At 42.1% G+C, this 144179-nt stretch overlaps 3 protein-coding genes and 1 long non-coding RNA gene across 5 annotated transcripts; 2 read left to right on the top strand and 2 right to left on the bottom strand.

Annotated features, from left to right (window-relative positions):
* Window positions 1–667: 667 nt before the first annotated feature.
* Window positions 668–3007, top strand: LOC149981404 (uncharacterized). Its single transcript, XR_016497608.1, has 3 exons — window positions 668–1012; window positions 1456–1626; window positions 1723–3007. It is a non-coding gene; the product is annotated as an uncharacterized LOC149981404 (long non-coding RNA).
* Window positions 3008–60362: 57355 nt separating this feature from the next.
* Window positions 60363–106409, top strand: LOC110529465 (5'-3' exoribonuclease 2). Of its 2 annotated transcripts, XM_021611646.3 has the most exons (31): window positions 60363–60849; window positions 61372–61499; window positions 61676–61787; window positions 61909–62020; window positions 62166–62224; window positions 70078–70167; window positions 70396–70468; window positions 70665–70715; window positions 71919–72076; window positions 73851–73925; window positions 74314–74447; window positions 74564–74621; window positions 74910–75017; window positions 75296–75340; window positions 77449–77592; window positions 77838–77882; window positions 78515–78603; window positions 82743–82878; window positions 85319–85426; window positions 85510–85599; window positions 85808–85880; window positions 86089–86172; window positions 88185–88282; window positions 88863–88942; window positions 89050–89106; window positions 90633–90701; window positions 94325–94459; window positions 95277–95407; window positions 100497–100560; window positions 102820–102973; window positions 106069–106409. In XM_021611646.3, the coding sequence occupies exons 1-31, from the start codon at window positions 60775–60777 to the stop codon at window positions 106129–106131; spliced, it is 2898 nt and encodes a 965-aa protein (XP_021467321.3). In that variant the 5' UTR covers window positions 60363–60774; the 3' UTR covers window positions 106132–106409. The 2 variants fall into 2 exon arrangements, with proteins under 2 accessions (XP_021467321.3, XP_021467322.3); XM_021611647.3 differs by lacking the exon at window positions 77838–77882 and having other exon boundaries at window positions 60418–60849.
* An 827-nt stretch (window positions 106410–107236) lies between these two features.
* Window positions 107237–109532, bottom strand: nkx2.1b (NK2 homeobox 1b). The gene is given in 2 exon segments (NM_001124224.1): window positions 107237–108876; window positions 109051–109532. Coding segments are annotated over 2 exon segments (1035 nt in total). The 5' UTR covers window positions 109418–109532; the 3' UTR covers window positions 107237–108208.
* A 14319-nt stretch (window positions 109533–123851) lies between these two features.
* On the bottom strand, window positions 123852–125429 carry LOC110529464 (homeobox protein Nkx-2.2a-like). The gene is made up of 2 exons (XM_021611645.3): window positions 125075–125429; window positions 123852–124610 (listed from the first exon to the last, which is right to left on the bottom strand). The coding sequence occupies exons 1-2, from the start codon at window positions 125316–125318 to the stop codon at window positions 124066–124068; spliced, it is 789 nt and encodes a 262-aa protein (XP_021467320.1). The 5' UTR covers window positions 125319–125429; the 3' UTR covers window positions 123852–124065.
* Between the last annotated feature and the right edge of the window lie 18750 nt (window positions 125430–144179).

Here is a 144179-nt window from a genome sequence, read left to right as displayed (position 1 = left end):
CTGTCTTACACTTTTGTATCTTCTCTAGGCATTTCTCTCAACCCTCCCTGTACAGTCGTGGCCAAAAGTTTTGAGAATGACATAAATATTAATTTTCACAAAGTCTGCTGCCTCAGTTTGTATGATGGCAATTTACATATACTCCAGAATGTTAGGAAGAGTGGTCAGATGAATTGCAATTAATTGCAAAGTCCCTCTTTGCCATGCAAATGAACTGAATCCCCAACAAACATTTCCACTGCATTTCAGCCCTGCCACAAAAGCACCAGCTGACATCATGTCAGTGATTCCCTCGTTAACTTCTTATGGCTGCAGGGGCAGGATTGAGTAGCTTGGATGAAAGGTGCCCATATCAAACGGCCTGCTACTCAGTCATAGTTGCTAATATTTGCATAGTATTATTAGTATTGGATAGAAAATACTCAGAAGTTTCTAAAACTGTTTGAATTATGTCTGTGAGTATAACAGAAATTCCACTTCCTGTTTTTTTTCTGGAGGTGGCAGATTTTCAACCATGGTCTCATTGAAATTACAGCGAGATATGGATGAGTTTTCACTTCCTACGCCTTCCACTACATTGCAGCAGTCAATAGTACTTTGTCTGATGACTCTAATGTGAAGGGGGGTCGATTGACACAGGAAATAGTCACCACAGCCATGAGTGGACCATGCTTTCACCAGACACGTTCACAGGGGAAGGACTTGCGTTCCACTGCTCATCTAAAGTAATTCTAAAGTAATTCTCCGGTTGGAACGTTATTCAAGATATATGTAAACAACATTCTAAAGATTGATTCAGTACATCGTTTGACATGTTTCTACTGACTGTTACGGAACTTTATGACATTTCGTCACGTTATAGTGGACGTGCTTTGTGACATTGGAAATTGTTTACGAAACGCGCTAACCAAAGTAGCTAATTGGACATAAATAACAGACATTTTCGAACAAATCAAGCATTTATTGTGGACCTGGGATTTCTAGGACTGCATTCTGATGAAGTTCATCAAAGGTAAGGAAAAATGTATCATGTCTTTTCTGGTTTCTGTTGACTCCAACATGGCGGCTAATTTGGCTACTGTTCTGAGCGCCGTCTCAGATTATTGCATAATTATACTTCAGTATTGCATACTAACATCTGACAAAAAATGTCTAACGACACTGAAGCAGCAAACTTTGTGGAAATTAATATTTGTGTCATCCTTAAAACTTTTGGCCACGACTGTATATGATTCGGAGTCCCAAAACACTCTCATGTCTCTCTCTCACGTCTCTCTCTCGCTCTCGTCTCTCTCTCACGTCTATCACGTCTCTCTCGCTCTCTCACGTTTTTCTCTCTCTCACGTCTATCACGTCTCTCTCGCTCTCTCACGTTTTTCTCTCTCTCACATCTCTCTCTCTCACGTCTCCCTCAAGTCTCTTGTCTCTCATCTCTCATGTCTCTCTCTCTCTCAGGGATCTGCAGGCTCGGCCCTCAGGGTCCACGCTGTGCCCTTGGGGCCGAGACAGGAGCTGCTGGGCTCCCTGCTGGCATTCGTGGAGGAGAGAAACCTCAAAGCGGCGTTCATCATCACCTGCATGGGCAGGTGGCAGAGTGTTGACTGGCAGCCATCCGTCATGCCTCTGGTGAAGTACCTGTTCATTGTCAGTTGTAAATTAAAAAACAATGGCTGTGTCCCAAATGGAACTCTATTCCTGTAATAGTGAACTACTTTTCACCAGGATCCATGTGCTTGGTGATGAAGAGATGGACGATGGTATGAAAGAGATGGACGATCACACAGGCTTCCCTGAGCTGCTCACCAAACCCCACTCCAAAAAAAGACTAGAAGAAGAAGATTAGAAGATGACTTTACGGTCAAGGATGTCCAACTAGCAGTTTGATACAGACATATTGTTACATTTAAGAGAATAGATGAGATTTAATTATTTCAGTTTGACTGCAATGGCAGTGAATAAGTAGATCACCTCCATTAGACTGGAAACTCTCCTTCCAGACTCACATTAAGCATCGCCATTCCAAAATTAAATCTAGAATCGGCTTCCTATATTGCAACAAAGCATCCTTCCCTCATGCTGCCAAACATACCCTCGTAAAACTGACCATCCTACCGATCCTCGACTTCGGTGATGTCATCTATAAAATAGCCTCCAACACTCTACTCAACTGGATGCAGTCTATCACAGTGCCATCCGTTTTGTCACCAAAGCCCCATACACTACCCACCATTGCGACCTGTATGCTCTTGTTGGTTGGCCCTCGCTTCATACTCGTCGCCAAACCCACTGGCTCCAGGTTATCTACAAGTCTCTGCTAGGTAAAGCCCCGCCTTATCTCAGCTCACTGGTCACCATAGCAGCACCCACTCGTAGCACGCACTCCAGCAGGTATATCTCACTGTTTACCCCCAAAGCCAATTCCTCCTTTGGCCGTCTTTCTTTCCAGTTCTCTGCTGCCCATGACTGGAACGAATTGCAAAAATCTCTGAAGCTGGAGACTCATATCTCCCTCACTAGCTTTAAGCACCAGCTGTCAGAGCATCTCACAGATCACTGCACCTGTACATAGCCCATCCAACTATCCATTCTCCATACTGTATTTATTTATTTATCTTGCTCCTTTGCACCCCAGTATCTCTACTTGCACATTCATCTTCTGCACATCTACCATTCCAGTGTTTAATTGCTATATTGTAATTACTTCACCACCATGGCCTATTTATTGCCTTACCTCCCTTATCCTTCCTCATTTACACATACTGTATATAGACTTTTTCTTCTGTATTATTGACTGTATGTTTGTTTATTCCATGTGTAACTCTGTGTTGTTGTATGTGTCGAACTGCTTTGCTTTATCTTGGCCAGGTCGCAGTTGTAAATAATAACTTGTTCTCAACTAGCCTACCTGGTTAAATAAAGGTGTTCTCAACTAGCCTACCTGGTTAAATAAAGGTGTTCTCAACTAGCCTACCTGGTTAAATAAAGGTGAAATAAAACAAAATAACATGTAGACATTGGGTTTGGCCTTTTGTCAATGGGAGGTGGTGAAAAGGATAAGACAACACAGCCATTTCACAGTAATTAAATAGATATTATTTTCTTCCACCTCCCCTCCGCTAATGTGAACCGACGCCCCCCAAATACTGCCTCCATAGAGGGCCTTTGTACGGTAACACTTTCTATGGAGCAGATGACTAATGATGTAACACTGAACAGCTGTGGGAGAAACCGTTTCCAACAGAAACCCTCCCACCCCTGAGCGCTCAGTCACTCTGACCAATAGGTGGGGCCTGCTAATGAATGTTTAACTAAAGCCCGCCTTTTGAATGGCTCTGACCCACTGGTTGCTGAGACACAATGTGAGAACTCCCCCAGGATTAGCAATGACCTCCACACAGCCACAGCCGTCCAGCTGAAGAAAGGAAGCTAGCACAGGGCTGTCTGAGGGCTGTATATATGGCTGTATGTGGGAGGGGATGGGGAGTGGTGACAACCTTTTGATGGAGCAGAGTTCATATAGATCTATGTGCTTTAATTGGGCACCATGTAGGGTCTGATAGAGGACAAACCATATAGGGGCTGCTGTCTTCTATAGTGTGTGTGTGTGTGTGTGTGTGTGTGTGTGTGTGTGTGTGTGTGTGTGTGTGTGTGTGTGTGTGTGTGTGAGAGAGAGAGATGTGGTTTCCAGTCTGTTTTATGCAGAATAAGCGCTTTCTCTTTGTCCTTCTTTGCGTTTGTGTGTGTGGCATTGAAGTTGTACCTGTATTTGTTGTAAGTGCTTACTGATTGAGTGCTACATTAAGTTGTTCAGAGATCAGAGAGTTTATGATGACTCAAATAGGAGCTAGCCACTGCATTCCTAACTGAGCACTTCACCGCATTATAACAAATAGCCGCTTCTAGAGTTTCCTGAAGGTTTTCACATCAAATGCAACTAGGGCTGTGGCAATAACAACATTTTGTCAGCCGGTGCTTGTCACCAAATAACCGTCGTCTTACGGTCTCATCTCCTGGTTTCCACACAAGCCACTGATGTTGTCACACAGCTAGGAGTGGTGGGTGCGGAGTCAGGCGCAGAGGGTTCATAGAAAACCAACTTTATTTTGGTAAATGGGTAAGTGGTCAACACAACAGGCGAACAAAATATGACCGACCCAAAACGGGACACCAAAAAGGTCAGAGAACATACCACACATCCATCCACAGACAAACAGAAAACAAGCCCGCACAAAAGCAGGCGGGCCTAACCGGCTTAAATAGCCCTAAAACAAATCTCAAACAAGGAACAGGTGAATTCAATACAGACATAACAAACAGAAATGGAAAAAGGGATCGGTGGCAGCTAGTAGACCGGTGACGACGACCACCGAGTGCCGCCCGAACAGGCATGGGAGCCGGAAGTCGTGACAGATGCAGACCTTTGGAACATCTTAAAAAAGTCTAATAAAATCCATGTAATAGAGCCGACACCTTCACAATATATCCAGTATTTAGTTTAGACCGGTCTAAAGAAGGATGATATGAAGAAAACGTAGTCTATTTCAGAAGAACAGAATAGCATACTCTTGAGTTTTCCTCATTTTAGGTCCTGATCTGGCTATGCCAAATGGCTGTAGGCTACACTAGTTCATTTAGCAAACAAGATTTGCTTAGAATTCCGTGGAAGTGTTTTATATTATCTTATAGTATAAAGAATACAATTGAACATAGCTGAATAAAATATAAATATTTTCTCCAAACGATTTGAGGGAGTGCGCACATTCGGCTATTCTGTGTTGAGGTGTTTAACAATGAAATAGGAACTCCTATATGCTTAATTTAGAGTTATTCATGTAACTTCAGTTGTTCTACAAACGTTGGGCTATATGTTTTTATTTTTAATACATTGAAAGGCTGCATGATGCGACTCGTCGCTTGAAAAAGTCACTTGAAAGGCATAAGCTCTGCTTTGTGTTTTTTGGCGCAGGCTGTACACACGTCATCAGTCTTTCATTCACAATTTGACCATCCCTTGATAATGTCTCAAATTTCACGGCAGCATCCCCTTTGTGGCCGTAATGCACCCTAAAAAAATCCATGCTTTTTGTGGGCAGTGACGATGTGCCCTTCTCCTTGAGTGCTGCGCACTCCGAAGCACCTCTCACTCACATGGGTCTCCATCACATGATATGGCCTTTCTCACAGGCTACAATATTTCTTCACATTATAAGCGCAGCAATGTGCACATAGTAGGCTTTAAGTGCAAATGTTCCATTAGCGGGAAAACTCCATAATCAAAAGTGTCCTCAAATGCAATTATGCATGAGAAACAAGTGAGCTTCTTACGAGTGAGCAGGTAGGGAAGTTCCTCTCAGGACCCCCAATGCTAAAAGCCCATCAGACTCCAGTAGGGTTCTTCATAACCAGACCTCCACATCAGAAGATATCCTCCTTGCAATCTCCAAAATACAACAGCCACAGGACAACTTTGTTTGGACATCCTAAGTCTATCTTTATGTAGTGTTGTGGTGTCTCTCTTGTTGTAATGTGTGTTTTGTCCAATATTTATATTTGCAATCCCAGCCAACGTCCCCGCAGGAGACCTTTTGCCTTTTGGTAGTCCGTCATTGTAAATAAGAATTTGTTCTTAACTGATTTGCCTAGTAAAATAAAGGTTAATAAAAAAATTCTAAATAAATGTGTGAAATTTGTTATGATTTAGAATGGACCATTATCATGCACGTCTCGAAACAGTGGCAGCAGGAGAAAATATATGTCATCTATGCACTTAAATAGCGAATGGAGGACGCTTTTCGTAGTTCGTTTTCATGCCAGCCAGGTAGGCTATACTCCTGTTGTAAAGATAAGCAATGTGTTTAATATTAGGAAAGTTGACAAATAAATATAGTAGGCCTAGCCTACAGAAAGCTGATGGGATCCTCCTCTTTTTAGTAGAGGCCATCACTCTTGTTTTCTCACACAACTGCATAACCTATAGAAATGTTGCTCAACATGAGCTCATGGGTTCTAATTAAGTATTTGATTAGATTTTCGAATACATTTGCATAGATGTCAGAAGGATTAGAGGGACAATAGAGTGCTGAGTACCAGGCAGTTAAGCAAGTTTGGTAGACTACTGCCATGATTGTCCACAAGAATCAAAATAGGTCAGATCAGGTTTGCAAAGAGTAACTTCTATCAGACCCCATCTAAAACCTAGGGGAGGGAGGAAAGAACTAGGAGGGGTTAACAACTCACGTCCTATCGTAAATCAAGGGAGAAGATTCAGGTCTGCCCTGTCAAGATTCACCAAAGGAATGATCTTTGTTTCAACAGACCTTTCCCACTGAAACTCGAACCCGTTTAAAAGCAAATACAGGAACAATATTTCTAACATAGAATGTGGGGAATGGTCAGAGGCGATCTACAGAACACTAATTTCATTTTGTTTGTAATTTTGAGATGTCATTAAAAATGTTATAAAGGAAATACTGTAACTTGGAAAGTATACCCACTACATGTATGAAGTTTCCATACTATGTGTTGTGTATGTAATATGAAAAATTATGAAAGTGTTTATTGTTACATGATTCATTTAATTGGGTAACAATTAAACATGGTTAGTTAATTAGATAAATAATAGTCTTCAGATTAATGTTAAAGTGAAGTAACAACACTTCTAATGACCATCAGCAGCATAAGAGCTTGGAGAAGCCTAATTACCGTGACTAAACGGTCACGTGGAATTTGACTGCCTTCATGATGCGTGACCACGTGAAGGTAGTACGGTCACCGCAAAAGCCCTAAATGCAACACAACAAGGTTTCTGTAAAGACTATAACAGTGTTAATGCATAGACATTTTAACCCAAGCCATACTGCTGAGCTGAAGATGATATGAATTACCATCTTCTCTGGCTTTTCCCTTCCAGGCACCTGCTCATGGGCCTGTTGTCATTCATAAATGTCAAGTGGCAAGCCAAGGAGTGGGCCGTCAGGGTCCTGTGTTGATAACAGGTCTTATCGTGCTCTCATCTTATCTACGAACATAGACAGGGCTCTAACTCCCCTAGCTCCACAATGAGATAAGGTGCAGGCCAGGCAGCAGGCTGTTAGCCAGCCTGCCAGCTTAGTGGAGTCTGCCACTAGCACAGTCAGTGTAGTCAGCTCAGCTATCCCCATTGAGACCGTGTCTGTGCCTTGATCTAGGTTGGGCAAAACTAAACATGGAGGTGTTCGCCGTAGCAATCTCACTGAAATAAAGACCTCCTCCATTCCTGCCATTATCGAAAGAGATTGTGATACCTCACATCTCAAAATAGGGCTACTTAATGTCAGATGCCTCACTTCTTAGGCAGTTATAGTCAATGAACTAATCACTAATCATAATCTTGATGAGATTGGCCTGACTGAAACATGGCTTAAGCCCAATGAATTTACTGTGTTAAATGAGGCCTCACCTCCTGGTTACACTAGTGACCATAACCCCCGCGCATCCCACAAAGGCGGACGTGTTGCTAACATTTACGATAGCAAATTTCAAATGACAAAAAAAACAAAGTTTTCTAGTCATGAAATCTATGCAGCCTACTCAATCACTTTTAATAGCTACTGTTTACAGGCCTCCTGGGCCATATACAGCGCTCCTCACTGAGTTCCCTGAGTTCCTATCGGACCTTGTAGTCATGGCAGATAATAATCAAATCATTGGTAACTTTAATATTCACATGGAAAAGTCCACAGACCCACTCCAAAAGGCTTTCGGAGCCATCATCGACTCAGTGGGTTTTGTCCAACATGTCTCCAGACTTACTCACTGCCACAGTCATACTCTGGAACTAGTTTTGTCCCGTGGAATAAATGTTGTGGATCTTAATGTTTTTCCTCATAATCCTGGACTATCGGACCACCATTTTATTACGTTTGCAATCGCAACAAATAATCTGCTCAGACCCGAACCAAGGAGCATCAAAAGTCGTGCTATACATTCTCGGACAACCCAAAGATTCCTAGATGCCCTTCCAGACTCCCTCCAACTACCCAAGGACGTCAGAGGACAAAAATCAGTTAACCACCTAACTGAGGAACTCAGTTTAACCTTGCGCAATACCCTAGATGCAGTTGCACAGCTAAAAACAAAACACATTTGTCATAAGAAACTAGCTCCCTGGTATACAGAAAATACCCGAGCTCTGAAGCAAGCTTCCAGAAAATTGAAACGGAAATGGCGCTACACCAAACTGGAAGTCTTCCGACAAGCTTGGAAAGAGAGTACCGTGCAGTATCGAAGAGCCCTCACTGCTGCTCGATCATTTTCCAACTTAATTGAGGAAAATAAGAACAATCCAAAATGTATTTTTGATATTGTCGCAAAGCTAACTAAAAATAAGCATTCCCCAAGAGAGGATGGCTTTCACACAAATTCATAAACTTCTTTGAGGAAAAGATCATGATCATTAGAAAGCAAATGACGGACTCCTCTTTAAATCTGCGTATTCCTCCAAAGCTCAGTTGTCCTGAGTCTGCACAACTCTGCCAGGACCTGGGATCAAGTGAAACACTGAAGTTTTTTAATACTATACCTCTTGACACATTGATGAAAATAATCATGGCCTCTAAGCCTTCAAGCTGCATACTGGACCCTATTCCAACTAAACTACTGAAAGAGCTGCTTCCTGTGCTTGGCCCTCCTATGTTGAACATAATAAACAGCTCTCTATCCACAGGATGTGTACCAAACTCACTATAAGTGGCAGTAATAAAGCCTCTCTTGAAAAAGCCAGACTTTGACCCAGAAACTATAAAAAACTAAATTGGCCTATATCAAATCTCCCATTCCTCTCAAATGTTTTAGAAAAAGCTGTTGCGCAGCAACTCACTGCCTTCCCGAAGACAAACAATGTATACGAAATGCTTCAGTCTGGTTTTAGACCCCATCATAGCACTGAGACTGCACTTGTGAAGTTGGTAAAATACCTTTTAATGGTGTCAGACCGAGGCTCTGCATCTGTCCTCGTGCTCCTAGACCTTAGTGCTGCTTTTTTATATATACTTTGTTTTTATTGTAGGAACACAAAGAAAGTACAAATAAAGTCAAATAAAATAACAACAAAAAAATATATGTCAGTTACAGTGCACTTCATACCTTCATCATCATATCATCATATTAGTTACATTGACATCTTTCAATTAGACCTTTTCCAAGTACGAAACCCATTTTTCCCAGTATTCTTGACCTCTCTCCTGTTGAGTTCTTAAAGCAAAGGTCATACGTCATGTGGTGTATTTCTTCTACAATGTCTATCCATTGTGACACGGTGGGAGGGTCTTCTTGTAGCCATTTCCTAGTGACAGCCTTTTTACTGGCTGCCAGTAGGACCTTCAACAGGTACTTTTCTCTAGTGTGTAAGTTATCAGGTATTTCACCCATGTACAAATAAATTAATGTTTGTTCTATGTCAAATCCCATTATTTTTCCAATGTTAGATCTTATTTCTCCCCAGTAAGTTTCGATTGCGGGGCAAGTCCAAAAGATATGAGAGTGGTCCGCCCACAATAGACAGCATTCTCTCCAACAAGGGTGTAGGGAGCCAGTCTGTTTTGATTTCAGTTTAGGTGTTATGAACGAACGTATAACATTCTTCCAACAGAATTATCGCCATGACCATGCGTCGGTGGAGCTTTGTCTCGAATATGTTCAACCATGTTTCATCAGTTATTTCAATGTTAAGTTCCTCCTCCCATTTCTTTTTAATATAGTTTGTAGAATGTTTCTTTGAATACCCAAGTAGAGATTTGAAATCGTTTTTTTGTTACTCCCCAAGTTGTATGCGTTAGTGAATACTTGGATTAATTGTGGAGGTGCTCGAGGGTCAGTCACTTTTATCACCCTTAAGAAATAGTGTCGACCTTGTAGATATCTGTAAAAATCTTGTTTATCCAAGCCATGTTTTTTACTTAGGTCCTGGAAGTTATCTAGGTCCTCATCCCTTATATTTGTACTGAATGATGTGATGCCTTTCTGCGTCCATTGTTTAAATCTGCTGTCCTGAGTTGCAGGGATGAAGCTGGGGTCGTATGCGGGCCAACTCAGCAGTTTGACCTCTCTAAATTATTTTGCTTAACTAACCCAAACCATGTCTTCAGAGAGAAATTAATCCACTGATTTTGTCTATTGTATATTTATTTTACCATGTCCTTATTTCCCAAAACTGACTGTATGTGTGTCTCTGTCAAAGTAGTCTCGATGTCTTTCCATTTGGATTCATATTCTCAATTGCACCAACACACCAGAGGTCTCAATTGGGCTGACACATAATAATCTTTTAGGTTTGGTAAGGCCATACCCCCACAATTTTTTGGTAACTGTAATGTTGTATATCTAGTTATTGGTCTCTTACTGTTCCAGATAAACCTTGATATCTGTTTATCCCATTCCTTGAACTGTTTAGGTGGGATTTATATGGGCAGTGATTGGAACAAATACAGTCACCTCGGCAGGATGTTAATTTTGATTGTTTCAATTCTACTACTAAGATCTAAGGGAAGTGAATTCCACTTGTCTAGGTCATCATATATTTTCTTGTTGATGTTATCGTAATTCATGCAATAAAGTTTGGGTGTATCTTTTGGTAAATTTACTCCCAGATATTTAATAGATGAAGAGGTCCAGGTGAAGTTATACCTACTCTTGAGCTCTTCCTGTGGGGTGTAATTATATACTAGGGCTTGGGTCTTGTGTACGTTAAGCACATACCCTGAATATGTTCCAAATGTTTGTAAAACGTCCATCAATGTAGGTACACTTGAGCCTGGGTCTTTAAGGAATAACAGAACATCATCAGCATACATGCATATCTTATGTTCACTTCCTCTTATTGAAATTCCTGGGTCCTGTCTTATTGCCTGTGCTAATGGTTTGAGGTACAAGGAGAAGAGCGTGGGTGAAAGATTACAGTCTTGTCTGGCCCCTCGCTCTAATTTTATCATTTGTGTCAAATGTCCATTTATCTTTATTCTAGCGGTCGGTCATGAATACAGTGTTTTGATGCACTGTATCACTTCTTTGTTGAAACCAAATCTTTCCATAACTTGGAATAGGTAATCCCATCCCACTGAATCAAATGCTTTTTCTGCATCTAGGCTGATTAATATTGCACTTGTCTTATTCTGAGTAATGTGGTCCATGACATGTAGTGTTCTCCTTATATTGTCCTGTGTCTGCCTATTTTGTATGAAACCAGTTTGATCTCCGTCAATCAATTCTGGGACTATGTTCTCCATTCTTTTGGCTATTATTGATGCATATAGTTTATAATCTGTGTTAAGAATTGCGATAGGTCTATCTGAACTGCATTCTTTCTTATCTTTACCCTCTTTTTGGGATTACTGATATGGTGGCCTCTCTCCATGATGGTGGGAGACCCCCCTCCCTCAGAGTCCAGTTAAAACAGGCCTTAAGTAGAGGTGCTAATTGTTCTCTGAAGGTCTTGAACCATTCTGAAGGGAAGCCATCAGTGCCTGGAGACTTGTTGACTTTTTGTTGAGATATTGCTTTATTAATTTCTTCGGTGGATATTTCTAAAGTTAGTCTATCATTTTGCTCTGTCCCAATTGAGGAGAGATCAAGTGAGTTCAAAAAGTGCTCTATTGTCTGTGCATCTGCCTTCTCTGGTTGCTTGTACAGATTTGTGTAATATGATTCAAATGCATTCTGTATTTCATCTAATTTGCATGTGATCTTTTTTGTTTTGGGGTCTTTTATTTTGAAAATGGTGTTCTGTGCTTGTTGTTTCCTGTGTCTCCATGCTAGTAATTTAGTTGCCTTTGAGCCTGTTTCATAATATCCTTTTTTCAGGAACCTAAGCTTTTTCGATACTTCTCTATAAATGTGGTCAATTTCGTGTTTTACCTTTTGAATCTCACGTAATATAAGCGGGTCTTTGAGATGACTATGAGACCGTTCTAAGTTTCTTAGGGTTTCCTGTAATTTCAGCAGTTTTTGTGCTTTAATCTTTTTCTTGAGAGATGATGTGGCTATGATCTTCCCTCTAATAACCGCCTTAGCTGCATCCCACAATGTAGGAGATACTTCCCCGTTATCATTATTCTCCAGATAGACATTCAATTCTGTCTTTATTGATTCCTTGAATGCTGGATCATTCAGCATGCTTGTATTAAGTCTCCATATAGTATTTATTGGTTTGCTATCAAGGAGTTGAGTTAGGTAAACTCCATTATGACCTGATAAGTCGCTCTGCCCGATCCTACAATCCTTAAGCCCGTGTCTATCTGCACTGTACATAAAAAAGTAGTCTAACCTGGAGTATTCAGTGTGGCGGACTGAGTAAAAAGTATATTCCTTATCGGTCTTGTGGGTGTCACGCCATACATCGAGCAGTCCTAGATCCTGCAGTATCCTATTGATCTTTTTGGCAACTAGGCTCATTTTCCTATTTTGATTTGTGCTGTCCAATTTTGAGTTTAGAATTGTGTTAAAGTCCCCTCCACAGATAAGAGTGCCAGTGGTTTCTGTGGCAATTACATCAAACACCTTCCCGTAGAAGACCATGTCACTCCCTGGGGGTGCGTATACATTAAATAATGTAACTTCCTTGTTATCCAGTTTACATTTAACACGTATAAATCTGCCCTCCTTGTCTTTTATTTCTGACATAAACTCAAAATTAACTGAATTTGGGATCAAGATTGCAACTCCCCTTCTACCCATTTTGTAAGAAGAAACAAAAGTGTTCCTACATCCCATTTTCTTGAGTTTCTCGTGTTCAGGATGGGATAAGTGAGTTTCCTGCCAGAATAGTATGTCAACTCTCTCCCGTTTCATCTTTGCTATTACCTTACTTCTCTTGATGTCACTCCCCAGTCCGTTTACATTGAGACTTATGACCTTAAATTCCCAATGATGCATCGACATAAATAAATAAAAACTATGCACCATATCTGCCTGCTTATCTTGAGCCTAAAAATGAACGACAAATCAAGAATGATAATAAAGTAAACCAAAGTGGTAAAATACTTTGGTATTTGGACTCCCATGTCAGAGGACTGTCTCTTGCCTCTGGGGTTTGAGGGGATGAGTCTGTCCGCAGGATGGGCCCCTCGCTCAGATATGAAAATGTTTGACGTAGTCACAAACAAGACCTGGTGGAACCGAAAATTTCATCACTTATACACATTGGTTAATTACAAGTGAAAACTATATCGGTCATGCGTGCATATCATGAATCCTCCCCTTGATATGCCCTTCTGTCGCCCCATTGTCAATGTGTCATTAATCCTTAGCTAATATATATGTTATTAGCGTGACACTACTTAGTATGTTCGTAAAGAACACATGCTTTTGGCTACTCACCCTTGTTCAGCATTGGGGGGAAATAGGGGAGATATTTTACCTATTGCAATGTCAACCGTGACAACCCAATGTCTTAACAGATCGCGGTAACTATTCATTCGGTTAAATCTGATTCAGTGTCTTACATCTTCCCGTTGGAAATGCCTCTCTCGGATGTGAACGTCTTCTCGCCGAGATGGTTTCCCTCTTTCTCCATGACCCTGCTTGTCGACAACGATCCATGGGAGAGCCTGCTCGAGTCTTTACGCTGGTGATGTCGCCTTTCTCCTGGCGGTAAACTCCACTGGGAAGCCCCTTGACTTCAGGTCCTCAGCCGCCTCGTCTGCATGCTCGTATGTAACCGGGCCATTTTCCAGAAATACCCGCATTTTTGCCGGGTATGGTGTTTGGAAGCGAATACCCTTCTCTTTAAGTGCTTTCTTAAAGGGGGTGTATTCTTTTCTTCTTTTCAGTATCTCTCCCGCGTAGTCATGATCAAAGAACACTCGTTGGCCTTGGAAGTTAACAGGCTTTTTCCAGGTTGCATGTAATACTTTCTCTGTGACTGAGACTTTTAGGAACCGTACTACTATGGATCTTGGTGGGGCGCCACTGGGGGGTTTTGAGGCCAGAGCTCGGTGTGCTCTCTCGATTCCCAGGTCAGTGTCGTCTTCAAGTATGCCCTTGAAGAGACCCTCCACGAAGTTGGGCATAGAGTACTTTTCTGCGCCCTCTACCACGTTATAAAGTCTAATGTTGTTTTGATGTGAGAAACCTTTGAGTTCTGTCACTTTTGCCTGTAGTGCGTGTTGGCTTTTCAGTGACTGTTCAAGGATTTCCTTGACTGCTGAGTTCCATGTGTCCGTTTCCCCAATGCGCTGTTCTGTGTCCCCCATTCTTGCAGATATGCTGTGAAGTTCTAATTTGTTTTCTTCCAGTTTCTGGTTAATGTCCTTCTTGAACTCATTTAGTTATTTTCTTACATCTTCTCGAAGTTCCTCTCGTAAGCCTGTGAGCACCTCGCGCAATTCGTCCTTCATCACCTCACGAAATAAGGGTTCTTTTGCTGCTGCTATCTTATTTGCACTAGCATTAGCCATTTCGGGTTCATCGACGATTATATCTTCTGCTGTCTTGTTACGGGCTGTTGTTGTAGCTCCGCGACCTTGTCCTATTTTCCCCTTTTCCATAAGTTATTATAATGCTCAGAGTAAATACTTGAATTTAGGGGGGGAAATACCCAACCGATGTGCAGTACGAAAAACTAGGCAGCCATTTCTTAAGTTGCGTCACCGGAAGCCTTAGTGCTGCTTTTGATACCATCGATCACCACATTCTTTTGGAAAGATTGGAAACCCAAATTGGTCTACATGGACAAGTTCTGGCCTGGTTTAGATCTTATCTGTCGGAAAGATATCAGTTTGTCTCTGTGGATGGTTTGTCCTCTGACAAATCAAGTGTACATTTCGGTGTTCCTCAAGGCTCCATTTTAGCACCACTATTGTTTTCACTATATATTTTACCTCTTGGGGATGTCATTCGATAACATAATGTTAACTTTCACTGCTATGCGGATGACACACAGCTGTACATTTCGATGAAACATGGTGAAGCCCCAAAATTGCCCTCGCTAGAAGCCTGTGTTTCAGACATAAGGAAGTGGATGGTAGCAAATCTTCTACTTTTAAACTCGGACAAAACAGAGATGCTTATTCTAGGTCCCAAGAAACAAAGAGATCTTCTGTTGAATCTTACAATTAATCTTGATGGTTGTACAGTTGTCTCAAATAAAACTGTGAAGGACCTCGGTGTTACTCTGGACCCTGACCTCTCTTTTGACAAACATTTCAAGACTGTTTCAAGAACAGCTTTACGTATCTACGTAAAAAATCAGAAACTTTCTGTCCAAAAATGATGCAGAAAAATTAACCCAGGCTTTTGTCACTACTACAATGCTCTACTTTCCAGCTACCTGGATAAAGCACTAAATAAGCTTCAGTTAGTGCTAAACACAGCTGCTAGAATCTTGACTAGAACCAAAATATTTGATCATATTACTCCAGTGCTAGCCTCTCTACACTGGCTTCCTGTTAAGGCAAGGGCTGATTTCAAGGTTTTACTGCTAACCTACAAAACATTTCATGGGCTTGCTCCTACCTATCTTTCCGATTTGGTCCTGCCGTACATACCTACACGAACGCTACGGTCACAAAACGCAGTTCTTCTTACTCTCCCTAGAATTTCTAAGCAAACAGCTGGAGGCAGGGCTTTCTCCTATAGAGCTCCATTTTTATGGAATGGTCTGCCGATCCATGTGAGAGGCGCAGACTTGGTCTCAACCTTAATTTTTTTTTTGAAGACTTATCTCTTCAGTAGGTCCTATGATTGAGTGTAGTCCGGCCCAGGAGTGTGAAGGTGAACGGAAAGGCACTGGAGCAACGAACCGCCCTTGCTGTCTCTGCCTGGCCGGTTCCCCTCTTTCCACTGGGATTCTCTGCCTCTAACCCTATTACAGGGGCTGAGTCACTGGCTTACTGGTGCTCTTCCATGCCGTCCCTAGGAGGGGTGCGTCACTTGAGTGGGTTGAGTCACTGACATGATCCTCCTGTCTGGGTTGGCGCCCCTCCTTGGGTTGTATCCTGTCTGTTTGGCCTGTCCGGGGGTATCGCCACAGTGTCTCCCGACCCCTTCTGTTTCAGCTTCCAGTATTTATGATGCAGTAGTTTATGTGTTGTGGGGGTAGGGTCAGTCTGTAATATCTGGAGGATTTCTATGCTCTCTCTCTCTCTCTCTCTCTCTCTCTCTCTCAATTCAATTCAATTCAAGGGCTTTATTGGCATGGGAAACATGTGTTAACATTGCCAAAGCAAGTGAGGTAGACAACATACAAAGTGAAAATATAAAGTGAAAAACAACAAAAATTAACAGTAAACATTACACATACAGAGGTTTCAAAACAGTAAAGACATTACAAATGTCATATTATATATATATATACAGTGTTTTAACAATGTACAAATGGTTAAAGGACACAAGATAAAATAAATAAGCATAAATATGGGTTGTATTTACAATGGTGTGTGTTCTTCACTGGTTGCCCTTTTCTCGTGGCAACAGGTCACAAATCTTGCTGCTGTGATGGCACACTGTGGAATTTCACCCAGTAGATATGGGAGTTTTTCAAATTTGGATTTGTTTTCGAATTCTTTGTGGATCTGTGTAATCTGAGGGAAATATGTCTCTCTAATATGGTCATACATTGGGCAGGAGGTTAGGAAGTGCAGCTCAGTTTCCACCTCATTTTGTGGGCAGTGAGCACATAGCCTGTCTTCTCTTGAGAGCCATGTCTGCCTACGGCGGCCTTTCTCAATAGCAAGGCTATGCTCACTGAGTCTGTACATAGTCAAAGCTTTCCTTAATTTTGGGTCAGTCACAGTGGTCAGGTATTCTGCCGCTGTGTACTCTCTGTTTAGGGCCAAATAGCATTCTAGTTTGCTCTGTTTTTTTGTTAATTCTTTCCAATGTGTCAAGTAATTATCTTTTTGTTTTCTCATGATTTGGTTGGGTCTAATTGTGCTGTTGTCCTGGGGCTCTGTAGGGTGTGTTTGTGTTTGTGAACAGAGCCCCAGGACCAGCTTGCTTAGGGGACTCTTCTCCAGGTTCATCTCTCTGTAGGTGATGGCTTTGTTATGGAAGGTTTGTGAATCACTTCCTTTTAGGTGGTTGTAGAATTTAACGGCTCTTTTCTGGATTTTGATAATTAGTGGGTATCGGCCTAATTCTGCTCTGCATGCATTATTTGGTGTTCTACGTTGTACACGGAGGATATTTTTGCAGAATTCTGCGTGCAGAGTCTCAATTTGGTGTTTGTCCCATTTTGTGAAGTCTTGGTTGGTGAGCGGACCCCAGACCTCACAACCATAAAGGGCAATGGGCTCTATGACTGATTCAAGTATTTTTTGCCAAATCCTAATTGGTATGTTGAAATTTATGTTTCTTTTGATGGCATAGAATGCCCTTCTTGCCTTGTCTCTCAGATCGTTCACAGCTTTGTGGAAGTTACCTGTGGCGCTGATGTTTAGGCCAAGGTATGTATAGTTTTTTGTGTGCTCTAGGGCAACAGTGTCTAGATTGAATTTGTATTTGTGGTCCTGGTGACTGGACCTTTTTTGGAACACCATTATTTTGGTCTTACTGAGATTTACTGTCAGGGCCCAGGTCTGACAGAATCTGTGCATAAGATCTAGGTGCTGCTGTAGGCCCTCCTTGGTTGGTGACAGAAGCACCAGATCATCGGCAAACAGCAGACATTTGACTTCGGATTCTAGCAGGGGGAGGCCGGGTGCTGCAGACTTTTCTAGTGCCCGCGCCAATTCGTTGATATATATGTTGAAGAGGGTGGGGCTTAAACTGCATCCCTGTCTAACCCCACGACCCTGTGTGAAGAAATGTGTGTGTTTTTTGCCAATTTTAACCGCACACTTGTTGTTTGTGTACATGGATTTTATAATGTCGTATGTTTTACCCCCAACACCACTTTCCATCAGTTTGTATAGCAGACCCTCATGCCAGATTGAGTCGAAGGCTTTTTTGAAATCAACAAAGCATGAGAAGACTTTGCCTTTGTTTTGGTTTGTTTGGTTGTCAATTAGGGTGTGCAGGGTGAATACATGGTCTGTTGTACGGTAATTTGGTAAAAAGCCAATTTGACATTTGCTCAGTACATTGTTTTCATTGAGGAAATGTACGAGTCTGCTGTTAATAATAATGCAGAGGATTTTCCCAAGGTTACTGTTGACACATATTCCACGGTAGTTATTGGGGTCAAATTTGTCTCCACTTTTGTGGATTGGGGTGATCAGTCCTTGGTTCCAAATATTGGGGAAGATGCCAGAGCTAAGTATGATGTTAAAGAGTTTTAGTATAGCCAATTGGAATTTGTTGTCTGTATATTTGATCATTTCATTGAGGATACCATCAACACCACAGGCCTTTTTGGGTTGGAGGGTTTTTATTTTGTCCTGTAACTCATTCAATGTAATTGGATAATCCAGTGGGTTCTGGTAGTCTTTAATAGATGATTCTAAGATCTGTATTTGATCATGTATATGTTTTTGCTCTTTATTCTTTGTTATAGAGCCAAAAAGATTGGAGAAGTGGTTTACCCATACATCTCCATTTTGGATAGATAATTCTTCTTGTTGTTGTTTGTTTAGTGTTTTCCAATTTTCCCAGAAGTGGTTAGAGTCTATGGATTCTTCAATTGCATTGAGCTGATTTCTGACATGCTGTTCCTTCTTTTTCCGTAGTGTATTTCTGTATTGTTTTAGTGATTCTCTCTCTCTCTCTCTCTCTCTCTCTCTCTCTCTCTCTCTCTCTCTCTCTCTCTCTCTCTCTCTCTCTCTCTCTCTCTCTCTCTCTCTCTCTCTCTCTCTCTCTCTCTCTCTCTCTCTCTCTCTCTCTCTCTCTCTCTCTCTCTCTCAATTCAATTCAATTCAATTCAAGGGCTTTATTGGCATGGGAAACATGTGTTAACATTGCCAAAGCAAGTGAGGTAGACAACATACAAAGTGAAAATATAAAGTGAAAAACAACAAAAATTAACAGTAAACATTACACATACAGAGGTTTCAAAACAGTAAAGTCATTACAAATGTCATATTATATATATATATATATATACAGTGTTTTAACAATGTACAAATGGTTAAAGGACACAAGATAAAATAAATAAGCATAAATATGGGTTGTATTTACAATGGTGTGTGTTCTTCTCTCTCTCTCTCTCTCTCTCTCTCTCTCTCTCTCTCTCTCTCTCTCTCTCTCTCTCTCTCTCTCTCTCTCTCTCTCTCTCTCTCTCTCTCTCTCTCTCTCTCTCTCTCTCTCTCTCTCTCTCTCTCTCTCTCTCTCTCTCTCTCTCTCTCTCTCTCTCTCTCTCTCTCTCTCTCTCTCTCTCTCTCTCTCTCTCTCTCTCTCTCTCTCTCTCTCTCTCTCTCTCTCTCTCTCTCTCTCTCTCTCTCTCTCTCTCTCTCTCTCTCTCTCTCTCTCTCTCTCTCTCTCTCTCTCTCTCTCTCTCTCTCTCTCTCTCTCTCTCTCTCTCTCTCTCTCTCTCTCTCTCTCTCTCTCTCTCTCTCTCTCTCTCTCTCTCTCTCTCTCTCTCTCTCTCTCTCTCTCTCTCTCTCTCTCTCTCTCTCTCTCTCTCTCAGGACCACTCACCCAGAGGCGGCGCTCCTAGTGGCCGGAGACTTTAATGGAGGGAAACCTAAATCAGGTCTACCAAATTTCTATCAACATGTTAAATGTTCCTGCTTACAAGCACAAATTAAATCAGATTTGCTATCACAGACTGGAACATATTCCGGGATTCTTCCGATGGCATTGAGGAGTACACCACATCAGTCGCTGGCTTTATCAATAAGTGCATCGAGGACGTTGTCCCCACCGTGACTGTACGTACATACCCCAACCAGTAGCCATGGATTACAGGCAACATTCGAGCTAAAGGGTAGAGCTGCCACTTTCAAGGAGCGGGAGTCTAACCCGGAAGCTTCCAAGAAATCCTGCTATGCCCTGCGACAAACCATCAAACAGGCAAAGCGCCAATACAGGGCTAAGATTTAATCATACTACACCGGCTCCGACGCTCGTCTTATGTGGCAGGGCTTGTAAACCATTACAGACTACAAAGGGAAGCACAGCTGCGAGCTGCCAAGTGACACGAGCCTACCAGACGAGCTAAATCACTTCTATGCTCGCTTTGAGGCAAGCAACACTGAGGCATGCATGAGAGCATCAGCTGTTCCGGACGACTATGTGATCACGCTCTCCGTAGCCGACGTGAGTAAGACCTTTAAACAGGTCAACATACACAAGGCTGCGGGGCCATACGGATTACCAGGATGTGTGCTTCGGGCATGTGCTGACCAACTGGCAGGTGTCTTCACTGACATTTTCAACATGCCCCTGATTGAGTCTGTAATACCAACATGTTTCAAGCAGACCACCATAGTCCCTGTGCCCAAGAACACAAAGGCAACCTGCTTAAATGACTACAGCCCCGAGCACTCACGTCCGTAGCCATGAAGTGCTTTGAAACGTTGGTAATGGCTCACATCAACACCATTATCCCAGAAACCCTAGACCCATTCCAATTTGCATACCGCACCAACAGATCCACAGATGATGCAATCTCTATTGCACTCCACACTGCCCTTTCCCACCTGGACAAAAGGAACACTTATGTGAGAGTGCTATTCATTGACTACAGCTCAGCATTCAACACCATAGTATCCTCAAAGCTCATCACTAAGCTAAGGGTCTTGGGACTAAATACCTCACTCTGCAACTGGATCCTGGACTTCCTGACAGGCCAACCCCAGGTGGTGAGGGTCGGTAGCAACACATCTGCCACGCTGATCCTCAACACTGGAGCACCACAGGGGTGCGTGCTCAGTCCCCTCCTGTACTCCCTGTTCACCCACGACTGCATGGCCAGGCACGACTCCAACACCATCATTAAGTTTGCAGACGACACAACAGTGATCACAGACAACGACGAGACAACCTATAGGGAGTGGGTCAGAGACCTGGCCGTGTGGTTCCAGAATAACAACCTATCCCTCAACGTAGCCAAGACTAAGGAGATGATTGTGAACTACAGGAAAAGGAGGACCGAGCATGCCCCCATTCTCATCGACGGGGCTGTAGTGGAGCAGGTTAAGAGCTTCAAGTTCCTCGGTGTCCACATCAACAACAAACTAGAATGGTCCAAACACACCAAGACAGTCAGGGAGAGGGCAAGACAAAGCCTATTCCCCCTCAGGAAACTAAAAAGATTTTTCGTTGGTCCTGAGATCCTCAAAAGGTTCTACAGCTGCAACATCGAGAGCATCCTGGCTGGTTGCATCACTACCTGGTACGGCAATTGCTCGGCCTCTGACTGCAAGGCACTACAGAGGGTAGTGCGTACGGCCCAATACATCACGGGGGCTAAGCTGCCTGCCCTCCAGGACCTCTACACCAGACGGTGTCAGAGGAAGGCCCTAAAAATTGTAAAAGACCCCAGCCACCCAAGTCATAGACTGTTTTCTCTACTACCGCACGGCAAGCGGTACCAGAGTGCCAAGTCTAGGACAAAAAGGCTTCTCAACAGTTTTTACCCCCAAGCCATAAGACTCCTGAACAGGTAATCAAATGGCTACCCGGACTATTTGCATTGTGTGCCCCCCCAAACCCTCTTTTTACGCTGCTGCTACTCTCTGTTTATCATATATGCATAGTCACTTTAACTATACATTCATATACATACTACCTCAATTGGGCCGACCAACCAGTGCTCCCGCACATTGGCTAACCGGGCTATCTGCATTGTGTCCCGCCACCCACCACCCGCCAACCCCTCTTTTACGCTACTGCTACTCTCTGTTCATCATATATGCATAGTCACTTTAACCATATCTACATGTACATACTACCTCAATCAGCCTGACTAACCGGTGTCTGTTTGTAGACTCGCTACTTTTATAGCCTCGCTACTGTATATAGCCTGTATTTTTACTGTTGTTTTATTTCTTTACTTACCTATTGTTCACCTTTAACACCTTATTTGCACTATTGTTTAGAGCCTGTTAGTAAGCATTTCACTGTAAGGTCAACACCTGTTGTATTCGCGCATGTGATAAATACACTTTGATTTGATTCTGCCTGCAGCTATGGAATCCTGACCTGCTCACCGGACGTGCTACCTGTCCCAAACCTGCTGTTTTCAACCCTCTAGAGACGGCAGGAGCGGTAGAGATACTCTGAATGATCAGCTATGAAAAGCCAACTGACATTTACTCCTGAGGTGCTGACCTGTTGCACTTTCGACAACCACTGTGATTATTATTATTTGGCCCTGCTGGTCATCTATGAACATCTTGGCCATGTTCTGTTATAATCTCCACCTGGCACAGCCAGAAGAGGGCTGGCCACCCCTCATAGCCTGGTTCCTCTCTAGGTTTCTTCCTAGGTTCTGGCCTTTCTAGGGAGTTTTTCCTAGCCACCGTGCTTCTACACCTGCATTGCTTGCTGTTTGGGGTTTTAGGCTGGGTTTCTGTACAGCACTTTGTGACATCAGCTGATGTAAGAAGGGCTTTATAAATAAATGTGATTGATTGATTGATTTGATTGACTGATTTATTGTAATAGGTCCCACATCGAAGTTAATCAGGAATACAACAGGGAATTGGCCTAGGAACAATGCTGTGGATTATACTGCATAACCTTTGTGTGGGTCTCTAATGCTCGTGAGTCACAGCATAGCCTTGGTAGGCTGGCGGAGGAAGATCGTCTCAGCATGCTTCCCCAATGGCACAGTATTCCTTATATAGTGCACTACTTTTGACCAGGGCAGATAGTGCACTACGTTTGACTAGAGACTATGTAGTGAATAGGGTGCCATTTGGGACGTAACCTGATTCTAGGGAGAGACAGGTGAAAGTGTTTCAGCTTACAGTCAGAGGGATAGAGCCGTAGAAGTGGAATAAGCAAGCAGCTCAACATACTCTAACTAACCAATTCAGAAAATGGGCTTTTGAGCAGTAAAGCATGACAGGCAGTGTACAATAAACTGCACAACTCAAAGTTTACACAATGCTATGCTGAGAAAGGTGTGTTTGTATGTACCCATAGTTAATATTCCAAATTAACTACAAGTCTACAGGACAGACAGGAGAGTGCCTTAACGCACAACAGTAGGTACAGCTTTTTGACATTGACGGGGAGGACACACACAGATACACACTCAGTCACAGGGCAGCACTACAGATACATTTTCCCAGTATATGTAAGAGAGGCTGAGCCTCTAAGTGCCCATTGAAACGAGCCGGAGCATCACTTACCACAGGCCTCCCAGTGCTTTCAGCTCTGAGGGGGCATGATAAAGTGGTCATGCACCCTTCTCCCCCAGCAACCACCACTCTGGGGTGGAATGCTAATCCTGTCACTAAATATCACATTTTTACACCAGACCAGATGTGCCATTGGTTCATCACTCATGTATTTGGTATGGATTACCCTCCACACCAAGAGACATTCTCACATGAAGTAGTTTATTTTCTTTATTAATAGGTAAAGAACTCACACTCTTGTATAGTTTTACAGGAATAACACAATGTTAGTGTTAAGGAATATTTCACTGCAATTTGCAGAAGACTGATCCAAGGTCAGTAAAACTAGTACTTGTGCTTCCATTGGGAGTGGGCACAAACTACTGGAATATTTTCACCCAAAAGGGCATTTAGCCTAGCGACGGTTACTATAACTGTGGTGGTTCCAGACCAACGGGACACAGCTCGATGCCAGCAGGGTAGCAGAACATCAAGTCAGAGGTTGAGGCAGCAGTGGATGTAGGTATGGGTGACATGGGCAGCATCTTTTAGGTATGGGTGACATAATTAGCCAAGGAGGGCAGCATCTTGCCTGGGGCGGCATAGGGCGCCCGTACAATTTTTTTTGTAATGGTGACATTTGCGCAATAGGTTTTCTATCGCTCATTTGCACGTCACCTCCATGATATCATGTCACCATGTGGGACTATGGGTAAATTAACCTTGCCGGAGTGGGCTCCCTGATTCTAGTTCGTGAGCTAGGCAGGCTACTGCCTGGGAAAGTCTCCAACTCAGAAGTATGAGATGGGGAGGGGGGCGGGGGTAGGTTTACCTCAGGTCTCCCCATTGGAAGCCCAAGGTAGGAGGAGCGGGAGAATCTATCAAATAGCGCACCTTTAACTTTGTACAGTACTAATGCAATTAGTAAAATCATTCACACAACAAAATGCTACCAAATAAACCACAATTCATTCATAATACTGTGAATATATAGTTTCACGGACATATTGTTGCATTCTTTCTGGTTTATGTGAAATCATTCAGAATAGTATAAAACCAGTCTGCTACACCACCAAGGTGAACTGGTTTAGTCTTGACTCTTGGTTGACAGTATTACACGTAGGGCGACAATATTCTGTTTTCTGTCCAACTAGTGTACATAACATTGGATATAATTTCACACAGTTTCATCATGATAATGTGTGTAGCCTGCAGCAAAACGATTACAACCTAAAGAGCACATTATTGATTTGGTAAACTTTCATTGAGGTGACATCATAAAGGTTTTCTGTGTTTGTATTGACTAGGTTCTGAGCTCAGTAGGGGGAATTTCCAATGCTGTAGGCTAACTTAAAAGACGTCTGTCTATATTATGCTATTATTTTGTATATTTAGTGATATATTGAGTTATGCCTTGTCTTATGCCTATAATTAGCCAATGAGGTCGTATGGTGTGTTTATGTGTGCATCCCTGCATAACATAAACAAAATAAATCATTCCATTTATGCAAAGTTTTAAGTTTCCATATTGTAGGTAACAATGATGATTTTATTATTACTGGGTATGTATGTGGGATGTTCCACCACTATAAATGCTGTGAATAACATGTAAACTAATGCCCATGTACTCTCCATTAGAAATGCCTGTAACAGCATCCCCACCAAATCCTGCTGCTGAGGATGAACCACTGTCTACAGATCCTGCTGCTGAGGATGACCCAGTGTCTACAGACCCTGTCTACAGACCCTGCTGCTGAGGATGACCCAGTGTCTACAGACCCTGTCTACAGACCCTGCTGCTGAGAATGAACCAGTGTCTACAGACCCTGTCCACAGACCCTGATGGCTGGCCTTCAGTTCTGACGGACAGAATTCGGACACAACTAGTTTGCAGAGGACCAAGTGAGGTACCACCTAACTTTGTTTCCCCAGGGAATGAGAGTGATGGTGAAGTTGCCACCACCAGTATTTCAGGAAGATCTTGGTGAGTAGTGAAAAAAATCCCTAGAAGTTGGTTGGTGTATTCTGAAAGAAACAACAGCCTCTTCTTCTTCTGCTGAAAACTATTTTCGAAGCAGAAAATGAATTTAGCAAACTCAGAACTGACAGACTGGAAACATGCAAGTTCCTTGCTGACTTCACACGACAGCAGTCGAGAACACCAAAACTGCATGAAAACATGGAAAGAACTGGCAATGAGGATCAAAAAAGGGGAAACAATTGATAAGCATGAGATGGCACTTATGGAGGCTGAGAGGACAAGATGGAAAGAGGTGTTGACATGTCTGGCTGCTATTGTGTAGTCTCTGGCAATTAGAAATCTGGCACTAAGACAACACACAGAAACACTGCTCTCCATCAAATGGAAATTTCCTCAAAGAGGTTGAACTGATGGCACAATTTGATCCAGTCATGAAAGAGCACCTGAACCGTGTCCAAAAGGGACCTCGAGTCACACCTCCAGCTACCTTGGCCACCAAATACAGAACAAACTCATTGATTTGTTGAGCAGCAAGGTCATTTCAATAATGGTGAGTGACATCAAGCTGGCAAAATTCTTCTCTATCATTCTATATTTCACCTCAGATGTCAGCCAAATTGAACAGTTGTGATTAGAATTGTGTCACTGAAGGAGGAGCCCCACATAAAGGAAACTTTGATGGGGGTTTTGGAGGCAGAGGATTCCACAGGCCAACATTTGGCATCCCTGATTCTCAAAAGATCAGAGAAGCTAAAAATTCATTTTGAGGACTGTAGAGGACAGTCTTATGATAATGGGGCCAACATGAGAGGCAAAAAACAAAGGTGTCCAAGGCAGACTCCTGGAAATGAATCGAAGAGCTCTATTTGGGCCATGTGGGGCTCACACATTGAACCTGGTTGTGGCTGATGCTGATGCTAAAAGTTCTGTCGATGCCACAGGCATCTTACACAAACTGTACGCCTTGTTCTCAGCCTCCACACAGCGATGGGCCATCCTGAAAAAACATGTGGACATCACTTTGAAGATGTGGACTGAGACAAGGTGGGAGAGTAAAGTTAAGAGTGTTGAGTCACTGAGGTATCAGGCAGCAGAGGTGAGAGAGGCACTGATTGAGGTTGGGGATCAAACCAAAGATCCTGTGATGAAGATTGAGGCCCAGTCCTTGTCAGAGGAGGTGGGATCATACCGCTTCAGCATCTGTACAGTGGTGTGGTATGACATCTTGAGCCAGATCCAACATGTGAGCAAGCTGATGCAGTCTCCCAGTATGCATGTGGATGTCGCAGTTAGTCTTCTCAGAAAGTCAGAGAGAGGTCTCAGCAACTACAGCATGACAGGCTTTATGACTGCACAAATGTCAGCCAAGGATATTTGCGAGGGTATGAATGTAGAGGCCGTTCTACAACAAAAAATTCTGAGGTCCACAAAGTGGCACTTTTCCTATAAATTATTTGGTGAGCCTTTGAGTGATGCCCTGAAGAAGCTGGAGGTGACAATTTTCAATGTCGTTGTTGATGCTGCAACCTCAGCCCTTCAGGAAAGATTTTCCACATTGGAAAATGTGGGAAAGAAGTTTGGAGTGCTGGCAACCTTCCAATGTCTCTCAAATGAGGAGCTGACAGAACAATGTGATGCCCTTAGTGTGACACTGCACTATATAGAATACTCAGACTTGGATGGCAGAGATCTTGCACAGGAACTGAAGAACTTGCCTGACTTGTCATCGAAGACCAGGACCCTGCTTGAGCTGCTGATATTTATACATGAAAGGGAGCTCCCAGAAATGTATCCACATTTGTGGGCCTCAGAATTTGTCTTACTCTTCCAGTGACCGTAGCTGAAGCAGAGAGGAGCTTTTCAAAGCTGAAGCTCATCAAATCCTACCTGAGGTCCACCATGTGACAGGAACGCCTTAGTGGTCTTGCAGTCATCGGTATTAACCATGCAATTGCTGGGCAAATTTCTTATGATGATGTAATTGATGACTTTGCATCAAGGAAGGCAAGAAAGGTTAGGGTTTAGATGGCAGTTGTGCAATTTAGTTTGTGCGTTTCTTGTTTGAAGTGCAATAGCGTAATAATCAGGTTCTCTTCTTTATAAGTGTGTTATTCTAGTTGTGTATTTGTATGATATAGGATTTGTGCAATTTAGATTTATTTGTGTGTTTTTTTTAATAGCTATAGGGTTATAATGTAATAATTAGATTAGCTTTTTTATTTGTATTTATATACTACAATTTGTTTATATTTGTAGTTGTTACTTCTTTTTGATATCTATGAGTCTTATTTTTGAAAACATTTTATATGTATATAGTTTTAAATGTTATGATTATTTATTTGTGTTGTTCCAAAGGTCTGAATAAAAATTACAGGCAGAGTTCGCCCATGGAGCCATACAAGCTAGAACCGCCACTGGGTTGAGGGAACTAAAGAGCTCCCGCGGCAAGCATCATTGTGCTTTTGTTTTGATCTGTTTAAGCAGCATGGTGGCAGAATGTGTTGGTGGTCTGGCCCCGTACCCCCTGGGACTGTTTTAACTACACAAACTGCTAAGCAGCTCACAGTCCTCTTTTGTGAAAAATGAGCAGGCAAGCACACGGACTCCAAACAGAAGCTTCAGGATTTGAAAGAGATACCGTTTGATCCACAGTTCTCTGCATGTTTTCAGTATATTGATCTGACTGTAGATATGCTCTCCCAGTCCATCATGATCTCGCTCAGTGATTGTGAAAGAAAGAAGCAGACAGACACAGACAGACAGACAGACAGACAGACAGACAGACAGACATCCTAACCTAACCCTTATCCTAACCTAATCCTTATTCTAAACCTACCCCTAACCATAACCTTAGTAAGCAGTTGCTTATCAACAGATAGTTTGTCGATAGTGTGACCATCTGTAGAGCATTTACAAATGGACTATCTAAATAAAGTGTGACCAGAAAGAGAGTGGAAGAGATCATGTGTTTGTAGTTTTGACCCTCTCTACTGTGTTTAACTGTTATTAAGCAAATGCTGTGATTGGGGGTGGTCATAGATGGAGCTCTCTCTGCTCTGTTGTTAACCTCCATTAGCAGGGCTTAGCTGAACAGTACATTATGCTGACATTTCACAAGTGTCATCCAAACAAACTAGTCACTAGCAGTTTTTACTGTCACTCTCACTCATTAACTCACTCAGTCCACTGTCTGTGTCCCAAATATCTCACTCACTCACTCACTCACTCACTCACTCACTCACTCGCTCACTCTCCTCTAAATAACCCCATATATGACTACTGCTCTATTCTGCTGTAGCCCTGATGGGTGGAGATACTCATGTCTATGCCCAGCTAATCTTTTTTTTATTTAACTTTTATTTAACTAGGCAAGTCAGTTAAGAACAAATTCTTATTTACAATGATGGCCTACCCCAGCCAAACCCTAACCCGGGCAACGCTGGGCCAATTGTGCGCCGCCCTACGGGACTAACAATCATGGCAGGTTGTGATACAGCCCTGAAATCGAACCAGGGTCTGTAGTGACGTGAGATGCAATGAGATGCAATGCCTTAGACCGCTGCGCCACTTGGGTGCCCAAATTATACATCAGACTGTGACATAAGCTAAGTGAATGACCTGCCAACCCAGCTTTGATGAGAAAACATGGCACCGACAGAGATGTTCGCCTCGCTTCGCGTTCTTAGGAAACTATGCGGTATTTTGTGTTTTGTGTATTATTGCTTACACTGTTTACCCCAGGAAATCTTAAGTCTTATTACATACAGCCAGGAAGAACTATTGGATATATGAGTAAAGTCAAAACAACCGCAGAAGGGGCAGACGGAGCGGTCTTCTGGTCAGGCTCCGTAGACGGGCACATCGCTCACCGCTTCTGAGTATACTACTTGCCAATGTCAAGTCTCTTGACAACAAGGTAGACGAAATTCGAGCAAGGGATGCCTTCCAGAGAGATATCAGAGATTGTAACATTCTCTGTTTCACGGAAACATGGCTCGGTACAGGTCGGTACAGCCACCCGGTTTCTTCAAACAAACATCGCTCTGGTAAGAAGAAGGGCAGGGGTGTATGCCTTATGATTAACGAGTCGTAGTGTGATCATAACAACATACAGGAACTCAAGTCCTTTTGTTCACCTGACCTTGTATTCTTACAACCAAACCGACCGCATTATCTACCAAGAGAATTCTCTTCGATTATAATCACAGCCGTGTATATTCCCCAGCCAAGCAGACACCTCGAAGGCCCTGAAAGAACTTCATTGGTCTCTATGTAAACTGGAAACCACATATCCTGAGGATGCATTTATTGTGACTGGGGATTTTAACAAAGCTAATCAGAAAACAAGGCTCCCTAACTTTTATCAGAATATCGAATGCGCGACCCGGGCTGGCAGCATTCGCGCAAAACTGCTTTTAATCATGGCAAGGCGACCGGAAACATGACTGAATACAAACAGTGTAGCTATTCCCTCCGCAAGGCTATCAAACAAGCTAAGCGTCAGTATAGAGACAAAGTAAAGTCACAATTCAACGGCTCAGACACGAGACGTATGTGTCAGGATCTACAGTCAATCACGGATTACAAAAAGAAAACCAGCCCCCCCGACGTCTTGCTCCCAGACAAATTAAACAACCTCTTTTCTCGCTTTGATGTCACGTCCTGACCATAGAAATCCTGTATTTTCTATGGTAGAGTAGGTCAGGGCGTGACTAGGGTTTTTTAGTCTAGTTTATTATTTCTATGTGGGGTTCTAGGTTTAATTTTATATGTTGGTATTTGTGTATGATTCCAAATTAGAGGCAGCTAGTGGTAATCATTGTCTCTAATTGGGGATCATACTTAAGTTACATTTTTCCACCTGTGGGTTATGGGATATTGTTTGAATGTATGTGTTTTGAGTTAGTGCACATAACATCTCTGTAGTCACGGTTCGTTGTTAGTTTATTGTTTATTTGTCTTTGTCATTGCTAAGTTTCTCTTTCTTTATTAAAATTATGTGGATGTCAACTTGGTCTGATATTCATTTCAACGAACATGACATTTGAGGACAATACAGTGCCACTGATACGGCCTGCTACCAAAACCTGCGGGCTCTCCTTCACCGCAGCCAACATGAGTAAAACAGTTAAATGTGTTAACCCTCGCAAGGCTGCCGGCCCAAATGGCATCCCTAGCCGCGTCCTCAGAGCATGAGCAGACCAACTGGCTGGTGTGTTTACAGACATATTCAATCAATACTTATCCCAGTCTGCTGTTCCCACATGCTTCAAGAGGGCCACCCTTATTTCCTGTTCCCAAGAAAGCTAAGGTAACTGAGCTAAACGACTGTTATCATGAAGTGCTTTGAGAGACTAGTCAAGGATCATATCACCTCCACCTTACCTGACACACTAGACCCACTCCAATTTGCTTTACCACCCCAATAGGTCCACAAACTACGCAATCGCAATCACACTGCACTAACCCATATGGATAAGAAGAATACCTACTGTATGTAAGAATGCTGTTCATCGAATACAGCTCAGCATTTAACACCATAGTACCCTCCAAACTCGTCATTAAGCTCGAGACCCTGGGTCTCGGCCCCGCCCTGTGCAACTGAATCCTGGACTTTGACGGGCCGCCCCCAGGTGGTGAGGGTAGATATCATCCTAACCAACCTGCCATCCAAATACACCTCTGCTGTCTTCAACCAGGATCTCAGTGATCACTGCCTCATTACCTGCGTCCGTAATGGGTCTGCGGACAAGCGACCACCCCTCATCACTGTCAAACGCTCCCTAAAACACTTCAGCGAGCAGGCCTTTCTAATCGACCTGGCCCGGGTATCCTGGAAGGATATTCACCTTATTCCGCCAGTAGAGGATGCCTGGATATTCTTTAAAAGTGCCTTCCTCACCATCTTAAATAAGCATGCCCCATTCAAAAAATGTAGAACCAGGACCATATATAGCCCTTGGTTCACTCCAGACCTGACTGCCCTTGACCAGCACAAAAACATCCTGTGGCGTACTGCATTAGCATCGAATAGCCCCGGCGATATGCAACTTTTCAGGGAAGTAAGGTACCAATATACACAGGCAGTTAGGAAAGCAAAGGCTAGCTTTTTCAAACAGAAATTTGTATCCTGTAGCACTAACTCCAAAAAGTTCTGAGATACTGTAAAGGCCATGGAGAATAAGGGCACCTCCGCCCAGGTGCCCACTGCACTGAGGTTAGGAAACACTGTCACCACCGATAAATCCGAGATAATTGAGAATTTCAATAAGCTTGTTTCTACGGCTGGCCATGCTTTCCACCTGGCTACCACTACCCCGGTCAACAGCCCTGCACCCCTCATTGCAACTTGCCCAAGCCTCCCCATTTCTCCTTCACCCAAATTCAAAAAGCTGATGTTCTGAAAGAGCTCCAAAATCTGGACCCCTACAGATCAGCAGGGCTAGACAATCTGGACCCTCTCTTCCACCCGTCCAGCATCACTACTGACTTAGAATTCTGACTTAGAATATGTGGACAACTACAAATACCTAGGTGTCTGGTTAGACTGGAAACTCTCCTTCCAGACTCACATTAAGCATCTCCAATCCAAAATTACATCTAGAATCGACTTCCTATTTCGCAAACAAAGCATCCTTCAATCATGCTGCCAAACATCCCCTCGTAGAACTGACTGTCCTACCGATCCTTGACTTCAGGGATGTCATTTACGAAATAGCCTCCAACACTGTCAGAGCAGCTCACAGATCACTGCACCTGTACATAGCCAATCTGTAAATAGCCCATCCAACTACCTCATCTCCATATTGTTATTTATTTGGCTCCTTTGCACCCCAGTACCGCTACTTGCACACTCATCTTCTGCACATCTATCGCCCCGGTGTTTAATTTGCTGTACTGTAATAATTTCGCCACTATGGCCTATTTATTGCCTCACCCCCCCTTATCCTACCTCATTTGCACACACTGTATATAGACTTTCTCTATTGTATTATTGACTGTATGTTTGTTTATTCCATGTGTAACTCTGTGTTGTTGTTTGTGTCGCACTGCTTTGCACTGCTTTTATATGTATCTTGGCCAGGTCGCAGTTGTAAATAAGAACTTGCTCTCAACTAGCCTACCTGGTTAAATAAAGGTGTTCTCAACTAGCCTACCTGGTTAAATAAAGGTGTTCTCAACTAGCCTACCTGGTTAAATAAAGGTGAAATAAAAATAAAAAGGGTAGGAAACAACATCTCCACCCCGCTGATCCTCAACACTAAGGCTCCACAAAAAGGTGCGTTCTCAGCCCTCTCCTGTACTCCCTGTTCACCCATGACTGCGTGGCCTCCAACTCAATCATCAAATTTGCAGACAACACTACAGTGGTAGGCTTGATTACCAACAACGACGAGACGGCCTACAGGGAGGAGGTGAGGACCCTCGGAGTGTGGTGTCAGGAAAATAACCTCACACTCAACGTCAACGAAACAAAGGAGATGATCGTGGACTTCAGGAAACAGCAGAGGGAGCACACCCCCATCCACATAGACGGGACAGTAGCGGGAGAAGGTGGAAAGTTTTAAGTTCCTCGGCATACACATCACGGACAAACTGAAATGGTCCACACACAGACAGCGTGTTGAAGAAGGAACAACGCCTCTTCAACCTCAGGAGCCTGAAGAAATTTGGCTTGTCACTGAAAACACTCACAAACTTTTACAGATGCACAAACGAGAGCATCCTGCCGGGCTATATCACCGCCTGGTACGGCAACTGCTCCGCCCACAAGCATAAGGCTCTCCAGAGGGTAGTGAGGTCAGCACAACGCATCACCAGCGGCAAATTACCTGCCCTCCAGGACACCTACACCACCCGATGTCACAGGAAGGCCAAAAAGATAATCAAGGACAAGAACCACCCGAGCCACTGCCTGTTCACCCCGTTATCATCCAGAAGGCGAGGTCAGTACAGGTGCATCAAATCTGGAACCGAGAGACTGAAAAACAGCTTCTATCACAAAGGCCATCAGACTGTTAAGCAGCCATCACTAACATTGAGTGGCTGCTGCCAACATACTGACTCAAATCTCTAGCCACTTTAATAATAAAACATTGGATGTAATAAATGTATCACTAGCCACTTTAAACAATGCCACTTTATATAATGTTTACATACTCTACATTACTCATCTTATATGTATATACTGTACTCTATACCATCTACTGCATTGTGCCTATGCCGCACGGCCATCGCTCATCCATATCTTTATATGTACAAATTCGTATTCATTCCTTTACACTTCTGTGTATAAGGTAGGTGTTGTGAAATTGTTAGATTACTTGTTAGATATTACTGCAGGGTCGAACTAGAAGCACAAGCATTTCGCTACACTCGCATTAACATCTGCTAACCATGTGTAAGTGACCAATAAAATGTGATTTGCCAAACTATTTCTCTCCTGCTCTATAATGATGACAGTAGGTTTGTAAGTTAAAGGTAGTAGAGCGTTTGCATAAGCTTGTCAGAAATCTGCTGATGATCACCTTTAGTTTCAATTTCACACCAAACCAAAGGCTGTTGTGTAAAATGCCACCATGTATCACAGGTTAATGCAGCAACCTTTATTATCAATTTATGAATACGGTTCGAAGTGGAGCCAATTTTCCAAAAATGAAGTATCCACTGGTATTGTGCCTCTGTAAATTGCTTTAGCACATCTTGACAAGACTGGAATCATACTGGCTGCATTTGAAATGGCACCCTATTCCCTATATAGGGCATGGGCCCTGGTCAAAAGTAGTACAATTTGTTGGGAATAGGGTGCCATTTGGGATGCATACACTGCCTTGATAGATGTGATTGTGCTCAAGGTCGCACAATATCTGGAGTCTAACACACACACACGACAGCCTCTATCTGCAGAGGCAGCTAGCTATTATTCCCCCACAGCAAGAGAACGAGCAGATAGAAGTGGACCGGAGAGGCAGCCAACTAGGTGGCTAGAGTACTAAACTAAATGCTTTTGAGAATCCACTGAAAAGCAGAGTCTGTTCTTTTTAATGACTGCAGTAAATTATTTGGCTTCAAATATATAATGCTCTAATGAAATGTACATTGACCCGTTGCACCTGTTAAATATATCATTTGTGTACTGAAATAATTGGAAATTAATTTAATTGATGTGGCTGCTCTATCCAGTGATAATTGGTTAGAATTATTATATAATTTACATATTTCCTATTAAACTGCATGGGACGAGATTTATGCTGGAATTTTGTTGGAGAAAAAAAAAAACACTTAAAAAAAGCCAAACCATTGGAAGAATGCAATTACTAAAAGCTATTTCACAAATGCATTTCAGGTGAGGTCAAGGACAATTTTGAAAAATAAATAATTAGAGGAAAATGTAATGGTGTTTAATGTGCACATAAAATGGCACAAAGCTTGGTAATGAAAGAGGAAGGTGTGTACTCTACATGTTTGATTTATGAAGCTCTAAATTTACCTCTGTTATGGTTATAAAAGAGTAAAATGCAATATATATGGAGGGGGGAAAGGTATGATATTTTCATCATTTACTTTTTGTTCTACCAACAAAGTTATTTTACATTCTATTCAGTTGAAAGTAAACTGTGCATACAATAAGCGAACAGTTAGCAAAATAGCCCTGATGTCAATATAGTGCAGTTTTGTCCTGTGAAATCCAAAAGGAATCAATCTCTCCATACTCATTCATGATTGATGTAGGCTTATCATCCTCCATCCGTTTTATAGCTTCCGGAATCGTGACACAGTCATCTGTAGTTTCCATACACACACACAAAGGCCTTTATCCAAGGGACAGAGAATAGCTTTGCTGCTGCTGCAGGCACTAAACAGTAGCCCTCAGTCTCTCTTAATGAGGATGGAGAAAGCAATAGTTATTTGTGAACAATATTCTTTTGTGTTGCTCTCTCATAAATTATCCCCACTGACACCATCATTAACTGGACAGTGTTTATTGGTTCCTATCGCTCAATACCCTGTCTACCAGAAACGAAATGCCCCCTTCACTGTGTCCTGGTTTATGTCTGGATAGATTTCCTTAAAAAAGGGAGAATTTTCCCTCCTGAATACACAATTGTAGCATCATTACATCTGAAGGATCTCTCATTCATTCACAGCCATCTGTGCAATAATCCTCCTTTCCTGTTCCATGTGTATAGAGAGGCAGCGGTGGCTGGCAGTCATAGTAGTGTGGGCAGATGATTAGGATTGAGGGCTTGGAGTGAGTGAAGGGGACTGGAATCATTTGGCAGCTAGGAGGAGGCATAACAGAAGCCTCTGCTCTGCTAAATCTATCTCTGACTGACATTTTATTTTACAGTATTTGCATTGTTGGCCTCCCTCAGAATTTGAAATAGGCAACAACTATCCTGGTTTCTTGTTAATATTTAATTGTACAGTAGGCCTAGATGTATAATTCCCCAAAGAAGGCCATGATTTCGTGATAAAGCAAAGCAGATAGATGGATGGTGGGAGTCCTGGTTTCTCTGCAGCCTACTGTTATTTCACCATCACCCGTTCTTCAAGAACTGAGGGCTTTTTGTTTGTTATTTCTCATCGTTAGACAATACTATCTACAAAGGACAGATAAAGCTGCATTTAGAAAACACTGACGGCCTTAGTGAAATATTCTGTGTTGTGTGTTGGTCAGCATAATGTTTATTTTGTGTTTGTGTGTGTGTGTGTGTGTGTGTGTGTGTGTGTGTGTGTGTGTGTGTGTGTAACAGAAAGCAGCCAGGGCAGTTCAGAGAACTCCCATTTAGCAGGGGTTTTCTCATTAGTGACTTTTCCCTTTTAAAGCCTTTGTTTGTGAGCCATATTAGCGGCGTAATAAGACGCTCCACATAAGCAGGGTCAGTAGCTTTGGCTGCACTCGCTGCCCTGCCGCCCTGCCAGGGGGCCCATAAACACAGCCAAACCCATGTCATTATCCCACGTCTGCTTAGCAGTCTCTGATGTAGTTGTTAACTGAGAGAACAACAGTCAAAACATGCCCACCATGCAGTACCAATACAAGTCCCCTAAGCGGGCAATATGGCCACCCGCTGGGGTGCCGACACTGATTGGCCAGAACTGTCACTCTACTGTCGTTATGAAGCTTTCATGTCAAAGCCAAAGTTTCTGAACCTAATGATGGGGAGATCTGTTGAATGCCACAGCATGGGGCTTTGGCCTCGGCTGAATAACCTAGTTCACAAATCAGTTATTAGGTACATAAATAGTTATGGTGCATCTGCCTTGTTGCGTCCCAAATGTGACTCGATCCCCTATACAGTGTACTACTTTTGAGCAGGGCTCATAGGACTCTGGTCAAAAGTAGTGCACTAGGGAACAGGGTGTCATCTGGGAAGCACCCCTGACTCCTAGAAAGAAGCCAAAGTAAAGAAGTTTGGCTATTTGGGGGATTGTGTGCTTACCCAGATGTCATGGTGATAAGGGCTGTTTGTTAAAGCATGCATTCAGCAGGCACTCAAATGTCAATGCTAAAATAGGGAGATAAGAGGAATACTGAGCTGTCTTTGTGGAAGGCTTTCAAGCATATGTCCATGAACACAGTACGGGTTCAAATGTGCCATTCACAGACCGCACAGCTCAATGCCTGTAAAAGCGAATAGGAGACCCTTTTCAAAGAGCACCCTGTATACCCCGTCTCCAGAGCTACATGCTAAGCCATGTTACACCTCCTGCACGTTGTTAGTTGACTTTCAACATAGAAGACACCCAGACATATACAGAATGGACACATAAGGCACCGAGTCGACTGGACCAAGTCCACCCAACTGAAGCAGGGGCTGAAGATCCAGGACATACAGACAGGGCAGAAAAGGGACGTTATTGTTACAGAGAGAGCTGTGTTATCTGAGGGCTGAATGGATCCCGCTGACCGCTGTAAGAAAGACAGCTATGCACACAAAAGGGAAGCCTTGCATGTAATGAATAAAGATCATCTCGCCACTACACAGAGACTGGTGGAAAGAGATACACACACAATGAGACAGAAAGTAGGACATACATGCACAAGCAGATCACACACAAGAACTCCCTCCATGTATCGTGATCACTAGGGCTTACTATTTTTATCATAGGAACCCTGTCCCTATTCTGTTTCATTCATACAATACTTTATACGTAGTATGGGGGAATACAATGCATTTTCTATTTCTGATGTGGATTCCTAAGGCAGGAACCGGAGGACCCTTATCAATTTAGGAGTGTGGCCCCAATCGAGTGGGGTTGTTGCTTTTAATCCACTTCTATGTGATTTCACAGTTTGGGCCCTAAGCTCATCCACAAACACTTCATAGAAAGGACTGAGAGAGGACAGCTGGTCAGCCCCAGATCTGTTGACTCAATGCTGTATACTGACTGATTCATTATGATGCTGTTTTAACAAGTCATCAACACTATATCCACCTCCTTCACATAGGAGATTTAAATTCATGACCTTTGACAAATCAAATCTGCCTGCCCTCAGCTCAGAGAGCATGTGACAAGCCTCTGCTGGTTCAACACTCTACCAGGTGGGGGCAGTCTTGACCAAGGTTAGGAACTGGTCGGTAAAGTGCTCTGGAAGCAGAAGCCAGAAAGCAACGATGATAGTATGGTGATAACACATTACATTAAGCTGTACTAAATATTATACAATGAATTTATGATAATTAATGTGCTAACTGTCCATTAGTTTACAAATAGTTTTTTACCAGTGGCGGCTGCTGAGGGGAGGACGGCTCATAAAAATGGCTGGAATGGAGTCAATGGAATGGCATCAAACACGTGGTTTCCATGTATTTGATAGCATTCCATTCACTCCATTCCAGCCATTATTATGAGCCGTCCTTTTCTCAGCAGCCTTCATTGGTTTATACATCTGTTCTTCAAAGTTACAACACAGTGGTTGAAAATAATGTATGTTTGTCATTATTTAGCAACTTTCCAGATACTAAGCATATAGCTTATATGCTTACATTGACAATAACAGTAGGCTAGTCTGGTAGAAGGTCAGAGTAAACAAAGATGTGAGCAGCGAAGTCCCTGCTTTTGTTCCCGGAAACCCCAACCTTGTTTCACTTCTCACTGTATAGGCACAAATATAAATGTCATTCACGGGATTTGCACTCCTCTAACAAGGCTCAAGGTCACAGCGAGACCACTCGGCTCTAGTGTGGTATTTAAGCAATAATGTAAAAAGGAGTTGTGGTATATGGCCAATATACCACGGCTAAGGGATTTTCTTACACACAACGCAGCGCGGAGTGGTATTTTGGCCATGTACCACAAACCCCAGGGGTACCTTATTGGGGCGGCAGGGTAGCCTAATGGTTAGAGCGTTGGGCTAGTAACCAAAAGGTTGCAAGTTCAAATCCCCAAGCTGACAAGGTACAAATCTGTCATTTTGCTCCTGAACAGGCAGTTCCTAGGCCGTCATTGAAAATAAGAATTTGTTCTTAACCGACTTCCCTAGTTAAATAAAGGTCAACTTTAAAAAATCAAATTAAATGAATAATTAAGTTTTATATGAATGAAGACTTGCTGAAGTCAGCATTTTGACATGTCCCTCTGTGCATCCTGGGAACTTCTAGGAAGTTATCCCCATCATTGTAAAGCCTTCATTCATTTGTTGCTTTGACAAAGTCATTTCTGAAGATGTTTATTTATTTCATGTAATTAGTGATTCATGTTAATGTAAAAACCACAACAACCTGTCCCTCAAGGTCAACCCTGTTATGTGAACTAAACTCTCATTTTAAAATTGTAGAACTATTCCTTTTTAAAGAAACATTGAACATCTAATAGTCAGAATGGTATTGTGTAAAAGCAGGTAAGATGGTTCAACACTTTTTGACAATTTTCTGGTGTTTTGTGGTGGAAAACTGAGCAGGTTGACCATAACGCGTTAACCCTGTTACCCATAGATAGACAGGCTAGAAATGTTTTAGGGTTTCTTTTTTTGGGTTGAAGCTTGCATTCAATTACCCCTCCCTGCCCCACACAACAAGCTTCCATCCCCATCACAAGGGGATTTAACCCTGTTACTTGATTTGGCACTTAATAGGCACTTGCTCTAGTAATATTTTTATTTAACCCCTTGAGATGGGGAAACGTGTTCTTTATCAAACTGAACATGTGCCCTTTATGACAGAATGTCACAATTAGGTGAAATATATATTTTTTTAAATTACCAAGTTACACTACTCAAAACGTACTCAGTTGGTGGAACGGCCCATCAGATCCTCTATCAATGCATATGAGAGAGAGAGGAACAAGCAGGGCTCCTCTTCGTGTAGGTCAAACAGTGAGACACTATCCCCTGTGCTCCAGACAGCCCTCCAGAGAGTCACACAGGTCCTATTGTCTGAGGTGCTGGGCACTGCCAATAAAACACTGTTGTTTGGGCGGGAGGGGCGACCCGACCCGTCACGTCTGCCTTTTCACACACATATACATCAACTTATCTGACTGCCTTGGTGATTGATGTGAGCGGTGCCCATTTCCCTTCATACTGCACTACTTTTGACCAGTGCCCATTTGAACACATCCATGTTGACTCTAATGCTTCCCACAATTGTGTCAAGTTGGCTGGATGTCCTTTGGGAGGTGGAACATTCTTGATACACACGGGAAACTGTTGAGCGTAAAAAACCCAGCAACATTGCAGTTGTTGACACACTCAAACTAGTGCGCCTTGACACCTTCTACCATACCCCGTCCAAAGGCACTTAAATATCTTGTCTTGCCCATTCATCCTCTCTGAATGGCACACATACACAATCCAGGGCTCAATTGTGTTAAGGCTTAAACATCTTTCTTTAACCTGTCTCCTCCCCTTCATTAACACTGATTGAAGTGGTGACATCAATAAGGGATCATAGCTTTCACCTGGATTCACATGGTCAGTCTATGTCATGGAAAGAGCAGGTGTTCCTAATGTTTTGTACACTCATATATATGCTGGGGACCGATGTGCACTGCAAATGCATGCCAAACTCTCCTTTGAAAATAATTGAATCACACTCCAGTTAAAGGCTAACCGGGGGAACATGTTTGTTATTAAAACACTTTATCCTCAAAGCTCATCCTCTGCATTTCCATGCTAATGGGCAGGTAAGGGCCCTAGCGCTCTCGGATTACTGGCCACACTAGGCCCACTGCCAGTGGCATCCCTTCCTTTTAACAGAGTGCTTTCAATTCAGATCAATTTAGCCCAATTAAACTGCTTTACATCCCACAAAGAGTGTTTTAGAGCGACATTACAAACCATCCTTTTCAATTAGGCATGATGAAAATATCCATGACAGATCCCATTTTTTCATGTTTTAATATCTGAACATATACCATGGATGTCCTGGGTGCCCTTTGATATCTCTGTTAACTCCCATTTTGTTATCAGTACCTGAGGTCGATAACCATCCAAATAGTCCGTTGTGAATTCATAAAGCTAGCTACAGTGGTAACTCATTTATGCCGTGAATATACTGAAATATATGCTGTTTGGTGCATGTGCTTGAGGATCTCGTTCTGCACAACAATGAAACCGTTATTTAAGGACTCTTAATTTACTAGTCTCACTACATGTTGAATGTAACAGTTATTTAGTCTCACTTGAATGTAACCCCTCATACTATGTACAAGCAGCTGCCTCTTGGTGCCTCTGAACAGAGATCTCTATATGTTTGTGACAGATGTTGCTCTGTCAAATCACTATGTCTTTGCTCACTGGTCTCCATAGAGGACCAGCATTACAGAGCTGGCTGGGTGGATGCAGAAAAATGTACCGATTGAGTTCTGTGCAAATTTGAGATAGAGCCTGATCTGCTATGCAGAGTAAGTGTGGCTCACTGGAAATCTTCACTTTTGCATTTGGGAGTAGTATTGACTTTGACCAGATATGGGCATCTTTTAATACAGCACAAGTGCCATAATTCCACCTGTCACTTCATGTTAATATCATCAGGATAGTGGTGGATATGAAACAAACCATTTCAGATATTTATTACCTTTTAACTGACTAAGAAAAAGCAAGCAACGCTTTGGAGTACAATAAATGTACCAACACAAGAAACCTTGAGCCTTTTCACAACTGTACTGCTCAGCATTGAAAGCAGATAATTATTTCACATAGTTGGGCTTCTTTTTGTTGTGACAGAGATGATTGATGGGGGAATATATCATGTACAGTTGACAAGGTATTGAGACATTTTTTACGTTTTTATTCCGATATTAAAAGAGGAATTTGCAGCAATTTTCTAGCAAATAATTGTTATGGTTCAGCAGCAGTAACCCATGGAGCCACTCAAAAGCAGTCATTTCCATCAGGGCTTTGCCAGCACAGAAATTGTATTAATGTTATAGACATCTTCCCAACCTTCAAATAAATAGATAAAAAATAAACATGATTCGTGAACAGTAACACCTTGAGTGTTTCCTGTTGAAGAGACAGCGGTGAATGACAATGGCATCACAAATCACATTATGTACTGTAAATTCCATTCACACGGTTGCTACACTTTAACCTTCATAGTCACACTGGTAAGTAGAACTGCCATTTGACAACAGCATTGATATGATGCAGATGCAACATACACGTTGGACAACTCAGTATATACAATCAAAACAACTCGTGGATGGAATCCCGTGTTTGGTTAAACTGCAGTCTCCATCAAAAGCTGAAAATGGAAAACGGAACTGAGGGGCAAGGCTAGCTGTGATGTAAAGATTGTATTGCAGCACAAGGTGAATTGACCAAACACAATTACTTTTTAATACCACCTGCACAAAAGGCTATGTCCTTTCACTTACTGCATCAACTTAAAACTTAACCCTGGCATGCTAGCTTTGGCTTCCTTGACAAACACAATTTCTTTCATAATAGACTCTGGCTACACCTTCAAAACTGCTACACGTTGAGGCCAAGGGGCTAATTTGATACAGTCCCTCTCTGGCTGTTTTAAAAGTCAGTCGTTCAACTCCAAATAGACCGTTGCAATGATGTTATTTTCTTCAGAATCGGAAATGTAATCATCGCTCCTCCTGCAGACCTAGACCGTCCTCTCCTCCTGCAGACCTACACCGTCCTCTCCTCATACAGACCTACACCGTCCTCTCCTCCTGCAGACCTACACCGTCCTCTCCTCCTGCAGACCTACACCGTCCTCTCCTCATACAGACCTACACCGTCCTCTCCTCCTGCAGACCTACACCGTCCTCTCCTCATACAGACCTACACCGTCCTCTCCTCCTGCAGACCTACACCGTCCTCTCCTCCTGCAGACCTACACCGTCCTCTCCTCCTACAGACCTACACCGTCCTCTCCTCCTGCAGACCTACACCGTCCTCTCCTCATACAGACCTACACCGTCCTCTCCTCCTGCAGACCTACACCGTCCTCTCCTCCTGCAGACCTACACCGTCCTCTCCTCATACAGACCTACACCGTCCTCTCCTCATACAGACCTACACCGTCCTCTCCTCATACAGACCTACACCGTCCTCTCCTCCTGCAGACCTACACCGTCCTCTCCTCCTGCAGACCTACACCGTCCTCTCCTCCTGCAGACCTACACCGTCCTCTCCTCATACAGACCTACACCGTCCTCTCCTCATACAGACCTACACCGTCCTCTCCTCATACAGACCTACACCGTCCTCTCCTCCTGCAGACCTACACCGTCCTCTCCTCATACAGACCTACACCGTCCTCTCCTCATACAGACCTACACAGTCCTCTCCTCATACAGACCTACACCGTCCTCTCCTCCTGCAGACCTACACCGTCCTCTCCTCATACAGACCTACACCGTCCTCTCCTCATACAGACCTACACCGTCCTCTCCTCATACAGACCTACACCGTCCTCTCCTCATACAGACCTACACAGTCCTCTCCTCATACAGACCTACACCGTCCTCTCCTCCTGCAGACCTACACCGTCCTCTCCTCATACAGACCTACACCGTCCTCTCCTCATACAGACCTACACCGTCCTCTCCTCCTGCAGACCTACACAGTCCTCTCCTCATACAGACCTACACCGTCCTCTCCTCCTGCAGACCTACACCGTCCTCTCCTCATACAGACCTACACCGTCCTCTCCTCCTGCAGACCTACACCGTCCTCTCCTCCTGCAGACCTACACCGTCCTCTCCTCATACAGACCTACACCGTCCTCTCCTCCTGCAGACCTACACTGTCCTCTCCTCCTGCAGACCTACACCGTCCTCTCCTCATACAGACCTACACCGTCCTCTCCTCCTACAGACCTACACCGTCCTCTCCTGCTACAGACCTACACCGTCCTCTCCTGCAACAGACCTACACCGTCCTCTCCTCCTACAGACCTAAAGCGTCCTCTCCTCCTACAGACCTACACCGTCCTCTCCTGCTACAGACCTACACCGTCCTCTCCTGCTACAGACCTACACCGTCCTCTCCTCCTACAGACCTAAACCGTCCTCTCCTCCTACAGACCTACACCGTCCTCTCCTGCTACAGACCTACAACGTCCTCTCCTGCTACAGACCTACACCGTCCTCTCCTCCTACAGACCTACACCGTCCTCTCCTCCTACAGACCTACACCGTCCTCTCCTCCTACAGACCTACACCATCTTCTCCTCCTACAGACCTACACCGTCCTCACCTGCTACAGACCTACACCGTCCTCTCCTGCTACAGACCTACACCGTCCTCTCCTCCTACAGACCTACACCGTCCTCTCCTGCTACAGACCTACACCATCCTCTCCTGCTACAGACCTACACCATCCTCTCCTGCTACAGACCTACACCGTCCTCACCTGCTACAGACCTACACCGTCCTCTCCTGCTACAGACCTACACCGTCCTCTCCTCCTACAGACCTACACCGTCCTCTCCTGCTACAGACCTACACCATCCTGTCCTGCTACAGACCTACACCATCCTCTCCTGCTACAGACCTACACCGTCCTCTCCTCCTACAGACCTACACCGTCCTGTCCTGCTACAGACCTACACCATCCTCTCCTGCTACAGACCTACACCGTCCTCTCCTGCTACAGACCTACACCGTCCTTTCCTCCTACAGACCTACACCGTCCTCTCCTGCTACAGACCTACACCGTCCTCTTCTCCTACAGACCTACACCGTCCTCTCCTCCTACAGACCTACACCGTCCTCACCTGCTACAGACCTACACCGTCCTCTCCTGCTACAGACCTACACCGTCCTCTCCTCCTACAGACCTACACCGTCCTCTCCTGCTACAGACCTACACCATTCTCTCCTGCTACAGACCTACACCATCCTCTCCTGCTACAGACCTACACCATCCTGTCCTGCTACAGACCTACACCGTCCTGTCATGCTACAGACCTACACCATCCTCTCCTGCTACAGACCTACACCGTCCTCTCCTCCTACAGACCTACACCGTCCTCTCCTCCTACAGACCTACACCGTCCTGTCCTGCTACAGACCTACACCATCCTCTCCTGCTACAGACCTACACCGTCCTCTCCTGCTACAGACCTACACCGTCCTTTCCTCCTACAGACCTACACCGTCCTCTCCTGCAACAGACCTACACCGTCCTCTCCTCCTACAGACCTACACCGTCCTCTCCTCCTACAGACCTACACCGTCCTCTCCTCCTACAGACCTACACCGTCCTCTCCTCCTACAGACCTACACCGTCCTCTCCTCCTACAGACCTACACCGTCCTCACCTGCTACAGACCTACACCGTCCTCTCCTGCTACAGACCTACACCGTCCTCTCCTCCTACAGACCTACACCGTCCTCTCCTGCTACAGACCTACACCATCCTCTCCTGCTACAGACCTACACCATCCTGTCCTGCTACAGACCTACACCATCCTGTCCTGCTACAGACCTACACCGTCCTGTCCTGCTACAGACCTACACCGTCCTCTCCTCCTACAGACCTACACCATCCTGTCCTACTACAGACCTACACCGTCCTCTCCTGCTACAGACCTACACCGTCCTCTCCTGCTACAGACCTATACCGTCCTTTCCTCCTACAGACCTATACCGTCCTTTCCTCCTACAGACCTACACCGTCCTCTCCTGCTACAGACCTACACCGTCCTCTCCTCCTACAGACCTACACCATCCTCTCCTCCTACAGACCTACACCATCCTCTCCTCCTACAGACCTACACCATCCTCATCTGCTACAGACCTTCACTGTCCTCTCCTGCTACAGACCTACACCGTCCTCTCCTCCTACAGACCTACACCATCCTCTCTTCCTACAGACCTACACCATCCTCTCCTGCTACAGACCTACACCATCCTCTACTGCTACAGACCTACACCGTCCTGTCCTGCTACAGACCTACACCGTCCTGTCCTGCTACAGACCTACACCATCCTCTCCTGCTACAGACCTACACCGTCCTCTCCTCCTACAGACCTACACCGTCCTGTCCTGCTACAGACCTACACCATCCTCTCCTGCTACAGACCTAGACCGTCCTCTCCTCCTACAGACCTACACCGTCCCCTCCTCCTACAGACCTACACCATCCTCTCCTCCTACAGACCTACACCATCCTCTCCTCCTATAGACCTACACCGTCCTGTCCTGCTACAGACCTACACCATCCTCTCCTGCTACAGACCTACACCGTCCTCTCCTCCTACAGACCTACACCGTCCTGTCCTGCTACAGACCTACACCATCCTCTCCTGCTACAGACCTACACCGTCCTCTCCTCCTACAGACCTACACCGTCCTGTCCTGCTACAGACCTACACCATCCTCTCCTGCTACAGACCTACACCGTCCTCTCCTCCTACAGACCTACACCGTCCTCTCCTCCTACAGACCTACACCGTCCTCTCCTCCTACAGACCTACACCGTCCTGTCCTGCTACAGACCTACACCATCCCCTCCTGCTACAGACCCACACCGTCCTCTCCTCCTACAGACCTATAGTACAGGTAGCTGTGGCTAGAATGGGCCATTTGTGAAAAGAGCATAATTTCTTCTATTAACACATACTTTCTTTTTATGGATCTTCTTCTGATCCCTCCACGTGATAACGTCAAGAAATGTTGGAATCCAAGCACTGTATTTCAGAATGTCATATGCGACAGTTTAGCATGTCTAACCAGTACAGTACTGTATATCTTGTTGCCATGGTAATGAACAGTAAAATGTGATGTATTAAAAAGACCTTGATGATCAAAGTTAAACTTTCACCAGTTCCTTGAAACAGAAAACATTTTAAAAAGTTGTTTTGTGTTAGTTGTTGTTCAAACAAAGCAGACTACAACTGTGGCGCGTGTCACAATGAAACATGGTTCTGGTGTGTGTCACAATGAAACATGGTTCTGGTGCGTGTCACAATGAAACATGGTTCTGGTGCGTGTCACAATGAAACATGGTTCTGGTGTGTGTCACAATGAAACATGGTTCTGGTGTGTGTCACAATGAAACATGGTTCTGGTGCGTGTCACAATGAAACATGGTTCTGGTGTGTGTCACAATGAAACATGGTTCTGGTGTGTGTCACAATGAAACATGGTTCTGGTGTGTGTCACAATGAAACATGGTTCTGGTGCGTGTCACAATGAAACATGGTTCTGGTGCGTGTCACAATGAAACATGGTTCTGGTGCGTGTCACAACGAAACATGGTTCTGGTGTGTGTCACGAAACATGGTCCTGGTGTGTGTCACAACAAAACATGGTTCTGGCGTGTGTCACAATGAAACATGGTTCTGGTGTGTGTCACAATGAAACATGGTAGTGGTACGTGTCACAATGAAACATGGTTCTGGCGCGTGTCACAATGAAACATGGTTCTGGTACGTGTCACAATGAAACATGGTTCTGGTACGTGTCACAATGAAACATGGTTCTGGTGTGTGTCACAATGAAACATTGCCTATGGTTCTCTTTATCTAGGCGGAACAATGAGCAGAAACAGATGTGTGTAGACACCCTCAAAGGAGCTCAGGGCTCAAGGCCCCATCAGAAGCTTGGACACATAAACTGATCTATTATAATATCTGAATTCACACGGACCTTTTCAAGGGCAGGCATCCCGGCTCGCAGATCTGTTAATCAAAAGAAGCGATTAATAGTTGGATGAAAAACAGCTTGGAATAACATAGTAGAATAGACTGTATTGTATTTCCCACACTTAAAATACAGATTATACAAAGGTTGACTGAATTGTCCTCGCTACTTTGGTTATGCGTTGACTTGGTTTGTGTGTTCTGTGTTGAATAACAAGTACTGTATAAGAAAAAGGTATAATGTGTGTTTGTGTGTGTGTGTGATCACTTCGGTATACTATTAGCAAGTTCATGGGTTATCAAAAGTCATGTTGAGAGATGCTTGAAAATGCCAGTCCTGTGTATTTGTGTTGCCAACGTGTTAAGAATCAGGGATATTATTATTTGTTGTTGTTTTTACCACGACTGAAACTGTGAGATCATGGCCTAAATTTGAGGACTCAATGCCAAATACAATGCATGTACCGTTCTTTGTGAGGCTGCTCACTCTGGGAGGGTCCGATTCATTAAGTAATTGGTTTCGAGTTGTTTACATGAGTATTAAACCTATTCAGCAGCCTTTGAGAGGTGTATTGTCCAAATGTCTCTTGTTATGAATATAGAATGAGTTCAGGGGACAAAGTGAAGCTTTATTGGCAAAACACTGCACTCGACTGATTCCAGGCATGGGCACTGCATTGCATTTCATTGAATCTAGTGTTACATGCTTTGTGGATTCAAAATATGTATGTGTGCTCATTTTCCTATAACTCATAGTATGGTGAGAACTGAATCTTCATCTTTCATTTATGACTAAAGGGATACTTAAGGATTATCTACTTCCCCAAAGTCAGAGGAACTCGTGGATAGCATTCTTTTGTCTCTACTATGCAGATACCCATAGACTTCCAGTCATTGCCCTAATACTATTGGCTTACGAAACTAAATCTAAATTCCTTCATACTGCACACAGAGACATAAAAATAGTTTGTGTTGATTTAGTTAAAAGTGTATTGCTATTGTTGTTTTGTACAATTTGAGGAATAATTGTTTATCTAGTTCTCTTTACATTTGTGTACTTTACACAGTTGTACTCGGGGGAACCATTTTTTCTGCCAGAATGTCTGGGGACCCCATTTTTACCCCAAGTATTTAATGCAATCCCACCCCAAAATGTCAACAAACAAACAACCTTCAATTGATTGCATTTTCATCTCAAGTCAAAATTAAAACAAACCAATAAATAAATTTACTCAATAAAATTGTATTTTTCTAATTATCTTTAAAACAAATGTGTTTATACTGTCCCATACAATAATCTGTACTCTTTATGTTGTCTCCACCCCCCCCCCCCCCCCCCCCGACCACACTGTACCGACTTTTAATAACACTGGTGTACAGTTTGAAATAATATACATTTTTAAGCTCAAGATTGATGGGTAAACTGCCTGGTTTTACTTCCTGCTTTGCTCCTATGGGTACACTCGCAATGGTCGCCTGTACAACCATTATGCCATCATTGAATTGAATGGGATGCCCATTCTAGTCATTCTATTTCTATGCAACAAACCACACCTCCAAAACAACTCTGGTTTGGCTTCTGTCAAGGCCACTATCATTTCTTAATGGGCAATCTTAAAAATTAGGCCAAATCAGAAAGTGCAGTCGCCCTTTAAGCCCTTAGCTCCTACAAGGAGCTTAGGCCATTGACAAATGTCCTCCATCTCACTCAGTTCGAGGGCAAGTTTTTCCAGGTCTTACCAGTTAAAGCCGCTCGCAGTCATTTCTGCCTGGACTTCTCTCCTCCAAGTGTTTTGGGTCTCTAGAAATTAGAAGGGAAAGGCCAAATCACAGAGGAGGCGAAGGTGGACATGGTTCTAAACTATAGGATTGACATTCCACTGGTTACAATGACTGAGAAGAACCAGAGGAGGGCCCTCTCCCTCTGTCTGACATCAGTTTGGAAACGGTCTCCATGGCAATCCAAACCAGTTGGGTCACTGAGAGCAACACCACTGTTATTATCTAATGGAAATTATCACATTTCTCTAGAACTTCGTCATGGACATGTTACTTTTTGCCTTTGTATTTTGACTGTGTGATATTTTGCTCATAATGAGGTAATCTGTGAAGTACAAGTATCTCTGCCCTCTGTAAAGTGCATTATCAAGTGTTTTGTTGAAAGTACAAACATCTTTATGATTCTCTTGCAACAACTGCCTTTAACAAATTGTTGATATAAATTGATCACCGCAAATGAAATTGTATTTGTCACATGCACCGAATACAACAGGTGTAGACTTTACTGTGAAGTGCTTACTTACGAGCCCTTTCCCAACAATTTAGAGTTAAAAAGTATGACAGATTTGATGAATAAAAAAATAACATAATAACACAATAAAATAACAGTAACGAGGCTATATCCACAGAGTACCAGTACCGATTCAATGTGCAGAGGTACGAGGTAGTTGAGGTAATATGTACATGTAGGTAGGGGTAAAAGTGACAAGGCAATCAGGATAGATAATAAACAGAATAAAGCAGTGTATGTGAAGAGTTTGAAAATGTGTCTATGTGTGAGTGTGTGTGTGGTATCAATATGCATGTGTGCTTTGTGTGTGCGAGCGTGTGTACAGTCGTGGCCAAAAGTTTTGAGAACGACACAAAAATTAATTTTCACAAAGTTTGCTGCTTCAGTGTCTTTCGATATTTTTGTCAGATGTTACTATGGAATACTTAAGTACAATTAAAAGCATTTCATAAGTGTCAAAGGCTTTTATTGACAATTACATGAAGTTGATGCAAAGAGTCAATATTTGCTTTGTTGACCCTTCTTTTTCAAGACCTCTGCAATCCGCCCTGGCATGCTGTCAATTAACTTCTGGGCCACATCCTGACTGATGGGAGCCCATTCTTGCATAATCAATGCTTGGAGTTTGTAGGTTTTTGTTTGTCCACCTGCCTCTTGAGGATTGACCATAAGTTCCCAATGGGATTAAGGTCTGGGGAGTTTCCTGGCCATGGACCCAAAATGTTGATGTTTTGTTCCCCGAGTCACTTAGTTATCACTTTTGCTTTATGGCAAGGTGCTCCATCATGCTGGAAAAGGCATTGTTCGTCACCAAACTGTTCCTGGATGGTTGGGAGAAGTTGCTCTAGGAGGATGTGTTTTTACCATTATTTATTCATGGCTGTGTTCTTAGGCAAAATTGTGAGTGAGTCCACTTCCTTGGCTGAGAAGCAACCCCACACATTAATGGTCTCATGATGCTTTACTGTTGGCATGACACAGGATTGATGGGAGCACTCACCTCGTCTTCTCCGGACAAGCTTTTTTCCGGATGCCCCAAACAATCAGAAAGGGGGTTCATCCGAGAAAATGACTTTACCCCAGTCCTCAGCAGTCCAATCCCTGTACCTGGTGGTGCCCCGATCCCGCAACTGAATGAACTTTAGGAGACGGTCCTGGCGCTTGTTGGACTTTCTTGGGCGCCATGAAGCCTTCTTCACAACAATTAAACCGCTCTCCTTGAAGTTCTTGATGATCCGATAGTTGATTTAGGTGCAATCTTACTGGCAGCAATATCCTTGCCTGTCAAGCCCTTTTTGTGCAAAGCAATGATGACGGCACGTGTTTCCTTGTAGTTAACCATGATTGACAGAGGAAGAACAATGATTCCAAGCACCATCCTCCTTTTGAAGCTTCCAGTCTGTTATTTGAACTCAATCAGCATGACAGAGTGATCTCCAGCCTTGTCCTCATCAACACTCATACCTGTGTTAGCGAGAGAATCACTGACATGATGTCAGCTGGTCCTTTTGTGGCAGGGCTGAAATGCAGTGGAAAAGTTTTTTGGGATTCAGTTAATTTGCATGGCAAAGAGGGTCTTTGCAATTATTTGCAATTCATCTGATCACTCTTCATAACATTCTGGAGTATATGCAAATTTCCATCATACACACTGAGGCAGCAAACTTTGTGAAAACTAATATTTGTGTCATTCTCAAAACTTTTGGCCACGACTGTATGTGTGAATGTAGTATTTGTGAGTGTGTGGGTAGAGTGCAGTGGATGTGCATAGAAACAGTGCAAGAGAGTCAGTGCAAAAACAAAAAAAGGGGCACAATACAAATTGTCCAAGTAGCCATTTGATTAACTGGTCAAGTCTTATGCTTGGGGGTAGAAGCTGTTCGAGAGCATTTTGGTCCCAGACTTTGTTTTATCCCAGGGAAGAAAAGTGTATTTTAAAATCTATCTATATCTATTTTTATATATATATACAGTGGGGCAAAAAAGTATTTAGTCAGCCACCAATTGTGCAAGTTCTCCCACTTAAAAAGATGAGAGAGGCCTGTAATTTTCATCATAGGTACACTTCAACTATGACAGACAAAATGAGAAAGAAAAATCCACAAAATCACATTGTAGGATTTTTTATGAATTTATTTGTAGACCTGCACCAGGCTGGGAAGACTGAATCTGCAATAGGTAAGCAGCTTGGTTTGAAGAAATCAACTGTGGGAGCAATTATTAGGAAATGGAAGACATACAAGACCACTGATAATCTCCCTTGATCTGGGGCTCCACGCAAGATCTCACCCCGTGGGGTCAAAATGATCACAAGAACAGTGAGCAAAAATCCCAGAACCACACGGGGGGACCTAGTGAATGACCTGCAGAGAGCTGGGACCAAAGTAACAAAGCCTACCATCAGTAACACACTACGCCGCCAGGGACTCAAATCCTGCAGTGCCAGACGTGTCCCCCTGCTTAAGCCAGTACATGTCCAGGCCCGTCTGAAGTTTGCTAGAGAGCATTTGGATGATCCAGAAGAAGATTGGGAGAATGTCATATGGTCAGATGAAACCAAAATATAACTTTTTGGTAAAAACTCAACTCGTCGTGTTTGGAGTACACGAAGCATGTGAAGCATGGGGGTGGAAACATCATGTTTTGGGGCTGTTTTTCTGCAAAGGGACCAGGACGACTGATCCGTGTAAAGGAAAGAATGAATGGGGCCATGTATCGTGAGATTTTGAGTGAAAACCTCATTCCATCCACAAGGGCATTGAAGATGAAACGTGGCTGGGTCTTTCAGCATGACAATGATCCCAAACACACCGCCCGGGCAACGAAAGAGTGGCTTCGTAAGAAGCATTTCAAGGTCCTGGAGTGGCCTAGCCATAGAAAATCTTTGGAGGGAGTTGAAAGTCTGTGTTGCCCAGCAACAGCCCCAAAACATCACTGCTCTAGAGGAGATCTGCATGGAGGAATGGGCCAAAATACCAGCAACAGTGTGTGAAAACCTTGTGAAGACTTACAGAAAACGTTTGACCTCTGTCATTGCCAACAAACGGTATATAAGTATTGAGATAAACTTTTGTTATTGACCAAATACTTATTTTCCACCATAATTTGCAAATAAATTCATAAAAAAATCCTACAATGTGATTTTCTGGATTTTTCTTTCTCATTTTGTCTGTCATAGTTGAAGTGTACCTATGATGAAAATGATATGCCTCTCTCATCTTTTTAAGTGGGAGAACTTGCACAATTGGTGGCTGACTAAATACTTTTTTGCCCCACTGTGTATATATATATATAAATCTATTTATCTACTTTTTTATCTACTATTCCCCATTATCACATTTCTTTTTTTTTAGCATATATGTGAGAAAACCTCTGTTGCTCCCCAAGGCTGTGTTTACACAGGTATCCCAATTCTGGTCTTTTTCCCAATTATTGGCAAAATAGTTGATCTGATTGGTCAAAAGATCAATTAGTAAAATAATATCAGAATTGGGCTACTTGTGTAAACACAACCTAATACTATCTGTCACTAACAGATTAAGTTATCCATGTTAGTTTGAACATCTAAAAAGCTGGACCAACCAAGCCTGGCCAGATGAAATATACATGACCTGTTAGAGAACACGGAGTCTGAAATACCTGCAGTGATTTGCATCACATTCCCCCATTCCTCTCAGTGTGTGTCCATCTCAGACACTCAGATCATTGGCTGAATCTTACTCAATCAAATTCCCTACAAAATGAATGTTTATGGAAATGGGAAATTGGAGTAGGCAAGTGTTTTCCATCAGTAGCTCTTTGTGGTAATAGCACTGTCTTGAAATCAGCCTGGTGCTGTCTGAAGTAGAACAGCTGATGGACTTTTTCTTCTGAAGGAGGCCATGCAGAATAGAGGAGCCCCCATTTTCTATTTAAAATGTGTTGCTATTGCAGCTATTATCCTGGTGCAACACGTTATTATTATAACCCACAGATGCATTTCCATTCAGAATACCATTCAGAATAGAGATGAGAAGCACTATTATAATCATGGTATACGTTATTTTTTTGTTCTCTGAAGAATATTAATGCTAAATATGTTCAAAATATATAGGACAACGTTTCTCAAACCTGAATGAAAAGGGACCAAAGCAATTCAAAAATTAAAGGAAATATTGCAAAATGCCCACAAACCAAAGTTGAGAGTGGGTGCTCAATTACTAGACAAAATAAGGAATCCTCACATTGTGGATGTCCTACGGATATCTATCCATTCATAGACGGTATATTCATACGGTCTATTCACGAAGCTCCGGAAGGGAGCACTGAAGCTATTTCTAAACGCTAATACTCCCGGCAAGCGATACAGTTTTGGAAACATTATGGAACTTGACTTTCATATCAGCCATAATACAATTTCAATAAAAACAATAGGCTAAATTACTACACACATTTTAAAGGGTTACGGTTTCCACAATGCCATATTACCATGTTACAGCGCTTGTTTATAGAAGACAGACAGAAGATAGAGGCGACTACCTGTGCTAATTAGCTATCTGCGTCTCCGAACAAGTGCGTGTAACGGAAGAAAAAGATGCCACAAACGTGTTGTTACGGAAAAGTACTGTTGCCTGCAATTGTGTTAAAACCGGTTAAGACAGGGTATAGCAGTGGTGTAAAGTAACTAAGTAAAAATATTAAGTTGTTTTGAGGCGTATCAGTACCTTACTTTACTATTTATATTTTTGACAACTTTTACTCCACTACATTCCTAAAGACAATATGCACTTTTTACTCCCATATATTTTCCATGACATCCGAAAGTACTCATTACATTTTGAAATAATCAGGCAGGACAGCAAGAGTACCACAGTATGCGTCATAATATCCATAAAACCTAGCCATCAAACATGGAAATGGTTTCAATCGTTTTCCTTTTATATTTATAAAACTCTATTTAAATGGTTATCAAAACGTCACGGGAACCTTTCCCCAATATAATCTTTCCCCAATGGGAACCACACCTGTAAGCCTACATGAAGCACAGCCCTTATTTTAAGTGTTTCTAAAATTCCGTATGGGAAAAAAGGATGGTGGACATACGATTGGAACCATTTTCCTGTTTGACGGCTAGGCTTTATGGGTATTATGACACCTCCACTGTGGGGCCCTATATGACCCAACTCACGCACCTCTCCATATAACTCATTGTCATATCTACACCCCCCTCACAAGAGCATTAATGAGGTAGGGCACTAATGTTGGGCGATTATGCCTGGCTGGCAGTCGGTGTTCCAATTCATCCCAAAGGTGTTCGATGGGTGAGGTCAGGGCTCTGTGCAGGCCAGTCAAGGTCTTCCACACCGATCTCGACAAACCATTTCTGTATGGACCTTGCTTTGTGCACAGGGGCATTGTCATGCTGAAACAGGAAAGAGCATTCCCCAAACGGTTACCACAAGTATGCGGAAGCATTAAGATTTCCATTCACTGGAACTAACGGGCCTAGCCCGAAACATGAAAAACAGCCTCGGATTATTATTCCTCCTCCACCAAAGTTTACAATTGGCACTATGTATTCGGGCAGGTAGCGTTCTCCTGGCATCCGCCAAACCCAGATTTGCCCGTCAGACTGCCAGATGGTGAAGAGTCCAATGGTCGAATTGGAACGATTTGCAAGATTTCTCTGAAAAATGTAGTTAATTTAATCTGATTGTCATAAGGTTCCACGACTTAGTCCACACAGGGCATCTAAACACACAAAATACAAATTGATGATTTTCATCACATTTTGGGTGTTTTATTTCACTTTTGTACACCTGTGGTGTTCCAGGTCAAAAATGACTGGTCATTAGAAATTAATGGGTGAGACTAAAATGAGTGTATAAAATTCAGTTCAGGCACATGCCCATTCATCAGATGGATACACTTCCTCTCCCAGACCCCCACATGCATGTATGTTTGAGCACACACACACCTCACTCCCCTTCTTGGCTTCCATGGCAACCCCCACTGGAACCTTTCCCCAATATAATCTTTCCCCAGTGGGAATCACACCTGTTGGCATTCTCACAAACAATCACAACATTGTTTCAATAATATATAGAACTTTTCTCACAGCTCTGATATATGAATCTTTTTTGAGGCCTTGCACACAATTCCTTCTGTGGCAGCACAATGACCAAATGATATAGTGTATGTGAGGCTCTTGATCATATCTTTGATCATGATACTGGTGAGGAGAGAGTCCTTGTTCAACTTTGACACAAAGTAGTCAGTGATAAATAGCACAATATGTTTCATCTGAGTATTTGTTATAGTCAAAATAATCCATACATTATGCTTTTTGTACTAAAAAAATAGTTGTATGAGCTCAGGTCAGTGAGGCCTACAGGCCATGAATAGCAAATAGAAGTTCAAAACTTGTAATGTTCACAATAACTTCAGTTGATAAAAAGATTTAACACAACATTAGATGAAAATATATGTATTATTATGGATTTATAATCAGCAACAATGGGGCGGTCATTTTGGAGCAGGAACACAGAATTAATAAACATGAAACAAACACAACAGGAGGGTTAAACAGCAATGCAGTTTTAAGAAACCCCCCCCCCAAAAAGTAAGAGATTAGAATAACAAATAATAAAAGAGCAGCAGTAAATAACTATGGTGGGTCTGGTCTATATGTGGGTCAATGTCTCAATGTGCGGGGGGCCGAGTAAATTATGTACATGTAGGTAGAGTTATTCAAGTGGCTATGCATAGATAATAGCAGACAGTAGCAGCAGCGTGCGTGTGGGTGTGTGTAGGGGGGGGGGGGGGGGGGGGGGGGGGAGTTGTTCAGGAGTCTTATGGCTTGGGGGTAGATGCTGTTTAGGAGCCTCTTGGAACTACTAGACTTGGCACTCCGATACCGCTTGCCGTACGGTAGCAGAGAGAACAGTCTATGACTAGGGTGGCTGGAGTCTTTGACAATTTTTAAGGCCTTCCTCTGACACCGCCTGGTATAGAGGTCCTGGATGGCAGGAAGCTTGGCCCCGGTGATGTACTGGGCTGTACGCACTACCCTCTGTAGTGACTTGCGGTCGGAGGCCGAGCAGTTGCCATACCAGGCGGTGATAAAACCTGTCAGGGTGCTCTCAATGGTGGAGCTGTAAGACCTTTTGAGGATCTGAGGGGGAATAGGTTGTGTCGTGCCCTCTTCATGACTGTCTTGGTGTGCTTAGACCATGTTAGTTTGTTGGTGATGTGGACGCCAAGGAAGCTCTCAACCTGCTCCACAACGGCCCCATCAATGAGAATGGGGACGTGCTCGGCCCTCTTTTTCCTGTAGTCCACAATCATCTCCTTTGTCAAGATCACGTTGAGGGAGAGGTTGTTGTCCTTGCACCACATGGTCAGGTCTCTGACCTCCTCCCTATAGGCTGTCTCATCGCTGTCTGTGATCAGGCCTACCACTGTTGTATCATCAGCAAACTTATTGATGGTGTTGGAGTCGTGCCTGGCCGTGCAGTCATGAGTGAACAGTGAGTAAAGGAGGGGACTGAGCACGCACCCCTGAGGGGCCCCTGTGTTGAGGATCAGCGTGGCGGATTTGTTGTTGCCTACCCTTAACACCTGGGGGTGGCCCATCAGGAAGTCCAGGATCCAGTTGCAGAGGGAGGTGTTTAGTCCCAGGGCCCTTAGCTTAGTGATGAGCTTTGAGCATTTAATAGCATTCTCCTTATGTCCAGGTGGGAAAGGGCAGTGTGGAGTGCAATAGATATTGCATCATCTGTGGATCTGTTGGTGCAGTATGCAAATTGGAGTGGGTCTAGGGTTTCTGGGATAATGGTGATGATATGAGACATGACCATCCTTTCAAAGCATTTCAGGGCTACAGATGTGAGTGCACCGGTCGGTAATCATTTAGGTAGGTTACCTTAGTGGTCTTTGGCATGGGGACTACGGTGGTCTGCTTGAAACATGTTGGTATTACAGACTCAGATAGGGAGAGATTGAAAATGTCAGTGAAAACACTTGCCAGAGCGCAAGCTCAGAGTACACATCCTGGTAATCCGTTTGGCCCAGCGGCCTTGTGAATCCTGACCTGTTTAAATGTCTTATTCACATTGGCTGCGGAGAATGTGATCACACAGTCGTCCAGAACAGCTGATGCTCTCACGCATGTTTCAGTGTTACTTGCCTCGAACTGAGCATAGAAGTTATTTAGCTTGTCTGGTAGGCTCGTGTCACTGGGCAGCTCTCAGCTGTGCTTCCCTTTGTAGTCTGTAATAGTTTGCAAACCCTGCCACATCCGACTTCCTCAATGCACTTATTGATAAAGTCAGTGACTGATGTGTGGTACTCCTCAATGCCATCGGAAGAATCCCAGAACATGTTCCAGTCTGTGCTAGCAAAACAGTCCTGTAGCTTAGCATCTGCTTCATCTGAACACTTTTTTATAGACCGAGTCACTGGTGCTTCCTGCTTTCATTTTTGCTTGTAAGCAGGAATCGGGAGGATAGAGTTATGGTTATATTTGCCAAATGGAGGGAAAGGGAGAGCTTTGTACGCGTCTCTGTGTGTGGAGCAAATGTGGTCTAGCATTCTTTTCCCTCTGGTTGCATATTTAAAATGCTGATTGAAATGAGGTAAAACGGATTTCAGTTTCCCTGCATTAAAGTCCCCGGTCACTAGGAGCGCCGTCTCTGGATGAGCATTTTCCTGTTTGCTTATGGCGGAATACAGCTCATTGAGTGCGGTTTTAGTGCCAGATCGGTCTATGGTGTTATGTAGACAGCTACAAAAATACAGATGAAAACTCTCTCAGTAGATAATGTGGTCTGCAGCTTATCATGAGATACTCTACATCAGGCGAGCAAAACCCTTCCTTAGATATCGTGCACCAGCTATTGTTTACAAATATGCATAGGGCCCCGCCTCCGTGTCTTACCAGATAGAAGAGTGTTTACCCCGCCAGCTGTATGTTCTTAATGTCGTCGTTCAGCCATGACTCGGTGAAACATAAGATATTACAGTTTTTAATGTCCCATTGGTAGGATATACGTGCTTTTAGTTCGTCCCATTTATTTTCAGCAATTGAACGTTAGCTAGCAGATCTGAGCCTGGTCGGGTGTCCGTAGTATATCCCTCGCGTCTGACTCATTGAAGAAGAACTCCTCGTCCAATTTGAGGTGAGTTATCCCAGTTCTGATGTCCAGAAGATATTTTTGGTTGTAAGAGACGGTAGCAGCAACATTATGTACAAAACAAGTTAAGAACAACGCAAAAAAAAACAAAAAAAATAGTATGGTTGGTTAAGAGCCGATAAGACGGCAGCCCTACCCTCCGGCGCCATCTACTTCAAAAGTACTTGAACACAATCATGTCGGACTTACCACTTCCCAGTTTCCTATTTCCTTTCCCCCAATTTTACCAAGACAAGTGATTATTCAGGTTCTGAATCATTCAGTGGGGTCTCTTGCTAACATTTAATTAAGAGTATATGCAAAAAGTCAGATTTCGTAACCTAACACGGAACCCAAACCGGCTGCGCGCGTGCGCAACCGTGCGCTATCGTGCATAAATGTATTTTGCCCCCCCCACACCAAACGCGATCACAACACGCAGGTTAAAATATCAAAAGAAACTCTGAACCAATTACATTAATTTGGGGACAGGTCAAAAAGCATTAAACATGTATTTCAATTTAGCTAGTTAGCTGGCACTTGCTAGCTAACGTTAATTTGTCCTATTTAGCTAACTTGCTGTTGCTAGCTAATTTGTCCTGGCATATAAACATTGAGTTGTTATTTTACTTGAAATGCACAAGGACCTCTACTCCGACAATTAATCCACACATAAAACGGCGAACCGAATCGTTTCTAGTCATCTCTCCTCCTTCCAGGCTTTTTAATCGTTCAACTTATATGGTGATCGCATCTAAACTTTCATTGTATTACCACGACTACCGGCAACACAGTTCATCTTTCAATCACCCACATGGGTATAACCAATGAGGAGATGGCACGTGGGTACCTGCTTCTATAAACAAATGAGGAGATGGGAGAGGCAGGACTTGCAGTGTGATCTGCGTCAGAAATAGGAATGAGTTCAATTTTAGCCCTTGGCAACGCAGATGCTCGTTGGCGCGCGTGAGCAGTATGGGTGCAATAATTGAATAACATGGATTTCTACATTTATTTTGCAACACTCGCACATGCGACGTGTCCGGTCTGCATGTAATACATCCGATAATAAGCACTGAGCAATGTTGACTGAGAGGTACAGCTTTCTCACCCACAACTTTTGAGAATTTTACATTTTGTGGTGGTCGTCTTCGAAGTTGTTTCTGTGGGATGCAAAAAGAAAAATTAGCATGACAAGAACTGAATTCAATGTAAAAGGTTTTGTCTCAATCCATATCGATCTTATCTCTATATTGTTTTCTGTCCAGCGGATTCGACAAGAGGGGTTCAATGGGAAAGTGAGCCTGTCAGGCAGCCTTCATTCTCACACAGCATCCAGTTTAGCTGACCGGATGCTGCACAATTTTCATTATTTTTGACCACTTATTTTCTCTGGCCTCCATTGAAATAAAAAAATATTTTAACACCCTAATTTTGGCCCTCCTACAAGGATAAAAACAACGTTCGAACGGATTATAAGAGGCATGAGGTTTGGAATATTGGTTTTCTTAGAGGTTATTTAAACAATTAGCATTATTTGACCCATTGGTCCAAAAAAGTTTTGGATTTGACAAATACGTTTTTGACAATTACAACCAAACTATGGATAATCAAGCTAACTAAAATCTTATTGGTTGAATAATTGTTCTGACTTTAAAAGTACTTGACCACACAATCATGTTGGATTTACCACTTCCCAGTTTCCCATTTCCCACGAGCATCTGAAGCCAGCATGATAGATGAGTTTACCACTAGTAATTACCAGCTGGAGGGTCATCCAAGTGGATATTTCCCAATAATATGTTGTAAATAAATACTACCTTCTCACTTGGTTATGATCGCAGAATTGAATACCTAATCGGCCTTCTCTTTGTTTGAATTCGCGATGGGGCGCTGTTCGACTCCTGTCCTGTACACAATTGCTCCCGGAAGATGAAAACAGCATTACCCGGAAATCAACCGTTGCCATGAGCTTATTTGTTAACGCGTAGCTAGCAAAACGGCTATTTCTACAGCCGTTTTTTTTTTACTAAATAATTTTAAATCTATATAATAATTTATAGCTGTGTGTAGCGTATTGTAAAACTACGGGAGATGGGAGTCCCCGCATTTTTTCGTTGGTTGAGTCGGAAATATTCTACAATTGTTGTCCATTGTACTGAGGAGAGGGTAAGTGTTTGTAGGCAGCTAACGTTAGCTAGTGTGTTGCGTATTTAAGACCGTGTAATAATTGTGCCCTTTAATTCTTAGTACATCTAGCATGTACTAACCTTATTGCACTTTAGATATTAAAATAGTTTTCATAATTTTCTCTATTCAACGACATAGCTAGCAGAGCATATTATATCATTTGTCGATTGAATGAACAACAATGTATGGGATGCACGCAGTTAGATAGCTAACGTTAGCTATGCTACTTGCAGTGATTGACACAGAAACTCGTGTGCAGAGCCTTGCTGCCTGTGTTGCGCAAGTGTCGAGTTGGTATTCCATTGGTTTGCGAACATGCAGAAGCGAGACAGCCCGCCAATGTTTTGACTTGGCGTGTTACGGAATCTAATGCATAACCAAGTAACGTTAAATCTCGCTAACCACCTTATTTATATTAGTTGCGTCATTGCAACAGTACATAAACAGACATGCATTTGATAATAGGAATAATGTTTAATTATTTTTCCCTTTTACTCCTAGTCCAAGGAATGTAATGGGGTACGAATTCCTGTTGATACCAGCAAACCGAATCCAAATGAAGTGGAGTTTGACAATTTGTACTTGGACATGAATGGGATCATTCACCCCTGTACACATCCTGAAGACAAGTTAGTCTTACTAACATAATTAAATAGAATGTGACTTTGTCCCAAATGACACCCTATTCCCTTTATAGTGCATTACTTTTGACCAGGGCCCATGGTATTGGTGGTACTCTTGTACATTACCATGAATTGTGATGATAATGTAGTATAAACCCTCAAACTCTACTTCACTTTCACAGGGCTGCACCCAAAAATGAAGATGAAATGATGGTTGCCATCTTTGAATACATGGATCGGCTCTTCAATATTGTGCGACCCAGAAGGGTTCTCTACATGGCTATTGATGGAGTGGTAAATTCTGCTGCTTTCTTTTCATGAGAGAATAACATTTTCTATGAATCCCTATTTAGATTTTCTACAGTTCTGTACAAAGCAATTTGTTATACATATGACCTTGTTTATCTCTGAACAGGCCCCTCGCGCCAAAATGAACCAGCAGCGCTCCAGGCGATTCCGTGCTTCTAAGGAAGGAGTGGAACTGGTTGAGGAGAAATCCCGCATCCGAGAGGAGATCCTCGGGAGAGGTGCATATATTTTCAGAGGTTTTCTTACCCTTCCAATAGTCTTTAGATGGGAGTCTTTGTTAAACACTTATTTACAAATATTTTCCCTAACAGAATTGCATACTAAATATATACAACTTTTTTTCTGCCCATCCTCACATTTTAGGAGGGTATCTTCCACCGGTTGAAATCAAGGAGAGATTTGACAGCAACTGTATCACGCCAGTAAGTATGAGGCTTTTTTTTAAGGCTGTGTTTCTGTCACCAATATCTTAAAGTAACAGTTCAGTGAAAGTCTTACTTTTAAAAATGTAATAATCTATTAACTCCTACTCAGATAATGTTGTTGAGTCATCATACACTCGTATTTGTGACCAAAGCATAAATTACAGAAACACTTTTTTAAAAAAAAGCTTGCTTTCCTCATGGGGCGACAGTGTAGCCTAGTGGTTAGAGCGTTGGACTAGGAACCGGAAGGCTGCAAGTTCAAACCCCGAGCTGACATGGTACAAATCTGTCGTTCTGCCCCTGAACAGGCAGTTAACCTAGGCCATCATTGAAAATAAGAATTTGTTCTTAACTGACTTGCCTAGTTAAAAAAATATATTTAAAAAAATAGAGGATGAACTGACCAATCAGTGGTCTTCTTGCACGAATACACCCTTCTGTTGGGTGGTTGAGAGGTCAACCGATTATGATTTTTCTACATCGATACCGATTATTGGAGGACCAAAAAAAGCTATAATGTAATAATGACAATTACAACAATACTGAATTATGACTTATTTTGACTTAATATAATATAATACATTCAAATAAATAAATAAATAAATAATGAAACATGTTCAATTTGGTTTAAATAATGCAAAAACAAAGTGTTGGAGAAGAAAGTAAAAGTGCAATATGTGCCATGTAAAAAAAGCTAACTTTTAAGTTCCTTGCTCAGAACATGAGAAGATATGAAAGTTGGTGGTTCCTTTTAACATGAGACATCAATATTCCAAGGTAAGAGGTTTTAGGTTGTAGTTAATATAGTATTTATAGGACTATTTCTCTCTATACCATTTGTATTTCATATACCTTTGACTATTGGATGTTCTCATAGGCACTTTAGTATTGACAGTGTAACAGTATAGCTTCCATCCATCTCGTCGCCCCTACCTGGGCTCAAGCCAGGAACACAACGACAACAGCCTCCCTCGAAGCAGCGTTACCCATCGCTCCACAAAAGCCACAGCCCTTATAGGGCAAGGGGAACAACCACTCCAAGTCTCAGAGCGAGTGACGTTTGAAACGCTATTAGCGCGCACCCGCTAACTAGCTAGCCATTTCACATCGGTTACACCAGCCTAATCTCAGGAGTTGATAGGCTTGAAGTCATAAACAACGCTGTGCTTGCGAAGAGCTGCTGGCAAAACGCACTAAAGTGCTGTTTGAATGAATGCTTACGAGCCTGCTGGTGCCTACCATCGCTCAGTCAGACTGCTCTATCAAATCATAGACTTCATTATAACATAATAACACACAGAAATACGAGCCTTTGGTCATTAATATGGTCGAATCTGGAAACTATCATTTCAAGAACAAAACATTTATTATTTCAGTGAAATACGGAACTGTTTGGTATTTTATCTAACGGGTGGCATCCCTAAGTCTAAATATTCCTGTTACATTGTACAACCTTCAATGTTATGTCATAATTATGTAAAATTCTGGCAAATTAGTTCGCAATGAGCCAGGCTGCCCAAACTGTTGCATATACCCTGACTCTGCGTGCAATGAACGCAAGCGAAGTGACACAATTTCACCTGGTTAATATTGCCTGCTAACCTGGATTTCTTTTAGCTAAATATGCAGGTTTAAAAATATATACTTCTGTGTATTGATTTTAAGAAAGGTATTGGTGTTTATGGTTAGGTACAGTCGTGCAACGATTGTGCTTTTTTCACGAATGCGCTTTTGTTAAATCATCCCCTTGCGCTGCATCGATTATATGCAACGCAGGACACGCTAGATAAACTAGTAATATCATCAACCATGTGTTGTTAACTAGTGATTATGATTGCTAGATTTTTAACAGGCAGGCTCCTCGTGGAGTGCAATGAGGCAGGTGGTTAGAGCGTTGGACTAGTTAACTGAGGTAAAAATCTGTCGTTCTGCCCCTGAACAAGGCAGTTAACCCACCGTTCCTAGGCCGTCATTGAAAATAAGAATGTGTTCTTAATTAACTGACTTGCCTAGTTAAATAAAGGTGTAAAAAAAAAAAAAAATGTAAATGGTCAAATCGGTGTCCAAAAATACAGATTTCCAATTGTTATGAGAACTTGAAATCGGCCCTAATTAATCGGTCATTCCGATTTATCGGTCGACCTCTTGCATGTCCAGACCATTCCAACGCAGAAAAGTTGCTTTTAACGTAATTATTTCGCAAATACAGTGGGGCAAAAAAGTATTTAGTCAGCCACCAATTGTGCAAGTTCTCCCACTTAAAAAGATGAGAGAGGCCTGTCATTTTCATCATAGGTACACTTCAACTATGACAGACAAAATGAGAGAGAAAAAAATCAGAAAATCACATTGTAGGATTTTTAATGAATTTATTAGCCAATGATGGTGGAAAATAAGTATTTGGTCACCTACAAACAAGCAAGATTTCTGGCTCTCACCGACCTGTAACTTCTTTTTTAAGAGGCTCCTCTGTCCTCCACTCGCTACCTGTATTAATGGCACCTGTTTGAACTTGTTATCAGTATAAAAGACACCTGTCCACAACCTCAAACAGTCACACTCCAAACTCCACTATGGCCAAGACCAAAGAGCTGTCAAAGGACACCAGAAACAAAATTGTAGACCTGCACCAGGCTGGGAAGACTGAATCTGCAATAGGTAAGCAGCTTGGTTTGAAGAAATCAACTGTGGGAGCAATTATTAGGAAATGGAAGACATACAAGACCACTGATAATCTCCCTCGATCTGGGGCTCCACGCAAGATCTCACCCCGTGAGAATTGGTGGCTGACTAAATACTTTTTTGCCCCACTGTATATGTGTATCTATGTATTTTTGGACACATTTACTCATTGAAGGGTTTTTATTTTTACTGTTTTCTACATTGTAGAATAATAGTGAAGACAAATTATTAAATAACACATGGAATCATGTAGTAAACAAAAAAGTGTTAAACAAATCAAAATATGTTTTATATTTGATATTCTTCAAAGTAGCCACCCTTTGCTTTGACAGCTTTGCGTTCTCAACCAGCTCCATGAGGACCTGGAAAGATTTTCCGACAGTCATTGAAGGAGTTCCCACACATGCTGAGCACTTGTTTGCTGCTTTTCCTTCACTCTGCGGTCCAACTCAACCCAAACCGTCTCAGTTGGGTTGAGGTCGGGTGATTGTGTAGGCCAGGTCATCTGATGCAGCACTGCATCACTCTCCTTCTTGGTCAAATAGCCCTTACACAGCCTGGAGGTGTGTTTTGGCCATTGTCCTGTTGAAAAAAATAATAGTCCCATTAAGCGCAAACCAGAGATGGGATGGCGTATCGCTGAAGAATGCTGTCATAGCGGTGCTGATTAAGAGTGCCTTAAATACTAAATAAATTGCACACAGTGTCACCAGCAAAGCACCATCACACTGCCACCTCCATGCTTCACGGTGGGAACCACATGCAAAGATCATCCGTTCACCTACTCTGCGTCTCACGAAGACAAAGCGGTTGGAACCAAAATTCTCAAATTTGAATTTATCAGACCAAAGGACAGAGTTCCACCGGTCTAATGTCCATTGCTCGTGTTTCTTGGTCCATGCAAGTCTCTTCTTCTTGTTGGTGTCCTTTAGTTGTGGTTTCTTTGCAGCAATTCGACCATGAAGGCCTGATTCACACAGTCTCCTCTGAACAGTTATGTTGATGTGTCGTTACATGAACTCTGAAGCATTTATTTGGACTGCAATTTGAGGCTGGTAACTCTAATGAACTTATCCTCTGCAGCAGAGGTATCTGGGTCTTTCTCATGAGAGACACTTTCATCATAGCGCTTGTTCGTTTCTGCGACTGCACTTGAAGAAACTTTCAAAGTTTGACATTTTTTGTATTGACTGACCATGTCTTAAAGTAATGGTGGACTGTCGTGTCTCTTTGCTTATTTGAACTGTTCTTACCTTAATATGGACTTGGTCTTCTCCCAAATAGGGCTATCTTCTGTATACCACTCTACCTTGTCACAACACAACTGATTGGCTCAAACACATTAAGAAGGAAAGAAATTCCACAAATGAACGTTTAACAAGGCACACCTGTTAATTGAAATGTATTCCATTTGACTACCTCTTGAAGCTGGTTGAGAGAATGCCAAGTGTGCAAAGCCGTCATCAAGGTAAAGGGTGGCTACTTTGAAGAATCTCAAATATAAAATATATTTAGATTTGTTTAACATTTATTTGGTTACTTCATGATTCTGTATGTGTTATTTCACAGTTTTGATGTCTTGGTACTGTGTATGTGTAAAATATATAGCTAGCTAATTAATTACTAATATATATATATATATATATATATATATATATATATATATATATATATATATATATTACTGCTCAAAAAAATAAAGGGAACACTAAAATAACACATGCTAGATCCGAATGAATTAAATATTCTTATTAAATACTTTTTTCTTTACATAGTTGAATGTGCTGACAACAAAATCACACAAATTATCAATGGAAATCAAATTTATCAACCCATGGAGGTCTGGATTTGGAGTCACACTCAAAATTAAAGTGGAAAACCACACTACAGGCTGATCCAACTTTGATGTAATGTCCTTAAAACAAGTCAAAATGAGCCTCAGTAGTGTGTGTGGCCTCCCCGTGCCTCCCTACAACGCCTGGGCATGCTCCTGATGAGGTGGCGGATGGTCTCCTGAGGGATCTCCTCCCAGACCTGGACTAAAGCATCTGCCAACTCCTGGACAGTCTGTGGTGCCATGTGGCGTTGGTGGATGGAGCGAGACTATGTCCCAGATGTGCTCAATTGGATTCAGGCGGGCCAGTCCATAGCATCAATGCCTTCCTCTTGCAGGAACTGCTGACACTCCAGCCACATGAGGTCTAGCATTGTCTTGCATTAGGAGGATCCCAGGGCCAACCGCACCAGCATATGGTCTCACAAGGGGTCTGAGGATCTCATCTCGGTACCTAATGGCAGTCAGGCTACCTCTGGCGAGCACATGGAGGGCTGTGCGGCCCCACAAAGAAATGCCACCCCACACCATGACTGACCCACCGCCAAACCGGTCATGCTGGAGGATGTTGCAGGCAGCAGAACGTTCTCCACGGCGTCTCCAGACTCTGTCACGTCTGTCACAAAATCAGTGTGAACCTGCTTTCATCTGTGAAGAGCACAGGGCGCCAGTGGCGAATTTGCCAATCTTGGTGTTCTCTGGCAAATGAAAAACATCCTGCACGGTGTTGGGCTGTAAGCACAACCCCCACCTGTGGACGTCGGGCCCTCATACCACCCTCATGGAGTCTGTTTCTGACCGTTTGAGCAGACACCTGCACATTTGTGGCCTGCTGGAGGTCATTTTACAGGGCTTTTGCAGTGCTCCTCCTGCTCCTCCTTGCACAAAGGCGGAGGTAGCAGTCCTGCTGCTGGGTTGTTGCCCTCCTACGGCCTCCTCCATGTCTCCTGATGTACTGGCCTGTCTCCTGGTAGCGCCTCCATGCTCTGGACACTACGCTGACAGACACAGCAAGCCTTCTTGCCACAGCTCGCATTGATGTGCCATTGATGAGCTTGCATAACCTGAGCCACTTGTGTGGGTTGTAGACTTCGTCTCATGCTACCACTAGAGTGAAAGCACCGCCAGCATTCAAAAGTGACCAAAACATCAGCCAGGAAGCATAGGAACTGAGAAGTGGTCTGTGGTTACCACCTGCAGAACCACTCCTTTATTGGGGGTGTCTTGCTAATTGCCTATAATTTCCACCTGTTGTCTATACCATTTGCACAACGCATGTGAAATTTATTGTCAATCAGTGTTGCTTCCTAAGTGAACAGTTTGATTTCACAGAAGTGTGATTGACTTGGAGTTACATTGTGTTGTTTAAGTGTTCCCTTTATTTTTTTGAGTAGTGTGGGTGTGTGTGTGTGTATATGTGTGTAGATTTGATTTGATTTATATATATATACAGTGCCTTGCGAAAGTATTCGGCCCCATTGAACTTTGCGACCTTTTGCCACATTTCAGGCTTCAAACATATAAGATATAAAAGATATAAGATATAAAGATAGATTTTTTTGTGAAGAATCAACAACAAGTGGGACATAATCATGAAGTGGAACGACATTGATTGGATATTTCAAACTTTTTTAACAAATCAAAAACTGAAAAATTGGGCGTGCAAAATTATTCAGCCCCTTTACTTTCAGTGCAGCAAACTCTCTCCAGAAGTTCAGTGAGGATCTCTGAATGATTGAATGTTGACCTAAATGACTAATGATGATAAATACAATCCACCTGTGTGTAATCAAGTCTCCTTATAAATGCACCTGCACTGTGATAGTCTCAGAGGTCCGTTAAAAGCGCAGAGAGCATCATGAAGAACAAGGAACACACCAGGCAGGTCCGAGATACTGTTGTGAAGAAGTTTAAAGCCGGATTTGGATACAAAAAGATTTCCCAAGCTTTAAACATCCCAAGGAGCACTGTGCAAGCGATAATATTGAAATGGAAGGAGTATCAGACCACTGAAAATCTACCAAGACCTGGCCGTCCCTCTAAACTTTCAGCTCATACAAGGAGAAGACTGATCAGAGATGCAGCCAAGAGGCCCATGATCACTCTGGATGAACTGCAGAGATCTATAGCTGAGGTGGGAGACTCTGTCCATAGGACAACAATCAGTCGTATATTGCACAAATCTGGCCTTTATGGAAGAGTGGCAAGAAGAAAGCCATTTCTTAAAGATATCCATAAAAAGTGTTGTTTAAAGTTTGCCACAAGCCACCTGGGAGACACACCAAACATGTGGAAGAAGGTGCTCTGGTCAGATGAAACCAAAATTGAACTTTTTGGCAACAATGCAAAACGTTATGTTTGGCGTAAAAGCAACACAGCTGAACACACCATCCCCACTGTCAAACATGGTGGTGGCAGCATTATGGTTTGGGCCTGCTTTTCTTCAGCAGGGACAGGGAAGATGGTTAAAATTGATGGGAAGATGGATGGAGCCAAATACAGGACCATTCTGGAAGAAAATCTGATGGAGTCTGCAAAAGACCTGAGACTAGGACGGAGATTTGTCTTCCAACAAGACAATGATCCAAAACATAAAGCAAAATCTACAATGGAATGGTTCAAAAATAAACATATCCAGGTGTTAGAATGGCCAAGTCAAAGTCCAGACCTCCAATCGAGAATCTGTGGAAAGAACTGAAAACTGCTGTTCACAAATGCTCTCCATCTAACCTCACTGAGCTCGAGCTGTTTTGCAAGGAGGAATGGGAAAAAATGTCAGTCTCTCGATGTGCAAAACTGATAGAGACATACCCCAAGCGACTTACAGCTGTAATCGCAGCAAAAGGTGGCGCTACAAAGTATTAACTTAAGGGGGCTGAATAATTTTGCACGCCCAATTTTTCAGTTTTTGATTTGTTAAAAAAGTTTGAAATATCCAATAAATGTCGTTCCACTTCATGATTGTGTCCCACTTGTTGTTGATTCTTCACAAAAAAATACAGTTTTATATCTTTATGTTTGAAGCCTGAAATGTGGCAAAAGGTCGCAAAGTTCAAGGGGGCCGAATACTTTCGCAAGGCACTGTGTGTATATATATATATATATATGTATATATGTATGTGTATATATATGTGTGTGTATATGTATGTGTGTGTAAGTATGAATTATTTGGCTATAGGTCATATTTCCTAGAAATCTGGAAACACTGGACAGTTACTTTAACAGTGCAGAAGAACTTGCCCCTGGTACTTTTGGACCAGCTCTTTTTGTGAACCTGCAAAGTTGTGAATACTGTCTGAAAATTAATTATTGTTCATTTGAAAATCATCTCTAGGGCACAGAGTTCATGGACAACCTTGCAAAGTGTCTCCGTTACTACGTTGCAGACAGACTCAGTAATGACCCTGGATGGCGTAACATTACAGTAGGTGTTATTCCAAAAAGGTGATGGCATCTGTGGAAAAAGACCAACAATTTCTAATGCATTGGTGCTCTTTAATTTTTACAATTTCAAAGCTTGCTGTTTTACGTGTTGGTCTGTTCTACTCAGTCAAGAAGTACATATTTTCTTGGAAATTAAACAAAGGTCATGTCTGACACTGTCATATGCATTCAATATTGCTCAAATGACAGCTTTCTTTGTTCATTCTAGGTAATCTTGTCTGATGCCAGTGTCCCTGGTGAGGGGGAGCATAAGATCATGGACTATATTAGACGGCAGAGAGGTAGGAGTCAAGATAGTTTTCAATATGAAATTGTTGACCATTTTGAAGGTCATTTGTGACATACTTGGCTGAAATCACAGGCATATTACAAAGTCACAAATGGCCTTCCATCTTAGTACACGCTTTGCAATCGTGTGTAAGCTAACTATATGTAATGATGCGTTTATCTTTTAAATTTGTTTTATTTTTTATACAGCTCAACCCCACCATGACCCCAACACACACCACTGTCTTTGTGGAGCTGACGGTAAGCTTTGCACCACAATGGTCTCTGTAGTAATGAGTAACCAACACAATGGGAGAAAATTGAGCATCAATGGCAAGAACTCTTCCAAAAAGCTGTGCTTCGTGTATCCTTCATAGTATTGATGAATTATGAGAGTGCATGATAAATGCAGACATGATGCAAATTAGATCTCACATTTACTGTAGGAAAGACTTGTCAAACCAGCTAGAAGGCTTCTAAATGCACAATGATACCTATTCAGGATTTGATAAATGTTTGTTAATAGTTGTAGGGCACACAATGTTACCTTATTGAGCCAGATGGGCAAAAGACCTGATAACGTATGATAACCGTGATAACGTATGTTTGTTTTTCTAAAACGACGGCAAAGGATTTAGTTATGCACCATAACTGCAGGCGATGCTTTGCTAAATGGTTATCGATATAGTGAATATAAAAATGTTCTTACACTTGTTTAAAAGTTTGGCAACATTAGTTGCAACTCTCCAACCTTGGATTTTGTTAGAGGATAGGGCTTCTCTGTTTTCTGCCGGCCTTATTGTCCTGCTATATTAATGGCCAGTTAGTTTTAAATGGGTGAAATTATGCAGGACATGATAGATAAAAGCTTCAGTCATTCAATGGTTCATGATGCCCTTGGTAGACAAAAGAGGGAAAATATTGCATGTAATTAGCTTGAAGAGGAGCCTGATTCATTCAGCCTGTCCCAAGTGACATCCTATTCCCTATATATAGTGCACTATTTTTGACCAGGGCACATAAGGCTCTGGTCAAAAGTAGTGCACTATGCTGGGAATAAGGTGCCATTTTGGGTGAAGCTTCACTCCCCTCAAATGGATAAATCATGCTATTGTACGTGTATATTAATGACACATGTAGATGATAATGCATGCGTGGCTCATGTGGACTAGGTAATTTAATTAACATAAAGCCTTAGAAACCTGAGTTCATTGTTCCTGATGACAGTACATGTATAAAACGCAGTACTTCAGAGCTGTTTTCTGCCTTCCACTGTATTTCAAGATTTTCTGTTTCCACAAAAACCCTGATCAAGGTCTAGGGCTGAAAATCGTTGGTTTACATTTAAACAACAAAGAAGCTTTTTCATCAACTACCACTGTCCAAACAGAGTTACTGAATTTCCTCTTCACTTCCAATTGTATTTTTTTGAATTTGGATGGCATCTTCTGTTCATTTCCCTAGCTGACCTGATCATGCTGGGTCTTGCCACTCACGAGCCCAATTTCACCATCATCAGAGAAGAGTTCAAGCCCAACCAGCCTAGGCCCTGTGCTATGTGTGGACAGAAAGGCCATGAGATCAAGGACTGCCAGGGAGTGGCCAGGGAGAAACAGGGAGAGGTAAATTTTACTTTATAGACATTAAGGTTGGGGTCAATTCCTCATTCAATTCTCTCTCCCTGTACATTTTATTAAATTCAAATTCCAGGTCAGTCTTTGCATTCTGAGAATCCAATTCCTCTGAATTCCAATGTTGGGTAAATTTCAATATTTACGTTCTCAATTCAATATTATCCCTAACAATTACACAAATTGGGATTCATTTCCTTCGGTCTGAGCATGTTACTCTAGAGACAGCCTAAAAAATAAAATAAAGTCCATTCCAATTCTGTAACTTTTCATTCCGTAAATTCTAATTTAATTCCACTTAAGTTCTCCACTTCATGGGGGAAATCAAGAATTTAATTGGATTTTCAAATTAAATTTGGAATTGACCCCATCTCAATGGAGAATCTACCACATACCCATAGACTTCCAGTCATTGCGCTAATGCTACTTAGCATTGGCTTGCTAAACTACCTCTAACTTCCTTCATACTGGACACGGACACAAAAATTGAATTATCACGAGTTCATCTGACTGAGGAAGTAGATAAAATCCTAAAGTATCCTTCTAAGGGCCATTTTCACAGGCAGACTAAGCCTAGTCTTAACTTCTTGATACTACCCACCCCGCATGCGGGAGCGTAATCATAGCCTCAAACTAATTAGCATAACGCAGCGGACATGAATACCCCTAGAAAATATTCCTATTCATGAAAATCACAAATGAAATATATTGAATCACACTTTTGTCATCTCAGATTTTCAAAATATGCTTTACAGCCAACGCTAGACAAGCATTTGTGTAAGTTGGCATAATGCTATGCTAGGCTCTGCTAGCATCAGGCAACATTTCCACGAAAATAAGAAAAGCAATCAAATTAAATAATTTACCTTTGAAGAACTTCGGATGTTTTCACTCAGGATACCCTCAGTTAGATAGCAAATGTTCCTTTTTTCCCCAAAATATTATTTTTGTAGGTGAAATAGCTCCCTTTCGTTCTTCACGTTTGGCTGAGAAATCGACCGGAAAATGCGGTCACTACAACGCCGAACATTTTTCCAAATTGGCTCCATAATATCGACAGAAACATGGCAAACGTTGTTTAGAATCAATCCTCAAGGTGTTTTTCACATATCTATTCGATAATATATCCGTCGGGACAATTGGTTTCTCATTAGAAGCGATTGGAATAATGGCTACCTCAGTACTTTACGCAAGATTTTCTGCGGGAGCCATCATGTGACCACTTGCTCAATGTGGTCCCTTACGGCTATTCTTCAACATAAATGCGTAAAAAGACATCACAATGCTGTAGACACCTTGGGGAATACGTAGAAAGCTCATTCGTAGCCCATTCACAGCCATATAAGGAGTCATTGGCATGCAGGCCTTTCAAAATATGGGGCACTTCCTGGTTGGATTTTTATCTGGGTTTTTCGCCTGTAACATCAGTTCTGTTGCACTCACAGACAATATCTTTGCAGTTTTGGAAACATCAGAGTGTTTTCTATCCAAAGCTGTCAATGATATGCATAGTCGAGCATCTTGTCGTGACAAAATATCTTGTTTAAAACGGGAACCTTTTTTATCCAAAAATGAAAATACTGCCCCCTAGTTACAAAAGGTTTTAAACTAAAAAGCATTTTCAATGGAGATTCTCCATTGAGTTTGGTTTACCATTCAAGCCTGCGCTTAATCTGTGCTCAGTAAACCACCCCCGAAAAAGTGTACATTACATTTGCTCTCCGTTTTATGAGCAATTATGACTAATAATGTGTTCTTATTGCAGCACGATGAGTTTGCAGACACTATGCCGGCTTCTGAACAGGAGTTCATATTCATCAGGCTGTGCGTTTTGCGCGAGGTACGTTCTGTCTGACATCTTAGAATTTCCAAAAAGCCTATTAATTATATTTATGGTCATGTAACTATACTGAACAAAAATATGAATACAACAATTTCAAAGATTTTGCTGAGTTACAGTTCATATAAGGAAATCAGTCTATTGAAATGAATTCATCAGGCCCTAATTTATGGATTTCAAATGACTGGGCAGGGGGTGCAGCAATAGGCCCACTCACTTGACTGCCAGGCCCAGCCAATCAGAATGAGTTTTCTCCACAAAAGGGCTTTATTACTGACAGGCGGCTTATGGTAGAGAAATGAACATTACATTTCAGATCGAAATGAGACATATCTCTTTTTTTAGTTTTTTTTATCAGTTTATCAAGGCATGCTCCCTTTTCCTATAGTACCTGGAGCGAGAGCTGACAATGGCCAGTCTGCCCTTTCCCTTTGACTTTGAGAGGACTGTCGACGACTGGGTCTTCATGTGCTTCTTTGTTGGCAATGATTTCCTGCCTCACTTACCGTCCTTAGAGATTAGGTAAACCTGACGGAACCGAGATGAAGCTTATCGTCTTGAAAACACCTTGACAAAAATACATTCTTGCTGTTTCCATACTTTTCAATTGTTGATGGTATGTTCCATGTGTCCTTCAGAGAGGGTGCGATAGATCGACTGGTGGGCATCTACAAAGACGTCGTGCACAAGACTGGAGTAAGTGTTCTCTGTGTAGGCTTGGTTATGACTGTCTCACATGGTTTCTTAGGAGACGTTACTTAGAATCCCCCACCCCAGAAGCCGTTGGGTCAGTTTGCCAAACACAGATTAAGCCTAGTCCTGGATGAAAATACATGTTCTGTGTCATTTCTCTATTGGAATAGTTGTTTAGTCCAGGACTAGGCTTAAACTGTATCTGGGAAACTGGCCCTTAAAGCTGTCCTGACTTTCTTCCTTGCCCAGGTATCTGTTCATAGCCTTAACGTGGTCTTTCTCTGCTCACAGGGCTACATCACAGAGAATGGTTTTGTCAAATTGGAGAGTGTTGAGTTGATCATGCAGGCCATCGGCGTGGCTGAGGACAACATCTTCAAGAAGCGCAAAGAGGACGATGTAAGATGGAAGCTGGAAGCAGTAGCTTTCAGCAGGGAATTATTCCTCTTCAATAGATAATTTTCTTCCTTTGTTAAACTGAGGGGTGGGAGATTTTCCATAGGCTTTACATGAATCATGACTTGGGTGTTTCATAAATTCTCTTTTCGAGCGGGTATTTGTCAGATACTCCGCTGTCATTTTAAGATATTTTAGCTGATGCCAATTTTAGTTGCGGTTAATCACTGTTCTGTAACTTTTCCAGTTGACTGTTTGTGTAAATGAGGTTTGTCTTGTAGGAGGGATTCAAGCGAAGGAATAAGGACAAAAAGAAGAGAATGAAGGTAAGTGAAGTGGATTGGGCTATTTTATTGTAGCTTGACTTTGTACCGTGTGGTTGAATGCATTCTCATTTCCTTGACAATATGTTTTGGATGAACTTAACCCCTTACCTTCATGTTTTCTTAGAATTATGAGTATGCATGCAAGGCCATTTATTTCAATGGGCAATTCAACTATTTTTCATTTGTTCTGATTTATATTGTCAATGTGGTAGCGCTGTGTATTGTTCGAAACCTTCCCTTAATAGATGTTTTAAATCAGGGGTGCACAACTGTGGCCCTTGAAGTCTGCTGTATTGTATGCCAGTAGTCTTATTTGCTTTTTTGGACAATGGCAGATTTTTAGATCTCGGAGGGGGGCGGGTAGGAGTGTTAAGCCAGTAACCAGTAAACGTTTGCTGGATTGAATCCCTTTTATTTATTTATTTATTATTATTATTATTTTCCACCTTTATTTAACCAGGTAGGCTAGTTGAGAACAAGTTCTCATTTGCAACTGCGACCTGGCCAAGATAAAGCATAGCAGTGTGAACAGACAACACAGAGTTACACATGGAGTAAACAATTAACAAGTCAATAACACAGTAGAAAAAAAGAGTCTATATACATTGTGTGCAAAAGGCATGAGGAGGTAGGCGAATAATTACAATTTTGCAGATTAACACTGGAGTGATAAATGATCAGATGGTCATGTACAGGTAGAGATATTGGTGTGCAGAAAAGTAAATAAATATAAACAGTTTGGGGATGAGGTAGGTAAAATTGGGTGGGCTATTTACCGATAGACTATGTACAGCTGCAGCGATCGGTCAGCTGCTCACATAGCAAATGTTTGAAGTTGGTGAGGGAGATAAAAGTCTCCATCTTCAGCGATTTTTGCAATTCGTTCCAGTCACAGGCAGCAGAGAACTGGAACGAAAGGCGGCCAAATGAGGTGTTGGCTTTAGGGATGATCAGTGAGATACACCTGCTGGAGCGCGTGCTATGGGTGGGTGTTGCCATTGTGACCAGTGAACTGAGATAAGGCGGAGCTTTACCTAGCATGGACTTGTAGATGACCTGGAGCCAGTGGGTCTGGCGACGAATATGTAGCGAGGGCCAGCCGACTTGAGCATACAGGTCGCAGTGGTGGGTGGTATAAGGTGCTTTACTAACAAAATGGATGGCACTGTGATAAACTGCATCCAGTTTGCTGAGTAGAGTATTGGAAGCTATTTTGTAGATGACATCGCCGAAGTCGAGGATCGGTAGGATAGTCCGTTTTACTAGGGTAAGTTTGGCGGCGTGAGTGAAGGAGGCTTTGTTGCGGAATAGAAAGCTGACTCTAGATTTGATTTTAGATTGGAGATGTTTGATATGAGTCTGGAAGGAGAGTTTACAGTCTAGCCAGACACCTAGGTACTTATAGATGTCCACATATTCTAGGTCGGAACCATCCAGGGTGGTGATGCTAGTCGGGCGTGCGGGTGCAGGCAGCGAACGGTTGAAAAGCATGCATTTGGTTTTACTAGCGTTTAAGAGCAGTTGGAGGCCACGGAAGGAGTGTTGTATGGCATTGAAGCTTGTTTGGAGGTTAGATAGCACAGTGTCCAAGGATGGGCCGGAAGTATACAGAATGGTGTCGTCTGCGTAGAGGTGGATCAGGGAATCGCCCGCAGCAAGAGCAACATCATTGATATATACAGAGAAAAGAGTCGGCCCGAGAATTTAACCCTGTGGCACCTCCATAGAGACTGCCAGAGGACCGGACAGCATGCCCTCCGATTTGACACACTGAACTCTGTCTGCAAAGTAGTTGGTGAACCAGGCAAGGCAGTCATCAGAAAAACCGAGGCTACTGAGTCTGCCGATAAGAATATGGTGATTGACAGAGTCGAAAGCCTTGGCAAGGTTGATGAAGACCCTGAACCGACACGGTAATAATCTTGTCATTCTGCCTCTGGGCAAGGCAGTTAATACCGGACAACAACTGCGCCAATGACGTGGATATCGATTAAGGCAGCCCCCCCACCTCTCTGAATCAGGGTTAAATGCGAATGACGCATTTCAGTTGTACAACTGACTAGGTATCCCAAATTGTTAAACTAAATGATAAGTTGTGTGTTTCCTAGGCTCAGCAGCAGGGCCCAGCCTACATGACCGCTGGTCAGTTCGCCCCCCAGGCCCTTGGCGGCAGAGGCAGACCTGGGGTTGTCCAGAACGCCCGACACCAAGCCTTCGACATGAGGATGCAGGGCAGGGACCAGCACAACAAGGTATGATGGGGGGGGCTTATCAGGGGGATATTGCTTCTGGTCAACGATGCAAGAAAAAAACAGCTATTATCCACTAAAATCCAACGTTGCCATATGCACAGGATACAGTGTAGTGTACCCAGTACAATGAGATGCTTCCTCGCAAGCTCTCCGCACAGTGAACATCTATATGAATGTTGAGGTGTTAGGGCGATATAGGACACTTATACAATTTATAGGTATTTAAAGATGTATTTTTATTTCAGGATGCTGCGCAATCCCTAAAAGCCATGATGAAGAATGGTGGCCAGGTATGCCTCCACTGAGAACCTTCTGATTTATAGTGATTTGTAACTGGTCTAGAATTGTACATGTCTTTTATTGATCAAATGTGGTGGAGGACTTTTGTCCATGTTCAAGCGTTTATATGTACCTTAAGTGTGAGCGCAGTACACATTTCCATGTTTTTTTGATGCTGGTCTGGGCTAGTTTATATTTTTTATTAGTGTATATTCTGAAGCTCTTAATGCCTCTATTCAATCTGCCTTTGTTACTTAAATGTATGAGATAAATAGCCTGAGATATTTGCACATGAATGAAGTGTGGCAAAGGTGAAGGTCTGCACACATTAACTGAATGTTTTATTTTCTTATAATTGGGCAAGTATGCTATTTATCGCAAGTTTTTGACAAACACATAGGTAGAGCTGGAAATGCATTAAACTGTTTTTATTCAGTACATTAACTTAAGCGCCAAAGTGATTTAGCGCCAAAGTGATTTATGCACAATAGTCTAATGGAAAGACCTCTGGAGGGACATGTGCATATTTGTTCTATGTGGATTTTAGAATATTTGAATGAAAATCTGTCCCCAATTGGTAGAAACCGATCTGCTGCCAGATGGTTTAGGTATAATTATTTGTAAGGATGTGTGTTTTGTCCAGGCAGGAAGCAGTGATGGGCAGGATGGCCGGGGTGTGAAGCGGAAAGCCGAGGACAGTGACAGCGAGCCAGAGCCTGAGGATAACGTCAGGTAAATGGCTACGCTACAGTCAGTCAACTAGGGAGTAAACCAACCAGGACAGTCTCATCCAAGTAGTCAGTCAGTCAACCAACCAGGCAGGCCTCTCAGCAAGGGTGTGATGGTCTGATTTATGTCTCTCCAGTTCAGCATGGTTCCCTTAGGAGCTCCTCTGTGGTTGGGAGCTCCTCCTGCCTGCAAGTTATTAATATGGAAAGGAGGCATATTCTCATAAATTCTTCTGTGATGTACTCGCGAAGGCTGTTGAATCCATTGGGCTAAATTGGTATTCATGGAGGCTTTGCTGTTACAAGGCTGCTCTCCCTGTGGGCCAGTGTGAAGGATTGGCTAGACAGATGCTGCTCATCTTTCATTATGTGTGCAGTGCATCGCCAATCCACTAATATGGCGAAACCTTTCAGCTGCTTCCTAAAGCAGTAAACTAGTTACTCTTCCATGTCTTCAATGGACCATTGTAATTCCCAAATCCTGTATGGAAGATGAGGAAATGGTCTCTTACTGGCTATAATGCACTATATGACCGAAAGTATGCCTAGCCCAAACAATGAAAAACATCCCCAGACCATTATTCCTCCTCCAACAAACTTTACAGTTGGTGCTATGCATTGGGGCAAGTAGCGTTCTCCTGGCATCCACCAAACCCAGATGTGTCCGTCGGACTGCCAGATGGTGAATCATCACGTCAGAGAACGTGTTTCCACTGCTCCAGAGTCAAATGTCGGTGAGCGTTACACCACTCCAGCCAACACTTGGCATTGTTTATGGAGATCTTATGCTTGTGTGCTGCTGCTCCGCCATGGAAATCCATTTCATGAAGCTCCAGACGAACAGTTATTGTGCTGACGTTTCTTTCCGAGGCAGTTTGGAACTCTAGTGAGTGTTGCAACCGAGGGCAGACTATGTTTACGCGCTTCAGCATTCGGCGGTCCCATTCTGTGAGCTTGTGTGGCCAACGCTGTTGTTGCTCCTAGATATTTCCACTCTACAATAAAAGCACTTCCAATTGACTGGGGCAGCTCTAGCAGGGCAGAAATGTGAAGAACTGACTTGTTGGAAAGGTGGCATCCTGTGACGGTGCCATGTTGAAAGTCAGACTAATTCAGAATGGACCATTTTACAGCCAATCTTTGTCTATGGAGATTTGATTAAGTATTCAGAACCCTAGACTTTTTCCATGTTTTGTTATATTACAGCCTTGTTTTAAAATGTATTACATAAAAAAAGTAATCTATCTACACACAATACCCTATAATTACAAATCCGAAAACAGGTTTTTAGAATTTTTTGCGAATGTATTACAGATTTAAAAAAGTGTATTTACATAAGTATTCAGACCCTCTACTATGAGACTCAACATCAAGCTTGGGTGCGTCCTGTTTCCATTGATCATCTTGGAGATGTTTCTACAATTGAAATGGAGTCCATCTTTGGTAAATTCAATTGATTGGACATGATTTGGAAAGACGTGAAGGTCTCACAGTTGACAGTGCATGTCACAGCAAAAACCAAGCCATGAGGTCGAAGGAATTGTCCGTAGAGCGTCTAGACAGGATTGTGTCGAGGCACATATCTGGGGAAGGGCACCAAAACATTTCTGTAGCATTGAAGGTCTCCAAGAGCACAGTGGCCTCCCATAATTCTTAAATGGAAGAAGTTTGGAACCACCAAGACTTCCTAGAGCTGGCCGCTCTGCCAAACTGAGCAATCGGGGGAGAAGGGCCTTGGTCAGGGAGGTGACAAAGAACCTGATGGTTACTCTGACAGACCTCCAGAGTATCTCTGTGGAGATGGGAGAACCTTCCAAAAGGACAACCATCTCTGCAGCATCACACCAAGCCTTTACGGTACAGTGGCCAGACAGATGCCACTCCTCAGTAAAAGGCACATGACAGCACACTTGGAGTTTGTCAAAAGGCACCTAAAGGACTCTGGGACCATGAGAAACAAGATTCACTGGTCAGATGAAATCCGAGATTGAAATCTTTGGCCTGAATGCCAAGCTGGCGTAAACCTGGCACCATCCCTACGGTGAAGCATGGTGGTGGCAGCATGCTGTGGAGATGTTTATCAGCGGCAGGGACTGGGAGACTATTCTGGATTGAGGGAAAGATGAACGGAAAAAAGTACAGAGAGATCCTTGATGAAAACCTGCTCCAGAGCACTTAGAACCTCAGACTGGGGTGAAGGTTCACCTTCCAACAAGACAACGACCCTAAGCATAGAGCCAAGACGACGCAGGAGTGGCTTCGGGACAAGTCTCTGAATGTTCTTGAGTGGCCCAGCCAGAGCCTGGACTTGAACCCAATCGAATATCTCTGGGGAGACCTTAAAATAGCTGTGCAGCAACACGCCCCATCCAATTTGACAGCTTGAGAGGAACTGCAGAGAAGAATGGGAGGAACTCTAAATACAGGTGTGCAAAGCTTGTATTGTTTATTCCCAAGAATACTCGAGGCTGTAATTTCTGCCAAAGGTGCTGAGTAAAGGGTCTAAATACTTAGTTGAAGTCAGACGTTTACATACACCTTAGCCAAGTACATTTAAACTCAGTTTTTCACAATTCCTGACATTTAACCCTGAGCTGGTGTAACTGAGTCAGGTTTGTAAGCATCCATGCTCGCACAAGCTTTTTCAGTTCTGCCCACAAATTTTCTATGGGATTGAGTTCAGGGCTTTGTGATGGCCACTCCAATACCTTGGCTTTGTTGTCCTTAAGCCATTTTGCCACAACTTTGGAAGTATGCTTGGGGTCATTGTCCATTTGGAAGACCCATTTGCGACCAAGCTTTAACTTCCTGACTGATGTCTTGATATGTTGCTTCAATTTATCCACATAATGTTCCTACCTCATGTAGCCATCTATTTTGTGAAGTGCAAAAGTCCTTCCTGCAGCAAAGTACCCCCACAACATGATGCATGGCGTTTGGGATAGGGTTCTTCGGCTTGCAAGCCTCCCCCTTTTCCTCCAAAAATAACGATGGTCATTATGACCAAACAGTTCTATTTTTGTTTCATCAGACCAGAGGACATTTCTCCAAAAAGTACGATCTTTTTCCCTATGTGCAGTTGCAACCGTAGTCTGGCTTTTTTTTATGGCGGTTTTGGAGCAGTGGCTTCTTCCTTGCTGAGCGGCCTTTCAGGTCATGTCGATATAGGACTTGTTTTACTGTGGATATAGATACTTTTGTACCTGTTTCCTCCAGCATCTTCACAAGGCTGTTGTTCAGGGATTGATTTGCACTTTTCTCACCAAAGTACGTTCATCTCTAGGAGACAGAACGCGTCTCCTTGCTGAGCGGTATGACGGCTGCATGGTTCCATGGTGTTTATTCTTGCATACTATTGTTAGTACAGATTAACGTGGTACCTTCAGGCATTTAGCCATTTTTCCCAAGGATGCCCCAGACTTGTGAAGGTCTACAAAAAAAAATCTTAGGTCTTGGCTGATTTGTTTTGATTATGATGTCAAGCAGAGGCACGGAGTTTGAAGGTAGGCCTTGAAATAGGTACACCTCCAATTGACTCAAATTATGTCAATTAGCCTATCAGAAGCTTCTAAATCCATTACATAATTTTCTGGAATTTTCCAAGCTGACCCACTGGAATTGTGATATAGTAAAATAGTCTGTAAACAATGGTTGGAAAAATGACTTGTCATGCACAAAGTAATGTCCTAACCGACTTGCTAAAACTATAGTTTGTTAACAAGAAGTTTGTGGAGTGGTTGAAAAAAGAGTTTTAATGACTCCAACCTAAGTGTATGTAAACTTTAGACTTCAACTGTATGTAAATGTGATATTTCAGTTTCTTTTTTTTATACATTTGCAAATATTTCTAAACCTGTTTTTGCTTTTTCATTGTGGGTTGTTGTGTGTAGATGGAGGGGAAACAATTGATACATTTTTTAATAAAGCTTTAACTTAAGTGGAGAAAGTCACGGTCTGAATACTTTCAGAATGCACTGCATATATTATATGTTACACAGAATTGTGATAGACATGCAAGACTGAGTATGGCCTTCTCACAGAGTTCTATTGATTAGGAGGCCCAAGTCTTTTGGCCTTGCTGGCTGTTTAGATGGCTTTGTCATCCCAACCTTACAATAGAACATGACGGTCCATGTGTGTTAGGTTGTGGGAGGACGGCTGGAAGCAAAGATACTACAAAACCAAGTTTGATGTTGACGCGACTGACGATGACTTCCGCAAAAAGGTGGTGAAGTCCTACGTGGAGGGTCTCTGCTGGGTACTCCGATACTACTACCAGGTATGACACTGATTCAAATCAACTTTTATTTTTCAAATGCACAGGATACAGTGTAGTGTACACAGTAAAATTAAATGCTTACTTGCAAGGTCTTATTTGAAAAAGTTAACGAGCACAGTGAAGAATTAACATAATGGCCGCCACAAAATTGCCTTTAAAGGCCCAGTGCAGTAAAAAATAAATATTCCCACACTGAGGTTGGAATAATACTGTGAAATTGTGAAAATTATGATAATGCTCCTTTAGTGTAAGAGCTGTTTGAGTTGTTTAATCCTTTTTTGGTGGGATGGAGTTTGGGCCTTCCATGGTGACATCACCATGCAGTAAATGTATTAATATACCAATAAGATTGAGTTATGAAAGCCCTGCTCTAAGAGAAGAGCATTCCATCCAGCCAACAGTCAACCATTGGTGTAACTTTGAAATTGTAAATCACTAGCCAAGGATACGTGTTTCAAGCCTGGATTCTTTGGTGGAATTTTTTTAAGTAAAAAATCTGCCCCTGCACAAATATAATTTGAATATACACTGAACAAAAATGCAAAGTGTGGGTCCCATGTTTCATGGGTTAAAATAAATGATCCATGAAAAGCACTACATCCCTGTTAGTTAGCATTTCTAATTTGCCAAGTTAAGCATCCACCTGACAGGTGTGGCATATCAAGAAGCTGATTGAACAGCATGATCACTACACATGTACACCTTGTGCTGGGGACAAAAGGCCACTCTTAAATGTGCAGTTTTGTCACACAATGCCAGAAATGTCTCAAGTTTTGAGAGAGCGTGCAATTGGCATGCCGACTGCCAGAATGTCCACCAGAGTTGTTGCCAGAGAATTTAATGTACATTTCTTTACCATAAGCCACCTATGTTTTAGAGAATTTGGCAGTACGTCCAACTGGTCTCACAACTGCAGACCACGTGTAACCACCCCAGCCCAGGACCTCCACATCCGGCTTCTTCACCTGTGGGATCGTCTGATACCAGCCACCCAGACAGATAATGAAACTGAGTTTGCACAACCAAAGAATTTCTGTGCAAACTGAAAGTCTCAGAGAAGCTTCTGAATGCTCGTCCTGCTCACCAGGGTCTTAACTTGACTGCAGTTTAGCATCGTAGCTGACTTCAGTGGGCAAATGCTCACCTTTGATGGTCACTGGCACACTAGAGAAGTGTGCTCTTCACGAATTAATCCCGGTTTCAATTGTACCGGGCAGCTGGCTGACAGGGTGTATGAAGTTGAGTGGCAAGAGGTTTTCTGACATCAACATTGTGAACAGAGTGCCCTGTGGTGGTGGGGTTATGGTATGGGCAGACAAAAGTTACGAACACAATTGCATTTTATCGATGGCAATTGGAATGCAGAGAGAGCGTGACGAGATCCAGACACCCAGTGTCATGCCATTCATCCACCGCCATCACCTGATGTTTCAGAATGATAATGCACAACCCCATATTGCAAGGATCTGGAAGCAATTCCTGGAAGCTGAAAATGTCCCAGTTCTTCCATGGCCTGCATACTCACCAGACATGTCACCCATTGAGCATGTGTGGGATGCCCTGTATTGACGTGTACGGCACTGTGTTCCAGTTTCCGCCAATATTTAGCAACTTTGCACAGCCATTGAAGAGGAGTGGGACAACTTAGACACACTCAACAGCCTGATCAACTCTGGTATTGGAAAGTGTTTTGGGACATGTACGTTTGCCAGTTGGCGGACTTCCCAAACCCAATTCCAAGCCATTTGCACCATTCCTTCCAATGATTCAACTTTTATGGTTTAACGACCTCTACTTCGCCTACCAGTTTTCCAAGTATGCAATCTTAAGATAATTAAATGTCAGTCACAGGCAAGTGTCACCTAGATTAGAGGGTCATATAAGCTCCCCATTTTCTCTCAAAATGAATTGAAATTGAGAAAACGTTTGGCGTTCACACGTGTATTTGTTTGATTTACAATTGCACAGGACCAAGAAGAAAACATCTAAACTGATATTGAGATTTTTTAGTTATTTTTTACTTCAAATTCATCAATGGCCTGAACTCAATTATTCCAAATTTGAATGAATGTGGTTTGAGTCAAGTGTTTCTTTGCCCTCAATGCACTACATTGTAAATTGCAAGGGTGCAATATATTTGACCTCATCTGTAGGCCTAGTCCAGGGGTATTTATTAATCCCTGGGCGTTTTTATTTAGTAGGTTATGTATTCAAATGTTTCCTGTTGAATTGTCAGTTATTTACGCAAATAAATCAAAGTAATGATTTACTATTTTCCTGATGTTGAATTCAGTCATTAATGTCAATAAATGAAAAGTCAAGTCAAATCTGGAGTAAATGGACCCCTAGCTAGCTAGTAATTTAATCACGCTTAGTGGAAATTCTGTTATTGAAGGATCATTTCTCCTGGTCCTCTCATTAACTGTCTGTTGATTGACAGGGGTGCGCGTCCTGGAAGTGGTACTTCCCGTTCCACTACGCCCCATTTGCCTCGGACTTCAAAGACATCAAAGGCATGTTCACCGACTTTGAGCTTGGGACCAAGCCGGTAAGAATGGAGGACGTCAGGCTTCTCTCTCTCCCATTGTTAGGCCTGTCTGTTTTGTGTGGTCTAATGTTCCTGTGTTTCAGTTCAAGCCCCTGGAACAGCTGATGGGTGTCTTCCCTGCCGCCAGTGGAAACTTCCTGCCCCAAACATGGCGGTCACTCATGAGCAACCCAGTAAGTTTCACTTAATTTTAAAATGTTAACTATTTCAGCATAGTCCGAGCATATGTAGCTAATCTATAAGGGGCAATAGATGTGGAACTGATAGATGTTCTATTTAGGGGACCATCCAAATAAAGTGTGATCAATGTTATGATCATAGAAGTTGATTTAACTGCTTTGTCACCCATGTTTTCCTAACCTGTCGCTTCGTCTCCAACAGGAATCCTCCATCATTGACTTCTACCCTGATGACTTTGCCATTGACTTGAATGGAAAGAAATACGCTTGGCAGGGTAAGTCAACAGAGTAATGGACTATTTAAATGGACACCTTGACATGGCAGTGAATGCAGGTGGTTAGTTTGTATGTCCTGAATGATATACTCACTGCATTGCTTGCTCTTTGGGGTCCAGGCCTGGTAACTGTAAAGCATTACTGCTGATTTTAAAAAGGGCTTTATATAATACATTTGATTGAATGCGTTTTCCCCTCCGTGTGTAGGTGTTGCATTGCTTCCCTTCGTGGATGAGCGCAGGCTGAGGGCAGCCCTGGCTGAAGTCTACCCAAACCTTTCTCCAGAGGAAAGTGAGTAATGGGATTCTTCAACTTCAATCCACCATTGTAAACCACTCCTTCGGAATATGTATCACAGTAGTACAGTTACAGTACTTTATTAATTAAACATTTCAAGTGTGACGAACACACCTTTAGAAGATGAATGTACAATGCATTTGGAAAGTATTCAGGCCCCTTGACTTTTTCCACATTTTGTTACGTTACAGCCTTATTCTAAAATTGAATAATTCATGTAATAATCCCTCATCAATCTACACACAATACCCCATAATGTCAAAGCGAAAACAGCTTTTTAGAAATTTGAGCTAATGTATTACAAATAAAATGATCACATTTACATAACTATTCAGACCTTTTACTCAGTACTTTGTTGAAGCACCTTTGGCAGCGATTACAGCCTCAAGTCTTCTTGGGTATGACGCTACAAGCTTGGCACACCTGTATTTGGGGAGTTTCTCCCATTCTTCTCTGCAGATTCAGGTTGGATAGGGAGCATTGCTGCACAGCAATTTTCAGGTCTCTCCAGAGATGTTCAATCGTGTTCAAGTCTGGGCTCTGTCTGGACCGCTCAAGGACATTGAAGCTTGTACCGAAGCCACTCCTGCTTTGTCTTGGCTGTGTGCTTAGGGTTGTCCTTTTCAGTGAACTTTCGTCCCAGTCTGAGGTCCTGAGCACTCTGGAGCAGGTTTTCATCAAGGGGCTCCCGAGTGGCACAGCGGTCAGTGCTAGAGGCATCACTGCAGACACCCTGGTTCGAATCCAGGCTGTATCACAACCGACCGTAATTGGGAGTGCCATAGGGCGGTGCACAATTGGCCTAGTGTTGTCCGGGTTTGGCTGGTGTAGGTCATCATTGTGAATAAGAATTTGTTCTTAACTGACTTGCCTAGTTAAAACATTTTTTTTTTAAAGTACAATCTTTCCCTCGATCCAGACTAGTCTCCCAGTCCCTGCTGCTGAAAAATATCCCCACAGCATGCTGCCACCACCATGCTTCACTGTAGGGATGGTGCCAGGTTTCCTCCAGACGTGACACTTGGCATTCAGGCAAAACAATTCAATATTTTGATCAGACCAGAGAATCTTGTTTGTCATGGTCTGAGAGTCCTTTAGATGCCTTTTGGCAAACTCCAAGCGGGCTGTCATGTGCCTTTTTACTGAGGAGTGGCTTCCGTCTGGCCACTACCATAAAGGCCTGATTTGGTGGAGTACTACAGAGATGTTTCTTCTGGAGCTCCATCGGGTTCTTGGTCACCCCCCTGACCAAGGCCCTTCTCCCCCCGATTGCTTAGTTTGGTCAGGCAGACAGCTCTTGGAAGAGTCTAGGTGGTTCCAAACTTCTTCCATTCAAGAATGATGGAGGCCACCGTGTTCTTGGGGAACTTCAATGCTGCAGACATTTTTCGGTACCCTTCCCTAGATCTGATCCTTGACACAATCCTGTTTCGGAGCTCTATGGGCAATTCCTTTAACCTCATGGCTTGTTTTTTGCACTGAAATGCACTGTCAACCGTGGGACCTTATATAGACAGATGTGTGCCTTTCCAAATCATGTCCAATCAATTGAATTTACCACAGGTGGACTCCAATCAAGTTGTAGAAACATCTTAAGGATGCACCTGAGCTCAATTTCGAGTCTCATAGCAAAGGGTCTGAATGCTTATGTAAATAAGGTATTTCTGTTCTTTTTAATTTTCCTACTTTCTAAAAACCTGTTTTTGCTTTGTCATTCTGTGTTATTGTGTGTAGATATTTTATTAATCCATCTGAGAATAAGGCTTGAACTGAACAAAATGTGGAGAAAAGGTCAAATACTTTCTGAATGACCTGTATAACATTACTTTATCACTGAAGTACTCCACCTGTGAAATTACTACCTGAACTCGCATAGCCATGTGTATCTTGAATGACCGTGGTGTTAGTGCTAATCAATAGGTTTATTGTGTATAGAACTCCCTTTTAGAAATTGTTTTGAATATTGACTGTCAGTCACTCCAGCTGATGTTTTCTCTTTCTTTCAGACAAGAGGAACAGCCTTGGCAGTGATATGCTGTTTGTTGGGAAGTCTCATCCTTGCTGTGACTTCATCCAGGAACTATACCGTGGAGAATCTCATGAGGTATGTAAAGCCATGTCCCTGCAGCCTGATCAACTAATAGTTTATTGTGGGGCGGCAGGATAGCCTAGTGGTTAGAGCGTTGGACTAGTAACCGGAAGGTTGCAAGTTCAAACCCCTGAGCTGACAAGGTCGATCTGTCGAACAGAACAGGCAGGAACCCACTGTTCCTAGGCTGTCATTGAAAATAAGAATTTGTTCTTAACTGACTTGCCTGGTTAAATAAAGGTAAAATTTAAAAATTTTTATTTAAAATTGTATAGTGTTTTGTAAACTGAGTGGTTAGAGTCCTGAATGCTGATTGGCTGACAGCCGTGGAATATCAGACCGTATACCATGGGTATGACAAAACATTTTATTTTTACTGCTCTAATTACATTGTTAACCAGTTTATAATAGCAATAGCAATAAACCTTGGTTTGTGATATATATGGCCAATATACCACGACTACGGGCTGTGTCCAGGCACTCTGCATTGCGTCGTGCTTAAAAACAGCCCTTAGCTGTGGTATATTGGCCATATACCACACACTCCTTGTGCTTATTGCTTAAATATTAACATTGCTCTGTGTGTTTTCCTCAGGGCACTGAGATGCCAGCAGAACTATGCCATGGAATTCAAGGTACATTAAATCTTGACGAAGACCCTATCCTACCAGATAAGTAAGGAATATCTATTTTATTATCATACAATTTAGAAGTTACCATTTATCCATCCTTCTGTGGAGAGAATCCTGGCTAACCTATGACTGTGAAACATCATTTGTTAGGCCAGTGCAGTCTCCCATCCCCATGCTGCGGGACATTGCACAGAACACCGCCATTGGGTAAGGATTCATATTTTACACTCACAACCTCTTGTTCCCAGGGGGTATACGTAACCAAAATGGTGTTGTCTGGTCTGCTGCCCAATATTTGTTCTTCCATAGTCCTATTAACCAGGTTTCCATCCAACCTTTTTATGTGAGTTAAGTACATGTAGGATAAAAAAATGTCATGACAGGCTTGATGGAAACAACGTTTTTATGTACATTTTCCAAATGTCGACAAAGTAAATTTGTAGTCACGTGATGACATGTTGTGTGGTCCTCCCACTAGGGAAAGTATGCAGTTTATTAGGCTACAAATTAAATAAATTATGAACTTCACAGGGTCCGAGAAAGTGCAAGGTGATGAGCTTGATGCTCTTTTTCAATAAATATTGAGGGTCTTATTCTGCTGACATGTTCATCAACGCTTGGCTGACGTTTTTGACTAAAATAATCTTGCTCTTTTGTCCATAATAATCTCATGTAGGCTATACATATGCTGTAGCCAACAGCGGCGTAGATAGAGTACTGCATCTGCCCTGCATGCTGTTGGCTCGAGCGCACATGCCAATATCAGAGTGGGTACACTCGCTATACAACGCAAGCCTTTTTTTGTGAGAACCATCAGTAGAGTTGAAAATGTGATGGGAACCCATTTAACTTATATTTTGTATTCGGTACATGGGACTATAACCACAAGCGATTTTTTTTTTTTTAATTTTTTTTTAAATTTTTTTTTTATGTGCCCGATGTCATCAGGCAGAGCCTTTTATCTGCAACAATTCAATTTGATGGAAGCTACAATTTATTCATACTTGAATGTTTTACCATATCTGGCTGTACACAGACTGAATTCCGTAATAATTTTCACCAGAAGGGCAAGTTGACAATCCTTAGTGGTAAATCGTAAATTCACATTCCTGCCTAACTTCGTGATTGATCTTGACCAGGAGGCGATGTCGAAGGTCAACTTCTGTGTGAAACTAAATTCTTTTTTTTTTTTTTGCTACAATGGTTGAATTCAGACTCTCATATTTACCACAAGAGGGCTGCAACTGTCACTGGGTCCTTAGATGAAATGACCTGCTGGGCCCTCTGGGGGGTCAGTTCTAAGAGAAGCTGAGACTCTTTCATTCACACCGGGCCTGCGTCCCAAATGGCTCCCTATATAGTTCATTACTTTTGACCAGATATAGGGGGCCATTTTGAAGACGTGTCCCTCATTCACACTGAGCTGGAACAAGACTCATGCCAAACTTGAATTGATACCGTTTTCTATGACCAGCGCTGGAGTATCGGAGGATGATAATACCAGGGATCCCTCTCCTTGGGGCAGGATGGTTATTGAATATATTACCAAGGCAAGGTTTGGGGTCAGCTTTGCCTGTACTCTTAGGGGATCCATGTCTTGGAAATAATGTTTCTGTTTTCACTAAGGCTAAATACAGGTTAAGTTCCGATATAAACATTAATAATTCATCAAATCAATTGTAGCAAAAATGATGTTTTATAAATGTGTAAATTGTTCCTTTTTATCTTGGCAGGGTGAAATATAAGGACCCACAGTACGGAGAGACCTTTGTGTTCAAGGCTGTCATTCTTCCTGGAGCTAAGTAAGTTTTTTTTTTATATATAGATATTTGAATACTTTGTTTTTATAATTAACATGTTCCCATTGCATCGGTGTTGTATATAATCTTACTGTGTGTATAACACCTGGTGTATATTCTCAGTGTTTTCCACAAACACATGTAGCCAACCAGGCTCCCCCCCAGGTTGACATTTTTGCCAAATGAGCTCTATTCTATTTTGGTGGCCGTCTAGTACATTCTAATGCTAGATTGTGTTTTCAGGCGGGGGAAAAATAGGATTTATAAATAAATAAAACTTTTAATCAATCAAATGTATTTATAAAGCCCTTTTTAGATCAGCAGAGGGCACAAAGGGCTATATAGAAACCCAGCCTAAAACCTCAATCAGCAAGCAACGCAAATGTGGAAACACAGTGGCTAGGAAAAACTCCCTAGGAAGGCAGGAACCTGGGAAGAAACCTAGAGAGGAACCAGGCTCTGAGGGGTGGCCAGTCCACTTCTGGCTGTGCCGGGTGGAGATTGAGAGTACATGGTCATTTAAGGACAGATTGTTCTTCAAGATGTTCAAACGTTCATAGATGACCAGCAGGGTCAAATAATAATCACAGTGGTTTTAGAGTGTACAACAGGTCAGTACATCAGGAGTAAATTTCAGTTGACTTTTCATAGCCGATCGTTCAGAGGTCGAGACAGCAGGTGTGGTAGGGAGAGAGAGAGCGGAAAACAGCAGGTCTGGGACAAGGTAGCACGTCCGGTGAACAGTTCAGGGTTCCTTAGCCGCAGGCAGAACTGGAGCAGCAGCACGACCAGTTGGACTGGGGACAGCAAGGAGTCATCAGGCCAGGTAGTCCTGAGGCATGATCCTAGGGCTCAGGTCCTCCGGGAGGGGAGGGGAGAGGGAGGGAGCATAATTAAATTCACACAGGAGAATTACACCAGATATAACAGACTGACCCTAGCCCCCCGGCACATAGACTGTTACAGCATAGATACTTGAGACTGGTTGGGTCGGGGGACTCTGTGGCCCCGTCCGAAAATACCCCCGGACAGGGCTAACCTGGCAGGATATTAGCCCACCCACTTTGTCCAAGCACAGCCCCTACACCACTAGAGGGATATCAACAAACCAACTTACTACCCTGAAGATCTCCACCGCCCAAGGGGCGCAAAAGTGTTTCATCAGCTGTTGTACAATATGATATAAAACACAAGAGAAAAAATATTTTGACTGCATTTGGGCCTTTAAAGAATCCTGTAGCAGTCTGCTGACTTCCACAGGCTTCAAGCTTCCTTTTGAGGAGTTTTCTCAGCCATCTGCAATACAGGCATGAATGAAGCAGGTGTTTGACCGGGGCTTTGCTACACAGAAAGCAGCAGTTGACTAGTCCGTTGTGAACACTTTGATTAAATCACTAGACATATGTCAATATCGTTGAATATACCATATAAGTATCATTGGCTTAAAACAATTCAAGCTGTTTTCTTTTAGCCTCACTCCTGTGCAAAATATGATATCTCTCCACTAGCCTACCTATTGTTCTTGCGGTGAGAATGATTCACCATATTCATTGAATGTTTTCATAATTTATTTGTAGATAATCTCCAAAAAGTCTACCAGTAAGCATATGAGGGAGCTAAGTGAATGGCTCTCTTACCGATGCAATTTGGTAGGCTACTGACGAGTCACTCACTTTAACGTCACTGTCTGGCAAGGCCTGATGGACTTCAAATAAAAACAATCTTTACTTGTCCTGATGTGATACCATGGACATACAGCGCATTTGGAAAGTGTTCAGATCACCTTCACTTTTTCCACATTTTGTTACATTACAGCCTTGTTCTAAAATGTATTCAATTGTTTTATTTGCTCATCAATCTACACACAATACCCCATAATGACAAGGCAACAACAGATTTTAGACATGTTTGCAAATGTATTAAAAATCTAAATTTCTGATTTCCTTGTTTGTTCACTGTTTGTTGAATTCATGTGTAATTCCAAACTTTGTTTACATTATATGTATGCACAATTTTATCTCCCTTCTGTGTGTCACAAAACATTCATGTAAGTATTCAGACCCTTTAATCAGTACTTTGTTGAAGCACCTTTAGCAGAGATTACAGCCTCGAGTCTTCTTGGGTATGACGCTACAAGCTTGGCACACCTGTATTTGGGGAGTTTCTCCCATTCTTCTCTGCAGATCCTCTCAAGCTCTGTCAGGTTGGATGGGGTGCATCCGCTGCACAGCTATTCTCAGGTCTCTCCAGAGATGTTTGATCAGGTTCAAGTTCGGGCTCTGGCTGGGCCACTCAAGGACCATTCAGAGACTTGTCCCGACACCACTCCTGTGTTGCCTTGGCTGTGTGCTTAAGGTCGCTGTCCTGTTAGGTGAACCTTCACCCCAGTCTGAGGTCCTGAGCGCTCTGGAGGATTTCATCAAGGATCTCTCTGTACTTTGCTCCGTTCATCTTTCCCTCCATCCTGACTAGCCTCCCAGTCCCTGATGCTGAAAAACGTCCGCACAGCATGATGCTACCACCATGAGTCATGGTATTGGCCAGCTGATGCCTGGTTTCCTCCAGATGAGACGCTTGGCTTTCAGGCCAAAGAGTTTCATCTTTGTTTTATCAGACATGGGAATCTTGTTTGTCATGGTCAGAGTCCTTTAGGTGCATTTTGGCAAACTCCTAGTGTGCTGTCATGTGCCTTTTTCAGAGGAGTGGCTTCCATCTGGCCACTACCATAAAATACCTGATTGGTGGAATGTTGCAGAGATGGTTGTCCTTCTGGAAGGTTCTCCCATCTCCACAGAGGAATTCTGGAGCTCTGTCAGATTGACCATCGGGTTCTTGATCACCTCCCTGACCAAGGCACTTCTCCCCCGATTGCACAGTTTGGCCGGGCAGCCAGCTCGAGGAAGAGTCTTGGTGGTTAGAAGTTTCTTCCATTCAAGAATGATGGAGGCCACCGTGTTCTTGGGGACCTTCAATGCTGCAGAAATGTTTTAGTACCCTTCCCCAGATCTGTGCCTCGACACAATCCTGTCTCGGAGCTCTATAGACAATTCCTTCGACCTCATGGCTTGGTTTTTGCTCTGACATGCACTGTCTACTATGGGGCCTTATATAGACAGGTGTGTGCATTTCCAAATCATGTCCAGTCAATTTTAATTTACCACAGGTGAACCCCAAGTTGTAGAAACTTCTCAAGGATGATCAATGGAAACAGGATGCAACCAAGCTGATTTTTTTATTTATTTTTTTTTGATTTTTTTTTTTTTGTCTCGTAGCAAAGGGTCTTGATACTTATGTAATACGTTATTTCTGTTTTTATTTTAAGTTAATGTGCTAACATTTATAAACCTATTTTCACTTTGTCATTATGGGGTATTGTATGTAGATTGAGGGGGGGAATTAATATAATACATTTTAGAATAAGGCTGTAACGTAACAAATTGTAGAAAAGGGGAAGGGGTCTGAATACTTTCCGAATGCCCTGTATTTTCCCATGTGGGGTCTAAAATGTGTGTTGTCTTTATTTTTTGTTTGATCATGGAGCTCTGGCATTGTATGGTGGTGTTTGTTTGTTACTGTTAATTTGTTTGAAAAATCTAAAAATGGTACTTACCACAATCTTTCCTCAGGATGCCTGAGAAGGTTCTGAAGCCTGGGGACTGGGAGAGAGGTAACCGTGGCAGGGGTAACTGGAGGCCCCAACTGGGTTTCAACTCCAACAGGCAGCAGGTCCACCTTGACCAGTCAGCCTTCAGGGCCCTGGGGTACGTGCACACCACTTCAAACTAGATAGCATTGACCGACCTTTATGATGTCCCTTCAACAGTCGCCATTAAATACCCACCTTTTGATTTATGCCATCTAGGCTCTTTTATTTTACTTAGTCAGATGTTCTCAGAAGGCTGAATTATCATTTAAATCTGCAGTCTAATTCAAACAATGTTCACCCCCACCATGCTTTTTTTGATGAACAGCTGAGGGATGTTTTAAACTATACAGTGTTCACTGTTACATTAACAAAGTAAATAGTTAAACCAAGTTCAAAGTTCATGAAGTCTAAAAATGAATGTACCCTTTTGAAATTGTTAGCACAACTGAAAACTGTCGTGCTGATGAAAGAAGCAATAAACTGGCCTTCATTAGACTAGTTGAGTATCTGGAGCATCAGCATTTGTGGGTTCGATTACAGGCTCAAAATGGCTAGAAACAAAACTTTCTTCTGAAACTCGTCAGTCTGTGTAGCTGTGACAGGAAATGGTTGGTATTAGCAGTCATGTCTATAATATACTACATCTCAGTAGGAATGTTTTATGAAATGTGTTCTGTATGTGTAGGATTTCTGCCGTTAGCTGATGTTTAATGCCTCAGACTTGGTGTGTTCCTGAATCTAAAGTAGCCACCGTATTGGGTGCGCTTGGCGTGGCATCCGGACCCAAATGTCTTCCTCAATTAAGTACCCGGCCACAAGGGTTAGTAGTCAGCTATTTGGCTGGCAGCTGGCGCTTATAGAAGTGTATATGGAACAGCCGTTAACTGATGTTTAACGTCTGTGACTTACTCTGCGTGTTCTGTTGTTTTCAGTCACAGCATGAACAGACAGCAGCAGGGAGGTGGGCAGTACAGCAACGCTGCGCCCCCTGGCAACTACCACCAGGGGAGCTACAACAGGCCCCCCCACTGCGGCAGTGGTGGTCACCTCCCACCCTTCCAACGTAAGACCTACACCCACACAGGCAGGGCAGGCCTCGGACAAACACACCTTTACTGCATTTCTGATCAACTAAAATATAGCCTTTACATTGTGTCAAGTAGTAACTCTCTCTCCATCTAAAATGGGCAATAGAAAGGCTGTCAGACGGCCAGTAATCTCCGTTCCGATAAGGCCTTTTGTTTCATCATTCCTTACTTGCGGGAACATTTCGCTTCCTTTCTCCTTGGCTGAGATATCATACCTCTTCTGAAAAGACAAATAACTATATTATACAATTAAATGGCCCTTTGTTCAACACTGGGAAGTTAGAATGGTATAACCTACATATGGAGGGGGGACATTCTCTCTCTCTGTTTCCCTGCCCCTAATCAGAGGCTCCTGGTTGGGCCCTTGCCTCATGCTCCTCTGACAGCAGGTGTGTGTTACAAATAGCACCCTATTCCCTACATAGTGCACTACTTTTGACCTATATCGTGCCCGTAGAGCTCCAGTCCAAAGTAGTGCACTATATAGGGAATAGTTTGTCATTTGGGAAGCAGACTCGGTTCTCCAATTTGACTTTGATGTGCCAATTTGCAAATGGATGAATAATCTCATCTGTCTGCTGATAGCTTGTGGGGGAGTCGAGACTATTATGGTGGCACTTGATGCAAATAAGCCTTGGCTCCTTCGGATTGTGGCAGCCAGTGCCTCCCCTGGCCTATGCTGTTTATTCCTGATGGTAAACTTGCCAATTAGCAGCGTAGGACCGAACTTCATCCTCTCTTTTTCTATATGAGAGTTATTTTGATTAAGGCAATCAGGGTTAATACTCTGGCCCATCTGATTGTGGGCCTGTTTCTCTTCAAATTGTCACTTTACGTGACGGTGGGATTTTTTTATTCATGTTCTTCTAGTCCTCCTGAAGAGATGTAATTATTCCTACACTTCTGGCGGCTTGATATTAACATTTAGTTGATGTGAATTGTAACTGCTTAATTTCACCAACTACTGTACCTTTGACACTTTCCTTGAATAACCAGATGGCCTACACATTAAGTCAGTAAGAGCAATTTACATGAAATAATTGTAGAAATAATTGTAGTATTTATTCCCATGCCCATCCGTAATAAGAGAATCTAGCCATTTTGGTCAACTCATTTATGTACAGGTTTCATGATTATGAATTGTTATATTTAATGAGATTAATAACCACATTCCCTATGGAAAGTCTACACCCCCTTGAACTTTTCACATTTTGTTGTTACAAAGTGGGATTTAAATAGATGTAATTGTCATTTTGGGGGGTCATTGATCTACACAAAATACACATGTCAAGTGAAAATATATTTTTATTTATTAAAAAATTATTACTATTCACCCCCTTTTGTTTAGGCAAAACTAAGCTAGTTCAGAAGTAAAATCTGGCTTAACAAATCACAAGTTATGAATTCACTCTGTGTGAAATAATGGGGGTTGACATTATTTTTAATGACTACCCCCTTCCTCTTTCCCCATACATCTGTAAGGTTCCCCAGTCAAGTATTGAATTTCAAGCACAGATTCGTCTACAAAGACCAGGGAGCTTTTCAAAAGCCTCATAAAGAAACTGCTGTGATTGGTAGATGGGTAACAATAAATCAGACATTGAATATGTCTTTAAGCATGGAAATTATGCTGTCGCTGATGTATTAAACCACCCAGACAAATCAAAGATGCAGCCGTCCATCTGAACTGAGCTGCAGGACAGGAAGGAAATTGCTTAGGGATGTCACCATGAGACCATTAGGGATTTTATAAAAACAGCTACAGAGTTCATTGACTGTGACGGTAGAAAACTGAGGCTGGATTAACAACATTGCAGTGACTCCACATTAATGACTTCAATGAGAGTGTAGTGACTCCACAGTAATGACTTCAATGACAGTGTAGTGACTCCACAGTAATGACTTCAATGACAGTGTAGTGACTCCACAGTAATGACTTCAATGACAGTGTAGTGACTCCACAGTAATGACTTCAATGACAGTGTAGTGACTCCACAGTAATGACTTCAATGACAGCGTAGTGACTCCACAGTAATGACTTCAATGACAGTGTAGTGACTCCACAGTAATGACTTCAATGACAGCGTAGTGACTCCACAGTAATGACTTCAATGACAGCGTAGTGACTCCACAGTAATGACTTCAATGAGAGTGAAAAGAAGAGTGCAAATCTATAGAATAAAAATATACAGCCAGCCACTAAAGTAATACTGCGAAAAAACATAGCTAAGTAATACACTTTTGGGCATAAATGCAAACCTCATGTTGGGGGGGGGGGGGGGGGTTCAAAGACATCACTGAGTAACTTAACTGCATTTTCAAGCATAGTGGTGGCTGCATCATATTATGGGTATGCTTGACATCGGCAAAGACTAGTGAGTTTTTCAGGATGAAAAGAAATGGAGCTAAGCGCAGTCAAAATCCTAAAGGAAAACCTGCTTCAGTCTGTCTAACACCAGACACTGGGAGAGGAATTCACCTTTCGGCTAGACAATAACATACAACACAAAGCAAAATCTACGCTTGAGTTGCCTACCAAGAAGACAGTAAATGTTCCTGAGTTGCCAAGTTACGGTTTTGACTTAAATATGCTTAAATCTATGGCAAGACTTTAAAATTGCTGTCTAGCCATGATCACCAACATCTTGACAGAGCGTGAATAATTTTAAATTGAATAATTTAGCACAATACAGGTGAGACTTACCCAAGAAGACTCTGCCTAAGGTGTTTCCAACATGTGACTCTGGGGTTAATTATTTTCTAATGAAGATATATTAGTGTTATTTTTCATTAGTCTTTCAAATATAGTAGAATTGTTATTCCACTTTGACAGTATGTTGTGTAGATCATTGACAAAATGTACAATTAAATCCATTTTAATCCCACTTTGTAACACAAAATGTGTAGAAATTCAAGTGCGGTGTAGACTTTCTATAGGCACTGTATACATGCAGACTTGGCATTATCGGTCCCAACAGCACAATTAGCCTGACTAGTTATTGAGACCAGACTAGAAAACAACTCTAGGACGGTAGTGTGCTCGGAGTTCAAAGACATGCTTTTGTTGCCGTTAACTGTCTCTCTCTGAGAGGATCCACTAGGTTGTCAGTAATCACCCTGGTCCGGCTGGGTCCTTTGTGTTGGGTTGGGGGGGCTCCTGTGTCCCTCCCGGTGTCCCCGTTTGCTGATTAGTGGTGCTAGCTGCTCTGGGAGACTGGGGGTGGTAATGAGATTGTCAAGTGCTTCTGGACACACTGGCCCTTCTGATAAAAGCCTTCTGGGAGGATCCCATTTGATTGGATGTGTGGTAGACTAGGGAGGGTTGAAACCAAAGTTAACTTCCCCTTTGACTGCACCTCTACCCCCATGTGGTGATGTGTCAACGCGCTGTCTCTGAAACATGCTGTGGGGTTTTGTTGTGCCTATTCAAAATGGCTGTGTGTAATGACCCACCGGGGAGACACCGCTGGTCGCCATTTAGTCTTTTGACGTCCAGTCACATTGTATTTTTGTCGCACCGTTTAAAAGTTGCAGTTTAACGGTCTTATCCCATGGAATTCTATTTCCAAACATAAGTTCTAGACTTTTAACTTCACCAACTGTTTTACTATAGTAATGGAAGAACATGTGTATTGAGGGACATGTGAGTTGGTTTGAGCTAGTTGTAATCCCTTGGGTTAATACAGTGACTGTATATTGTACCGGGGGATTTTAGGTGTAATCCTTCATTGTCTTTTGTATCACATGGCCCTGGGCTCTAGAGTTTTAGATCATTGTTAATTAAGGAGATTGACAGGTGTGTAATTGTAATGTCCGCCGTTGAGTGACTGCCTGCTGGTCATCAGAGTAGGACAGAAGACACAGGCCAGAGTGGGTGGTCCTCAATAAGGTTGTGTTGGTCCAAGAGATTATTAACTGTCAAGATTTACTCATCTACAGATCCAACCTAATCACTTCGTCTGGACAAACAGTTATGCATTGTTGGTATGTTTCGGTTATACATAGAAAAAATAACTGTTTCTCAAGTGGCTGAAAATTATACATCTGAAAACCTTAGTTTGCTCAGTTATGTTGGCTTGTGGTCTACTTTATTCCACCGTAAGTCAGACTGACCAACCAGTCTATATTCTCTCTTGGTCATCTCAGACCATGTTAAACTCTCTACATGTCATAACATTGAGCACTAGGTATTGTACCACCAGGCCAAACGTGTTTATTTCCCAGGGATCCCATCGCCTCTTATCAAATTTCTTTTAACACCAGCCTCCAATCCAGGTTTGTAAATGACTGGCTTTTCTTTGCTGAAGTTCTTTTCATCACACCCTTCACCCCGCCCCCTCTCCTCCTGTCTCACCCACTCACCAGGCCTGCCCCTATAAACAAACAAGTCCCAGGCTTGCAGCTGGTCATTGCCTTGGCAACAGCGGATCTAGAAGAAGCGGCTCTCAAAGGGGCTCGCTGCGCTAGAACCAGGGGTACTTGAGCCATCCACAATGCTGCCCACTGAATGCTTATTTCATTTTCCTGAAGGAAGGAATGCAAATGAAGCATTTTTTCTCTTTTCCACCCACCTCAAATCTTATTGTGATTTAGTGCTTCAATGGGCTTCATTTTATCTTTGGGATTGTTTTATCTCTTGGATCAGTTTTAAGATTGAAATTTATGGGTTTGATATTGAGGTTAAAGCTGAAATTAATTGGGTTAATTAACTTGTACATTTTGACATGCTGTTGCAGTGTTGTATACCAAATCTGAGTTTCCATATTGATTGGCAAACATTTCATGCAGCACTTTTAACTTTCACTCAAAGGAATTGTCTTATTATTATTTTTCAAATTAAGTGGTGTCCCATTTTGTCAATCTAACATTTACACTCTACTGAGACAAATCTCATAGCTGATTGTATCTATTTGTGTGTGTGTGTGTGTGTGTGGAAATTACACTGATGGCAACTCATCAGAACAAAATTCTTAGATAAATAAAGTATTGCTCTTTAAGAGTTGCGCTCGTTATGTTCACTTAGTGTGTTGGCGCCCTTTTTTGAAAGTCTCTTGTCGCCCACAGATTCTAGGCAGCAGGGTCTTCTAGGGACACCTCCCCCATACAACCCTCCGCAGCAATATCCAAGGTGAGTACGGCTTTGTCTGCTTTTTATACATAGGCATGTATTTACACGGTATTCCCTCATCCTGGGCCTACTAAGTTCATGACTGATGAGGTAGAATTTTATATAAACTTTATAAACCGATGTAGTAGTATTTTTATTTTTTTTAAGGGGTGCTCGCTGCAGCATTTTAAGTTAACCTTGATACACATTTGTTTATTTACTACACATGAGGTTTAGCGTAATATGTGGTTAGTACAAACTGTTCCAGTGCTTTAGTGGGGGACCACTGAGTCCCACTAAATGTACAGGTAGATGAAACATCTTGCTTTATTAGTTGAGGCCACTGGGCTTCACCATGGGGGGGCTTATAGATGAATTAAGAATTTGGGAGCGCTAAACAAATTTCTCTTGAGGAGGTTTGGCCAACTTAATGAGGCATCACTAATACTGCTCTGGCAGTATCATTTCGGCGCCACAGTGTCCGCACAGACCCGTCATTGATTCTTTCTCCAGACCTCTTGAAGGACTAATCAGCTTCTTTGGTTCAACTTTTCAGGCCTTCCAGGTCTATTGTGGCTCTCTGTCACCTTAGGTCACTAGTTATTAGTGGTGAACTGAAAACTGTTTCTATAACTACTTATACCAGCTGGACTGAAATTACATGCATAAGGAACCTGTAGGAGGGATTACGGATTCCAGTGCACGGCTAAGTCTGGCATTGGGGATGAATGTGACATGGTTCAATAATGAGGGATGGGCCCTTCTAGGACGGTTCCTTCTTCCTTCGACCATTGTAGTGAATAATATGAGACTTAATATGGTGGCTTGGCTTATGGATGGACACATTGCTGAGGCATTAGTCTTGGACTGGTGGTGTGGGCGTCACACACATGCAATGTGGCGTCCTCTTTTTAGGGATGAGTGCAATTCACGATTCAAGTCACATGTAAATGTCTGGTTTATTAGATACTTTGGCATACATTTAATATTCTCATACTTTTATTCATGTGAAATGGGTGGCCATTTTTTTCTTCTGAATTAAATCTCCAGGTCGATACTAATTAGCAGGGATGTTGCTAGGTCACCATGGTCAATTGAAAGCTGCATCAATAGAACTGGAAAAGGTTTGGGGTTTTTTTTTTGCTCCTGATTAGGCGCTTTGACATATTTAGACTGAATAATGGGTAGGACTGGAGCAGGGAGGGCCTGAAGCCTAAATTGCCCAGCATGGCTAATGTGTTTGTAGCTGTCTATGAGACGCTAACATGCACACAAAACAATTGCGGATAGTGAGATTAATATAATAGTTTGACTTAAACGTTTACATGCTTTGCAATTTCCCTAATATTGTTCACAAGGACACATCTGAAATCAGGCTACGAGGGGACTATGATAAATGCAAAAAAACGCAAACAATTAGTTTTGTGAAGCATAATCGGACATATAAAGTTTATATGAAAACTAAGTGCATGCTTTCAGTTTTCCGATCTCACTTCACTCATGCATAAGAGGGAAGCTTGCACTACCGGTGATGTCACATGCGCAAATCAAATACACCACTAGAACTCCTAATTTGAAAGATTACTCAGAAACCAGGTGTTTTAATTGGCATTTGCTTACTTCGAATATGACCATGCGCAGATTTAAAATGAGCAGATTAAGGCGTTAACATGACTGCCATACTCAACCTGCTGCCATCTATTTTAATATTGAGTTATTACTGTGCATGTAAACATACTGAAAGGCTAAGGCACATACAGATGTCAGAATTTAGATATGAATCGGCACAATCTACTTATTCGGTTTGTTGGTGTCTTGGAGCTGATCATGCTAGTACAGGGCGTCAGGTAGCCTAGCAGTTAAGAACGTTGGGTCAGAAACCGAAAGGTTGCTGGTTCGAATCCCGAGCCAACTAGGTGAAAAAGCTGTGCCCTTTAGCAAGGCACTTAACCCTAATAACGGAATAAATGTAAACTGTGATAATGCCAATTTGAAAAATACATCTAAGAAGAGCAATGTACAATACGGCAAACTATGAAACTATTTTTTATTGTATTATATTATGATGAGTTGAACGGTTCATTGGCTAGCTGTTTTAATTTCTGGTTTGTCTAATTTACTTATAACATCTAAATTATTGCAAGTTAGTGGTGATTTCGTTTAGTCATCTTCTATGACAAGGCAGTTAAGAGTTGATTTGTGATGTAGACCCTACAGTCCAGAAACTAACAAATTAAACAAGTCATAAAGTCCAAAACAACAATGTTTGTACCCACACAGGCAGCAGTATGGTGGTGGTGGTGGTGGGCATGGCTGGGACCGGTCGCCTCAGAGAGGAGGCCACGGAGGGGGGCAGGGCCAGGGCGGCTACCATCAGCAGCGTGGTCAGGACGACCACAGAGGAGACCGCAGAGGAGACCGTGGAGGACAACCGGTAACTACATTATTCAGCTGACTTTATTTAGGACTAACATATGACATCAATAATGAGGAAGACGTGACCTCAACGTCAATATACCTGTGTTTAGGGCTGGGCGATATGACGATTTATATCGTGTGACGATAGAAAAACATCTACACATGTCGTGTGGAAGGACATTTGCACCACAAACAAACATGGAGGATAGTGAACGTGGCACGGAGACAGGGAGCTCGTACCTAAAAGAGGGGTAACTTCAGTCGCATAGACGTGGTTTGGGTATCAAAAGTCTGACACGGACCAGAATACCAACCTCCGCAAAATATGCCGCAACAAACTCGAACACCACTAACCTCTTTTACCACCTACGCAAGAATCATGTGAAACAATACGGAGAGTCTATGGATGAGACCTAGAAAAGTACAGTCAAGTGCTCAAAACAAACCCCCGACTCAAGACTTTAAGAGGCTTTTGCCCGCGGCACACCATATGGCAAAGAATCACGAAGATGGAAAGAGATAAGAGCTGCCGTTACAACTTACATCTGCAAAGACATGGCCCCAATTTACACGGTTGAGAAACGGGGGTTTTGTGAGTTGATACTAACACTCGACCCAAGGTACCAAATGCAAATACCTTTTATTTGTTAAGTATAATTCAAAATGTAAAAGAAATAGGCCTTTACATGTGGTCATTTTATATATACTATTTATTCATTGAATTTACAGGAAATGTGTATATCGTGAAATGTATCGTTATCTGGATATGAAATGACCTATTTCGGGATATGAGATTTTGGCCATATCGCCCAGCCCTACCTGTGTTCATTTGATCATGGAAAAAAGCCTGCACAAAGTGACTTTTGCCTGTTTGAGTGCACTAACTCCTGTTTACCATGAATTAGGCCTTTTGTAACTTTTTCCTGGATAGTAACTATTATTGACGCCAACAATGTCCACCTTACAAGGAGCACGCCTCCAGAGCATTAGGAGCATGCCTCCAGGGCATTAGGAGCATGCCTCCAGGGCATTAGGAGCATGCCTCCAGAGCATTAGGAGCATGCCTCCAGGGCATTAGGAGCATGCCTCCAGGGCATTAGGAGCATGCCTCCAGGGCATTAGGAGCATGCCTCCAGGGCATTAGGAGCATGCCTCCAGGGCATTAGGAGCATGCCTCCAGGGCATTAGGAGCATGCCTCCAGGGCATTAGGAGCATGCCTCCAGGGCATTAGGAGCATGCCTCCAGAGCATTAGGAGCATGCCTCCAGAGCATTAGGAGCATGCCTCCAGGGCATTAGGAGCATGCCTCCAGGGCATTAGGAGCATGCCTCCAGGGCATTAGGAGCACTTACCTATACTATGCACATGTTTGTTTACTGATGTTTGTTTATGGCTTTAAGTCAGAACATTGTTTATGTGGATAGTAATCAGTTATTTTGCATGCGTATGATAGTGGCTTGCGAAAGTATTCACCCCCCCCTGGAATTTTTTTCTATTTTATTGCCTTAAAACCTGGAATTAAAATACTTTGTAGAGCCACCTTTTGCAGCAATTACAGCTGCAAGTCTCTTGGGGTATGTCTCTATAAGCTTGGCACATCTAGCCACTGGGATGTTTGCCTACTCTTCAAGGCAGAACTGTTCCAGGTCCTTCAAGTTGGATGGGTTCCGCTGGTGTACAGCAATCTTTAGGTCATAACACAGATTCTCAATTGGATTGGGATCTGGGCTTTGACTAGGCCATTCTAATACAGTTAATGTTTCCCCTTAAAACACTCAAGTGTTGCTTTAGCAGCATGCTTAGGGTCATTGTCCTGCTGGAAGGTGAACCTCTGTCCCAGTCTCAAATCTCTGGAAGACAGAAACAGGTTTCCCTCAATAATTTCCCTGTATTTAGTGCCTTCATCATTCCTTCAATTCTGACCAGTTACCCAGTCCCTGTCGGTAAAAAAACATCCCCACAGCATGATGCTGCCACCACCATGTTTCATGATGGTGTTCTCAGGATGATGAGGTGTTTGTTTTGTGCCAGATGTAGCGTTTTCCTTGATGGCCTAAAAGCTCAATTTTAGTCTCATTTGACCAGAGTGCCTTCCATATGTTTGGGGAGTCTGCCACATGCCTTTTGGCAAACACCAAACATGTTTGCTTATTTTTTTTTTCTTTAAGGGATGGCTTTTTTCTGGCCCACTCTTCTGTAAAGCCCAGCTCTGTGGGGTGTATGACTTAGTGGTCCTATGGACAGATACTCCAATCTCCGCTGTGGAGCTTTGCAGCTCCTTCAGGGTTATCTTTGGTCTCTTTGTTGCCTCTCTGATTAATGCCCTCCTTGCCTGGTCTGTGAGTTTTGGTGAGTGGCCCTCTCTTGGCAGGTTTGTTGTGGTGCCATATTCTTTCCATTTTTTAATAATGGATTTAATGGTGCTCCGTGGGAGCACCACATGTTCAAAGTCTCTGTTTTTTTATAACCCAACCCTGATCTGTACTTCTCCACAACTCTGTCCCTGACCTGTTTGGAGAGCTCCTTGGTCTTCATAGTGCTGCTTGCTTGGTGGTGCCCCTTGCTTAGTGGTGTTGCAGACTCTGGGGCTTTCCAGAACGTGTGTGTGTGTGTGTGTGTGTGTGTGTGTGTGTGTGTAAATAATACAGAAATCATGTGACACTTAGATTGCACACAGGTGGACTTTATTTAACAAATTATGTGACTTCTGAAGGTAATTGTTTGCACCAGATCTTATTTAGGGGCTTCCTAGCGAAGGGGGTGAATACATATGCACAAACCACTTTTCTGTAGATTTTTTTTGAAACAAGTTATTTTCTTCACTTCACCAATTTGGAAGTATTTTGTGTATGCCCATTAAATTAAATCCAAATAAAAATATATTTAAATTACAGGTTGTAATGTAACAAAATAGGAAAAATGCCAAGGGGGGTGAATACTTTTGCAAGGCACTGTAAATGGCAGGGAGACAGAGGGTAACTACTAATTCAGCCTCTCAAAATATACATTAGAAGAAGATTAGTATGAAGCAAACTGTTGAAATGTTTGACATCTTTGATCTTCATACTCAAATTTCTGACTGATTTGGCCCTTGTTTTCTGTGTTTTACAGGGATACCACTCTGGACGGAATTACCACTTGCCACCCCCAGAAGGAAAATACAATTGGAGTTAAATTCAGACCTAGTAGTGCTGAAGGCGATTTAAATTTTTTATTTTTTCGAAATACACGTCTTTTTCAGGCTGTTGACTTGTAAGATGTTTTTGTTTTTAATTCTACCTAAAATGTTCTTCTATGTAATGCATTTTTAAGAATACCTGTAAAACTTGTGAAATACCAGTCAGTCAAGACAATTGTCATTGTCAGTTCATTTGGAAAGATTAGCTCCATATTTCAGTGTACAAGTTACTCTATTTTCTGAAATAAAACCAAATTCAACTTTTTGCATCACATCTTTGGTTTTTAGAATCACATTTCTGCTGATTTCTGTCAACCTCTAGCTTTTTTTTGTTAAGCATTCGTAGAAAAAATAATTCTCATTTTTTTGTGAACTTAAAATACCTAAATCATTAAGGAGTTAAACTCTGTGGATAATGGGTTTATTTAGGTTTTTATCAACTTAATTCTTTAGTCATTAATTTAGATTGGCGAACTCGACGGCAGTTGCATCAGGCCTTTGTTTTTGAGGCAAAATAATGTCATTAACCAATAGCATCCTATTTTATATCCTGTCTTGTTTCATTAAATCGTCACGGTCCATTTTCATAGGTAGATGAATGGCTGAATGGTATTTTAGCGGGCAGGTAGCACAATGTACTTTTTCGGCTTGCTGGCGTCTTGGTGCTGAAGCTGGGATCGTGCAGTACAGGGCAGCATGTAGTCTAGTGGTTAGAGCATTGGGCCAGTAACCGAAAAGGTCGCTTGTTTGAATCCCGAGCTAACAAGGTGAAAAAATCTGTTATTAGCCTTTGAGCAAGGCACTAATCCTAATCGCTCCTGGGTCGCCGTTGATAATGGCAAACCCTGGCCTTCACCCCACTGTGAAGATGTCTCGGGGGGAGTTCGGATATGCAATTCACACATGCAATAATATACACTTGTACATGTGTGAAATAGGAAAAATTTAAGCACCCACCAAAATTATTATAATAATTTGTCTCAATTATGTGCCCATTCCTTTATTTAATTTGGGTCATATTATCAACTAGGCTAATTTAGCTTCACATTAATTAGCATTTTTGCTAGCCTGTATTTCAAAGTCACAAAGAACCCAGGAATAAAAAAAAAATTATATTTATTGGAAATGACAATCTGAAACAATTGAGTGCAGTTACAGTTGCTTGGAAATTCTAACCTTTCATCACCTGATAATATACCTTTTTCGCCCAAACATTAGCCTAACAGGTCCAATTTAATCTCCTGCAAGTAGTCTTGCGTTTTAGGACTTTATATCATGCTGTATAGACTAGGTGCTTAAATGTTTATCTCCACTTAACCATGATGGCTTGTAATGGCAGAAAATATTGGAATTTACATGTATTGAATCTGTTTTCTTTCAATGATTGTGTGGTGGTAATAAGAAAGAAACAACACAAATTGTAACATTGCTATAATGTAAAGTACAATATCATTTGAATAATTAAATTACATTAGATCTGTTTGAAATCATTGTGCTATACCTGTGAAATTCGATGCATTCCAGTCAATGTGCCTCATAATTATTCTATCAACATAAATAAGCTGTAATGCTTACATGCCAAGCGATATATTGTTAAAGTTTAACAGGAATGTGATTTGTATATATGTACGCTATGCAGCAGCAATCACATTTTGTAATTTACCAAAACAATTTTTTAACAAATATTTCGTTTAAAAACAAAAATCAGACTCACATGAAATATTTTTGTTAGCTATATACAGTTAAGGTTCATTCATCGAAATATTACAATACTTCGGACTGATACCCTCGTGTCCTTAAAGAATTGAATCGCAACATAACTTCACTCCCTTTTACACCCGAATAATACCGTTACGGAGTGCTTGGGAGTCTCATTTTTATCAAATACTCTTGATCAAAAGTATACACGCACGGCCGACTGTTAATTAATAATAGGTGCACCATGCACCTCCCAAAATGTCAAGAAATTCTGGTGCTTCTGTTGTCCTCAATGTCATCAACGACCAATGTCTTTCCGGCTTAAAATCCACTTGACGTTATTGTCTCCCGAATTCAAATGTACATTTCTTCCTTCTACCAAGTTCTGCCATAAAGCAGGTTTGAACTGACCATGTTATTGGTGTACTCGATGAGAGCCGCTTCTGTCTGAGCCATGTTAATCTGGCTGTGTAAAATAGGGGGACTGGGGGACATTTCCTCCAGTTCTTCAGCAGTGGATAATGGATGATGCACCAGCTGATTCTGATGGTGATTGACCACCGCACTGCCCGAAGCTGTCATCGCTCCACTAGAGACGTTCTGCTGCTGCACCTGCTGATGCCCAGACGTCGGTGTGCTGGATCCGTTCTGACTGGGCTTACCATCCTTCACGAGAACCGGGACTGCCACACGCCTCGGTGACTGCTGTGGGCACACATTGCCATTCTCCTGTTGAATCTGCAGTGTGGCTTTGTCCTTCGCCTGGCGTTTCATTTTGTACCGGTGGTTCTGGAACCAAATCTTGACCTGTGTCGGTGACAGGTGGATCATGCTCGCTAGGTGTTCCCTCTCGGGTGCTGACAGGTATTTCTGCTGCTTAAACCGCCTCTCCAGCTCGTACACCTGGGCCTGAGAGAAGAGCACCCTTCGTTTTCTCCTGGGCGCTGAGTGTAGGGTCACCATGGACTTGGTGGCGTCCATCCCAGCAAGCGTCCCCATCCCGGCCATGTTCATCCCATTGGAAGCCCCCATGAATCTAGAAACTGCAATAGCGCACAGATATAGGCTGTTAAATAAATTCATATTAGATGCTGTCTAAATTAGGTGCTGTGCATCATGCACCATTACAATGTAGTTTCCATTATTCTTTTTTATTGAAAACGAATTGTCTTTGGCATTTATTTGAAAAGAAACAAAACTGAGCTTTTTCAACTTACTTGTTGGATAGCGGGGTTCGGTGTTTGCGCTATACCATGCAGTTGCTGCTGCGCCGTTCCTCATGGTGTCTTGGTACGACGGGAGGTCTCCCATATTACCGATGCTGCCGTTGCAGTATCCACCCATGGCGCTGGAAAATTGGGAGACGCTGTGTGGCATGTGATAAGCGCTCGCCACCCCGTTGTTATGGCCCATGGAGTGCTGCTGCAGTCCCGGTTGAGACACCGAAGTCTGTCGATATGCTCCCAGCGGAGACGCGAGGCTCCCTGTACAGTCCATTCCTCCAAACTTTCTGTAGGTCTCCTCGATCGGGCTTAAAATATCTGTCACTGAGAAAGGAGTTGAGTGCTTTGGGCTCAAGGACATGGTTTAGCCCGCAGGTGAATATGGCTGAACGCGGAACAAGCCCGACTGTGGTGCTGTTGTCCCCTCACTGCTCACAGGACACCTACGTAATAGAGTACTTGTGGGTCCGTCTGAGATATCCAATTGATCGCCTTGGAGAAGGAGGGGAGCCTTGGACGCTCTTATCTTGTGTTTACTCTAGCCAGGCGCCAGGTTTACGACAAACACAAGGGGCGGAGCAACGAGCCAAACGATCCAACAATGGCCATTGACATTTTACCGGGGTAATTGAGGAAAATGCTACTTTTTAGTTCAGATCAGCAAGATGCCGTCTAGATGGTTTGAACTTTAAACGTCAACTTCACAAATACCTCGGATATGGACTTGATTTGAAACGTATTTTAAAAGTTTATTTGGTCTCAAGCTATAGTGTTGAAGTTAGGTAAAACTGTTGCCATAGTCTAATGAAATGGCAACCTTTTTATTAACTCGAGAGCTCTTGGAGCAGACACGAGACGGAGAATCGGGCACAAAAATGAAGACACTTTAGTTCATCATCCAACCTGCCACATTCTGATCATTTTGCATTTTTATGTGTGTGATTTCTCATGTTGACATGGGTGCATCAGACCATATCGTTTTTATGAGCTGTTATGTATTTTTACTTATTCTTTACTACATTTCATTCAGACAATACAGTGGATTAATATGTTTAAATATGTAGATGTGAAGAAATAAAAACAGCCTTCATGTGTTTTCCAGTGACATTGTGTTCACTGCGGTTAACGAGTCACTCATTGGAAGACGGACAAATTCCACTTGTTGACTTGTATTCCAGTCATCCTTGTACTTTTATAATTAGCCTTCATTTAATTTTGGACAGCTCACGGGTAGAATAGAATTCATAGCACAATATCCTCATAGAACGCAAAAAATGCCAGCGATTCAATGCAAACCAATCCAGTCTTGACGTGAACAAGATTCATCTAAGACAATTAAATGCGTATCAAGGCCTTATATTTTCTAAAACAAAAATGATGGATCACCAGTAGCATGCTAATGTTGTTAATAACTCATTGTCATTTAGACTTTGATCTATAATGGTAATTTTATCTCAGGTAGACGATTTCGAGTTCACGTGCTTTAACTCATCGAACGCTTCAGAGGTAGGCTATGCGAGTAGGCTAATCTGAACATTTGAAAGGGGTCAAATGTAATGGTGATTTCGTGACTTTCAAGTCACTCACTATTAAACTGCCTAATTCTTTTTTTTTAACCAGGAATGTCTTTGGTGCAGGCTATTGACTTAATAACAGGTGAATTTAGTTCAGTTAAATACAATGTCTGTTATCTTCACCTAATGTTCTCTTTTGTCAATCTTTATAAAAGTGAAGTAAAACTTAATAGATCATTTCTAAATTCTGTGCACATAGAGGTGAAGTCCCTGTAGCAGAAAGAGATTGCAAGGCCGTAGAATGGTTAAGTGCTGAAGAACAGTCACGTTTGCTAGATACTGACTGGCCTATTGAAACGTTCTCTTGTTTACTCTTTACTCATGGTTTCAGTTTTGTTAATTTTCCAATTAAAAAACGTTCTTAAATGTCCTCTTCTCTGTCTTGTCGAATGCAGACCTATTCTGTATAGCATATTGTTCTATTATTGTTCCCTTGTTGGCTATAAGCCCAGAGTATTTCATTTCGATAACATTGTTCCTAATTTTGCTCAGGCCTGCGTCAAGGTTTGCCTCGCACAATTGTAGCATACATTTCATTAAAATGTACAGATTGGATAAATTCTTCTACTTTTCATGTGTAGGCTATGCACCCGTTGTATCATAGTTAATAATAAACCAATTGTGCTGTGATGGCTACCAGAAGTAGCCTTATTACCGCAGATACTCATCACCGTGCAGTGTGTTTCTGTATGCAAATAACCAAGCCTCTCAACCTCGTGGACCTTTCAGGCAGAGGGTATGGCTAGGGACCACCACACTACTAATTTTGCTCACTACTTTCATTCCAACGTACGCGCTCCTATTATCATGGCTCCATAGACAACGAAAAAAACGAATGACTTCGGTATTTACATTAAAACGTGCATTGATAGCTATCAATACATATGCCTATTCACACAATATTATTCGAATAGACTATCGCATGTGCTGGTTTACAGCAGGTGAAAAATGATATTTTCAGCTCGGGTCCATTGCATTGGAGGTAAATTGTTTTTGTCTTAATCATGTTTCTATGACTGGTAACTTTTTATCATGAATACCTGATCAATATGAATGAAGCCGGTCAAATTAGACTGCAATTATTATGATAGATTGGTGTTCCGTAACCTAATCGTTTGTGTAGCAATTATTAATAGAAACCGATAGAACATTGAGCTGATTATGGTGTAGAAAATTGGCTATATTCTTGACATAATGTAATATCATCCTATGAAGCAAACCGCTTAAACCCAAAATAGGTCAAAATTGTATAGAAAGGTATTATTACATAATCGTTTACAACAATAGAGCCCATAGACTACCTATGGCCGATATAGGCCTATTACTTTCCTAGACATTTCAAATGATTAAACAATCCAAAAACTGTTTTAGGTAATTGTGTAAATACTAGTTATAGGCCAAAACAGTAAACTCAATTTCACCTTTGATTAGATGCAGCGACACTGGATGTAAATAGTCTGTTTCATCATAACTAATATAGCACAAAATACAACAGACATTTTGATTGGGAAAGAAAATAAGAGACACTCTAGCACTAAGCAGAACAATGACCCCCCCCAAAAAAGAAAATCATAGGCCTTTATTTTTTTACATAATTTCTGCTTCCCGACAATGACAGATTATTTTGAGGTGACATAAATGGACCAAATTGCGAATTATTGTGAATTCTAAATAATATTTGAATTGTGTTCAAATATTGTTATGCTATATATTACCTCTATATAATAATTGTGCATTACCTATCCCCCATAAAAGTACACCCTACACATTTATGGGGTTATACATGCATATCAAATATTTTAGGATCATAAACAAAAAATGCAATTCGTTTTGAGGTTATATTTGAAAATACCCCTATGTCTTGCAGTAGAGGGATGGCATATTTGCCATCAATGGGGCACTTGATGCATTTCGGCATCACTGGCTCAATAACATGAGAGATTTGGAGAGGTCAGTAAAGGGTTTGTGCGCTTAGAGTGAAGGCCGGGTCCTGAACCGTTCCTGCTAATACACCGGAGATGTAAGTGAAGCAAATGAGCTTGTGCGGAGTCCGTGCTTGTTAGCTAACCCAATTCAACTAAACGAAAAGCTATGATCTCAACTTTCATGTCACGTCGAGGTCAACAAGAAATAAACAAGATGGATAGAAATGATTTACCGAAGTATATTTTGTAACCTACACGGTTCGACGGTTTCAGAATGTTGCTGGACAGTTGGCGCCTATTCGTTTTCCTGCAGAAGAGACATTTACAGAAATTGAAGTCATGTTTGCAAGACAAAGGGCAGCTATATTAAGTTGTACAGCTGTGCTACAAACTACTAATCTTATCGAATCGTGTTGGTTCGTCATTCCTTGTGCACGAGACGAACCTGTATGTCTGCTCTCTTTGTTTAGTCAATCCTTTATGAACGATTAGTTCATTTGAATTACACCAAACCCCCTGGGTATTTGCTCAACCGAGGGCCTAGAGGCTATGTTTGCCGACTACACTGTCTGACAATTTTGTAAATAATGACAATATGTTTCACAAGAGGAGAGGTCAGATTTAAATATTAGGTTCCACTGCATGCACACACGGTGGCTTCTCTTTTAGGTAGGTAGTCTATACCCTATAAAAATGGCTTTTGGGGGCATGCACGAGCAAAATCTCGTTGGTGGTCTAAAGAGCATAGTAGCCTAAATGCATAAATCAACAATTGGAAAATTAATTTACTTGATACAGTTGTGAAATTAGTCAAGTCTACTGAACTAATCTTAATTTTGACATTCAGGAGAAATATCATGGCACGATGAGATGTCAGGCCTAGTCATTTATGCTTTGCAATAAAATGTAACCTGACCTGTCGCCAAAGACCACCTCTTTACCTGAGAAAACAAGTTAGAATTACTTACAGCAGTGCACCAAAATCACAAGAAGATAAACCTATAATTGACATTCAATTTAGTTACGTATAATAGAGGATTGTTTTTAGAGTATTGTTTTAACATGATAACAGGCTATTTAATAAGATACCACACACATTTTGTAATGTGTTTAATTGATTTAATGGAAGCACTTGGGTATCGTGTAAAATATAATTTTAAGAAAAAGTTGTATTCTAGACATAATCGATTACCATGTGCTATCCGGAAATTCAAGCGGCATCTATATGTAGAATATACGTACTACTTTAAAGCGAATTTAAAGCGAAATATGGACATATTAGTATACGTATAATAGCAGTTTATTCTCAAGCTTTCTGCTCATGGAGGGCTTTAATTTATTGCTTTACTGTATTTTGATTTTCCCAATGTGTATTTTATGGATCGACCCTTTTATTAAGTGCTGATTGTTTGGGCAGATTAGTGCACCAAACTGTTACATTTTTCGCATGCAGTCGTCTAGATACGTGGGTCTGCATTGTACACATTTCCAAGTGATAAAAGTGTGAGCCTACTCAAGACCCTGTCCATCTGCTCCAGTATTCTTTGTCTTTCAATTCATGTTTCTTAGGGAATGAAATGCTAATACGTTGGGGACTGTGGCTTTAGCTTTGGACTCTGCAGTAGGCTATATCGTTCAAGTGTGGACAACTGTATTGATTAAAGTGCAATCAAAGGATATCAGTGGCCGATATCAAATAAATTATCGTATATAATAATTTAGAATTGAATGGTGTTTCTGTAGGCTAGTAGAAGCAGGAATAGAAACTGATACACATACACCAAGAAATTCGTGCATAATCGACACATCTGAAACTTTCAGGTTCTATTTTTATAGCGCATTTTATAGAAAATTAAGCAAAATAATCAATTTCGAAGCGAAATTGGTCAAATGCCATAGTAAGCTGTTAGACTAGTAGACATACCAATGACGAGGATAATAATGATTAAAGGCCTATAGCCTAGTATACGCCTATACTGTATGTAGCTAGCCTATCTCAAGGTCATCTTTCTAGGGTGTTTCTATGACACACCTAACAATATCAGGTCCAATCATCTCAAGGGCACACACATCAATTTGATGGTATTCTATTGGCAGGCTAGCATGGTAACTCCAAAAGGAGATAAAGATCTATTTCCAGTTCCATGGTATTTCTACATATATTGCTCCCCAAATTTGGGACACCATACATCTCAGCACAACAGCTCTCTTTATAGCCTATGTTTAGTCTTTTTTTTTTTACACCATGAGGCAAAGCATCCAGACTGATATGATAGGGAATGGGGTCTTTACATATTTTCCATATCACCTTCTTCAATGTCTTTATTGAGCCATTGAATGGCTTAAATTATTAATTATATGAATGTAAAGGTTTATATATGTATGTAGAACCATGTCCTATTGTGATTCTGTCCCCTATTGCTAAAATTAATTGTGAGATATAGTCATGAAATATTTGTTATCAATTATTGGCATGAAAACATCTGTACAAAACAAAGATCCAAGGAATATGAATCTGCTGTCTATAATTAAAGGGTCACTTGAAAATAGATGAATATGCAAAGACATCCACCAAGAACAAGGAAGATTTTATATTCTGTGAAGAAGACTACTTCGCTGGACATGCCTGATCCTTGGCCTGGTGTATTGTGCATGCACTTGAAATGAACTGTGATGGTTCCTTTGATGTGAGCCATTGTATCATGCTAGCCAATTTAGTTTGCAGATGCCATGTGTAATATGACGGCCGTTCACTTCAGCCTCACACAGCTGGGCCATAGCATACTGTGTAAGGAGCATTACAGGAATAGATTGTAAGATTGACTACTGTTCTATTGTAATTAAATGTAGGCTATACCCATTGATTATTGAAGAATGTACCTTATGAGCTTAGTACAATATGCTGAGGATGTGGAAAAATTCTGCTATTTTGTATATGACTGTGTAATGTGATAGATATTATCACTATTTCAATCAGGTTATTCACGTGTAATATGATTTTATGCTACTATCTAGTACACCGTAATGAAAAGCACAGCCACAAAGTGCCCAACAGCGAGTATAAAGATAAGTGGCACTTTACAGTTTAGGTATCGCAATTAAATTGATTTTCTCCCGCCTATTCTTTGCAGCGCACGTCACAATTCATTTAGCAAACCACATAAACACTCAGGAGAGTGATTGCATTTTCATCGAAATCACCCACATCTCTGTCCCAGCTAACTGAAGAAGATTGCCCTCTGCGGATCAGGAAAAATGCAATATTTGAAACGACGTATTGATATTGGGATATTACGAGACTAATCATGTTGTGTGTTCTCTTTTGTGTTAAGGAGAACACTACACAGTCATTATGATGTGAAAAAACAGTTAACGTGGATTTACACCCATCTGGCAGAACATCACCCACAGTTTATCCCTCATGTTAGAGAATGATCATTAACACTAAAGCTTTATTGATTTTGTGTCGGTCTTATACGGGGGAGTGGTCTCCTGACATGCACCCTTGCTGAATAAACTCTGACTTCTATTTTGTTAATTGCATCCGGAGATCTTCTCGTCAGGGCCATTCTCTGTGTTATCCCTACCTACCTTGTGTGACTCCCCGCGTAATACCATTAGAGTTTCTAGAAATAAAGCTGTAGGAAAAATATAATTTCTTACTTCCATTTTGTCCAGATTTTTGAGGTTAACTTCCTCGCGCTAAACTAACCTTTCATGAACCTTGACAGAAGGTGGGAGAGCCGCATGCCACGTATACACAGGAAATGTAGTTCAAAATTCAGATTTTGACAAGAACACCTTTAATTGAAGATGCTGTTTTGTGAAACCCTCTATTCTCACAACCCTGGTTCATGTCTGTATGCAGTATGACATAGGCCTACTATGTTTGCTAGAAAGATCTCGATTTACCCTCCCTTTTTTCCATTTCCCGTTTTTCAATTTCTACCTATTACTCTCTCTCTGTCTCTGTCCCTCATTCTCTCTCTTCTCCATTTAATCCCCTGCTCTTGTGAAGAGCAATGGGACAAGCAGCTGTGTTCCGGGGCTCTTGGAAAGGCAGCCACTCAAGCCACTCACAGGAGGGATCCAGACCACCTGGCTCCTGCCCTGGCCAGCCCAGCAACCAACTCCCAGTCAGAGGAAGAGGGGGGAGGGGGAGGGTAATCGTTGACCTCTTACCCACTAATCTATGAAATCTATGGACAAAATACATTTAGAAGATGCTCTTATCCACAGTGACTGACAGTTAGTGCATTCACCTTAAGATAGCTAGGTGAAACAACCACATATCACCGTCATAGTAAGTACATTTTTCCTCAATAAAGCTGTTATCAGTAAAGTCAGTGCAAAAATAAAAAAGTGCTTATTTGGGATACTATTTTGAGTGATAGGGTTTCAAACATTTTATAGGAATTGTTCAGTTAGTGATTTAAATAGTTCACCTTACATGCAAGTTAGTTACAGCACTGACATCTTTATGATGAACCAGAGGCGAAAGGTATATTCAGTCCAAAATAAATGCCTTAGGCTGTTGTGTTTTTATTTTATTTACTGAAACCTTTATTTAACTAGGTAAGTCAGTTAAGAACAAATTCTTATTTACAATGACAGCCTAACCCGGAAGACGCTGTGTTAATTGTGCACAACCCTATGGGACTCCCAATCACAGCCGGATGTGAGGCAGCCTGGATTTGAACCAGGGACTGCAGTGATGCTTCTTGCACTGAGATGCAGTGCCTCAGACCGCTGCTTCACTCAGGAGCCCCTGAGTGTTGTGTCGTGTTGTGTTTTGTTGTTGTCGTGTTTTATTGTGAGACATGCGTTCTATCCAGGCTACATCCCAAATGGTACCCTATTCCCTATTTAGTGTGTTCGACTTTTGACCAGGGCCAATAGGGCTCTTGTCAAAAGTAGTGCACTATGTAGGGGACAGGGTGTGGCGTCGGTCAGATTCCTCGTGAAGAGCTCTTGAGAGGGAGTGGACGACCAGCAGCCAGGCAGCCAGGCAAGGCCACGCTTAGACGAGTAGACAAGATTTCCAGAGTGCCACTGTGCCATGGGATTAACATCTGTGCCACTGGCTGCAGGGAATGAAACTCTTGCACGTCCCAAATGGCACCTTATTCCCTATATAGTGCACTACTTTTGACCAGGGGCCATAGGGCTCTGGTCAAAAGTAGTGCTTGGTCAAAAGTAGTGCACTAATATAGGGAATAGGGTGCCATTTGGGATGCACCCCATGTGCTGCTCCAGGCTCACAGAGCATGTCTGTCTGTGGGTATGAAAGAGGTGGAGAGTGCACTGAGGAAACAAGGGAGACTAGCCATTGTCCAGGGGAGGATGGATGACGGTTCACAATGCTCCTTCCTGAGGATCTGAGGTTGAAGGAGGCTACTGGAGTCTGCAGGCAGCATTCTTTTACTGGGATACAATGGTCCTTCAGCTCAGGGTTGCCAAATCAACCATTGTATATCACTGTATGACAATTCTATAGGATAAGGCAGCACTATTATCCTTATGAGGAAAGTCATTATCTAGCGTATATGTTATTTATTCTTCCTGTGAAGGATGAGCATAACCCAAAGGACATAGTATGGTTTCAGTGTGGTTATCATTCTGGATCATATATCAGAGGTATAGTAGGTGTTTCACTTCTTCACCGAAGGTTACTTCTTCATCCCCCCACTGTGATGGGGAGGGGGGGGGGGGGGGAAATTAACACAAAAACATGTGCTTTGTCTTTGATAAAGAAGGGAAAACCACACTTGAAATGGTTATGGTTTAAATCAATAAGTAAAGAATGCTGAATATGTGGAAGAGTTACAGTCAGGACTGGAGTTCCTACAGATGTAGGATCTTAAATTGAGCCAGTTTGCTACAGCAGGAAAATAATCCTGAATCGGCAGGAAATGGGAATTATGTGGATTATAATTAATGGAATTTGTTTTATAGGGGTTGATACATTTTTCGTGAGGGCAAATCAAGTCTGAAATTACGAATGTTTAAACCTTGAATACACTACACGTTCTCAGCAACAGAAGACAGATTAAATTAATATCCTACATCTGTAGTTTTGTCAGGACGTTTTCCTCCAAAAATGTGTTACAGAGATGTATCACTGGCCTACACACAATAACCCATAATGTCAAAGTGGAATTATGTTTGAAAAAATGTTTACAAATTAATAAAAAATGAAACGCTAAAATGTCTTGAGTCGATAAGTATTAAACTCTTTTGTTATGTTAAGCTTAAATAAATTCAGAAGGTGGCTTCCCAAGTGGCGCAGCTGTCTAAGGCACTGCATCACAGTGCTAGAGGCGTCACTAGAGCCCTGAGTTTGATCCCAGGCTGTGTCACAGTTGGCTGTGACCGGGAGACATATGAGGCGGTGCACAATTGGCCCAGCGTCGTCCGGGTTAGGGAAGGGTTTGGCCGGCCGGGATTTCCTTGTCCTATTGTGCTCTAGCGACTCCTTGTGGAGGGCTGAGTGCCTGCAAGCTGACATCAGTTGCCAGCTGTATGGTGTTTCCTAGCTTCTGGGATAAGCGAGCAGTGTGTCAAGAAGCAGTACGGCTTGCTCTCCATCTTTGCTTCTCCTGAGTCAGTACGGGAGTTGCAGCGATGGGACAAGACTGTAACTACCAATTGGTAAAATAAAAGTTCAGAAGTAAAAATGCACATGCTAAGTTGCATGGACTATGTGTGCAATAATTGTGTTCAACATGATAGTGTTTAACCTCATCTCTGTACCCCACACATACAATTATCTGTAAGGTCCCTCAGTCGAGCAAAGAATTTCAACCACAAAGACCAGGAAGGTTTCCAATGCTTTGCAAAGAAGGGCACCTATTGGTGGATGGATTTAAAAAAAGCAGACATTGAATATCCCTTTGAGCACGGTGAAGTTATTAATTACACTTTGGATGGTGTATCAATACACCCAGTCACAACAAAGATACATGTGTCCTTCCTAACTAAGTTGAAGGAGAGGATGGAACCCACTAAGGAATTTCACCATGAGGCCAATGGTGACTTTAAAACAGTTCCAGTTTAATGACTGTGATAGGAGAGAACTGAGGATCGATCAACAACATTGTAGTTATTCCACAATACTAACCTAAATGACAGTGAAAAGAAGGAAGCCTGTACAGAATACAAATATTCCAAAACACGCATCCTGTTTGTAATAAGGTACTAAAGTAAAACTGCATAAATATGGCAAAGAAATTATCTTTATGTCCTGAACACAAAGCGTTATGTTTGGGGCAAATCCAACACAACACATCACTGAGTACCACTCTTCATATTTTTTATCATAGAGAGGGCTGCATCATGTTATGGGTATGCTTGTCATCACCAAGGACTAGGAAGTTTTTTAGGATAAAAATAAATGGAATAGAGCTAAGCACAGGCAAAATCCTAGAGGAAAAGAATCTGGTTCAGTCTGCTTTCCAACAGACACTGGGAGACAAATTCACCTTTTAGCAGAACAATAACCTAAGCACAAGGCCAATACACTTGAGTTGCTTACCAAGATGACATTTAATTTTCCTGAGTGACCTAGTTACAGTTTTGACTTAAATCGTCTTGAGAATCTATGGCAAGACTTGACAATGGCTATCTAGCAATGATCAAAAACCAACTTGACAGAGCTTGAAGAATGTTTTTAAGAACCCCTGAAAAATAAACAAATAGTGATACAGATGTTGTCACTGCATGTCACTACCCCCCCCCCCCCCCCCCCCCCACCATTCCACCTCCATTAATGCATGTAGGTTCAAATATCACTAGTAAATGAGAACATTCTTGTGTATTCATCCAAGGTACTTTGCCCAACTGCTCCCCTCTGTGGACAAACCACTCCCCTAACAGCTCTCCCATGTGCCCATGCTGCCTGTTCTAAACTGAATGAGGTGAATGTTGAGCAAAACAAGATTTTTACAGACACTCTCGTTTAACTGTTATTTGTCTGTTAAACTAGTCAATGGATATTCAAACTCTTAACCTCTAAACATGATTAGATTTAAATAGATATGATCAAAATACATTTTGAAAAAAATATCTCATTAATTAAAGACCTACACCTTCCTGTAACAACAACTGAGGGAAAAAAAACATTTGTCTAAAATGCTCAATGCAAATAAATTAGATTACAATTATTAACTGCTCAAATGACAAAGTCGGTGTAATATTGGTTCTGGGAAGAGGTAAGGGATATCCAGTATAGCCAATGGTTATAATACAAATCCCCTGTGAACACTGTAGGCATCTTTATCCTTTTTCATTAAGGCATATACTGCCATCTTGTGGCGAAAAATACTACATAGTTGTTTGATGCTCAGCTGCTGGTTGACTTATTAGAGCCCCACATTGGTGGTGTCATTTGTTCATTTAAAGAAATGTTGCCAATTTATTAATTACTACATTTAGCTAACATTAGATGGTTAATCCAGAGATTCTTACCTTTGCCTCAATTCATCAGTCTCGTCCTGATCATGGCATTTGTAATTCTTTATGAGACTCACATTAGCAGCTTATTAACATTTCATTTTTGGGGGTAAATACAGGTGAATATATTGATAAAAGTCACCTTGTCCTAATGAGATTTACACAGTTATCAAAACTTCATGCCAGGGTAAGCCTACACGAAACACAGCCCTTATTTGAAGTGTTTCTAAAATCACCTATGGGAATAATTTATGGTGGAAAAACAATTGGAACCATTTCCCTGTTTGACCCCTGGGTTTTATGGGTATTATGACTCATACTGTGGTACTCTTTAAGGAATGCAAGTAACATTATAGCTTATAAACCTATTGTGTATTATTTATCACTTCAAAGTTGTGCTTGAAGTGCATGATGAGTGTACAGTTATCCATTGACTACAACATGTGTTTTAGAAAACTGGAGTGAGTACAGATATGTAATGTGCAAAGTATCTGAAAAACTGGTTACAAATATTTAGAGAGAGAGAGAAAGTATGAGAGAGAGGGAGAGATGGAAAGAGTGGGGTTGCACAGAGGAACCTAAGGATAAGGACCCCCTCCCTGAAAAGATGCTGCATGAATTTGTAATGATTTTCCCCCTTGGGTGGTAACAATGGGATGTTTGAAAGCAGACACAAGTTGGGTTTTATTAGGGGTCCCTCCCCATCCCCTCCACAAGGCCAGCTGCCCATACGGAATACAACGTGTCCAACAAGGGTCACAAAAGAGCCAAGTGACAGCCTTTACAAAACCTCAGATACTTATTCCTTATCCTTACTGAGAGATGAGCTGACCAAACCTCCACAGCAGAAATAGGAACAAAAACCTCCACAGCTCTCCATCCACCACTGCCACAACATCCCCTCTCTTTTCCATGCTGTGCAGCAAAACATTCACAGCTGCACTCTATTCTATAATTGGGGGTTTCTTTGTGAATTGATAAGCAATGCAGTTCGGTGAGAAACTGAGTGAAAAATAATGTAGTTTCAATTGTGTTTCTATTGACTATAATGAATTTTTTGCAACAGGAAACATTATTTATAGGAATAGAGAATGTCAAATGGGTCTTTTATATAATTACAACAGAGGATGCTTCTTATTTTCTAACTACAGAATGTACTAATATCCATACATATACAATCCTATTAGCCATGCACAGGGTTGGGTAGGTTACCTTCTAAATGTAATCTGTTACAGTTACTAGTTACCTGTCCAAAATTGTAATCAGTAACATAACTTTTGGTTTACTGAAACTCAGTAACGTAATCTGATTACATTCAGTTACTATTAGATTACTTTCCCCTTAAGAGGCATTAGAAGAAGACAAACGTGTATGTTACCAATTGAACGACTTCTATTGCAGGATAAAAATGTAAAAGTTTACATTGCTGGCCGTACATGGATGTTACATTTTACTTTATGGATTGGTTATATAGGCTTCTTCTAACCCATAGCTTTCTACTACATACATACATTTCTACTACATAAGATTAAATGATATCTTTACATTAATATATATAATTTATAAGTCCAAAAACTGTAGCAACTACATATTTTAAGTATATCAAAAGAGTGCGGGTTTGAGCATGTGTCCATTAGGCCTATGGATGTATTTCTTTCCAGCATGAATTAGACTGAGTAATAGAAGCCAGACTTTTTTTCCACAGGCTATGCAGTTGCTGCAAGAGCGCATTTTCACTGGCTGTCCACTGGTTTCAAAAACAATGATTGATAGGCAGGTTAAATTTCTTGAATTCAACCATTATTGGGTTCAAATATGCATTTAGATGTGAACAGCCATCCACAACAACCACAATCCGTAAAGCGCAAATAGCTAAATGAGAGAGCAGCAGTGTGATTTACATCAATGCGCTATGTAGATATCAACAATAAGTGATATCTCTATCGCCGTAGACTACACCACTGCGGTCATCCTTACCTCCAAGCTTTTATTCAAGTTGGATAGTCTCACCATTGGAAGACATAGCTTGGACTGTAGCCTACAAAAATCAATTTCTGCTCTTTTCCCGCGATCCATCAAACACATTTGGTGTGTCGTCATAGGGGTCTCTGACCTCTGGTCACACTCGCTCAGGTGGAACAAACTTAAACTTGTATATTTTTTCAATGCTGATTTAAATGTCATTGAGAAAACAGAGAAGTGTCAAAGATTTTTTTCGCAAACATCCTTTCTGAATTTAAAAGTAATCCTGGAAGTAATCATCAAGTATTCTAGTTTTTCAGAAGTATCTGTAATCTGATTACAATATATGTTCTTGTAATGTAACACATTTGTAATCCCTTACATGTAACGGATTACACCCTGGCCATACACACTTTTTCAATCTGGAAACGCAAGAAAAATATAGCAAAATAGTCCTATTTGTTGTAGGCACGTGCATAGGGCGTTTTTACTTCTGAGAAGACTGTTTACAATAGAGATTCACTTCAGGGTTGTTTCTATTTTTCCTCTGTGATTCAATAGTAAATCTGCCCGGAATTAGATACAGGAAAACATAAAACATGTTTTGCACGATCTGCTACTTTAAAAAAGGAACTCGTATTCATCTAGTTTTGTGCGTAACTGCATCTATACGCATATAACAATTTTAACAAATAATAAACAAGTTACCCTAAATGAAGTGTCTATTCGATTCCCTTATTGGATCTGTATAAAAGTAATTGAATGTAGTTTAATAAATGAATAATAACCACATCAAACTGACAAAGGTTTATTCACGGCCATAAATATATAAGTTAAATAAACAGTACACCAAAAAACATAAATTAATTCATAATATGAGCACTTTACAACAGACAACATTTATTTATAACATTCATTTAGCAAACATTATAAAATTAACGGAATCTCACGAGGCGTAACATCGTCCAGACCTCATGGGCCACCCCATAATCAACTTTGATATGAGTAAAATAGAGAGAATAATTTCAATCCAAATCAGGAAAAGTTGTATTTATATTTTTCGAATCAAAGTTATTTGAAGTAGGCCTATCCATCTTCTACCAAGTCCATTGGTACATTTGCGCCAAGTGATGCAGACTGGGCAGTTGTGACATGGCGTCGGGGCTGTAGTGAGAGCGCATATGCATGTGATGGAGAGAATAGGCGCTATACGCCGAGAGAGGTATTCCAGCCCTGAACGAGGCCTCAAATTCCTGAGTTTTGCTAGTGTCACACGGTTTTCCATCCCGAATCAAAACCGGAATTGCCACCCGTCTTGGGGACACGAGATGAACCATTTCCATACCCTTCTCAGCGCGTGCTCTCTTCATTTTATACCGGTGATTCTGGAACCAGATCTTCACCTGGGTCTGTGTCAGTCGTAGTGCGTTGGCAAGGTGCTCCCTCTCAGGCGCAGAGAGATATCTCTGTTGTCGAAATCGTCGCTCTAGTTCATATGTTTGCGCTTTGGAAAACAGCACCCTCCTTTTCCTCTTCGTTCCAGAGTCGCTGCTGTCAACTGCGGTGTCTCTGTCGATATCTTGGGATTCGTCAGCGGAGAGCTCTGGAGATTTGGGTTCGTTTCGAGAATCAACTGACAAACCTGTTTAAAAAGAAAAATCGTCGGTTTGATTATTATAAAAGATGGACAATAAATACAGTGAAAATATAGTTAATATTCCATCATAGCCCATAGTTAATCTGAGCAAAGAATGGAAAATATTGAAGAGATTACCTATATAATCTAAAACAATGGCCTATTGGTGACAAGGGCTAAACTATGACGATTACGCGTGGATAATTACGCAAGGAGACTTGCATTAAGCACGTATAATATTACACATTCTGATTACGCATGAATAAACTACTTTAAGAGTAGACTAATAAGTCAAACCCATAAGATATATGCCTAACTAAAATATGAAATAGTGAAAACGTTAATGCAAAGGTTTTTTGTTTTCATTAATGGCTTATTTGATAACTAATTGAAAGGATGATATGACTAGGAAGTGGACAAATCTATTATATACCTAGATGATTATGAAACTTTTTTTAAGAGCTACTCACGTGAATATTGGATGCTGTTGGAGGAGGCAAGCCATTTTGAGTAGGAATTACCACCACCATCACACAAAAGGCTCTTATAGGGCACATTTCCAGCATTTTCTAAAGATGGATTTTGCGTCATAATCTCACTAGTTTCCTCCTCGTTCTCATCCTCGTTCTCCTCCGTTCCAGAACCTCCATTGGTGTCAGGAAGATCCAGAAGGTCCTTTACAGAGAAGCCCATCTTTGTGTTGTTGAACGACATGGTGTGAGAAAGTCTGTGGTGCGCGCTGTAAACAGGAGTTCGTTTTTATCCCTGCTGCTATGCTGAACCAGTAAAACTGAACAAGAGGACACTATTTCAAAATGAGGTTAAGATGATATTCAGGCCGTGTCGTTTGGGTTAATTCAAGCCAAACGAAGAATGAATCCTGGCATGCAGTATGCTAGTTGTTCATCGCTGGCTCGTCGAGAGTGCTCCAATGTGTTGGTCATGGAGGAGCGCAGGAGTTTATGGAGAGGAGAGGCTCATGGATGCTGCACGACTAGAAGCACTTGCATAAAGGAAGCCATCGCCAGTCGGATTGGTCTATATAAGGTTAGTTAAAACACTGAGCCTGCAATGGAAAATGAATCGGAATAAACCAGGGAAAGACGGAACGCGTGTAGGAGGTCCTTGGAGTCAAGTGGATGAAGAATATTTGTGGGTGTGAAATGCTAGGGTTTGGGAACATCCAAATCTCTGTCATTGGTGCTTCGGAAATGTGATGACTGGTATTATGGGACAGATAATTACCGAGATGGGGAGGGGCGTTTGTGCATGTCATTTACACAAACCACCATACTGCATTGCTTCAAACCATTATAATGTATCGCTTCAAAGCAAATACATATCTATTTAGGAGCAAAAACACCCTTTAAAGATGCATGTTATTAGTCTACGTATCGAAGTTTGAATTGTGGGTGTTTAATACGGATAACTCATGAAGACCTTTTAGGTCAATATTTTGGTTCAGGCTTAAGTCAAGTATCCTAGGGCCTATCATGAATGAAACATAGCCTGGCTCAGAACGTTGTTTGACATCTCTACAAGGCGATTATTGTAAATGGGCTAACTACATTTGGATAAATACGTTCTAAGAGGAGAATAATAAATTCCGTTTATTGAGTCTTACATACGGAACTTGCAGTAGGATGAAAATGTTTCATGTTTGTCATTTTCTCCTTTATTACTATCATCATTATTACCATATTATTACCATATTATGTCTTTATTCTGATCACTATAATTATTTGTCTCTGTCATAAATAGCTAACTACAGCATGCATCCATCCAAGCATTGGCTAGACTATCAATAGCTACACAATGTAATACAAGTAGGCTATTTCCCTTTGGAATGTTAGTCAACATTTCTTCATAATAATAACACTTATTTCATTGCAACAATTTATTTTAAATTCACGGGAAATCGAATGAGAAGCCGTTGAGTCAATATAACACGCAGAATATCGTGTTCATATTATTAAGTTTTAGATCTTTTTATTCTGATGTCTCTCCCCTTGTCTATGCTCCACTGCCCTCATCTAGTAGGCTATGTGATGTGGGTGACAATGATTCTCGTTCTCAGCGAATCCTCCGGGAGTCCTGGGTGGTCAGGCTAAGCAAACACACGTACAAACCGATTGCTAAGCTGCGGACAATGGGGAAAATGTAGACAAATGTCCGGCTCCTTTTGGAAGTTTTTGTGTAGGCTAAGATTTTGCATTTATTTCGGTTGCAAGATAATAGATGATTGACGCCCCCTTACAATGTGCCGTAACTGTTTGGAATAAATCCGAGGTTGCCCCTAGTTGTCATGGTATTCAACTGCTTTCAATGGACTATCTCTTCATTCATCTTTGACCGCCCAGCCTCGCTACCTCACACACACACACACACACACACACACACACACACACACACACACACACACACACACACACACACACACACACACACACACACACACACACACACACACACACACACACACACACACACACACACACACACACAAACACACGTTATTATTATTATTGTTGTGTTATAACTATGGCACCGCTTGTGTATTTGTTTGACCAGTAACAGGTTTCTTAAACTAATTTAGACTGACTGAGAGGCTATCGCTTACAAGACTACTTCACTGATATTTACATGTTTACTCTCTCACTCACAGTGTACACACCATGGGAAAACAATCTGTATGGTACACACTAGTGCCTTTAGGTCCTAAAGAGGGTAAACAACTCTCACTGAGCCCATGCACGTTCTGCTCGCCTGCTTCCTGAGATACCAGATCACTTTCTGAAGGGTCTCCCCTTACAATTTACACAACTTTATTCCAGGACAAATACAACCTTTCGGTAATTGATATAGGATGATCAATGGTTTATTAAAGTACACATATTTATGATCTTTGGTGAATGTTTGTAGCCCAAATGGATGTTTGTTAAGTTAGGGGTCAATGTTTGCCAGATTGTAAACCTTATTTGTTATTATTATACACATCATGATACTTACTACTTGGTTTTTGGAAACTACTGAACCATTTTCACCATAGTCAATTGGGCTCAGTCCAAGAGAGAGAAATCATGGCCAAGCAGAAGCTTCTCTGTGTTCTCAAAGGAGCAAACAAACATTCCCAGCAGGTTCTTAGTTAAAGGTGATGTTATATTCTAACCTTTAGGGTCAAAACAAGCCAAGGACATAGGACACAACAATAAACATCCTTCCTAGGGCCAGGGGAAAAACAGTATTGTGATAACTAATGCAATACTGTATCGATTCAACAATTAAATGACATGTTATCAGATATATTCTGACGTTGAGGATTTGTTAGCAGATTTATCAGGAAGAAAGTTTTTATATTTAAAATACCTTAGTACCATAGTATTCCAAATGTAATGCATTACAACAACAATTAGTTCCATCCTATTGCGGAACTGAATTGCAATGGCCTACACAAAGAATTGTGAGGCATATAATCACAATATGTATGTAATCGTGACCTATGTATCATCATATAGAATGAGGGCCCTGCCAGCCTTATTCTGTATGCTGGCAGATCCCTGTTTTATAATCAAATCAACCCAGACAGAATATTGAGAGAAGAACCAGTGTGAAGTGGTGTCAGGGGGCAGAGCTCCTAGGCAGACCTGTCAAACTGTTACCATTACTGGCTGCAAGATGGAGGAGGAACCAACTGGCTGCCTGGTAAGCACAGGCAAATAAACACACACACACACACACACACACACACACACACACACACACACACACACATACACAAGCATATATCCTGATGCCTAGTCACCTTACCCCTATATATATCTACCCCTACCACTCCAATATCCCTGCACATTGTAAATATGGTACTGGAACTGACCCTGTATATACAGTGCCTTGCGAAAGTATTCGGCCCCCTTGAACTTTGCCACCTTTTGCCACATTTCACCACTTCACCACACATTTCAGGCTTCAAACATAAAGATATAAAACTATATTTTTTTGTGAAGAATCAACAACAAGTGGGACACAATCATGAAGTGGAACGACATTTATTGGATATTTCAAACTTTTTTAACAAATCAAAAACTGAAAAATTGGCCGTGCAAAATTATTCAGCCCCTTTAAGTTAATACTTTGTAGCGCCACCTTTTGCTGCGATTACAGCTGTAAGTCGCTTGGGGTATGTCTCTATCAGTTTTGCACATCGAGAGACTGACATTTTTGCCCATTCCTCCTTGCAAAACAGCTCGAGCTCAGTGAGGTTGGATGGAGAGCATTTGTGAACAGCAGTTTTCAGTTCTTTCCACAGATTCTCGATTGGATTCAGGTCTGGACTTTGACTTGGCCATTCTAACACCTGGATATGTTTATTTTTGAACCATTCCATTGTAGATTTTGCTTTATGTTTTGTATCATTGTCTTGTTGGAAGACAAATCTCCATCCCAGTCTCAGGTCTTTTGCAGACTCCATCAGGTTTTCTTCCAGAATGGTCCTGTATTTGGCTCCATCCATCCTCCCATCAATTTTAACCATCTTCCCTGTCCCTGCTGAAGAAAAGCAGGCCCAAACCATGATGCTGCCACCACCATGTTTGACAGTGGGGATGGTGTGTTCAGCTGTGTTGCTTTTACGCCAAACATAACGTTTTGCATTGTTGCCAAAAAGTTCAATTTTGGTCTGACCAGAGCACCTTCTTCCACATGTTTGGTGTGTCTCCCAGGTGGCTTGTGGCAAACTTTAAACAACACTTTTTATGGATATCTTTAAGAAATGGCTTTCTTCTTGCCACTCTTCCATAAAGGCCAGATTTGTGCAATATACGACTGATTGTTGTCCTATGGACAGAGTCTCCCACCTCAGCTGTAGATCTCTGCAATTCATCCAGAGTGATCATGGGCCTCTTGGCTGCATCTCTGATCAGTCTTCTCCTTGTATGAGCTGAAAGTTTAGAGGGACGGCCAGGTCTTGGTAGATTTGCAGTGGTCTGATACTTCTTCCATTTCAATATTATCGCTTGCACAGTGCTCCTTGGGATGTTTAAAGCTTGGGAAATCTTTTTGTATCCAAATCCGGCTTTAAACTTCTTCACAACAGTATCTCGGACCTGCCTGGTGTGTTCCTTGTTCTTCATGATGCTCTCTGCGCTTTTAACGGACCTCTGAGACTATCACAGTGCAGGTGCATTTATACGGAGACTTGATTACACACAGGTGGATTGTATTTATCATCATTAGTCATTTAGGTCAACATTGGATCATTCAGAGATCCTCACTGAACTTCTGGAGAGAGTTTGCTGCACTGAAAGTAAAGGGGCTGAATAATTTTGCACGGCCAATTTTTCAGTTTTTGATTTGTTAAAAAAGTTTGAAATATCCAATAAATGTCGTTCCACTTCATGATTGTGTCCCACTTGTTGTTGATTCTTCACAAAAAAATACAGTTTTATATCTTTATGTTTGAAGCCTGAAATGTGGCAAAAGGTCGCAAAGTTCAAGGGGGCCGAATACTTTCGCAAGGCACTGTATCTTGTTACTTTCTCATGTTCTTCTTATTTTCCATTAATTGTGTGTTTTTGTTGTACTTTACTTAATGTTATAGTATAATATTTTTTTACTTCTGATATTGATTACTACATTGTTGGAAAAGAGCTTGCAAGAAAGGTATTCCACTGTACAACACAACTTCAAACTTGAAAGCCTCTGTCTGCCCTAAACCAATCCCATCGTTGCCTTTAGAAGTACTTCCTTGTCAATGTTAGGTGAAGAGGGCCACCTACTGGCTCACACTGACACTGGCCTACATCCACCAGTAGTAGTATTCCCCATAAAACTCTTCTCAATTCAAGTTAGCAGGTGGCATGGTCTGCGTGTCGACATGTCAATCATTCATTCAATGATGAAAGAAGATGAAAAGTGTATAGAGTGCAGTGGGTTAAACCATAGGGGTTTCAACAGGAGATGTGTGAGGCATAATAAATACAAAAATCACAGTTGAAATACTAGCACTGCACCACCTGTGTAATTCAACCCTCTACATCTGCGAAGCACAGAGGTATGCAAAATAGGCTCCAATAGCATGTTTAAATCCACTGTCCGAAAAAGACTAGGTCATGCATTTGGATAAGAACTGTAATTGGCATGTTTTTCCAGATGGTGGCGCCTTTGTATCAATAATACACTGACAGCAGGCAGTCCTACAACAGTAAGGGAGAATCTCAATTGCACACATGTTCCTCACATCCTCTCTCCTCAGATCCCTTTTTCTTCCTCATCCCATGGGTTTTGAGAATGGCAATTGACACTCTCCATAAGAAAACGGTTTGCTGTCAAGATGACTGCATAGCAGTCAAAGGTCTGAAGTGAAAGACTAGTACATTTCCTTCAGATTGTGAAAAACATGTTCAATTCGCACGTTCAGTATGTGAAATATCCCTGCAATAATGTAGAACAACAAATATAGATTATTGGATGATGCCGTTCTGACAGCAAGTCTGACAGCTTTGGCCTCAGGATAGGTTCATACCAAACAGAGAGAGCAGCCGGTTTAACCTCTTGCAGAGAACATGTCCTAAACATCCATGGCAACAATGTCATCATTTACTCTTCCTTATCTACCTGATCTGAGGCTCCCCTCAGACTCTGAGCCGCCCCTCAGGCTCTCACCATCATGAATGAAGAGAGCACACGTACGTACAGTGGGGAAAAGGAACAAATACGTTTTGGGAAGGCGATTGGGAATTTGATCTGAACAAAAAGGTATTTTAAACGGAAATGATTTATCTCTGCTGTTCCCATGCAGTTCCTGTTTTTCTGTACAGCCAGGTAATCCAGGATACAAGTCATTATTCCATTTCCATCCATGTCTGAGGACGTTGGAAGATGACGTGGGAACCCGCCACTAGGGGCACTATTAAGCGCTGTTACCTTCAAGTAGATTTCGGTAAGCATCTGCTCTGATTCCAAAAGTTGCAAGTTCAATTCCAGCGATAGAAAGTTGTTGTTGATATTTTGGTTTTAAGCCGCTAACCAGCTGTTTCTGCCTGTAGTCTGTTGGTAAAGGCTATACTATATAGCAGCTAACCAGCTGTTTCTGCCTGTAGTCTGTTGGTAAAGGCTATACTATATCACCACTAACCAGCTGTTTCTGCCTGTAGTCTGTTGGTAAAGGCTATACTATATCACCACTAACCAGCTGTTTCTGCCTGTAGTCTGTTGGTAAAGGCTATACTATATAGCAGCTAACCAGCTGTTTCTGCCCAGTAGTCTGTTGGTAAAGGCTATACTATATCACCACTAACCAGCTGTTTCTGCCTGTAGTCTGTTGGTAAAGGCTATACTATATAGCAGCTAACCAGCTGTTTCTGCCTGTAGTCTGTTGGTAAAGGCTATACTATATAGCAGCTAACCAGCTGTTTCTGCCCTGTAGTCTGTTGGTAAATGCTATACTATATCACCACTAACCAGCTGTTTCTGCCTGTAGTCTGTTGGTTAAGGCTATACTATATCACCACTAACCAGCTGTCTCTGCCCTGTAGTCTGTAGGTTAAGGCTATACTATATCACCACTAACCAGCTGTCTCTGCCCTGTAGTCTGTAGGTTAAGGCTATACTATATCACCACTAACCAGCTGTCTCTGCCCTGTAGTCTGTAGGTTAAGGCTATACTATATCACCACTAACCAGCTGTTTCTGCCCTGTGGTCTGTAGGTTAAGGCTATACTATATCACCACTAACCAGCTGTCTCTGCCCTGTAGTCTGTAGGTTAAGGCTATACTATATCACCACTAACCAGCTGTCTCTGCCCTGTAGTCTGTAGGTTAAGGCTATACTATATCACCACTAACCAGCTGTCTCTGCCTGTAGTATGTTGGTAAAGGCTATACTATATAGCAGCTAACCAGCTGTTTCTGCCTGTAGTCTGTTGGTAAAGGCCATACTATATCACCACTAACCAGCTGTTTCTGCCTGTAGTCTGTTGGTAAAGGCTATACTATATCACCACTAACCAGCTGTTTCTGCCTGTAGTCTGTTGGTAAAGGCTATACTATATCACCACTAACCAGCTGTTTCTGCTTGTAGTCTGTTGGTAAAGGCTATACTATATAGCAGCTAACCAGCTGTTTCTGCCTGTAGTCTGTTGGTAAAGGCTATACTATATCACCACTAACCAGCTGTTTCTGCCTGTAGTCTGTTGGTAAAGGCTATACTATATCACCACTAACCAGCTGTTTCTGCTTGTAGTCTGTTGGTAAAGGCTATACTATATCACCACTAACCAGCTGTTTCTGCCCTGTAGTCTGTAGGTTAAGGCTATACTATATCACCACTAACCAGCTGTTTCTGCCCTGTAGTCTGTAGGTTAAGGCTATACTATATACTATATCACCACTAACCAGCTGTTTCTGCCCTGTAGTCTGTAGGTTAAGGCTATACTATATCACCACTAACCAGCTGTTTCTGCCCTGTGGTCTGTAGGTTAAGGCTATACTATATCACCACTAACCAGCTGTTTCTGCCCTGTGGTCTGTAGGTTAAGGCTATACTATATAGCAGCTAACCAGCTGTCTCTGCCCTGTAGTCTGTAGGTTAAGGCTATACTATATCACCACTAACCAGCTGTCTCTGCCCTGTAGTCTGTAGGTTAAGGCTATACTATATCACCACTAACCAGCTGTCTCTGCCCTGTAGTCTTTTGGTTAAGGCTATACTATATCACCACTAACCAGCTGTTTCTGCCCTGTGGTCTGTAGGTTAAGGCTATACTATATCACCACTAACCAGCTATTTCTGCTTGTAGTCTGTTGGTTAAGGCTATACTATATCACCACTAACCAGCTGTCTCTGCCCTGTAGTCTGTAGGTTAAGGCTATACTATATCACCACTAACCAGCTGTCTCTGCCCTGTAGTCTGTAGGTTAAGGCTATACTATATCACCACTAACCAGCTGTTTCTGCCTGTAGTCTGTTGGTAAAGGCTATACTAAATAGCAGCTAACCAGCTGTTTCTGCCTGTAGTCTGTTGGTTAAGGCTATACTATATCACCACTAACCAGCTGTTTCTGCCTGTAGTCTTTTGGTTAAGGCTATACTATATCACCACTAACCAGCTGTTTCTGCCTGTAGTCTGTTGGTAAAGGCTATACTATATCACCACTAACCAGCTGTTTCTGCCTGTAGTCTGTTGGTAAAGGCTATACTATATAGCAGCTAACCAGCTGTTTCTGCCTGTAGTCTGTTGGTTAAGGCTATACTATATCACCACTAACCAGCTGTCTCTGCCCTGTAGTCTGTTGGTTAAGGCTATACTATATCACCACTAACCAGCTGTTTCTGCCCTGTAGTCTGTTGGTTAAGGCTATGCTATATCACCACTAACCAGCTGTTTCTGCCCTGTGGTCTGTAGGTTAAGGATATACTATATCACCACTAACCATCTGTCTCTGCCCTGTAGTCTGTAGGTTAAGGCTATACTATATACTATATCACCACTAACCAGCTGTTTCTGCCCTGTAGTCCGTAGGTTAAGGCTATACTATATCACCACTAACCAGCTGTCTCTGCCCTGTGGTCTGTAGTTTAAGGCTATACTATATCACCACTAACCAGCTGTCTCTGCCCTGTAGTCTGTAGGTTAAGGCTATACTATATCACCACTAACCAGCTTTCTCTGCCCTGTAGTCTGTAGGTTAAGGCTATACTATATCACCACTAACCAGCTGTCTCTGCCCTGTAGTCTGTAGGTTAAGGCGATACTATATCACCACTAACCAGCTGTCTCTGCCCTGTAGTCTGTAGGTTAAGGCTATACTATATCACCACTAACCAGCTGTCTCTGCCCTGTAGTCTGTAGGTTAAGGCTATACTATATCACCACTAACCAGCTGTCTCTGCCCTGTAGTCTGTAGGTTAAGGCTATACTATATCACCACTAACCAGCTGTCTCTGCCCTGTAGTCTGTAGGTTAAGGCTATACTATATCACCACTAACCAGCTGTCTCTGCCCTGTAGTCTGTAGGTTAAGGCTATACTATATCACCACTAACCAGCTGTCTCTGCCCTGTAGTCTGTAGGTTAAGGCTATACTATATCACCACTAACCAGCTGTCTCTGTCCTGTAGTCTGTAGGTTAAGGCTATACTATATCACCACTAACCAGCTGTCTCTGCCCTGTAGTCTGTAGGTTAAGGATATACTATATCACCACTAACCAGCTGTCTCTGCCCTGTAGTCTGTAGGTTAAGGCTATACTATATAAACACTAACCAGCTGTCTCTGCCCTGTAGTCTGTAGGTTAATGCTATACTATATCACCACTAACCAGCTGTCTCTGCCCTGTAGTCTGTAGGTTAAGGCTATACTATATCACCACTAACCAGCTGTTTCTGCCCTGTGGTCTGTAGGTTAAGGCTATACTATATAGCAGCTAACCAGCTGTCTCTGCCCTGTAGTCTGTAGGTTAAGGCTATACTATATCACCACTAACCAGCTGTCTCTGCCCTGTAGTCTGTAGGTTAAGGCTATACTATATACTATATCACCGCTAACCAGCTGTCTCTGCCCTGTAGTCTGTTGGTTAAGGCTATACTATATCACCACTAACCAGCTGTCTCTGCCCTGTAGTCTGTAGGTTAAGTCTATACTATATCACCACTAACCAGCTGTCTCTGCCCTGTGGTCTGTAGGTTAAGGCTATACTATATCACCACTAACCAGCTGTCTCTGCCCTGTGGTCTGTAGCTTAAGGCTATACTATATCACCACTAACCAGCTGTCTCTGCCCTGTAGTCTGTAGGTTAAGGCTATACTATATCACCACTAACCAGCTGTTTCTGCCCTGTGGTCTGTAGGTTAAGGCTATACTATATCACCACTAACCAGCTGTCTCTGCCCTGTAGTCTGTAGGTTAAGGCTATACTATATCACCACTAACCAGCTGTCTCTGCCCTGTAGTCTGTAGGTTAAGGCTATACTATATCACCACTAACCAGCTGTCTCTGCCTGTAGTATGTTGGTAAAGGCTATACTATATAGCAGCTAACCAGCTGTTTCTGCCTGTAGTCTGTTGGTAAAGGCTATACTATATCACCACTAACAAGCTGTTTCTGCCTGTAGTCTGTTGGTAAAGGCTATACTATATCACCACTAACCAGCTGTTTCTGCCTGTAGTCTGTTGGTAAAGGCTATACTATATCACCACTAACCAGCTGTTTCTGCTTGTAGTCTGTTGGTAAAGGCTATACTATATAGCAGCTAACCAGCTGTTTCTGCCTGTAGTCTGTTGGTAAAGGCTATACTATATCACCACTAACCAGCTGTTTCTGCCTGTAGTCTGTTGGTAAAGGCTATACTATATCAACACTAACCAGCTGTTTCTGCTTGTAATCTGTTGGTAAAGGCTATACTATATAGCAGCTAACCAGCTGTTTCTGCCCTGTAGTCTGTAGGTTAAGGCTATACTATATCACCACTAACCAGCTGTTTCTGCCCTGTGGTCTGTAGGTTAAGGCTATACTATATCACCACTAACCAGCTGTTTCTGCCTGTAGTCTGTTGGTAAAGGCTATACTAAATAGCAGCTAACCAGCTGTTTCTGCCTGTAGTCTGTAGGTTAAGGCTATACTATATCACCACTAACCAGCTGTTTCTGCCTGTAGTCTTTTGTTTAAGGCTATACTATATCACCACTAACCAGCTGTTTCTGCCTGTAGTCTGTTGGTAAAGGCTATACTATATCACCACTAACCAGCTGTTTCTGCCTGTAGTCTGTTGGTAAAGGCTATACTATATCACCACTAACCAGCTGTTTCTGCCCTGTAGTCTGTTGGTTAAGGCTATACTATATCACCACTAACCAGCTGTTTCTGCCCTGTAGTCTGTTGGTTAAGGCTATGCTATATCACCACTAACCAGCTGTTTCTGCCCTATGGTCTGTAGGTTAAGGCTATACTATATCACCACTAACCATCTGTCTCTGCCCTGTACTCTGTAGGTTAAGGCTATACTATATACTATATCACCACTAACCAGCTGTTTCTGCCCTGTAGTCCGTAGGTTAAGGCTATACTATATCACCACTAACCAGCTGTCTCTGCCCTGTGGTCTGTAGTTTAAGGCTATACTATATCACCACTAACCAGCTGTCTCTGCCCTGTAGTCTGTAGGTTAAGGCTATACTATATCACCACTAACCAGCTTTCTCTGCCCTGTAGTCTGTAGGTTAAGGCTATACTATATCACCACTAACCAGCTGTCTCTGCCCTGTAGTCTGTAGGTTAAGGCTATACTATATCACCACTAACCAGCTGTCTCTGCCCTGTAGTCTGTAGGTTAAGGCTATACTATATCACCACTAACCAGCTGTCTCTGCCCTGTAGTCTGTAGGTTAATGCTATACTATATCACCACTAACCAGCTGTCTCTGCCCTGTAGTCTGTAGGTTAAGGATATACTATATCACCACTAACCAGCTGTCTCTGCCCTGTAGTCTGTAGGTTAAGGCTATACTATATAAACACTAACCAGCTGTCTCTGCCCTGTAGTCTGTAGGTTAATGCTATACTATATCACCACTAACCAGCTGTCTCTGCCCTGTAGTCTGTAGGTTAAGGCTATACTATATCACCACTAACCAGCTGTTTCTGCCCTGTGGTCTGTAGGTTAAGGCTATACTATATAGCAGCTAACCAGCTGTCTCTGCCCTGTAGTCTGTAGGTTAAGGCTATACTATATCAACACTAACCAGCTGTCTCTGCCCTGTAGTCTGTAGGTTAAGGCTATACTATATACTATATCACCACTAACCAGCTGTCTCTGCCCTGTAGTCTGTTGGTTAAGGCTATACTATATCACCACTAACCAGCTGTCTCTGCCCTGTAGTCTGTAGGTTAAGTCTATACTATATCACCACTAACCAGCTGTCTCTGTCCTGTGGTCTGTAGGTTAAGGCTATACTATATCACCACTAACCAGCTGTCTCTGCCCTGTGGTCTGTAGCTTAAGGCTATACTATATCACCACTAACCAGCTGTCTCTGCCCTGTAGTCTGTAGGTTAAGGCTATACTATATCACCACTAACCAGCTGTCTCTGCCCTGTAGTCTGTAGGTTAAGGCTATACTATATACTATATCACCACTAACCAGCTGTCTCTGCCCTGTAGTCTGTAGGTTAAGGCTATACTATATCACCACTAACCAGCTGTCTCTGCCCTGTAGTCTGTAGGTTAAGGCTATACTATATCACCACTAACCAGCTGTCTCTGCCCTGTAGTCTCTAGGTTAAGGCGATACTATATCACCACTAACCAGCAGTCTCTGTCCTGTAGTCTGTAGGTTAAGGCTATACTATATCACCACTAACCAGCTGTCTCTGCCCTGTAGTCTGTAGGTTAAGGCTATACTATATCACCACTAACCAGCTGTCTCTGCCCTGTAGTCTGTAGGTTAAGGCTATACTATATCACCACTAACCAGCTGTCTCTGCCCTGTAGTCTCTAGGTTAAGGCGATACTATATCACCACTAACCAGCTGTCTCTGTCCTGTAGTCTGTAGGTTAAGGCTATACTATATCACCACTAACCAGCTGTCTCTGCCCTGTAGTCTGTAGGTTAAGGCTATACTATATCACCACTAACCAGCTGTCTCTGCCCTGTAGTCTGTAGGTTAAGGCTATACTATATACTATATCACCACTAACCAGCTGTCTCTGCCCTGTAGTCTGTTGGTTAAGGCTATACTATATCACCACTAACCAGCTGTCTCTGCCCTGTAGTCTGTAGGTTAAGGCTATACTATATCACCACTAACCAGCTGTCTCTGCCCTGTGGTCTGTAGCTTAAGGCTATACTATATCACCACTAACCAGCTGTCTCTGCCCTGTAGTCTGTAGGTTAAGGCTATACTATATCACCACTAACCAGCTGTCTCTGCCCTGTGGTCTGTAGCTTAAGGCTATACTATATCACCACTAACCAGCTGTCTCTGCCCTGTAGTCTCTAGGTTAAGGCTATACTATATCACCACTAACCAGCTGTCTCTGCCCTGTAGTCTGTAGGTTAAGGCTATACTATATACTATATCACCACTAACCAGCTGTTTCTGCCCTGTGGTCTGTAGGTTAAGGATATACTATATCACCACTAACCATCTGTCTCTGCCCTGTAGTCTGTAGGTTAAGGCTATACTATATACTATATCACCACTAACCAGCTGTTTCTGCCCTGTAGTCCGTAGGTTAAGGCTATACTATATCACCACTAACCAGCTGTCTCTGCCCTGTGGTCTGTAGTTTAAGGCTATACTATATCACCACTAACCAGCTGTCTCTGCCCTGTAGTCTGTAGGTTAAGGCTATACTATATCACCACTAACCAGCTTTCTCTGCCCTGTAGTCTGTAGGTTAAGGCTATACTATATCACCACTAACCAGCTGTCTCTGCCCTGTAGTCTGTAGGTTAAGGCGATACTATATCACCACTAACCAGCTGTCTCTGCCCTGTAGTCTGTAGGTTAAGGCTATACTATATCACCACTAACCAGCTGTCTCTGCCCTGTAGTCTGTAGGTTAAGGCTATACTATATCACCACTAACCAGCTGTCTCTGCCCTGTAGTCTGTAGGTTAAGGCTATACTATATCACCACTAACCAGCTGTCTCTGCCCTGTAGTCTGTAGGTTAAGGCTATACTATATCACCACTAACCAGCTGTCTCTGCCCTGTAGTCTGTAGGTTAAGGCTATACTATATCACCACTAACCAGCTGTCTCTGCCCTGTAGTCTGTAGGTTAAGGCTATACTATATCACCACTAACCAGCTGTCTCTGTCCTGTAGTCTGTAGGTTAAGGCTATACTATATCACCACTAACCAGCTGTCTCTGCCCTGTAGTCTGTAGGTTAAGGATATACTATATCACCACTAACCAGCTGTCTCTGCCCTGTAGTCTGTAGGTTAAGGCTATACTATATAAACACTAACCAGCTGTCTCTGCCCTGTAGTCTGTAGGTTAATGCTATACTATATCACCACTAACCAGCTGTCTCTGCCCTGTAGTCTGTAGGTTAAGGCTATACTATATCACCACTAACCAGCTGTTTCTGCCCTGTGGTCTGTAGGTTAAGGCTATACTATATAGCAGCTAACCAGCTGTCTCTGCCCTGTAGTCTGTAGGTTAAGGCTATACTATATCACCACTAACCAGCTGTCTCTGCCCTGTAGTCTGTAGGTTAAGGCTATACTATATACTATATCACCACTAACCAGCTGTCTCTGCCCTGTAGTCTGTTGGTAAAGGCTATACTATATCACCACTAACCAGCTGTTTCTGCCTGTAGTCTGTTGGTAAAGGCTATACTATATCAACACTAACCAGCTGTTTCTGCTTGTAGTCTGTTGGTAAAGGCTATACTATATAGCAGCTAACCAGCTGTTTCTGCCCTGTAGTCTGTAGGTTAAGGCTATACTATATCACCACTAACCAGCTGTTTCTGCCCTGTGGTCTGTAGGTTAAGGCTATACTATATCACCACTAACCAGCTGTTTCTGCCTGTAGTCTGTTGGTAAAGGCTATACTAAATAGCAGCTAACCAGCTGTTTCTGCCTGTAGTCTGTAGGTTAAGGCTATACTATATCACCACTAACCAGCTGTTTCTGCCTGTAGTCTTTTGTTTAAGGCTATACTATATCACCACTAACCAGCTGTTTCTGCCTGTAGTCTGTTGGTAAAGGCTATACTATATCACCACTAACCAGCTGTTTCTGCCTGTAGTCTGTTGGTAAAGGCTATACTATATCACCACTAACCAGCTGTTTCTGCCCTGTAGTCTGTTGGTTAAGGCTATACTATATCACCACTAACCAGCTGTTTCTGCCCTGTAGTCTGTTGGTTAAGGCTATGCTATATCACCACTAACCAGCTGTTTCTGCCCTATGGTCTGTAGGTTAAGGCTATACTATATCACCACTAACCATCTGTCTCTGCCCTGTACTCTGTAGGTTAAGGCTATACTATATACTATATCACCACTAACCAGCTGTTTCTGCCCTGTAGTCCGTAGGTTAAGGCTATACTATATCACCACTAACCAGCTGTCTCTGCCCTGTGGTCTGTAGTTTAAGGCTATACTATATCACCACTAACCAGCTGTCTCTGCCCTGTAGTCTGTAGGTTAAGGCTATACTATATCACCACTAACCAGCTTTCTCTGCCCTGTAGTCTGTAGGTTAAGGCTATACTATATCACCACTAACCAGCTGTCTCTGCCCTGTAGTCTGTAGGTTAAGGCTATACTATATCACCACTAACCAGCTGTCTCTGCCCTGTAGTCTGTAGGTTAAGGCTATACTATATCACCACTAACCAGCTGTCTCTGCCCTGTAGTCTGTAGGTTAATGCTATACTATATCACCACTAACCAGCTGTCTCTGCCCTGTAGTCTGTAGGTTAAGGATATACTATATCACCACTAACCAGCTGTCTCTGCCCTGTAGTCTGTAGGTTAAGGCTATACTATATAAACACTAACCAGCTGTCTCTGCCCTGTAGTCTGTAGGTTAATGCTATACTATATCACCACTAACCAGCTGTCTCTGCCCTGTAGTCTGTAGGTTAAGGCTATACTATATCACCACTAACCAGCTGTTTCTGCCCTGTGGTCTGTAGGTTAAGGCTATACTATATAGCAGCTAACCAGCTGTCTCTGCCCTGTAGTCTGTAGGTTAAGGCTATACTATATCAACACTAACCAGCTGTCTCTGCCCTGTAGTCTGTAGGTTAAGGCTATACTATATCACCACTAACCAGCTGTCTCTGCCCTGTAGTCTGTAGGTTAAGGCTATACTATATCACCACTAACCAGCTGTCTCTGCCTGTAGTATGTTGGTAAAGGCTATACTATATAGCAGCTAACCAGCTGTTTCTGCCTGTAGTCTGTTGGTAAAGGCTATACTATATCACCACTAACAAGCTGTTTCTGCCTGTAGTCTGTTGGTAAAGGCTATACTATATCACCACTAACCAGCTGTTTCTGCCTGTAGTCTGTTGGTAAAGGCTATACTATATCACCACTAACCAGCTGTTTCTGCTTGTAGTCTGTTGGTAAAGGCTATACTATATAGCAGCTAACCAGCTGTTTCTGCCTGTAGTCTGTTGGTAAAGGCTATACTATATCACCACTAACCAGCTGTTTCTGCCTGTAGTCTGTTGGTAAAGGCTATACTATATCAACACTAACCAGCTGTTTCTGCTTGTAGTCTGTTGGTAAAGGCTATACTATATAGCAGCTAACCAGCTGTTTCTGCCCTGTAGTCTGTAGGTTAAGGCTATACTATATCACCACTAACCAGCTGTTTCTGCCCTGTGGTCTGTAGGTTAAGGCTATACTATATCACCACTAACCAGCTGTTTCTGCCTGTAGTCTGTTGGTAAAGGCTATACTAAATAGCAGCTAACCAGCTGTTTCTGCCTGTAGTCTGTAGGTTAAGGCTATACTATATCACCACTAACCAGCTGTTTCTGCCTGTAGTCTTTTGTTTAAGGCTATACTATATCACCACTAACCAGCTGTTTCTGCCTGTAGTCTGTTGGTAAAGGCTATACTATATCACCACTAACCAGCTGTTTCTGCCTGTAGTCTGTTGGTAAAGGCTATACTATATCACCACTAACCAGCTGTTTCTGCCTGTAGTCTGTTGGTAAAGGCTATACTATATCACCACTAACCAGCTGTTTCTGCCCTGTAGTCTGTTGGTTAAGGCTATACTATATCACCACTAACCAGCTGTTTCTGCCCTGTAGTCTGTTGGTTAAGGCTATGCTATATCACCACTAACCAGCTGTTTCTGCCCTATGGTCTGTAGGTTAAGGCTATACTATATCACCACTAACCATCTGTCTCTGCCCTGTACTCTGTAGGTTAAGGCTATACTATATACTATATCACCACTAACCAGCTGTTTCTGCCCTGTAGTCCGTAGGTTAAGGCTATACTATATCACCACTAACCAGCTGTCTCTGCCCTGTGGTCTGTAGTTTAAGGCTATACTATATCACCACTAACCAGCTGTCTCTGCCCTGTAGTCTGTAGGTTAAGGCTATACTATATCACCACTAACCAGCTTTCTCTGCCCTGTAGTCTGTAGGTTAAGGCTATACTATATCACCACTAACCAGCTGTCTCTGCCCTGTAGTCTGTAGGTTAAGGCTATACTATATCACCACTAACCAGCTGTCTCTGCCCTGTAGTCTGTAGGTTAAGGCTATACTATATCACCACTAACCAGCTGTCTCTGCCCTGTAGTCTGTAGGTTAATGCTATACTATATCACCACTAACCAGCTGTCTCTGCCCTGTAGTCTGTAGGTTAAGGATATACTATATCACCACTAACCAGCTGTCTCTGCCCTGTAGTCTGTAGGTTAAGGCTATACTATATAAACACTAACCAGCTGTCTCTGCCCTGTAGTCTGTAGGTTAATGCTATACTATATCACCACTAACCAGCTGTCTCTGCCCTGTAGTCTGTAGGTTAAGGCTATACTATATCACCACTAACCAGCTGTTTCTGCCCTGTGGTCTGTAGGTTAAGGCTATACTATATAGCAGCTAACCAGCTGTCTCTGCCCTGTAGTCTGTAGGTTAAGGCTATACTATATCAACACTAACCAGCTGTCTCTGCCCTGTAGTCTGTAGGTTAAGGCTATACTATATACTATATCACCACTAACCAGCTGTCTCTGCCCTGTAGTCTGTTGGTTAAGGCTATACTATATCACCACTAACCAGCTGTCTCTGCCCTGTAGTCTGTAGGTTAAGGCTATACTATATCACCACTAACCAGCTTTCTCTGCCCTGTAGTCTGTAGGTTAAGGCTATACTATATCACCACTAACCAGCTGTCTCTGCCCTGTAGTCTGTAGGTTAAGGCTATACTATATCACCACTAACCAGCTGTCTCTGCCCTGTAGTCTGTAGGTTAAGGCTATACTATATCACCACTAACCAGCTGTCTCTGCCCTGTAGTCTGTAGGTTAATGCTATACTATATCACCACTAACCAGCTGTCTCTGCCCTGTAGTCTGTAGGTTAAGGATATACTATATCACCACTAACCAGCTGTCTCTGCCCTGTAGTCTGTAGGTTAAGGCTATACTATATAAACACTAACCAGCTGTCTCTGCCCTGTAGTCTGTAGGTTAATGCTATACTATATCACCACTAACCAGCTGTCTCTGCCCTGTAGTCTGTAGGTTAAGGCTATACTATATCACCACTAACCAGCTGTTTCTGCCCTGTGGTCTGTAGGTTAAGGCTATACTATATAGCAGCTAACCAGCTGTCTCTGCCCTGTAGTCTGTAGGTTAAGGCTATACTATATCAACACTAACCAGCTGTCTCTGCCCTGTAGTCTGTAGGTTAAGGCTATACTATATACTATATCACCACTAACCAGCTGTCTCTGCCCTGTAGTCTGTTGGTTAAGGCTATACTATATCACCACTAACCAGCTGTCTCTGCCCTGTAGTCTGTAGGTTAAGTCTATACTATATCACCACTAACCAGCTGTCTCTGTCCTGTGGTCTG

Source organism: Oncorhynchus mykiss, chromosome 8 (assembly GCF_057628025.1).
Source record: "Oncorhynchus mykiss isolate SJ-2025 chromosome 8, ASM5762802v1, whole genome shotgun sequence".
Taxonomy (NCBI): Eukaryota; Metazoa; Chordata; class Actinopteri; order Salmoniformes; family Salmonidae; genus Oncorhynchus; species Oncorhynchus mykiss.
The sequence above is the reverse complement of the archived record's forward strand: the minus strand, read 5'-3'. Positions and strand labels throughout refer to the sequence as shown.

Coding starts and splice junctions, on each gene's coding strand:
- LOC110529465 (XM_021611646.3), top strand. CDS start 60,775: ATGGGAGTCCCCGCATTTTTTCGTTGGTTGAGTCGGAAATATTCTACA. Junction 85,881..86,088: donor AAAGAAATACGCTTGGCAGG/GTAAGTCAACAG, acceptor CTCCGTGTGTAG/GTGTTGCATTGCTTCCCTTC. Junction 88,283..88,862: donor ACCGTGGAGAATCTCATGAG/GTATGTAAAGCC, acceptor TGTTTTCCTCAG/GGCACTGAGATGCCAGCAGA.
- LOC110529464 (XM_021611645.3), bottom strand. CDS start 125,318: ATGTCGTTCAACAACACAAAGATGGGCTTCTCTGTAAAGGACCTTCTG. Junction 124,611..125,074: donor CAACAGCATCCAATATTCAC/GTGAGTAGCTCT, acceptor CTTTTTAAACAG/GTTTGTCAGTTGATTCTCGA.